The following is a 121896-nucleotide window of genomic DNA, read 5'->3' on the forward strand; positions in this document are numbered from 1 at the left end:
GTTTGCTTGTCCTAAGGATAAGGACAAAGGAAAGGGGGAGAAGAGAGGAGGCTTTAGAAATTCCTCCTCTCCCAGCTTTCTCCCTTTCCAGTTATGAAGGGGAGGAAAAAAAACCAAAAAAACCTAATGAAACCAACCTTACATGCCTGGTAGTGCAGGGGTGTGTGAACTGATTAAAATATCCTGCAGAAAATACTAAGTCTATTTGGGTTTGATGATTTTCTCTAGATCCTCATTAGTTTTATCAAAGATTCATCTCTAATCTTTCCCACAGTGAGGTGGCAAAGTCAGATTTGCAAGGATCTATCAGACAAAAGCAAAAAGTCAGGGAAGGAAAAGCTGTTTCTTCCTTTGATTATGCAATTATCTGGAAAGATTTTTTTTCTTTTACATTTTATTTCTTGTTGTATCCTCAAGTGTCCTACATTTTGTCTTCTTTTCCCTCATTCAGCTGAATACTGGCTAAATACAGGAAAACACAAAATTCTACCAAATTTGGGGACTCAACCTCACAGGAGCCTGAGCCTGATTTTTTTTTTTCCTCCCCCAAAGAAAAATGTGCTCTCCATGCTAAATCCTAGCCCCACTGAAGTCAGTGGCAAAATTCCTAATGCCTTCCTCCCCTGGGAGCAGGATTTGGCCCGGCAGGGATGGACAGTAGCTAAGCCCACCACCTCCCATCCCTGGAGACCTTCCCAAGGCAGCAGTAATCAAAATAATTCATTTGCAGTTCTAAGCCTTTGATGCATGACTGCTGAGAAAGAAGATTTGTGAAGGCTGTGACAAACTTACACCTCAGCTTTCAGAAAAGGAGAAAAAAATCTGTTACTGGAAAATTTGCCAATTTTTCCCCTCTAGCCCTTAATGCAGAGCAATCCATTTGACCATATAATTATTACTTAAAGGAAAGGAGTTGGTAAAAGAAGCGTAATTTATGAGGGTGAACAAGGAAACAGATGAGATATATGGAAGAAATATTAGCAGAAAAAATGCAAAAATAAGAGAAACAATGCTGTGTAATGCTGTCAGACCTAAATCAAAGTCAGAAAGGAAAAACGAGATGCTCGTGTACACAGATTATGCCACCATCAGTTTTTGCTGGAGAAGGAAGAACCTTGGCAATCAAGATTATCTGATAATTACCTTTCTTAATGCATTAAATTCACTCAGCTTCACCTTCAGGCACTAGCTGAAGAAAATAATGACACACATCCTCATGGTTAATGGTTAAACCCTATTTCCAAGAAATCTATTACATGTGGTGTCACCTAGAAAGCCACATAATAAAGCATCTTTAAAGGAAGCAGTGATAGAAAAGGATGGGGTTTGGAAACATAAATAGCAGTTGTTTGCAGCAAAACATTTTAAGGTGCAGGTTTAATAATACTAATGAAAGTTTGATTGTCTTTGTTAATTAGCTCCCCGCCCTCCTTTGTCAGCTGCAGAACAAACCTTTTCCTGCCAGCATCTCAGGATGCATTAGACATCATTAAACATCATTTTTAAATGAACATTTCATTTAAAAGAGATTAATTTTCAAAGTATGGCAGAACACTAATCTGTACAATGATACAGCTGCTGAAGAATACCTCCACCTCCTTATGGACAGATCAGTCCACGTGCTGCTGCTAATGAGGCTTGGAGAGGCTGTTTGACAATCTGCTGGCTCACAAAGGGACTTTGCCAAGTGGCCAAGCCCGTTCCTGTAGGATGTGCAAACCAGCCCTGGGCCAGCAGAGAGCCAAACACATCATCTACCCAGTCACACAAGCTCTGGAAAGAATAAACTGAACCTGAACCTGCTTTTCATCCCTTCCTGCACATGAGGACAGGTCCCTCACAGGCAACATCTCCAAGATGATGTTCCAACATCCCTGGTGGGATGACCCCGGTCTCAGGGGAGCAGATGCTCCTCCAGCACATTCCCCATGGGGCAGACCCCCCACACAGCACACTCCTTTCCAGACCCTATCCTCTGCTACTCCAAAGAAGTGAGGGAAATCGACCTTATAACACTTGGCAGGGAGTTGCTGGGTTGTTCTGAGTGTCTGAGTTAGTCACACCAGACACCAGCAGGAACCAGAATCTCCTATGGTTGGTTCATTGCCATCATCATGGGGTCAGCATGGGAGAAGAAAAATGGACCAGAGCTGCTTTGTAAATACAGAATGAAACATAATTTTTATGTGAAATTTGGTTGGTCTTACAGAAACTGACCAGTTTTCTTTTTATGACTAATTCTTTGCTGAAGAAATGGTAATTTCTACTTAAGAACAAGTGAGGTGTCTGTCTGCAGCATGCACAAATCCACGTGCTTCCAGAAAAACCTGGGAAATGGTTCTTCCCAACTGGATGCCTTTATCTCACAGTGGGTTTCCTTTAAAGTGTAAACTAAAACTTTCTGAGACAAGAAGACCAAGAAGTTTTAGGTAACTCTTCTAAAATGGTCTGTGGACTCTCTCATGTGTCCAGCTGCTCCACTGAAACATGGAGAAGGAAACCTATCAGTCCCATCATGGAACTGCTTTAATGGTGCATAATGAAATGGAATTTGTTACAGGATTTGGAAAAAGAAATTAAAGCTTACCAGGACAGCTGATTTTCTCCCGTGCTAATATAACTCTGCTGACTCCCATGGGACTCCTGCCTGTCATGGACCTTAATTTAAGCCAACTCTTCAGCAATGTCTGCAAGTAAAGACAGAAATTTAATAACTTTGCTGGAGTCTCAGGAGTTGATGAGATTTCAGAATTATCTTTGGGCACAATAAATACTAAAATGGAAGCTGAATTGGTTTTCACTTGCTATCATTTGAAAGTGTTCTTGTTATTTTTTTCTGTGTGGATTGCTTAATTAGAAATACAGGTGCATTCACTGAGCTGTATTTCACTGCTCAACTTAAAAAGCCATTTTTAAACTACTGATACAAAGCAAAACTAATATTTGCTGTTTAATTGGTTTTACTAAAAGTCATTTTAAATTAGTCATTTTTAAAATTAATTCATTTTAATTATACAGTGAAAATATTTATCTGTTAAGTGAGGACCCATAAAATGAATATGAGAAAGGAATAAAGGTGTCACTACAAGGGATGAAATGAGAAGCTTCTGTGTCACTTACTAATGATTGGCCGTTATAAATAAGATTTTCCCTTCCGTTGTATGACATTACTTTTGATATTTTTTGTACAGACTAACCATTAAAGCACTTCATGTATGACTCAGAGAGTAATTTTATTCTATCAGAACTCAGGACTACAATGTACTTTCCCAGGATCAACACCCACACAGCCTCCAGTGCCCTGTGCAGTTGAGGTGAGCAGCGCTGACAGAGCCGCGTCCCAGACATTTCGTGCTGCCCTTGGCAGAGCACAGCTGGCCCCAAGAGAGGCTGTTCATCTGTGCTGATGTGCAACACTGGGCAGGGGATGCCCCAGCAGCTTTTCTCGAGCTCTTATGGGTCATGCTGGAGACCAAAAACCATTTTTATCACCCACTGCCTGCACCTGACAATCACATATTACCTGCAGATGTCATGGCATTACTCCTCTCCTGTGCAGGACTCATGGAAAATGCTGTTAAGTCAATCCTTCGGTTCTCCCAGGTAAAACAGCCATATCTAAACCCTGATTCTGTGCACGTTGGTTACTTAAGCAGATTCCCTGCAGTTTACTGCAGGAGAAAAGCAACCCAGATTTGGTCATTAAATTTAGATTCTTTTCGCTCATCTTATTCACACAGTCAAGAAAGGTATTTGTATCATTTTGCTTTTCAATGGATGGAATAAAATTAGCTGCATAACAAGTGTCCTTGATCATGAATTATATAAAGCAATGCACTTATTTGGAATTCCAAATACACAAAAGAATTAAAGACGGCGAATGAGAAAATACACCTGCCAAAAGAAGAAAGGATCCAATTTTCCATGCATAGTACAGATCATATTCCTAAAATGGCTGGAGCAGTCTGAAAATATTATTCTAAAGGACATATCCTGACAGTCCCCCTGACAGATACACCTTAATTGTTGACTGACTGAGATTTTAGGTACCTGCACTGGGGTCAGTGGGCAAGGCCAGATGGGTTCATCCAATGGAACTGCTTAATCTTTAATGCAATGAATGGAGATCCTGCAGAATCACAGAGAGAACCCACTCTGTCCCATGGCTGCATTCCCATCTTCCCAACAGCTATATCCAAAATGTAACTGTGCCTCCAGCCAGAAATCCAATCCATGGAAATTCAGCATAAGAATGGTCATGCTTGAGGTGAGACCAGAGGCTCATCTCAGGGTGATACCTCTGTTCTAGAGTGGCCAGACCACTCGAAATATTTATTTCCAGTAAATATTTGGAAACAAAGGATTTCTTTGAGCGTGAGGTTGGTTTTATGGATTTATTAATCCCTCATTGGATTTCCTTTCCATGAGAAAATGCATCTTAGTCTCTTTGAGGCTATAGGAAGCAATATGAACCTTGAGGAGCCATTCTCCACCTTAAATTCAGATCTCAGAATGAGAATCATTCAGGTTGAAAAAAGACCTTTAGGATCATCAAGTCCAACAGTCAACCCAGCACCACCACCGTGGTCACCACTAAACCATGTCCTTAAGAGCCATATCCACATGTTTCTTAAACACTTCCAGAGATGGGGACTCCACCACTTCCAGGTTTTCTAGGTCTCTTCATCTCCAGTAGCACTCATCCACCAGATTAGCAACAGCAATTCTCTGCTTTTGCAAACCAGTCTAGGGACAAAAGAGAGGTAGGCACTGAGGGCAGCCAAACTGACCCCACAAGAAGTCCTCTCCAGGAGATGCTCAGCTTGAGGGGTCTCTGTCTTTGGTCCCTGCAGGTGGGCATCAACAGTCCTCCAGCTGAGAGAAAATCTCCTCCCTACTGAACACCACACACCTGCCAGACAGGTGGAAACCCTCACATTTTGGTGCCCATGCCCTATGATCTGTGACCATTTTAAATGTCACCATCAATGGCTGCCAAAAAAACCCAAATTCAAAACAAAGGACCCAGTCCTGGCTCTATGGTTAAGGATCAGGAGCAATTCCAAATCATGTAAGGAATTATCAAATTAATTTAAGTTCCAGGTCAGACAGTCCTGGGCAGCCAACTGGACTGGGTTCAGTCTGAGACCTTGGGCAGAATGGATTCCAGCCAATATTAATAATTGCTTTACTAATTGAGGTTCTTTGTTTAGAATCTACAAATTACAGTTCAGGGTCTGAGGCATCTGTCATTCCCTATCACAAAAAATTAAAGCACCTGGATGACAGTATTCCTATTTTACAGCTCTTGTTGAGCATAACAGTTTTGAGACCTTCAAGTTGGTAACATGCTTATTTCATATAGTTTGGTGTTTTCCTTGCTTTCATTGATCCTTTGGAAATGATTGGAACCACGAATATCCTCTGGGTGAGCACCTTGGACCAAAAGGAATCATTGCTCAGCAATACAACCAATTTTATCTGCATTAAAAAGAAGAAAGAGAACTCCACGCCACCATTTTCCCACTTTATTTGTGCAATAATGTGAAAGCCCAGACCAACTCAGAATTATGCAAAATACCAGGACATGAAGTGTCTAATTACATTCTGACTTTACTGCTTCCTAACACCCTAAGTCAAAGTAGGTGAACTATGAAGAATATGGAATAATTGCAATCATTATCACATAAAATGCACTGAATATGATTTTAGAGTGGTTTTGGGCTAAATCTATCTTTAGCTTAGCCTCATGGTATGAAGTCCCTTTTGTGCTAATAATTCCAAACCCCAGTTCAGGGGAGTGCAACAGAGCTTGATGAAAGCCAAATTTGGGGGGGATTACTGGAGTATTTAATTCTGCTGGAGCATGAGAAATTCCTCTGATGAAGAAATCTTGGATATTATTCCACTGATGTTACCCCTGGCAGAGTCTCATGGAAGTGGTAAAAATGGAATCAACCTCTCAAGATCTGGGCCTTGCACAGCTAAATTTCCATGATTATATGTCATGGTGGAGAACTTTAATTGCTTATATCTATGCAACATTTTATGAGATCTGCTACAAGCCTGTAGCTATGAGATCTGCTACGAGCCTGCAGTTCAATCCATTTGCTCTTAAAATCATCTTCTTAAATAAATTTTTAAGAAAACCCTCGGCTCAGTTCAGCTCTTTTATCCTTTATTTATGCTTTGTTTAAAATCACCAGAATTGATAAGACTGAGCGAGGTTGCTTTGCACCTCTCAGAAGATGTGTGCACATTAAACATATTGGCAATATTTATTTATTCTGCCATCTGTCCCACCAGCCCCGCATTCTCAACAGTTTGGCCTAGAGAGGGCCAAAAATCACCTGAGCATCATAAACCGAGTCCCCGGCTGTCAGCCTAACACATTGAGCCCACAGCTGCTGTCCTGCTGCCTGATTTAATGAGGTTCCTAAAGTATGTGGACAAGTATTCGGGCTCTTGGTTGCCATGGCGATGGAGCGGGCGCTCGGAGCGGGTGTCAGCAGCATCCCGATCAATGGCAATCAGCTCACGGCCCATCAGCCCTGCAGATGCGCCCTGCCGGCCCTGCCCCGACAGCCCGGCCGGCCCTGCCCGCACGGACACGGCGGAGCTCAGCCCTGCCCGGCCGGCCCTGCCCCGACAGCCCAGCCTGCTCTGCCCTCACGGACACGGCGGAGCTGAGCCCAGCCCGGCCGGCCCTGCCCCGACAGCCCAGCCCGGCTGTGCCCTCACGGACACGGCGGAGCTGAGCCCAGCCCGGCTGTGCCCTCACGGACACGGCGGAGCTGAGCCCAGCCCGGCCGGCCCTGCCCCGACAGCCCAGCCCGGCTGTGCCCTCACGGACACGGCGGAGCTGAGCCCAGCCCGGCTGTGCCCTCACGGACACGGCGGAGCTGAGCCCAGCCCGGCTGTGCCCTCACGGACACGGCGGAGCTGAGCCCAGCCCGGCCGGCCCTGCCCTCACGGATACGGCGGAGCTGAGCCCTGCCCGGCCCTGCTCTACCCTCACGGACACCGCGGAGCTGTGCTCTGCCCTGCCCGGCCCGGCCCTGCTCTGCCCTCACGGACACGAGGGAGCTGAGCCCAGCCCGGCTCTGCCCTCACGGACACGGCGGAGCTCAGCCCTGCCCGGCCCTGCTCTGCCCTCACGGACACCGCGGAGCTGTGCTCTGCCCCGCCCGGCCCGGCCCTGCTCTGCCCTCACGGACACCTCGGAGATGTGCTCTGCCCCACCCGGCCCGGCTCAGGGCACGGACCTGTCCGAGGGGCAGCGCCCTGCACGGAGATGGACTCGTTGTTGTTCGCTCTGTCTGTTCTCTCACTGTTTTGCAAACACGGTGTTTCACATCCTCTGAATTCAATCACTTCCCTCAGGTTCCAGGTGAAATCTAGAATCATGGAACCACAGCTTATGCTGAGTTGAAAGGGACCTATCTAGACCAGCTCATCCAACTCCTGGCCCTGTGCAGGACGCCCCAACAATCCCCCCTGTGTCTCAGAGCATTGTCCAAACTTGGTCAATGCTACATTCCCCAGAGGAAAAGGATTCATCCATGGTTGACTCAAACATCTCTGAATTTCCCATCACTTCTCACAGCATTTGCTACAACAGAGCAGCACCTACATTTCTGAGGCCAAGTGATTTTTACTGAGTCAATTCACCTGGTTTTGGAAGACAGACATTGATGTGCAATCTGTGATTCATGTAGAAGTTTCCTCACCCAGAAGGAACTGAAAAGCAGAGTAGCAATCCAGTGACAGGGAGAAAATATGTCATGCCAGATAACTCAGGTAAGATTCCCACACATTTCCATCACAGCAGAAAGGGACAGAATTTTTTCCCACATACTTTCAAAGCTAAAATGTTTTAAGTGTATTTTCCCTTCTGTCCAGAAGCATGAAAGGGGTAATTGAGCTATTTAAGCATATCTGGAACACTCAAACCTGAATGAAAGGTTGTCTTAGCCACTCATCACACCCCAACTCCCCCAACAATTAAACATATTTTAATGATCCAAATCGCAATTTACCACCTTACAGCCTTGTAAGATTATTCTTCAGATCCAAAGGAAGCTGTTTCTTGTTCCTTTCCCAGCCCTTCTGACAGGAGCATTCAGACATTATCTTTCAGCCCAGAATATTAAAGCCCAAACAGCACCAGATCAGAGGGATTAGTTGCACATGTTTACATTGCCTTGGCCATTCAACCTCACTTGTCTTCAGATGGATCTTAACAATAAAGCAAACAGCTACACTGTGTAACAACCAAAGTGGGTAATCAAGGCCTCTGAACAAAGACAGGGAATAAGAGAGTTTGGAGTTTCTGTGAAAGCAGTAAAAGATGTCATCAAAGTTGGTACAGACATTTAAGAAAGTATCATGTCAAGTTTCGAAAAATGCTGTATTTTGTAGGGGTAGGTGGAAAAGCACAAGGCCACAACGACAAAAATTCAATCCCTCTGGGATCGTCTTAGAAAACAGGCTCCACATTTCAAGCAAAGAAATTCCCCAACAAACCCACTCCTCTCCATATGAAAAAGCATCAACAATCAGAGCTATTCTTGACACGGCATTCTGTCACTCATCTAATCCTCTGTGTCCAGAGGGGGAAACAAATTCCAAAGGAATTCACCTGGGGAGCAGGAATTTCCTTTTGTAAGAACTGATACCATCATTTTTGCTGCAGTTGTGAGCAGATGTTTCACAGCTTCCGCTGCTCACCGAAACAGAGCTGAGCCCTCAGGATCTGAGCTGCACTAGCGCTGCAGTGGGGACAGCATGGTCCATGTCACCCCATGGTTTGTCACTCATCGAGGTCAGCTCCACTGCCAACACAGCAAACACAGCCCACACCATTTTATTTACAGCTGAGATTTACTTCATGCCATTTACACAGCTGCAGGTTTCATCAGGGATGTCTTCCAGACTGGGTTTCCTCATCAGAATGGTGCCATCTTCAAAGAGATGTTGCTTTCTAAACTTCCATGTCCGATTTTCCTGTGGCAGTTACAGTGGCCAAGGGATGTCTACAACTTGTAGCAATGCCTCAGCTCAAGGAATCTGTGACTTGGTCACAATTCAAGACATGCTGATCTTCAGAACAAAATCCACTGCTCTGCTGGTGCTGGCTGCCAGTCCTCATCAGTCTTACCAGTCATGGGAGGAGGGGATTAAAGGCAAAGGCACATCCAAAGCCCCTCCAGTGAGGAGTGAAGCATTTCAGCACTGTGCCACAATGGCACATTTCATCTTGGCAAACCTGTCCTTGGCAAGAAGCTACTTCTTGCCATGGACATTCCATCTCATTCTTTTCAGTCAAATTGGGTTCTATTGCATCTTTGTGGTATCTTTGGCTTCCTTTGAGTAATTGGAATGGATAAAGTTAGAAAAGAGAACGTACAGGTCACTTGAAAATAGTGCTGAGGGATGGTAACATTGTACCCTGTGACCACACAGGCTTCAGTGGTCAGTCATGAAATCTACATTGCACAGGACCTGGCCCCATCACACAAAACCAAGACTAGAAGATCAATACTAAGCTCTCCACCTAACCAGATACTCAGACTATTCTGAGTGCCAAACCTATCAAAATTGTGTTTGCTGTACCTGACCCCTTGCATGGTGTTTTCATGCCGGTCAATCCTCATTTAAACAAGCAATAAAACTAATGGCACTGACCATTTCCTGTCACTGCAAAGGCAAAAGGTCTGTTTTACTGAACTCAGAGGAACTTGGCTGGTGGCTCAGAACACACCTGAAGGAAAAGGTAGCACATTCCTGACAAAAACTGACTCAGCTGCCCAAGGGCAGAAAAATGAACTATTGCTATGTTTTCTGAGACATTCACTTTCCTCCAGGAGCAGAGGGACCGGTGGAAAAGCACTAAGGACCAATCTGCTCATTGATTTCCCTACTGCACTATGAGTCTTTTCTTCCACAAGGAACTATCACCAGGCTTCACCTTCTCAAACTGACCAGCACAGAGCATCCACTGGCAGGGCAGCAGGAGCTTCCTCTAACAGAGCACTGGGAGAAATGAGTTAATCAAAGCCATCCCTGAAAACCTAAGGCTGGTGTTTCCATTAAGGCAGAAAACTGCCTTAAAACTTGATCATGTAATCCTACTCCCTTATTTCTGCAGTGGTGATTTCCACACAAAGCATTTCTCTAAAGCTGAGTGCTCCAGAAAACTATGGTTTGAGATTTTTTATTGGGTCTTTCTATTTTATGGGATATACAGAAACTTTAAAAAAAAGTTTTTAAATGTTTGAGATTGAGTTTGTTCTTACAATATACAGATTCTAGATTTGTAGTAGTAAATGAGAGCTCTGTTCCATCTTCTGCACAAAGACACAATTCTGACTTCTCTCCCAACTTGGATATTAAAAGTTAACTTCAAATCCCTTCATGAAATGGATGTTTATTCTGGGGTTTTTTATTTGCAGTTTTTGGCATAGTGTGATTTGGTTTATATTTACTTTTCCCCACCATAGCAATAATTTCCCCTTTCAGGATAGTGAAGTGTTCTCTAATTGGCTTTTATTTTGCTTCATATACTCTTTGCTCCTCGTAACAGAGCTTTGAAGAGCTCCCACTCTGGTGAGAGAGTTCCTACAGAGGCTGTACTTGCTGTAAAATACGATGACATTAGTTAAGTGATACGATCCTCCGAACACACATCCCTGCCATCAGCCTCCAGGAGCCAGCATTACAGGGAAGCAGCAGTCCATAATAAGTCCATATACAACAGGGAGTGATGTGATCAGAGAATGTCCTACTGAAATGCTTGTTCTTATGAAGTCCATGAATATTGCTTTTAAGTGTAAAAAAAAAGTAATCTGTTCTGGAAAGACACTTATGAACAGAAAGGGGGAAAGAATACTCTCTGATCTCTTGAGCCGAGCTCTCAAGACATCAATGACTATGCACTCATTTATAATCTCCACTAATTTACTGGCTGCCCTAGAGACACACTTTGATCTTTGGGAAGATCTACTGTATCTCTCTGCTTTGCAACAGGCAATAAAAACTGTAACCCTTATAATAAAGTGGTCTAAATAATGTAGTCATAGCATCTAGCCCCCAATTCATCAAGGAAGATGCCACCTTGCACTCCACATTCTTGGCATAAATATTCATCACCAGCATGGGAAGGCTTGGCTGTGCACAAGTTTTGTAGTAGATGTCCTTTCTCTGCAAGTACATGTGCTGTGTGAAAGTCTGTATAATTAATGTCAAGGATCACTGCTACACTTTGAGCTGAGGATGGGAAGCAAATGCAGTTTGCTTCCCAAAGCTGGCTGGTTGGTTGGTCAGATTGCTGTCATTAGAGGCTGTGCTTACTCAGGTTTATTAATCTCCAGTGTTGGATACACATGGCAGCACCTAACATCCCAGCAGCACAGGGAGATGTTCTGCAGGAGGTTCTTCAGGGGAAGGAAAGCACATGGAAACCTCAGCCCAGGGACTGCAGTGCAGAGCTGTGCTGGCAAAAAGAACCAGGTACCATGGGAGAGGTGAGGAGCAGCACTGCTGCATGTCCAGCACTGAAACACCAGCAGCAGCACCTAGAGCTCCAGCAGCAGCACCTTCTCCTTGCCATGGCACTCTGGGACAGGCAAGAGGGCTCTTACTGCTCTCTGTGATTCACTTCCAACGTGCTCCTGCAGACCCAGGCTCAGCTCTCTCCTTCTCTCACTTGTCCTCTGCTCTCTCCCCTTTCTTTGGTGTTCAGCTGCACTCCTGCTCAGAGCACCACACAGCCATGGAGTGAGACACTGTTTGGTGCCTGTGTGTCACCCCCTTCCCTCCACATCCCTACAGCTGAATTTTTTCATTAAAGTGCAGCCCAGTGTCCAGCAGTCACCAGAAATCACTTCTCCTACAGAAAAGCCCCACCATGCACCTGCTACTCAGTGCAGCACGGAGATACTCCTCTGAAGGAAGCAGAAATATTCCTCTGAAACTTCTGCTCTCACCAGTGGAAGGGGGGTGCTCTGCACTGCTGCAAAAAAAAAGTTCAGAAAACCCAACTAAAACTCAGAAAAAAACCAGGCCCCAGAGTCAACAGACATTTTTGAATGAATAAGGCTCCCAAGCAAACACTTTTAGGATTAGCCAAGATTATGAATGTTTCAAGACTGTAAAACAATAAAAATCACAGTCAAATTTACCAGCATTATTTAGCATATGGTACAGATAGAAGAAGAATAATTAAATAATTCAAAGAGCTGAAAGTTACCCATTCTAGCTTCTGAATCTGTAGATCCTTTGTACAATATCTTCATAATGGCAGAAAGCAAATCCAGCTATTAGGGCTACAGGAAATCCCATGGGAGGCATTTTTCTTAATTGTATATCTAAATTTCATTTTGCTGGAATAAAATGGATTAAATATTTTCTGCAGTTAGAGGAGCAAGGCATAAAGCAGCACCAAGAATCCCAGATCTCCTGTGCATTCCCTTTCTGTCACCCAGGGCAACTCTGGAAGAGAGATCCAACACAGAGCAGGATTAATGACAGCTTGGGTTTGTCATGGCAGGATCAGCTTCCCATCCTGGAGTACCTGTCTGGGAACTGTGCTCTTAAATAGCACAGTGCATCCAAACAACCTCTTTGGTGGGATGCTTTCAGCTATATCTGAGGCTGAAATGGAGAATAAATTGCCCACTTGCAAGGCAGTCAAAATTGAAGGGAAAAGCAGATTTGCTGCTGACTTTGCCGAGGTCCCTTTGTAACAACACAGGTGTCACACAGGAGTGGGTTTGTTTCTGGTGAGGAAGCACCTCCTCAGTGTCAGCAATGAAATAACAGCACCAGAAATAGAGAGAGCAGAAATAACAGCACCAGATGCCTCCAGACCTGTCCACACTTGTTGATCCATGGATGCGAGAGACAGCACACGCACGGCATGGGAAATGACAGAATACACATCTGGATGCCAAAAAGCATTTACTGCAGCAGTTGCTCTGGGAACTGTCTTCCCCACTGACTAGCCAGATACACAAGGCTGGAAATATTACCATGGGATAGGCAGATCCAACAGCAGGTTAAAAGTTAGCAAAAGGAGAAGAAACACAGCGGCATTTGGATAAAGAGAATTAAATACACCTCCTGTCCCCAAACAGACCCAAGTCCCTGAGGGAGTAAACCAGAGAGAGCTGAATTTTCACATGCAACCAAAGCCAAGAGGAGACAACACAGAGAGAGCCCACTGCTCACCTGGAGTCTGGCTCCAGGAAATGGGGAGCCTCTGGCACAAGTGAGGTGCACAGGATAGGCCCCATGGTCACACAGGACAGGAAACAGGAATGCTTTTTCTGGTGGAAAGGGCAGATGCAAAGGCCTGGTGTGACTTCCCCATGGGCTTTCTGCTTTCTTTAAAGTGCCTGTAGCCAAAATTAATGACCAAACAGGCAAAGCTAATCACTCATGCTGGTTTCAATACAGGAGCTATTCAAACCCAGTACAATTTTACCTCATGTTTATTCTGGACCTTTCATCCTAAGAATGTCAATGTTCTTTGTAAAACTTTAACATGAAAATGGGGCCCAAACCTCAAAGTTTATTAAAATTAATGATTAATACTAGCCAGAAGCCAGTCCTTAACCAAAGACCAACACACAGAGTCATTTTCTCAAACAGGAACAGAGATGCCCTGTGAAGTCTCTTCACAGCAGCAGACTGAGGGGAAGGAGGAACCCAGTGGGATCAGTTAACAAGGAGGGAATATGCAGGTGGGCAAGGTCCAGCTAGTGGGCAATATTTAGTGTTCACTACAAGAGGAATGTGTACAAGCTCCAGGAGAGGCACTGGTGGTATTTATTATTCCTGCACATCAGTTCAGTGAGATATTGCTGTCACAAAGTGGCCCCCATGGCCATTGAGCAGACATCCTGGCCACCACAGGTGTATGTCAGTTTTCCCAGCAGCACAGCAGTATGGAATGTTTGTATCCTGGAAACAGGAGCACAGGGTTTGGCCAGAGCTCAGCTGGGCCGTGGCTGAGAGGAGCAAGACAGCAGGAAAAGGGCAGAGGGCGTATTTGAAACAGAGAACTGGGGTAGGAAGGGGAGCAAGGACCCTGCAGAGGGTGTGTGGCTCTCTGCTGCCCATGGCATGGAAAAGGAAGAGATTTCCTGTTGCTGTTGGGCAGACTCCCTCTCCCTGTTCCTGGTGGCTGAACCTGCCCTGTTTTCCCTCCAGGATGATGGTCTGCCCAGCAGCAGGAGCTGCTCTGGCCATGCAGGGGTTTTGCTGTAGCACAGGGAAAGGGCCATGGCCATTTCACTTCTTCTGCTCCAGGCAACTGTCTCATTTGCCTGAGCCTGGAGGGGGACAGAACTCAGTGCTATTGTCAAGATGCCATAAAAAAATTTATTCAATAGCAAAAACCTCCTCAGTCTGATCAGTCTGACAGACATTAGATGCTCCATGGCTTTTGTTGCCCTCGTAGAAAGCCAGACAAATGATGGTCAAATAAGTGAAGTACTATGGATTGCACTAATGAAACATAGGAGAACTTTGTCCTGTAATTTGCCATGGATAAATGAGCTATTTTTTCCCATTCATACCACATCTTTGTTAACAGCTCTTTTTGGAAAGGCTGAATCTCTAAGGGTGAAAGCTGAAATTAACTCATGGTATATAAGATTTATAGAAGTATGTATATAACAACATGGCTTTCCAGTAAGATGCTCAGATTCGTGTACTAATATTTTTATTTTTCTAAACAGCCTTATTTTTTGGAGGGAAAACATAGAAGTGTAGAGCAAAGCCAATCCTGTTCATGTCCTGGAGTGAGCACACACATGGGAGAGCACAGCTCACTTCTCTTTCTGCAGCTCCAGGGCCACCCTGGTTCTCACTTTTCTGCCCAAGGCCACTCCTTCCTCCCCCAAAGTATTTCAATGCTGTTGGGATCTCTTTCTCAGCTTTGCAAAAACTACTCAAACACTGTTCAGAGAGGTATTTTAAGAGTTTCAGTTTTTTTGGTTTTCACTGTAAAAAATTTGTATTTTCCCTGTTAAAACTTTTCTATTTCTGCCTTGCTGCACTATGTCCCTATTCTGGAATTTCAGACACCTCTGGTGTGTGAAAATGAAAACTCCACTTTAACTGGGAGAGAAGAATCAAATGCCATTTGCTGGAACAGGTTTCACACCAAAAAGGGAGCATGGTTCTTCTTCATAATTACCACAGAATTTTTGCAGAAGGAATTTGACAAGATCAACAAAAATATGAACAAGAAGAAATGTGTGTTAATGAAAGATCATGTATTTGGAATTCATACAGAGATCATGAAAGCTCACAGGAAGAACACACAGCAAACTCCAGCTGCAATCATGCCATAATTTTAGCAGAAATGGCCCCATCACTGAGCAAAATGTCATGGTATAAAGTGATAATGTATTGAATTAAGAAAACTTTTTGGAAAATTATACTAGAGGGTCTTTTCCTAAATGGATGGTCATGTTTAATTAGGTTTAAGAGCAAATATGGCAAGGGATCTTCACACAACAGAGCAGACTGCTGTTAACTTTGGCTGCTTCCTGAATTTTCAATGAGATCTCTACTATAAAAATCATTTTGCCATGGCAAACATTAAGGAAAAAAACTGCCTTCCTGATCAAAGAATGCCCCCTTTTGGAACATCCCACTCCCACAGAGCACAGGTACTGCATCAGGGTGGTTCTGAACACCACATTCATGGATCAAGTCTTCTTTTCCTGATGGAGGAGCATGCAGTGCAGGTTAAAACCAGAGTTCACTTAGTGCCACTCACTCCTGAACTGCTATAAAGGCAGACCAATGTTAACACTCCTATGCAGCCTCTGCCAGCCCATGGCTGCACCAAGGCACTCATTTGTGCCATTTGCTTTTCCCAACCAATTTTACAATTCCAATCTAGCTATATTGACTTTTCAGCATGGCACTGAGCTTCATTTCCAGAGCAGCAGCCAGGAGAAGTCAATGATCCAAAAATGACACTATTTTAAGCTCACGGTGGGCCAGCCAATCCCTTCCACCCTTGGAGTGAAGGGTTTTGCCTCTCAGCCCTGTGGGGACACAAAGCTTGAAGGCTGCAGCACTCATAGCAGCTCTGCCCCATTTAGGATCCTTGAGTATAGGTGCCAGCCCAAATTTCCCCTTCTCTCCCTCCACTTTCCATTACAGAAGAGATGGCAGCTTCCTTCTAGTCCAGGTTCCCCGATTCCCTGTGGATCAAGTGCTCAGGAAGAGGGGAGCACAGCAAGGGAAGTGCTGGCAATCGCCTCTGGCCTTTACAGGGGGGAAAGTGACTGACAGATAAGCCAGGACTAAATCTCTGAAGATAAATCTTGGGGCTGTGACCTTTAAACAATACCAAATCCCTCAGAAAAAAAAAAAAAAAATCAAGGCTAAACTTCTGAGGAGCTCTTTAAACCATTTCAGATCCAGGAGTCCAGTTTTAGAGCAATTCTTTTCAGGACTATTTTGTTTCTTTTGGGATAAAAAAAAAAAACAACAAACAGGCACTTCTTTTAGACAGACAAGAATAGGAAAGCAATATGGGCACATTCTAGCAGCTGGAAAAATTATGCCTAGAATTAACCAATATAAGTGGACAGCATAAAGTAGGGCTGTTCTTTCTGATTTGTTTTTTTGGTGGTTTTTTTTTTAAATGCCACAAATAGAGCTTTTATTACAGCCCCACATTCCACCCTGAGCAATGGATGTCCAACTGCATCCTTTAAAAAGCATTGCATTTTAAGAAACACAAGAACACATTAACAATGGAATTAAGTAACTGGCACTATTTGTTACCCCTGATTTTTGAATTCCCATTGGCTTTTCTTATTTTCTCTCCCTCCCCTCCACAGAACAAGATAATTAGACAGAAGCAAATAAGATGTACAGAGCTAGAAAACAGAAGAGCCTGACATGTGTAGTGCATGCTGTCAGCCATATGGCATTCTATATATATTGTTACAGATGAAAATCCTACCACACACTGCGCTGTACATTAACACTGGAACGGTATACAGTAATTCACGGGCAGAAACTGATACTATCTGCTCTGTTGGCTAATAGATTTTTGAAGTTTTCTCCATAGCATTTTATTTTAAATGACAGTGTTTTCTATTAATGGGTGGGCACTGTCAGTTTGTTGACCCCGGTCGGGAAGGACGTCTTTTTGTTCCGATGGCAGCCATCATTTCTGTGAAGTGATGCATGTAAAAAAGCCAGGAAATGCAATTCACCTCACACGCGGCTGTCACTCAATCTGACATCTACATGTTGGAGTATTTTCTCCAAGTTTTCTCCATGTGACCTGCAAGTTAAAGATCAGGGAGGTTACCTTCATCCAGCCCATCCATGTGTCAATCATCCCCACCTAAAAATTAAAGTTACAAATAAACTGCAGCTCTATTTATACTCTGCTGCCTGTCCCATCTTTTCCACGTCAATCTCGCCGTCTCTCATTACAGCTACATCATGCTGCCCCCCTTCCTGCTTTGTGTATCCCAGATTAAGTGCCTTTGTTTTTCTGCTGCTGTCCTTCTGAGCATGTAAAGACCTTAATGCCTTGGCTCTCTTTCTTACCCTGTAAAACTTTGAAAGGAAACTTAGAAACATATTAATGGTCTTTTTAGATCAGTGCATGGCTAGAAATCAAACAAAAACTCCCTTTTCCATGCAGAAGCACAAGGGAAGTAAATACAACCCCAGAGCTGAAGTGTCTCAAAGAGAGTAGAGTTAGATGGGATTTTGGAAAGGAATTGTTCCCTGTGAGGGGGAGAGGCCCTGGCACAGGGTGCCCAGAAAATCTGTAGCTGCCCCACCCCTGGAAGTGTCCAAGGTTGGACAGGGTTTGGAACAACCTGGGACAGTGGAAGGTGTCCCTGCCATGGCAGGAGGTGGAATGAGAGGAGTTTTAAGGTTCCTTCCCACCCAAACCATTCTGTGATTCTATGATTTCATTCTTTCTGTGCTGGCTGTTGGAGCACACTGAGGGAACTGCCAAAGGCAGAGCCAGGGACCTGGCAGTGTTTTCCCAAGTCCTTGGTGTATCACTGTCACTGCCTGGTAGAGATGAGGGGTTTTATATGTGCTGAAAGTTGACTTGAACAGAATTACACCAAGGAAAAGAAAATATTATCAAAACCAAAAATTATTACGGCAAATCACCTCTCCCAGTATCCAAGCTCCTTCCTGTAGTTAGAAAAATGCTCAATAAAATCCTGACCTCTTCCTAATTAACAGAGGCAACTCTGCTCCCCAGCCCCTGAACACTGAACTGAAGAATAAGCTGGAAACTGCCCAAGAAATCTTGAATTACTTCAGATAGAATAAAACTTCATGGGAAGACAAGAGGACTGTCCTTCAAATCCAATGCCTTGGCATCAAGGTCCTTGTACTACCCAAGGAGATAAACTTATCTGAAATATCCACAAAAACACAGAGGGAAGATTTGGGAACAGCTTCCTCTCAATTACCAAGCAGGATCATACAATTTCTTCTTTTACTTAGGTTTTGTTGCCAAAAATCTAGTCTGGGTTTTAAGCATTTTATTTGTTTTGCTCTTAAATCCCAGTTCCCATTGGGAGATAAGGTGAATCAGGGCAAGGTAGACAAATTCAGAGCCTCATCTCCATGCAGGCAGCAAATTTACTCACAACAGGCTTCAAACGTGGTACATGGGGGTTTCAAACCTTGGCCATATCCAGGGAATCCAGAGGTGAAAGAATATTTTCTGCCTGTCTTCAAAGGAGCACATTTCCAAGAACCATCCTTTGGGAAGTGCCTTATCTGGCAGGCAAAAATAGCTATTGCAGTGCAAAGAGCAGAAAATGAAGCAAATTACCTCCATATTTTTGGCTGGGAATGTTATATCAGATAGTCCCTCTCACAGTCCTTCTCTTCTGCTCCATCAATATTTGAGTACTGCCTACAGAGAGGAACTGGCTTCACAGAAAACATGCATGGCAAAAACCACAGAAATGTCTCCATATATCCAAATACACCTCTCCATATCTCAGCAGTTGGGTGATTTTTCTTAGTGGTGGGGAATGCAAATTCCAGACTTCCCAGGCAGAAGAGAGGGTTGAACTTAGGTCTGCTTCATGCTTTCATGCTAGACAAGCATCTTGAACATAGGCAGGTTGGGATCACCACTTCCCTGGCCTTCTCTTTGCTTTCAAAGATTCCATTTTAAAAGTGGAAGTAAAGCAAAAAAAAACCAAAACACAAAAAACACAAAGGAAATAAAAAAGAGTGGTTTGATCAAATGTTGTATTTTCCTGCGCAGTTTTAGTCTGGCTGCCAAATTTGGGCTGGGGGAGGAGGTCACCCAGCCAGAAGCACAATATGTTCAGTCTGCTGTGGCTTCCAGTGGATCTGCTCCCTTGGGCCTGCCAGATGGAGCTGCACACCCTCCACTGAAGCCCCTCAGCCATATGCCAGGCCTCACCCGTGGCTGTGCTCGCCTCCAGTTCTGCTCTGAACGACAACCAATGGAAACATTTGGATCCTTTGTCTCAGAGCACCCATAGGGAGGTTCTTCTAACCTGCCCTGAGCTCCAGAGGAAGAAGTAGTGCCCAGACTTCTCCCCCTCCAACTTGCTGTGTTCTGGATGAACCTGAAATCTCTGTGTTCCTGTAGGAGTTCAGCAGGATTTCATGCCATCAGGGATGTGGCACAGTTACCTCACAGGTTCCCACTTGTCCCTCCTGCATCCCAGGGACATGGCCACTCTGTGCAGCAATAAACCACCCAGAGCAGGCCCTGGCCATTCCCTGCTCATCCCCACCTCATCCAGGGGCTGATGGCTTGTGGAACATCCCAAGAACCCTGAGGAGCTTCCTGGACCATGAGAAACTTTCTGCACTAAGGAGGTGAAATGTCCTCTGTGCTTCAGCTTGTCTCTCTGGAGAGCAAATCTCCTCCTCTGGGCTACAAAATGTGAGGAATTCCTTCTGTTTTCTGACACAGCTAAGCAGTGAGGATGGTGTTTTCCTAAGATGGTTTGTAGGAACTGGGACTGTATTAAATGACATTTTACAGCTATTTTGACTGCATGGCTGTTTACATTTCAGACTTTCAAACCTACAAGAAACAGGCTATATTTACCCTTTAATCAAAGAAGGGCCTCTGGATACTTTGATTTAGGAGATCCAGCATGCCCCAGCATCATGTTTACTGCCCACACTCACTGACCACAGTTTGTGCTCCCCTCTGCTCACAGGAGGACTTGGGCACAAATCCCCCTAAGACAGTGAATACCTTCATCATTTTCTTGTGTCTCAGCTGGAGCACAGAGGAATGGACTGAGAAACAGGAGGAGTGAAATATTGCAGTGAACTTTTAAACTAAAATAGCAATAGAGAGTTAGATAATTAAATGGGAAACCAGATCCAAATGTCAAATAAGGAGGGGGACATCAAAGAGAAACAGCAATCTCTGATAAAGATCAAGAGAGAAAACTAAAATTTTTATGGCATATGCTGACAAATGGCTGAAGTAAAATATAACAAAGTAACTTGGTTTAGCAATATTTCTACAGATTGTCTGAACTACACTGCTGCAGAGATCAAAGGATAGAGCTGGAAACAAAATACCAAAAGAAATGACACACTACCCATCTACCTCTTCCCTCTCCCACCGACCCCCCTCCCTTTTAAATTCATATTTCAAACCCGGGACTCAGAGGCTGGAAATTTGTAAGAGTTTCTGGAAAGGTCACTCCATCAACTGGGCGAGTGGGAACTTTTTATTTGAAATTTCTTTGCAGTGTGCTGTTATTTTCTGTCCCCATCAGAAAGGTGTTCTAAAGGCAGCTCCAGGCAGCTCCAGCTCGGATCTGCTCTCAGCTGAGCACCAGATTTTCCTGGGATGCTCAGCTCTGCTCTGCCTTTCTGTGTGGGACTCTGTCACATGGCTCCAGCAGATGGGTTTGCTGCAGTTTTTTTCCCCAACAATGCTCCCATTGTTGTTATTGAAACTTCTCCTCCTGCTTGAGCCCAGTCCTCATTATGTGCAGATTAATCCCCTGGTTCTGATGACTGTGCTTCTCTATCAACACTCTCCATTTGTGGGCATCCTCGAAAAAGAGAATAATTTCTTATTTTTGGTTGGCTTTGTTGACTTGCTTATCACTTCATCATACACTCCAGCTAAATATATTTGTCAATTGAGGCATTTTGAGCACTTTGTAAATAAAAGAGCCATCTGTAATTTATTTAAAGTTTATTTGCAGTAATCTCAAATGCAGGGACCGTGCCAATTATTTTTTGTTCCTGTTTTTCAATTACTTAAAATTAAAAATGAAATTTCACAAGGAAAAAAACCCTGGTTTTTCCATTCTACTTGAAAGCCAGCTCTCAAGATAGCTGCTTTTCTGTATTATCAGGAGACTGGGCGATAAAGATTATCTCTGACTACATTCTCCTCCTACAAGAGAACAAAGACTCTTTTAATAAATGAAACTCAGATTCTTCCTGCTCAATGAAAAAGAATTGCATTCAAAAATAAAATAGCCAGGTGAAATCTTGGAGTAGATGTTACCTGCAGGACTAAACTAGATTGAATGACCCTTTCTGACTTAAATCTAGGAAAAGATTTGGCAGATGTAGCCAGATGGAGCCTGTACCTGCTGCAAAGGTGTGATAGCTAACAGGAAATTGCAAGTCCATTGGAGGGCAAGGTTGGACAGGAGGCACAAATGTTCACAGATAAAGTGGTTTAGCTGGTTTAAAACATCTACTTAGTTTAAACAAAAAATTACTTTTCAGGCACTTCTTGAAAGCTGGAAAAGAAAAAACCACCCTCCTGCACCACCAAAAGTGTGCAAAATGCTGCAGAGCCTCTGTGGAGCTCTCGTTTTCTGTTGGGTCCTGGTGTTTCCCTGGGAGTTGGCAAACACCAATTCCCATCTCCAGCCCCACAAGAGCAGGGCAGTTACAGGGCAAAGCCAGATCACAGGGCCCTGACAGCAGGAAGAAGATGTTTATTGCTCCCCTTGCACAAAAGATGGATCCTATGTAACCTTGGTTAGTATTTAAAAATTCAGGAACAAGGGAATGCTCAGGATCACAAGAGTGAATTGCTACACTTTAGAAAATGAATATGTGGGAAAGGACAAGGAATGGGCTGGACTGGTGGAGACTCACCCTAATGTTCCCCAACTCAATCTTTATTAGCAGAGACCACCAGAAATGAAGTGCATCCTGACTCCTTTTGATCCTTCAACTTGCATGTTTGCCATGAGGAAAGTTCAGCAAAATAAACTGTTGATTTTAGGAAGCTATTTGTCCCCTCTGTGTAATATATGCTGACATTTCCTCCCTGTGAACCATCTTTTGCCATTTATTACACTCATCCACTGAGTCCTTCCTCTGATGTCTTTCTATTTATAGCTCTGTCTCTTCTATTTTTCTTTTTTTTCATTGCCTTTTAGGATTGTGGAGTCAAAAAACAAATGTGGTGCCAGAAGAGACAACTGCCATTGGATTCTTCCAGGGCTTCCTAATCTGCTTCTGAAACTTCCTGGAATAAATCTCATCGGAGTGGAATGAGCTGGGTTTATACAAGATAAATGTGAGAGCAAACTTTGGAAACTTCCTGCTTAATCAGAAAATCATAGAATTTTGAGGGAGTTTTTGAGGTCTTGTGTTTCAACCCACGGCACAAACAGGATCATGACACCCAATGACTTCTGAGGCCAACCTAGATGGAGACACCACAACCTGTCTCTAAGAGCTATTTCAAAACCTCGCCTACCTCTTGTCCTGTAAAACTCCTCTAGATTTAAGATGATTTAAAACAAAGCTTCAAGTCTTGCATTTAAAACCAGACTAAACTCCTATCAATAAAAAAAAAGGAAAAAAAAAGAACTGGTCTATGTAAAAACTCTTCATTCATGGCTGTACACTGGCAGAGATTTCCTAACTCCAAGAGCAAGGAAGAAATTCATTGCTGCTGATGACAAGCAATAAGAATTCTTTGCTAGACAAAGCAACTTTTCATTTTAATTCCCTGTGACTTCAAGATGCAAAGGATCAAGTGGTTTTGGTTTCACACTTCACTAGCACAGTTTATTTGGAAACAGAAGAGGTGACAGATAACACTACACAGCATTCCAGACACTTCTAATGACCAGACAAATCCCAACTAACTGCCTGAGACTCCATGGAAAATGTCTACCTAGTTCCTACATTGAGCACGGAGTTTAGTACCTGCATTGGTGGGAAATTGTTGTGCAGTGGTAGTAATTAATGGCAGTAATTAAGTTTCCAGATTATAAAGTGATAATGAAGTGTTGATTGTTGCAGGTGAAGGAATGAGTATGGCACTGTATCCAATGGGGAGTTTGGTGCCTGGAGCTCTAACAGGAACAAAACTTCATAAATTGATTTTCTACTCCTCACTTCCACCTGAAACAACTGGAAGAAAAACAACAAACTTGAAACAGATATCGATCTTGGTTCCACCAGCATTACATAAATTTAATACAAAATCACATCATTTCAATACAGTTTAAAGCAGGATGAGTACATTGCAGACTGGTCATAAATCTTGCTTTCTGATTGAATTAATGACCAGTACATGTCCAGCTACAAAATTCCTCATTCAATTCATAATTGATAGCATTGCAATCTCCCCTTAGTTTAAAACATATTTTTATCTTAGGCAGAAAAAAAGATCTTAACACAGCTTTGTTTCCTGTGCTGGCTCTTCTTTCACTAGAAAGGGATTTGGGATTCCTTTTACTGCCCTTCAATCCCCAAGATTATATTTGCAAGAATTATATAAAATTTCAGAGATGAAAAATACCTGAAGATGAGCAATTCTAAGTAGTTTATGAGGAAAACAGAAGGGAGAAAGGCAGGAGAGGAAAACAATGAATTGATTTTTGGTGATTTTAGAAGGGCTGAAGCATTGCCTAGAGCATGATCCATGATCCATCAGTTCTTGCTCAAAGCTCACCTGGGAACTTCCAGGGTGATGGGGTAACCTGAGTGGCACTTGTGTTCCTCCCACAGAACAAGGTCCAGCAAGCCCAAATGGAACAATGACAACAGCCAATGCCTCCAGAGGCAGGAATGGAGCCCTGCACAAAGGATCCTCTCCAGGGATCTCCCTCCCAGCTGGAAGGGGCTGGAACAGGCTCATGAGTGTGCTTTGGAGCAGAACCTCCAGGGGCTGCTCCAGGGCACGGGAGAAGGGATCTGACGGCTGAATGGGATCGGATGCACCAAAGAGGCTCCAAAGGCACCTCCTGCCTCAGCTGCTGCGTGACCCTGCTGCTGCTGATGTGCTGCCACTTTGGGACTGCTATCTCCCGGTACCTGCATCAGTCAGGGATGCACAGACACAGAAAGCAAGAAGAAAAAATTTGTGCGGAAAATGTTCAAGTTCAGTTTAGACAAGGCTTTTCCTAATTCTCCCCTTGAGCATCCCCTGCCAGCAGAGTGCAGTGGGACCCACCTGGGCTGGCTGCTCTGCACGGTTTCCTGGGATCCTGTTTCCCAAAGAGGAGCCTGCCTTTGAGGAGAGCCCTCCTGGCCCAGGCCAGGCACACAGGCAGGGAGGGCGGGGGACGCCCCCACCTCTGACAGAGCCCATTCAAACCCAGATCAAAGGGACCATTCACTCCCATGCTCCAGGTTGTAAGATGATCACCCACAGGTCTCAGAGCAGAATTTTCCCACAGAGCTGGGGAATACCCTGGGAGTTTCCTGCAGTTTGGGAGAATAGCTGTTAGCAAACTGGATGGATCCACAGGCCAAAGCTGTAGATGAAAGTTGGGAGCAACAACTGATCTAAGTTATTCCAAGAAAATAACTCCGTGCAAGAAGCCACAGAACAGCTGTCAGTTATTAATTACAATAAACCCACTACATCAGGAAATTGGCATGTACAGATACTAGAGTTATAATTAATCTCCAGCAACTGCTATCAGAAGCAGTTTAGAGCACAGGACTCCAGAACTTGTTCAACAGAGGCAAAGAAGCCTTTGTAAACACCTACGTGTGCATGTGCACCACGTCCCTCTTATCCACAATCCAGTGAAAAACAAACATGAAGACATTCAGCTGGAATTATTCAAAACTTCTGAGTCAGGTCTCCAAAATCTGAAGGTCTTTTGTTTTTCTCTCTGTTACAGAGAGAAATGGTTTATGGTAGACCTTTCTCCACAGCCACAAAGACTTTATTTCCTCTTTTTTATTACATAAAATCTGAGAGTCTCATAAATAAAGCAGACATCTAAAAATCTGGAATGTGAGCAATGCAGCAGTGCTGTGACTGCCTTTGGAGACATCAAGGCAGGCTGCAGTGCAGTGAGGAGGGCACCGAGGCAAAATCAATGAACACTTTCCCCATGAAAAGAAAAACCTCAAAAGAAATAATACAAAATTTAAGTCAAGAATCTAACCCAAAAATACAGAAAACAGTTTTCAAGGAACAAAAAGCAAGAGATATTAAGAGGAAAACCGCAGAGGAATGTGGCCTAGAGTAGGATTATAGGCTTTTGGCTCTGATTCCTACCATGAGTAAGGATTAGCCTTGATTACACAACGGCTCTGCTACTATTAGTGACTTGCTCACTTGCCAGTTGCAATAAAAGCAATGCAAAATATATTTTGTTAATTTTGACACCAGAAAAGCAGCCACAGGGCAGTTATTTAATCACGATTATGGGAGAAAAGTCCCATTTTTTGTTATCTTCCAGAAGGAGAGGCAGAGTCTGTTTTTACTCAAATCAATGTCATTATGCACATAGAGTCATTCCCTCCAAAATCTCCTCTGTCTTTGCCCACATAAATAAACCACCCACCACCCAACTACCCTCTAACCTCAGTCTCTGAGAGAATGCTTCCAAAGCACATTTGGTCTTAAAAAAGGAACAGTTCAATCTGAACCAAATAATCTTTCAGCAGAATCAACCCAAACCATTTGCACTCTCTTCTCACACGGATTGCCTGAAACTTGAGATTTCCAGAGCTCCACTGGAAGGTGGGGAACTCATCTGCAGCACAAACACTCCCACATAGCAGCAGAGATTTCACCTACAGCAGTTCTTTTGTCCAGAGGCTCACCACCACTGAGGGTCATAAAAAGACTGAGCTCCATATTGCACACAGCCTGACAAGCAGATAAATGCACAAGTTGCTCCCTCAGTAAATTGCATTAAGGCCTGATTTTAGGATTAGTAGGACTTGATAACTTCCCAGGGATGCTGCAAGTCAATACATAATAGGTTTCAGACTTGCTTTAGAGCATCCCTCCCCTGTATGCCAAAGCAAACAGACACTGGACCCAAGACAGATCCCACTCAGCCCCTTCCCTTTCAAACTGAGTGTTCCATGTACTGGTTGTTGACTCCTGCTCCTACTGCTGTTCACTGGACCAAAGGGAAAAATTAGTAAGGCTCCTGCCCCATCCATCTAGAACTCACCTCACCTGAGAGATGAGATTTGAATTTCATTGTTCAAAGGAGGAGATGGAACATACATCTGTTTATGCAACAGATTACATTTCCTTGTGTAAGTACAATAGCTGTCTGATCACAGCTGTTCAAAAGGCATTTTAGTGTTCAGCTCACTTCCCTCCTCCTGCTGTCCTCCAAACCCTCCCCAGCTACAGCTCTGACAGTTCTGGGGATCAGCTCTGAGTTCTGCCTGGAGCTCTTCACTTGGCCTTGTCAAAGCTGATACTCAGCCTGAGGAAAATTCTCAGGCAGCTGGCAAACACAGGTAAGGAACAGGAGCACTTAAAGCTTGGACATCTTCCAGTCCACATAGCCAGGAAGTTGAAATTTTTGGTAACTCCATTTTTGGGTTAGGCAGCAAATTTTACTTAATATCCAGGGTACAGTGTGGCAGCCAGCTGAAGGGTACTTAAGACTATGTGAACTCTTGGAGGGGTGATCCTGACATCTCCACCCTGAGTGCTTCTGTTCTTCTTCAGATTCAGCTTTAGTGCTCCATGCAAGAATCTAAACTAAACGTTCCCTTCCCCAGTGAGTGTGCTTTCAGCAGCATCACCTTGCTGATCTGAGTGACTCCAAAATCCCTCAAGCACCACTGCCAGTGCTGGGACACCCCAGGACCATGAGTCTGAGAGCCAGGAGAAAGCCTGGACCCTCCCTTTGGCAGCATCTCAGACTGAAACTTAATTCAGTTGCTAAATACATTCTGAACTACTTTATGATATTGTCTTGATGCCATCAAAGGCAGGTAGGAAGACACAAACACACACACACACACAAAAGTCTCTCTCTGGAGCATCCACTCTGCCCATCTCTGTGTGTTATTGGCAGGTCTTGGTGTCATTCCATACAAAATCTCTCATTCCCAAAGGAACCAATGCAGAACTTTAAAGCAGGAAGACAAGGGTGAAAATAATGTTGTGGCTGTTGCTTTTCACTGAATTGCCCATTTGCAATGGGCATGGCAGGAGAGAGGGAAAGTCCAGCTCTGTTGCTGACAGGAAGTTTGTTCAAAGAGAGGGATGGTGGGACTTTGGCTGTATCCATTTAAAAGTAGCATATTGTGCTAACTTTATCTGCAGCAACTGCAAAAGTCTGATACAAGGGACACTTTATCTGCTACTAATCTTTGAACTGATAAATACTTCCGTGTTTCAAATCCAAATTCTCTGAGGCCTCTTGAAGGAACAGGATCCTGCTGATTAAAGACAGTGTTAACACCTCCAGTCCCTGGCCTAGATTTTCAGAGGAAGGTTCAGATACTGAATTGAAAGTTCAACTCTTTTAAAAGCTCTTTCCTCCCTCATTACTCGTCTGGCCAAGATGGAAATTTGCTATTTGAATTTTTAGAGAAAAAGCATTTGGAAGGGGTTTGAACTACTGTTGTTAACCTCACTTTTTTGTCTTAGCCTAGAATCCAGAATTTTAAGTAATCACCTTTACTGAAAAGGATTGTAAGTGCAGACCCTTCAAGTCCCCTACTTTACCGAAAAGGATTGTAAGACCCTTCAAGTTCTCCATTTTTTAAAAAATTTTGTACACCACAAAATACTGATTTCCCAACACCAGAACCAAGCCAAAGGGAGCAGGCAGACTCCTATCTTTTTTCTGATACACTGTTACAGAATTTATTAATAGTTTATATAGATTTTGTTTTTTGTTTTTTTAGTCAGTAAAAAAATTCTTTCTTTGAAGGTACCAAGACTGATGTTTCCCTGGCCTTAAATAATGGAGCTGGTACACGGCTGAACAACTTCTTGCATTGTTTTATTTATGAATTGCCATATGTAGCTATAATTAGGGTGTTTAAAACACATTATGCTACGCTAAGTAAAGTGAGATTTTTTTTTCCTGGAGTCTTTTCAGCCGGAAAAGCCTCTTTGGGACATTTGCGATGAACACCCGTGCCCAAAGCCCGCGTGGGGAGGCTCAGGCTGCCCTCGCTGCGTGCCCCGAGGGCTGGGGCTGAGCTGTGCGCGGCTCCTCGAGGGTTACAGCAGCACCATCTGCCGGACAGCCCCTGGCTCCCTGCACACCCAGAGCCCTTCCCGGCACTCGGGAGGGAGGGAGAAGCTCCGGAAAGGTCCCAAGCGGGGAAGGAGAAGCTCCGGCAAGGTCCCAAGCGGGGAAGGAGAAGCTCTGGCAAAGCCCCAAGGAGCGGCACCGCCCGCGGCCACCCGGGGACAAAGATGCCCGCGCCTCCAGTCCCGGAGTTGCCACAGTACAATAAAGAGATGAAACTATCAGAGTGCCCAGAGGAGGGCAATGAGGATGGGTGCTGGGGAAGATGAAACAGGAAAGACTTATAAATGTGATTGCCTGGCAAAAGATTTTGAGAATATGGAAACTATAAGCGAGATTGAAATGAAAGCAAGCTTTGAGATCCCTCAGTTACTGAACAACTGGAAAACAATGGCGTGGCCAGCTGAAGGTAAAAGGTGTTTCATCACCCTTTTGATGGAACAACACCCTCTGCTTGCAGACAGGCCTAAGGCTCAGAGCAGACCCTGCCACTTGGCAGAAGGGGCCCAAAGAGGAGTTTTTAGGGTTTAAAATGTGACACAGTATGGTAATGTAGTGATTCTTATAGGCTGTATGTAAACGTTATAGGATTTGTATATTGTAGTAGATTGGTTAGTGAGAATTGGAATATTCAGCACAGAAGAAGATTTGTTGTATTGTAACGGGAACCTCACTCTGTTATCCTCTTTTACTCTGTACCTCTTTTACTCTCTCATCCTCTTTCCCACACTCTTGCCTTCTCTCTCTTTCCCCCTCTCTTTACTTCTCTTTTCTGCTCCAGCTGTGCCTGGCAGCTCCCAGCAGGGCCCTGCACCCAGGCCCTTTGCAATAAACCACAAGTTCCAAGACCTGGCTTCAGAGATCTCTCATCTCCATCCATCCCAACCATCCTAACCCTGTCACCCCCACAGATGAAGGGCCTTGGGAGGCTCTGAGAGGAGCAGCTGAGGGCTGGGGATGTGCTCAGCTGGATCCCTGTGTCCCAGGAGGAAAGGAAAAGCCTGGCTGGTTGCTTCTGTGCAGAGCAGCACCTGAATTGCTTTCTTTCAGTGTGATCAAGCTGTATTAGAAAGGGCTCAGTGGGAATGGAAGAGCGAACACAGATGATTGTGGAAACCCAGGGAATATTTCTGTGTCTGCTCTGGGGTGCCCTGACCCCCAGGGCAGCACTGACTCTGACCCTCATTCATGGAGAAAGTTTCCCAGACCTCAAGATAGACTGGAATCCACAAAAGTGTGAAATAGATTATAGAGAGCAGTGCGGGTGTGTCATTTGGTGAGAAATTGAGGTTTTGGGGTTTTCAGTGTGTTGTGGATGGAAGCAAGATGGAGGGCACAGGGTGTTGTCCTGGGTTTCTTCTTTATGCTTCTTCCTCCTTCCTCTTCTTGGGTTTGGGTGGCATTTTGTAATTGGGCAGAAAAGTCCCCATTGGGGGCTCTGTGGGATCAGTTATTGGGTTAAAAAGGGAAATAATCCAGGTGTCAGCTCTTGATTGGATAGTTTAGTCTTAAAAGACCTTGGAACAAGAGATTTTGGCCATTTTGTGCCTTCCATGAAAAGCTGCTGAACTCACAGTAGTGAGACTGTTTTACTGATAAGGAATAAGGAATAATAAACACCTGAGTCTGAACATGAACTGCCCTCTCAAGTGCCTTCAATCCAGACCCAGAGAACCCATAGATTATTACTGAGAGGAGTGGATGGTGTGGAACACCCAGCCCAGCTCAGCACTGGCACCTTGCACATTTGGTTCTTCAGATTCTTGTGCTCTGGTTTCCCTCCTGGTGACCTCAGGATCCACTTTTCTCCAAAGTAATACTTGTAAAGCACTACGAGATCACAGATTTAAAACAAAACTCCAGAGAGACCTTGGAAATGTGTGACAGGCTTGGGTTCTGCTCTGGCCCCCCTAAACACCCTTAAAAAAAAAAATCTCAGAACAAACACTGAAATTCTGTGCCTGAAATAATGTCTTATTGTGAAGGAGCAAAGGCTATGGGATGTAGATTCCCAAACACTGATCCTTACAGCTGCACTAAATAAAACAATTACTAACAGCTTCTTATTCCAAAAGATCAGTCAAATAATTTAGATGAACTAAGAAATGTAGGAGATGTATTAAAAATTCTTATGCTGTATAAACATGTGCCCATCTCCTAATCTAAGGGCTTTAGTTCTGTTGAAAATGAACTTGCAATCTTCTAGGACAAACTGTCCTTCACTTCATCTAAAGCCCTGCCATTAAATTCAAAGGCAGGGAGGCTGATCTTTAATGACATTCATCTATTTATATCTCACTTCTTAAATAACTGTAGAAATCTCTTTCCAGTGTGAACAGATTACAGAATATTTGTAAATGCATGCAAGCAATACAATGCACAATTTTGTTCTGTGCTTTCTAGAAGTGCCATCCTCTCAGGTGGAATTACCAGGATTAATTTAAGGACCATTAAAGGACAAAGCCCTTCTTAAAAATGGAACCAGACCAATTTATCTCTTGGTTGCCAAGAAATGCATTTAGGAAAAAATCAGCTACTTTGCATTTTGAACATGAGATAATTCAGTAATGTCAACATGCAGCAAAATGGACTCGAGTGTTAAAGTGACTCTGCCAGGGTGTAATTAGGGCTCATGTCTGGAAGGTTATAAAGCAGATATACCTGTGCTCCACTGGGGTTGACTCCACTACATTGGCTAATTATTTTTTTAGGAATAATGGCAAACCATGTCAGACATCTTGCTGCTGATTTAATAACATTAAGCTTCTAGGAGACAACCTCTACCATTCAGTTAAACCTGAAATAGCAAACAGGGCATTTAAAGAAGGGACAGAAAAATCCTGGCTGCTCCCCCTTCCTCACACAAATACCTCAAAGCACATCACAATCTACAAAACATCAAAGAATCAATTTGAAGAAGTTTAAATGCACATCCAGACAGAAAAACATAATGAAAATTGCACAGATCTTTTACTGAATTTCCCAGGTTTTATTTGAACTATCTTGGAGGCTTTTTGCTTAAGTTTATTATTCATTGTTTAAATTCTTTGGGGAAGTTTTTCCCAATTGCTGTAATCATCTGTGTTAGCTCTTCCATTCCCACTAAACCCTTTCTAATACAGCTTGATCAGACTAAGGAAAGCAATTCAGCTGCTGCTCTGCACAGAAGCAACACAAGGCAGTAAAATAGTTCCCTTTTATGCATTTCTGAAAATAGTATACATTTAACTCCTGAAAGTTATCCATCTGAAAGTTTATCCATTATCTTCTTACAGGAACTTCTGGATTTTTTTCCTGAGGGTCTGGAAAGAATTTAGAAACCACCAGTGTTGCATCCATGTGGGAGTTACAATGATTCTCTCAAATATGCTTTGATGCAACTTTAACACCTAATTTCATTTCTTTCATGATGTCCAAACACCAACATAAACTGGTTTCCTCATTTCATCCACCCCTCCTCAGCATTAGTTTCCTCTGTAAATTTTAACATCTTTTTGTTCAAGCTGTATCCTCACTGTTAAAAGATTGAATGAGATGCAATAATAATTCTTGGGATACATTTCTGGAATTTTTTATCACATTAGTGGTTGACTGTGCTGATGTTTCAAGGGTTTTTTTCAGGTTAAAAAGTAATTACAAAACTGAAGAAAAATTAGCTCTCCCCTGACAATTTACTTGCTCTATCAGCTTACAAGAGACATTTTAAAATCCAAATTTATTATCTGAACTAGTGAACCATAACAAAAAATTCTACTAGAACAGAAAGGCATGGTTTTCATACTAGCTATAATTTTCCAATAAAAATCATACAGCACAGTAAAGATTAAATCTGGTTGGAAACAGGAATTTTCCCCATCATCTTCTTTAATTTTTTTTTTTAATTAAGATATGAACTCTTCATCCAAACCCCAACCATTCCATTTTCAACAGAGAGGACCTTGATGATGCTGCTGGGAAGGCTGACAAGAGCTGAAATTTTCCATTGGATACAGACAATATTTTGTCAAAAAGGAAGTGTTATTTAATAGTTCAAAGAATTCCATCTAGTTAATTTCATCTTATCTGTTGTTTTTCAATTTTTTTGGTTTATTTCAGCTCTGTCATTTTTTGACACACCAATACCCAGCCCTGCCTTTGTTCCTTATTCTCTGCCACTCTTGATTTGGGTATATTTGAAATAATTTCTTGTTTATCTTTCCATCTTCAGTTGTTTGCTCTTCAAATTCCCTTCTTAGTCTTGCTTGACTTTTTCCTGTAATGGTTTGTTCTTTCTGTAGGATCCATTCGGGCAGGATTTCCATTTTCTCTGTTTGGCTTGGATAACCCCTTAAACTGTACCAGCAGACCAAAAATCTGCGCTGCTGATTGAGCAATTAAGATTCTTTAGGCACGTTAATGAAAGGACACTGACAAGTGACTGAGCTATATATAATCATGGCCTTTTAGAACACCAGAAAATAAATTCACTAATACCAGGTCTTTTAGACCCCATTAGAGAGCACAGCCTGTGAGGCAGCCTGAGCATTTCATCAGGTCGGCCAGGTCTGTGCTGGCTTTTGATGAGCTCCTCATTGCCATACATGAACTTTCCAGATGAGATTCACTGCCTGATTATTTCCCTGGGGGATGGGAAGAGCACAGCCCTAATTAGCAATCTACTTTGATATGAAATAAATATTAATTGCCTTTTCTAATCTGAAGGTGTCCACAACCCTTGCCTTTTGCTATTAACAAGAACCCCTTTTTTTTCTTTTCTTTTTTTTAAAATTCTGAGCTGTTTGTTTTCCTTTTACATTTAAATAGGCCTTAAACTTATATTTAAATATAAACTATCTCATAGTTATTTAAATATAAACTATCTGAATATAAACTATTCAAATATAAACTATCTCATAGTTACAGGTTTGGTTTGTGCTATTCTTGCAAAAACACTGGGAGTTTTAATTCAATTTTCTGATTTCAAGAAAAAATCTGTGGGATTATATTGCTGAAATATCAGCCACATATAAACGTTCACTTAAATTCCTTGCACAAACAAGTATAGATAATAGATACAATATCTATTTTTATAGTATTTTTAAATACTTATTAAAATATTAAAGGAATATGGTCTTACCCCTGTAAAAGTATCTACCTGGAATTAAGCTAACAAGTGACTCCTGCTAAATGTTTCAGGGATAAAGCACCATATACAAGGAAGTCAAAGAGGTGCAGAGGAATGATTGATAATAAGGTTGGAAAACAAGGCATGGGAGTCCTGAGTGTGAGGAACGGGGGTGGAAGGAGAAAAACAGAGAGAAAATGAGAATTCTCCTTTCCAGCCAGTGCTGGATTTTCCTCAAGCAAACCTTCTTTATTCTACACCACATTTTCCTTTGAAAAAACAGCAAACCAGTTTTCTTACAAACATCCACAGGAATAATCTTCCTGTGAGAAACCTCAGGAATACAATGTAATTTTTACAGCTTTTTCTCTTCAGTAAGAGAGCAATGGCAACCTGGCAGAAATAAGAGGCAGGCACGAAAGCCTAGCGAGGATTTTTTTCTTATTATCACACCATCACATCTGAAATAATTCCAGGATTCCAGCCAAGATCTTTGACACAAGTATTTGTAATGTTGAGCTGAAATACCAACCCAAAATGCAGCCAAGCACTGTTTGCTAAGACAGAAATCCTCCTGCAGGGTTTCTAGATTTATGTGTCTTCAGGAGATGGGGGGGGAAAAAAAGAAATCCTGAAGTTTTTCTGAACTGATACAGCTTCAGGATTAAGGGTGATCTGTAGACAAAACATTTTGCAAGGCTTTTTATCCCTGCCATGGGAGACATTTCACTTGAATGTTCTATTTCTGGAGCAACGGGGGATTTTTAAGTTTGCTAAAACAACTGAACACATTCTTCAAAACAATACAGTGGGTCTTTCTTGTGAGAGCAAAGCTAATCAAACACACATCCTGTGCTATTGATGTCAGCCAGCTGCTCGTGGCACTACTGCAGTCTCTGCTTTTAGGCCAACAGGAGTATTATGGACTGTTTCCTCCATCTGTTCTCAAAGCAAATGCCAAGATGGTCAAGGTGTCAGAACATCCCACTGAAAACTACATCAAAGGAGTGACCTGAGCTGCTGTGCCAGGACTGGAGTCTTTGCAGAGGCAAAATCTGTAGAAATAAATACCACAGCAAATCTAGAAAACATTTATAAGATAATTCAACAGGAACAGCCCTGGGTGGGCTTTGAGGGCTCCAAAAGCCCAAAATACCAAATGGTGTAGTTAAGGAAATATATAATGTGATCCTACATGGCTGCAGCCACCTCTTCATAACCTGAGAATAAAGATTTCCTTGACACAGAAAGAGAGGAGGAAGCTGGAAGGAAAGGATTTACAGGATGGGTAAGTGAGGTGTCTCAGGCTCTGAGAGGCTGGAAAAAGGGAACAGGAGAGGAATGGGAAAGGAGGGGCTGATTGACATGGACACAGAGCAAGGAACTAAGGAGGTGTTGGCAAAGAACAGCTCTGGTGGAAGCAAAACCACTTCCCACAAAACTGAGTGTGGGGTTTGGTTAAAATCTCCCTTGGGAGCTGCATCATTTTTCTACAGACTGGAAGGAATGGTGCTCAAATAAGAGCAAGTAGCTGGCAGACAGAAGCCAGATAAGGGTGCTCAGATATCCTCGGTCTCTGAGCTCCTCTCAGCTGTGGGATCTCAGCTGCCTGGAGGCACCAGAGCAGGAGAGCAGAGGGCTTTGCAGGCAGAGCTCAGCTTCACCTCTAGGAAATGGGAGCTGAGCAGGTCCTGGCTGAGGTTTGCTCCCTGGGGAGCCAGGCAAAGCTCTCAGAACCCATCACACCCTCCTTAAAATCCAGATGTGTACTGCAGCTGCCTCCTAGACATGTCTGAGGCTAAGCCAGCCCTCCCAAGCAGGATTTCACTGCCATGGCAAGAGGCACCTGAAGGACAGGGGGCAGCTAAGGAGGAGAAGAGCAGCTGCCTTTGGCAATAGCAGACACCACCACATCACTCCCACTCCAGCAGAGATGGCAAAACCAGTGAATCCAAAGGTGTAGGACTGTCCATCTCTCCCACCTGCCTTCCTTTCCCTCCCTGGGCTGTAGGAGCAGGATCCAGTCCCTGACACCTCATCAGGGGTAGCAAAATTCAATTTTATCAGCACTGCCAAAAGACCTGGATGAATTCTGGCCTGCTGTGCCCAAAAAAGAGTTTAAACTCGTTACAAATTCTAGGCAAGCCTCGAAGTTATCAGTGAGATTTTTTTTCTACAGCAACAGTCAGAAATGCCTGTGGACTCCAAGCTTCCATTTCCATGTAAAGCACCACATCTCCCTGCCTGACCAACCAGGCTATTATGATTTGTGTATTAAAGCCTTGTGTTTTCCACCTATTGAGTGCATAAACAACAGTTTAACCTTTATCCCAAGGCATGTACACCCCTTTACTCCCAGAAAAATGAATTCATGTTTAGCAGTCAAATCAGTATCAACCTGACCTTTAAACACATCAGTGTTTCTTGGAAAAATATTATGGCTGGGATGCCTGCTGTGGTAAACAATATTAGCTGCTCCAACCCATGGCTGAGCCATGCTGTGAGGAGCCTTATCAAAATAAGGGGGTGAAACCCAGCAGGGACTGCAGATCTTCTGACAAACTCCACAGGATATGAAGAACAATGTAAATGTAACAGTACTGGCAGATATATTTCTATATTACTGTTCCAGAGATAACAGCTAAGGTGAATCATTTCCCACCACCTACAGCACTGAATTATTTCAAATTCTGAAGGGACCATATTTATTTCATTGGTAGGTAGCAATTTACTTAGCTGAAGATCATTATATTTATGTGTCTGTGAAATCCTCACAATAATTATATATTTGAGCTGTCTCAGAAGTGCTATATATATTCTCATTAGTCATGTACTTCCAAGGATATTATCATTTTTTTTTCCTTCAACAACCTTTGCAATCCGAGTGTGAAGTACTGCACTGCACATGAACCTCAATTCTTACAGTTTTCTTAAACTCCAGTTTAATCAAACAGCAGGGTGGCCTATATTCAAATGCAAATGCTAAGCGTGCTATGAAATATCTTCATTCCCTTAAATGACTGCACTGTGGAGCTTATTTAAAACAGACCACACTGTGCAACAAAACAGAGGAGGACATGGGAAAAAAGTCCCCTGTTTGATATTACTTTTGCCAGACTTCTCCAAAAAAGGTCATGAAAATGTTTAGAGCAGGGTAAGGAGATCAAGGCGAGGGGGTTTCTGTCATTCCAGTCCTGGCTGTGCCAAGCAGTCAATTACACCCTGTGGGTGGAGAGAGCTCCATTTGTTTTCTTCAATGCACTTCAGAAGTCTCATGTGAAAAATATTTTGAAAACACAAAACGTTGCAAGGCTCTAAATGCAAATGGCAGCTCATGGAGCCAGAGATTAATTACCCAAGGAGGATCAGAACACACTGACATTAAAACCTGCAGCCCTCAGACCTGCAGGAGAAGATCATGCTGTCCTTCACACCAGCCTGGGACCCTCTTCAGTGTTCCTGCAGGATCACCAGCTCACTTTTCCCCTCTCCTTTTTAATGCAAAAACAGAGTGAGGTGCCAGGCTGGCAGCCCTGGAGATGGATGCTGGTGGCTCATGTAAACACTCCACCCTTCTGCAGAAAGGCTGAGCCAAAGAAACCCAAGAGCTTTAAAAATATTAATCCCTCACATCACTACTGGCATTCTGTCCAGGTTCTTATTTATTTGAACACCTTCCACAAGCAATAAGGAAATGGACTCAGTTGTATTTTCCTTTACCATTCTTGCCAAAATCAGAGAGATTTCTGTTTCTTTCTCCTTTTTGAAAATAACTGAGTACAAAAAGATTTAATGTCGAACTTGTTTTAATACACCAGGTCATATCAATTACTCACTTGCCTTAGACCTGCCAGAATGACAAGTTACAGCTAAAATCAACAATCAGCACAGGTACAACACTTGCCATTACATCTCATGGATGTAATGCAGTAACAAATCAGCCACAGTCACTGTAACACTGAGACAGTCCAGCAGCAATGCACTGCAACTACCAAAATTTGCAAAGAAAACGGCAGAGGCAAAATTCTGTTTCAGGCTGTGCAAACAGAGGTTGAAACAAAGAGAAATAGTTCTCACTCTTTTTGCTGGTTTGGAAAATTGAGCAGTGAGGGAGATGCTGAGGAATATCAGTTCCTCCTATCATCAACCCATTTCTGCAGTAACCTTTACTTTTCTCTTTGTCAAGTAGCTTTGTGTAAGTGTTTACCATGAAAATTAAACCCCCATCCTATTGTTAAAAGTTTAAGTTCAAATCACTGAAAAATTGATTAAAAAAGCAAAAGTACAAAGTTTCCTGGAAAGCACCTGCATAGTAAATGAAAATCAAGCAGTAACTGACTTTGAGGAGCTCACTGCACCTCTCACCCTACACATTTATCTGTACCTATTCTACAAACCCACGACACTCTTGACTTTGCTGAGGCTGCTTCTAAGTAGTGCAGTTACACATAGGATCTACCATTTCTCTTCAGGTGAGCACCTATTTCTACCTATAGAAATGTATTTATTTATTTATTTAGACACTCCATGGTTATGGAAGCAAGCACTGAGTAAATGTAAATAAGCATGGCTTGGGAAACAGACAGACTCACTGTGAAACCCCCCCCAGCAAATTAATCAGCCTAAAAGACAATCACAGTTTGAAATTGGGCTTCCTAATCTATGATGGCTGCCACATTTAGCTTATGATGATATAAAATAAACGTCACACCTTTAAACTTTTCCCAGGGCTGATAAATCAGCAAGGAGGGGATGACTCTCATGAGAGGATCATGCCTGTGGTTAGCAGAGTCCCACAGATACACAAGAGATGCAATTATGCTGGAATAGCCAATTCTAGAGCTCTGACATGGCTTATTATTTGACTAGCAAACAAGGAACTTCTTCAACTTAATTGCAGCCTAGCTATTCTAATGCTGATCTTTTTCATCCTTCTTTTCCTTTAACTATGGCCTTCTTAGAATTTTGTTTTATTTTAATTCTTTGGTTGTTGATGTGCCCATTTTTTGGGTCTGTTTCATACCTGCCACAGATATGCACAGCTTCTGAGTAAGTGTAGCTGCTGATAAGATTCACCCCCATCACAGCTCACTTGTCAGAAATTTGTGATTCAGAGTAAAGGAATTTGCAGCATTAATTTCAGCCATGCACTGTTAGAGGTTCTTAACTGTGGCAGTGCAATGCTTCTGAAACGTATGGAATTACTGACACTCTTGGTGCAATGTTTACCTTTGGAAGCATCAGATGACATTGTGCCTTGTACCATAGTGAATGTAAGTGTGATAAGGAATTTATAACTCCAGGAGGCAGCACTGAAGATGCATCAGGAATTATCCTCATGATCTGTGTGTGTGTGAAGGGAGCTGGGCTCTGACAGGGGCGACAATCCGAGGAGCTGCAGGTGCCCACCACCACCTCAGCCACACACCAAGGACACAAACTTGTCCTGCCTGAAACCATTTCCATCCCCCTGCAAGGTAACCCTTCCATCACCCCAAACACGAGGAACAAATGATTTTCACTAATTAACAAACAGCCTTGGCACAGGGCCCGGGCCCCGACTGCTCCGGTACCGGCTGGAAGGAGCACGGCAGAGCAACTGCTCTGGCAGGTTTGGGACTCGAAAGGTCAAGTAATTACCAGCCCTTCGGAGGCATAAACTGCCTTTAAAGCCAGCAGAGCAAGCAAAAACTATTAGGAGATTCATCCAACATTTATCTTTTAACTTGTTATCTCTGATACACAAACTCATTCTTATACTGTTTGCATTGCAGTGCATAAAATATTAAAATTAAAAGGCTTAGGGACTTCTGAGGGGAAAAAAGAGAGGAAAACTATTTTAGATTCAGAAACATTTCATCAATATGTAGTGTATTTGCATACTGGAATCAGAGAGTCCTGATTATGCATGTTTATTGATTTTGGCTTTGTTTTGATTAATGATAAAACTATGATCCTTCTTGTAAGGTAGCAGGGCTTGAGGGAGCTCAGTGCAATACAAATGTTTTGTATTTTAAGAAATCCTTTTTATGCAAATAAGAGCACATTCACATGCATTTTGCTCAAGCATGGTTGTAACAAAGCTCTCCAAACATTCTCTTTTATACTCTGGATAATTTGGGGAGGCATGTTTAATACAAAAATGCCGCATAACAATTACTTTTTTCTTCATTATGAATGGCTCCCATTATATCACCTTGGACAAAAGAACAAGCTTCAATTCCCACTGAGCCTAATTTATTATCACAGCCAAAGATATTGTTTTGTGTCAGAGTGAATGCAATATTTCTAGAAATGGACTGCAAAAATCCTGCTGGGGAAGTTCAAGGGGACAAGGGAGAAGTGAAAAACAAAAAAACAATCTGGAGCTGGCTGGAAAAGTTTTTGCATTTCTGGAAAAGCTATGTTGGCATGTTTGCCTCCAGTCCAGAAAGGGGGAGAGAGGCTTCCACCAGACAAAGCAGCTCTAGATACTCATTATCAGAGTGCAAGGAAAATGTGAGGACAGACTCCCAATGTGTCATGTCCTAAGGACATCAAGAGTTGTGACAGATTCTATTCCTGCCTTAGTTACCACCAGCATTTAGACCATCCACTGGGCAGTGGACTGAAATGATTCTGAATTTATCCAACCAGACATCTGCACATCAAGATAAATAAAATTATCAGTTGGCCTGTGTTCTGACACATGAATTATCTCACAAATCTCAGCAGGATCTTTGCCTGTATGACAGCTGCCATATTGGCCTCTGATATCTGCTTTGGCAGCAAGGTCAGGATCTGGAGTCTGAACATAAGAGCAACCTGAGAATAAGTGAGGGAGTGGAGGTGAGGAAAATCCTCCTCCTTAACTTATAACTCCCAAACACTCTTTTTTGACAACCTAGTAGTCCAAAGCTGTGTTGTAGGAGAAGGATATGGAACAAAAGTGTCCACATCTGCAAGCAAGGCTGACTGATCTGCTTAGAGACCCTCTGACAGCTTCTTTTTGAAGGGCAGGGGGGTTTGTTTGCCTTCTGTGGGCTGTGGGGGCTGGGGACAACAGAACACCAATGGAACAACAATGGAACACCAGTGGAACACCAAGAGAACACCAGTGGAACACCAGTGGAACACCAAGAGAACACCAAGAGAACACCAAGAGAACACCAGTGGAACACCAGTGGAACACCAAGAGAACACCAAGAGAACACCAGTGGAACACCAGTGGAACATCAGTGGAACACCAAGAGAACACCAGTGGAACACCAAGAGAACACCAAAAGAACACCAGTGGAACACCAAGAGAACACCAAGAGAACACCAAGAGAACACCAGTGGAACCCCAAGAGAACACCAAGAGAACCCCAAGAGAACACCAACAGAACACCACCTTCCCATCACCCTGCACTGATGCTGAGTTTTTGCTTCCACAGCAGTTCAGAGCTGCTCCATGCTGCAGGAAATCTGGTTTAATCCCTCCTCCAGGTGCTCCTGTGTATTTGGAGAGAGACCCAGTCAAGCTCAGAGGGAAGAGGAGGGGTCAGGTGCACAGCAAGGAAAGGTCAGGCTGCCTCACCACCATTCCTGCAGCTGAGGACTGCATTTCTCCTGGAAATTTGAGCTCTTAATGTCTTCACTGGTTAATAACCCCTCTTCTACTTCAAGGACTTTGTTCCATGAAATAGATGAAATGTTCACCCTGCTCTTCCAGCTCCAGCTGCTGGGAACTTTCCTCCAGTTTCAGAAGAAATGGCATTGCCCATGGAAAGCCTTTGCTGGCCAGCACTGACAGAACACAGCATTGCCAGGCTGCAGGGCTCCACAGGGATCCCCTCTGGAATTCCTCAGGACAGGAATAAGAGTCAGGACAGACTGGGGAGATCCCTGCTATTTCCTGAACACAGGGCACAGGAACTGCTGCTTCCCTCCCAGGTGCTCTGCAAGAAGGGATCAGCCAAGCCATGAGGGCACACACACATTTCTGCCTCCAAAAAAACAAGTTTCACTTGTTTTTCAACTCACTTGAAAAGGCAAATATGGTTTGAAATTTCAAATTTTGTAAGGAATTATTTAACCCAAAGGCTAAAGCTGTTTTATATTTAAGACTGAATTTAGCTTGAAGCATAAAGAAAACTCTAGCATAAATTAGCACATATTGAAAACTTGATGCTAGAGAAATAAAAAGTTGGTTTAAATCCAAGTAGTAAGCCAGAAAACCAATTTTGTGAATTTGCTGGATACTGCCAGTGATTAAATAAGTAATTGTAATCAGATTATAGGCTCTCTGAGACAAAATAAAATAAATAAGTATTGAAAAACCTTTGAACTTTGTAAGCATCAAACCCCATGAGATATTTCTATTTATGCTGGAATCAAGTTGTTGCATTTCTCTGACACAATTTGAGAGCTCACTGATATCAGTATAAATCTGATAATTCAACTCCCAACTGTAGCTCTTACACTGATACAACACATATTAAAATCAAGCTGTTCAACACATCTGCCCTCCTATGGAACCAAGATGCATTGCAGGTCACAAAAGAGTTGGAAGATCAAATGTTAATTCTTGTCTCAATGATAGCACGTTTAATTCAGAATGAAAATGAACATCCCACATGCACTGAAAATCTTCATAGCAATGATGTAAAGCTGGAAGTGTACAGATTAACACCAGGAACAAAGATAGGATTAGGCATTTTTGATGGAAAATATTCTGCTTCTGCATCAACAGCCTTCCCCTCCAGTCCTCTTTCTTTTTTAAGTCTTTAAACCTGGTGCTTAACCATGAAATATTCCACAATATATTGGTCAGGCTGGGTTTTAATTTCAACTCAACTGAAGAAGCATTGTTTAAAAGAATCACTATATCCCAGGGGAATCAGGAAATTACACTTTGTTTATTGGGTTTGCCTTTTCCCATAAGTAGACAGAGCCATATAGCATCTGATTTCCCTGTGAGGGAAGACACAGCTTGAAAAAGAGCCCTGCCAATGGGCCACAGGGCCATTAATTAATTAAGCAATAAGATGAGGAGGGTCACTTAGGGTCATTAATGCATGCCTACAATGCCATTGGAGTGTCTGGTTAATACCATAGGGCCTGAGCCCACAAGAGTTTACATCCAGGCACGGGACTTGACACTTGTGCTGCTCTGTTTGCACATTAACATTGCCATTTGTAGGTGCTGGAATGTCCTGGGCAGCCTGAACACAACCCCTTCCTTTTTGGGGGCAATGGGGTGAGAGAGGGATGGGAGACCTTCATTTTAAATCTACTTTCATGGAATTGTTTCAGTTACAAAATCTGTCATTCCATAGAATATTGAAAAGGATCACAGACATACATGTTGCTATTAGAGTAGTGCTCTGTGAGCACTATTTCTACAGATCCCACAGCAAGGAATGAAAAGAAAAGGTATTCCTAAGACTCTTCTGATTTTCTGAACTGGTTCAGGCAACCTGGAAAACCACCACCCTCTACCTGGTCTGCATTTTGTTAGCAGCAGTTGAACACTGGCCTTGTGAGAAAGCCCAGGGCTTTCCCTGGTTCATGGGGCTGGGCACTCACCTGTGAGCAGCCATTCCTGAATTCCTGACTTCCAGTCCTTGCAGTCCCAGAGGTCTCCTCTGAGCACTTCTTTCCTTCTCTTTGAATTAAACTTACCTGTTTCGAACTACATTTTTTTTCAATACATCACATTTCAAAAATGACAATTTGAAATATTTCACTTTCAGGTGAATATACTGAAGAATAACAAGCTTGACCAGAAAAGAGGTAACATGATCTTCATAAAAGCAGCTGAACAAAACAAACCATAAATAAATTGGGTGTTTTACTGGTTCACTCACACCCACTATGGCTAAACATCCGATTTAAGATCAGTTATGATTGCTTCCCTGTTGAATGGACTTCCCTTTAATTAGATATTCCACAGGCAATGTTTTAACAGCTAGTTATTTTATTACTTTGTTGGGGAAGTAGGAATAAACCAAAAAATTTGGGATGAGGCAGCTCTGTATAGTTCTTTCCCACTCCAGAATGGAATGGATCTCTGTCCTTGCCATCTACTGCTCCTTAGATAAGGTATCAGCAGCAGGAGTCTTAGGGAAAATTAATAATAGTAGTAGTAGTACTAGTAGTAGTAATAATAATAATAATAGTAATAGTAATAATAGTAATAATAATAATAATGATGATGATGATGATGATGATCTTTGTGTACTGTGGCTTGAAGATAGAGATCCCCAAGAAGTTTCTACTTAATTTCAGAAGTTTCATTTCTTGCCAACCAGTGTGGTCAGTGTATCAACATAAACACTTCCTTTAGATACAGGCTTGTCTGTACTCTTGGTTCAACATCAGCACCACCACAGTTATACCAATATTTTCCTCAGTTAGGGAAATGTTAGACCAGCAAAAGAGTACTTAAAGAAGCTTAATATCATCCACACATGAACTCTATCCCTGTAAATAAATGAGCATCAGCTTTGGGTTTAGGCAGAGCTGGAACAGAATTGTCACTGTGAAACTGTGCAGCACAGGGAAGGAAATGGGCTCATCTCCAGTGCCACATCCACACCAAGTTTCTTCACTCTAACCTTGAGAGTACAAGCTAAGGAACAACATTTCAGCTACATGGAGTGATTAGATTATCAACACAGTGATTAGATTAAAGCAGATGACTTGGAAGTCAAACTGCTGCATCCCCACTGAATTACCATCTCCAGCTGCAGCAGAACTCCCCCTTCCAGTGCTCCCCACAGCCCCAGCTTTAAGGACTTCTTTAAGTCTTTAGACACCAAGTAAACAAAAGACAAAATTTCCATTTTGCCTCCTATTGTACCAAAGCCAGTGTGCCCTCATAGAACCAGGGTCTCTAATGATTGTGAACAGCTTTTCATTGGTCACAACACCTCACAAGTGACACAGCTATAGAAGGGGACATCCAGCTTACCAGGGGCATCACAGGCTGAGCAACAGCAGCTTTGAGGGAGACCATGTCCTCACATCTCCTCACCAGCAAGCAGGACAGAAAGAAGGGAAAGAAAACCAAGCACAGTTTAAAGCAGTGAACATAACACAGTGAACAGGCACAAGATTGTCACCAGCACAGCTCCAGGGGCCACCTGAGAACCAAGGGGCTTCAGCTGGGCATGGAAACTTCAGTGGCAAAGCTGAAACTCTTCAGTTCAGCTCTTCTAATCACAGAATCACAGAATATCCTGAGCTGGAAGGTCCCACAGGATCATCAGTCCAGCTCCTGGCCGTGCACAGACACCCCAACAATCCCACCCTGTGCCTGAGCCGTGTCCAAACCCTCCTGGGGCTGTGCCCATTCCCTGGGGAGCCTGTTCAGCCCTCTGGTTTAACTTTTTAAAACTGATTTTGTTTCTGTTCTGTGAATTAAAGTAACACAATGGAAACACTTTTAAATTAACACAAAAAAGATTTCCTAAAAATGCTGCATAGGCAGTCCCTACATTGATGCAGGTGCAGGAGAAAAAAACAGAGGACACCAATACTCCTTGGAAAGGATTGGAGGATGAAGGCTGTTGTTTCTGCAAAGAGGGTGTTTGGGTTTGATTTTTTAAATATAACAATGCAAAAAAAAAAAAAAAAAAAAAAGTCCATCCTTATCAGCAGCTCTTAGAACAGTATTTGGCTGATTTAAGCCACAGAATGATCATTCTGCTGAGCCTACCTACACCCATCTGATCCCAATGAGCTCCCAGCCAAGAGCACTGTCCTGCACTGACCTGAACATTTCAGGGGAGTTATCAGCCCTAGTTCATTTTCTTCCATTCCCAAAGAAACAAACAAAAGAAAATGTATGTTCAAAACTGTTTTAATTCAACAGGACCTTCCTCACAGAGACAGTATTATCCCAAGAGTAAACAAACTGGTGGTTTCTATCCAAAGTACACAAATTTATCTGAGGAATTCATGATTCATTTCCAAATTCAGTGTATTGTGTATCCTGTTATTTACCCAAGAAACACTGGCAAAGCATAAGATATGTGGGAATCACCTGCTTTATTCAACCCACCACAGTTTATTTCAGTTTATAAGGGATTCATGATCTCTTCAGTTTCTCCTCTGCAATCCTTATTACAATATAGTTGAAAATATGTATTAATACACAGGTACTTTCTTTTCTTTTTTAAAAGCCACATTTTAACCAAAAATGGGAAGAAAAAAAAAAGAGGGGAAAAAAAGAAATCTGGAGTGTTTTTATTGGTGTCTTAAGGCATAACAAACTCCAGCAATTTATTTCACCACATCCAGTTGTAATGCTAAACCACAGATAAACATTACTAATGGAACAAGAATGTGCTCCTTCCTTCTGATGGAGGTCCAAGATTGCCCTTTGGAGTTTGCCAAACAGCATGGGGCACTTCATTCACCATGTGACTGGCACACACTGCAGTTCTGAATCAGTCTGGGGATGAAACTGTTGGCTAAAGCTCTGGAAATTCTGACTCTGGAGCTGTCAGGCAGGCTGTCTTTACTTTGAGAAAATGCAATTCTTTTTAATAGCACTATGTTACTTGGCTTTTTATTTGGTTTTACATTGTTCATTGATGTTTTGGATTTTGATGTATTGTGTAGCACCCCAAGAACGCTAAGAGGGGGAACTCCATTAAAAAAAATGAGTTTATTATTTCAACATGTGCTAATAAACATGCTACACGTTTGGGGAATCTAATCCCATCTATTTTGATGGCACACAAAAAGGCCTTCAGCCACTGCATGCTGATAGCCAAAAATGCATCTGTTCACTGAAAGGCAGAAATGTCATTTTTTAACTGAGTTCATGTTCAAGGCAGCTCTTACAAAGCAGGGAATTGTAAGGGTCAAGGATTTATTATTTCCATTTATCTTGAAAAAAAAGGAAATTATCTCATAAACTTATGATTGATTTTTTTTTTTTAAGTCAACTTTATTTTGCATAGCAACAAGCTTATTTGTAGGATATTTTAGGACACATAGCTTAGCTTATTATTTTATTGATATTAATGGAAATGATCCAGAAGAGGAAAACACATCATCTGGAGGTCTGACTCTAGGTGTGACTCAACTGCCTGCCACATCCTACCATCAGGGAATATTCTGGGAGAAGAGTGCTTGGAGGACTGGGTTTGAATTATCTTCCTTGGGGACATGCAACTATAAAATCATGAGCTCTTTTTAAGATCCAGTTCACCCCAAACTCAAACCTCCATGCAACCTTTCACTTCAGCTCAACTTTTTTCCCTCTTACAGCCATGAATCAAAATTTTAAGTGCACAAATGTTGTTCACAGCACTCCTTCTTTTTTCACTTCTACAACTGCTGTGCTTTTACCAAACAGGACACTGATTTTGCACAGCAATCTAAAGCACAGCTTCTTTTTTCTCTGCTTTCTCTAATGGCTGGTCACCTGCCTTCTCGGCCATGAAACCTCTCCAAAATGTTTCTCTCTTGCCTGAGCACACAGGGGTTTGGCTCCCTGCTGTGGTAACCCCTCAAGGATCCAGGTCCATTATGCTCCTGTGTCAGTAGAGGAGCTGTCAGCTGCCTGAGGTACAGCCCTGCCACTGATTCAGAAGCTGAAGGAGCTTTTGTGTCAAGATGAGGGTCAACCAGTATCAGGTAACACAAGCACAATCCCTATCTGTGTTCTAGCAGACAGATGTCTAAAAATATGCACAATCTTGTTTTTCCTTATAATGCTCCTCTTCTTTAAAGGTTTTCTAGAATTATGTTCTCAGATTAATATCAGGTAATGAACTCTCAACGTACTGCCACATGCACTTCACTCAAATGTTTATTCCTCCACCGTTGGTCTGAGTGGTGAACAGCTCACATTTGCTCGGTGGGGTGTTCCAGAGGTGTTCGGCTGATTAAGATGTCTGGGATGGCTTCAGGGCTTTCTCATCCTCAGTAGCAGCTTTGCTGGAGCTCTGTTTGTGGTCGCTGTGGCTCTGGCAGTGGTGTTTGGGGTAGCGCCTGTGGGACTGCTCCTCCTTCCCGGGGCTCTGACCCGACACAAACGTGCTCTGGTACACGGTGACGAAGCCCTCGCGGCTGCTCCGGCCCGGCGCGCGAGACCACTCAAAGAAGTTATGGGAGTTCTGTCTCTGCTTCTCTGGGTCCAACTTCCTCACGCCCATGCCCTGCAGGAAAAAAAAAGGAAACTAAAATTCATGCAACCATATGACTTCCAGTCACAGCTTCACAGATGAATCTTGTAACAGTCACTGCCCCACTGGGAAGTGAACGAAGCTGTTACCGCAGTGACTGCAAGAACTCACGGTCGACCTTTAGCAAGTTAAAAATAATATTGTCAGACTTGCCTGTATGAACATTTTTGGTTGCATATATAATGGGAAATCTGCTGACCTTCCACCTCTCAGAGCTAATAAACCACTTTTACTTTGCATTTCTGTAGCACACCAGCTACTCAAGGCTATTTTACTTGGCTAAATTAATCTTCAGAGGCACCCATAGAAATAGGTTAATAATTCTAGGTTTGGACTGCAATAAAGAAACTGAGACAGACCATGAAATCTGAATCTTCAGTGCTATCCCTTGTGTGTCCAAACACAGAAAGACAGAGCCTGATTTTCACACTCCACAGCTCGCAGGAAATTTAGCTGGAATTATGGTTGATCAGTATCTCTAAAACAATGAGACACTGCCCAAAGTGCACAGAAATTGAGGTTACTCAGTGAATAATGAATTCCAAAAAGTCTAGGCCTGACAGAGCCCAAAATCAGACAAACTCCCTATATCACAATTCACTGCTTCCTCCTTTACTCATTATCCTGTGAACTGCACTGTTTCTTTTGCTGCCTGGAACAATACCAACAATCTAAGGGGAATGGAAGCGTTGCCCACAGAGAAAAGCCCCAAAAAAATTTTAATTCTAGTCAAAGTTGTGGCTTCTGCAGCATACATTTAAACAGGTGTATTGTAAAGAATTCAAATAATGCATTCTTGAGATATATTGTGGGTATCCTATGGATTTTGTTTAAATTTATGATAAAGATGAGTCTGAACCAAATATTTGGGACCGCAAATTAGAAGTTGCTGAGATATCTACAGAAATTCATTGCAAGGCAAATCACTTAGAGCAGACTAATAGGACATTTAACTGGGTACCAAACCAAAACAGGAATATTAGAAAATATCAGAAAATGTCAGAGACCCAAATCATGGCTTTTTGCTTCCCTTTGAATCACACCATCCTCAATGACTGTATGTGCTGCTGCACATCTGTGACAGTCCCACAGATGTTCCAGCCCTCTACTAATAAAAAGTGTATTTTTCTTTGCTATTTACATTTTTCTCTTCTCACAGTTTTAGCATCTATTTTCTCTTTTTTTCTTTCTTTTTTTTTTTTTAGGGGACAGAAAAGATGCTGTGTTTAATCTCTGGCAGACCAATAGATCTGAAGTTGCCTGATTTGTCACAGTGCTGGGTACTCACCAGGTCAAAATACTCGACTGCATTGCATATGTCGTGTCTGTTGTCATGAGAAGAGAATGGGAAATTGTTGTTTCCTGCTTTCTGCAAGAAAAGAAATTATAGTAAAAAAAAGAAGAGAATTTTAAACTCTGTTTGGAGTCTATTAGTCTTTATTCTCATATTGTGAGATTACAGCTGCCTTTGTTCTAGCACAGAAGTCATATTCCTATATTAAATATTCACCTACACGTGATTTTATAGCCATAATGTGGACTTTTAATTTTTTTTTTAAATAAAATGACCAGGAGGATTTGCTGAATATATACATGACTAATATAAAAGTGCGAATTTTCAAATAAGAAATGATACATTCTGTCTGCAAAGCAGCAAAATGCTAGATATATGTCAGGATTGCCTTCCTTGATTTAGCAGTAGGCCTAGAGCTAATTAAAATAAACTACAAAAGGGACCTCAAAACTGAATTAGTCTGTGATTTATGAACTGAATGTCATGGACACTGCTTGTTGCAGGGGAAGCTGAAGAGGTATTAATTACTTAGCTAATTTATAATCTCATTCTTTAACATAATGTTCATCCAGTCTCTAAATGAAAGCAGCGTTTCAGAAGAAAAAAAAAGACAACTGCAAAAAGTGCTATTTTAGAAATACTGAACATATCTGACTTTTTAAATGTTATCAGTGCAATATCCCAACTGTGATATTCCACTCCAAACAGAAAAGGAAGTTTTAATGTGACACAGTCTAAAAGAAGTGTTTCAAGAATAGGGGAACCTGAATGAGTTCTGAAGATCAATGTGACTGGAGGCCTGATCCAGCAAGAAGATTCACAAAATGTGCCTGCACGGGGTCAGCTCCATGGTCAGATCTCAGGATAATTGGTTTACTAGGCAGGTTCTCTTCCTTTTTTTTTTAGGTATATTTACCAGTTGATAAAACCTACCCTTTTCAGGCAGTGGCTAAGGCCAGGTGTTCCACAGAAAGGTGGATGTAATATTAACACAGTGTATACTCATGTTACAGTATAATCTCCTTTTCATAGTCCCAAGCTTCCCTTTTAAATATTCCTTCCAAGCCCTTCGTTTCTGCCCTTCACTATAGCAAAACCAGTGAAATGAACCCACTGTAATTGCTGTGCTTATAGAAAATGAAAATAGAAAATGTTCGGTGCCCAAAGCGGGTGGGTAAAGCAAAGCTCAGTGTGATGATAAAATAAGGACATGAAAAGGTGCTTACAACACTGCAAATTTTTAAATACTTGTGATTTTTAAAAATACTGTATTTCCTTTCATCACAAAATTTTTCATAAGTCCCATTTTTAATCAAGCCTTAAAAATGTTTGAAATGAGGAGCTTCTAACTTTTTAATGATCAAAAAGAACACTCTTTTGTGTGAATATACTGAATTTCCAACGTTCATTGCCAAACAGCTGATCAAATGTCCATTAAACCTTCTTTACGCACAGGCTGTGGGCTGAGATTGATCATAATGTATTCGGTGTCTCAATAATAAAAATCAGCAGTAATACAGCAGGACTCGGAGCAACTAAAATTATGAGTGAATAACAGGGAAATATGTTTCTTCCGCCGCACAGGCAGCAATCACTCCATCCCCCGAGGCACAAAGTCTGCCAGCCCGCTGTGACTGCTCCGCTAAGGACCCCGAGTGCTGCTCTTACTCACAACTCAGCGAGTGACAACTTGCAAAAGAGCTCCGAAAATCGGCTGCGCTGCACAGGAACTCACCTGCACCCGAGCTTTGTATTGCAGCGGCATCCTGTGTTCCTGGCCCACAGCGGCTACGGAGTTCAGGACATGCTTTAGTGAAGCGCTTGTTACTGATTCCAGCTCGCCCAGCTCCAGTCCGTCGTGAGTGAACTAAAAAATAATGAAGATTATGAGCCTTTAAAATAAAAGCCAGCTGGGAAAAAAAAAAAAACCAAAACAAACAAAACCCACATAACAAATAAATCTGATCAGAAATGTGGGCAAAATGGTTTTTTCCCGTTTCTTTTTTATTACTTGGATTGCAGCAGCACCTAGTGGCGCCTGGAAAAATGAGGAGTCTCCCACACACACAACGCAAACCCTACCATAAAGACGTTCAAACGTAGATAAAACAACCAGACAAGAATTTTAGGAATCTTCAAGACAAGAATGTCCAGGAGCTTTCTGGAAACTGTTCACACAGCAATAACCACCAAGGAAAACAACGACCTTCTAACCCCCCTTCCCCATGCTTTTACATGTACAAACTTGTAGTACAAGTTTGAAAGCACAAAACTTTTGGGAACAGCTCAACCCAACATCAGGCCAAAGGGTTCAGAGAGTGAGGAGCAGCCTGTGCCAGCAGTGTCACAGTGCCCTGGGATGCCAACATGTCCCAGCCCAGCGTTTCTGATGGGATCACAGCGCTCTCCTGGAGGCGAGAACTGAGGCAAACCTTGGCTGGAGCTCTCCAGAAGAGAAGGTAAATCAACCAGGGCTAACTATCAAATAAGAGACCTCCAGCATTGCTGGAAAACTTTGTGGGGGGGGGGGGGGGGGGGGGGGGGGGGGGATGAAAAATCCAGCCAGGGTTGGTTAACAAGCCAGAACTTTTGCACACTGAATACGTAGGACACTTTCCTTGTAAACCTCAGGAATGGGAAGACTCATTCCTGACTAGAGGACAAAGCCACCCTTAGCACGGTGCTTTTTCTGAGAGTTTAGGGATCAAGGAGCCCTGTGGGGGACACGGGGGCTCCTGCTCGGCCCTTACCCAGTCGCTACTGTGCCCCCCGCTGTGCTCCGGCCCGTCCTTAGCCATGGCTCGATGTCACTGCCGCTGCGGTCACTCTGCCAGCGCCACCGCGGTTCCCTGGAGACGCGCTCGGGGGGCGGCCGGGCTGTGGAACCTCCTCCCCTGTGACCTCAGAGCCCTCCCGGAGATCCACACAACCGGGAGCAGCGCTGCTGCTGCTGCTGTGCTGCAGCGCAGAGGGGAATAACAGCTCCTCGGAGGATTGAATGTTGGAAAGAAATCAGTTCTCTACAATCGCTTCAGCGACACTTGACTGCCTGAATAGGAACGGGTGGGGAAAGGAGAGCTGGTTTTGAGGAAAACCCAAAGGAAGTTAGAGAAAGAATTTTTAAGATGGAACTTCCTCCTCTTTTGAAAATGGCTTTCCACATGCACACATCTTAATTGAACACACCCCCAGTATTTACAGAAAACCTGGCTGCGTCTTAAGGATTTTCTTTCTTTTAAGTGCCGGCTTGAAAACATCCCAACTATTTAACTGCAGCACACTTGGCCACTGTAGCGCAAACCAAGACTTTGCCTCCTTGGCCTTGACAGACTGGAAAGAAGATGACACTTGTGTCCTTTTTGTCTTCAAACTGACAGAGACTAGATTTAGATTGGATATTAGGAAGGAATTGTTCCCTGGGAGAATAAGGATGCCCAGGGTGCCCAGAGAAGCTGCAGCCCATGGCTGGGGTGGAACTGGATGATCTTTAAGTTCACTTCCAGCCCAAACCATTCTGTGATTCCATGAAGTATATCTCTGTGTGTGTGTGTATATATATATATATATATATATATATATATATATATATATATATATATATATATATAAAGATATATAGATACAGATATAGATGTAATTTATGAGGCAACCAGCATTTGTACTCCCTGACCAGTCATGAAGCGTACTGCCTCTTGCGGTTTAGAGAATGAAGAATACCATCTACACGGAAAATAATAAATATTAAAAATGCCATATTTAGGAATTATTTGCTTACTGAAGCCATCAGAGCTCAGCTTTTGTTGAACTCAGTGTACAGAGGGCAGGACACAGCAATTTTCAACCCTCTCCCATGCTGAGGTACCCCACCACCAAGTTTTTGCATGTTTCATTAAGGTCCCAGTTATCCAGTCAAACAAGCCTGGAGAAAGGGAGGCTCAGGGGACCTTCTGGCACAGCTGTGAATGGCCTCAACCTGTGCCAGGGGAGATCTATACGGGAGATTCGGGAAAATTTATTCATGGAAAGGGTGGCCAAGAATTGGAAGGGGCTGCCAAGGGAGGTAGTGGAGTCCCATCCCTGGAGGTGCTTCAGGACGTGACACTCCGTGCTTCGGTGTAATTGACAAAGTAGGGATCGCTCACAGATTCGCCATGTATTTTTCCGACCTCATAACCTCTCTCTAACCCCGCCGGCAGCGCCACACCCGCCCCTCACAGAACCGCCGCCGCCTCCCGCCCTTCACGGCACCGCCCTCAGAGCCCGCCCTTCCCGCGCCTTCTCGAAAAGTCTCGCGAGAGGCGGCGGTTCCCGGCCGGACGCCCCCGGGAAGCGGCTCCGCTCCCGCTGCCCCTTCCCGACTCCATTCCCCTCCATTCCCGTTCCCTTCCCGTTCCATTCCCGGACCATGGAGGAGCCCTGCGGCGCGGGCGCCGCTGCCCCGCTGAGGGGAGACGCCGAGGAGCCCAAGCAGGTGAGCGGCGCTGAGGGGGGGCCGTGCTGGGTGAGGTAGAGGGGCTGAGGGGGGGTCGAGCGGTGCCTACAGACACAACCCCTAGTGGTGTTTTAATTGAAGCGGTGTTTTTGATCCTCTTTCCGGTTTGTCAGGGCCGGAGTGCTGTAGGGAACACGCTAATTATGATTAAGCGTTAATTGCGAGCAGTGTTGCTGTTGTTATGCCTAAGTGCATTGTATTTACGTAAGTGGTGTCCCGTGGAGCTGTTTTTCCCGCGACATGTGTTAGTTCAAAGCTCCTCTCACACGGGTGACAGCTGCATGTTCGAAAAGAAATAGGCAAACACCAAGCTCATTTAATTTATTATTATTTAATAATAATAAGGTAGAAGCCTGTTTAGCTTTAATGATAGTATTAGGGAACACTTGGTGTTAATAACCACCTACTTTCACAAACTTCAGTGGGAGGAGTCGTGTTCGTTTTAGCCTTTCTGACTGATTGTGTGTTGTGTGGGCAGCTGACCTTAGTGGCACCTCATTCTCGTACCTCAGGTGGGCAAGAAGCCACTGTCACCTGCTTGGATCAGCCACAGTGTGGCCAAAGGACCGGGACAGGGGTTGTCCCCCTGTGTGTCCCACTGCTGAGGTCCAGCCTCACATTCTGGGCTTGGTTCTGGGGCTTTATGTCAGGAAAGACGTTGAGGGGCTGGAGTGTGTGCAGGGAAGGGAATGGAGCCGGGGAAGGCTCTGGAGCCCCAGGATCAGCTGAGGGAGCTGGGAAGGGGCTCAGCTGGAGAACAGGGGGATCAGGGGGGACCTGGTGGCTCTGCACAGCTCCTGCCAGGAGGGGACAGCCGGGGGGTCGGGCTCTGCTCCCAGGGAACAGGGAATGGGCTCAGGCTGGGCCAGGGAGCCTCAGGGTGGACACCAGGAAGAATTCCTTCATGGAAATAAATGATTGTCAAACGTTGGAATAGACTGAGGGAGTCCCCATCCCTGGAGGTGTGCAAGGAAGGACTGGATGTGCTGTTCATTGGTCCATCACAGATTGGACTTGATAATCTTGGAAATCTTTTCCAACCTAAATGATTCTGTGGTAATTCATAAAGTGAAGCTTATGCTTGACATGAATTGGAATTGGTATAACTGGAAAACTGTATGTGCTGGGGAAAGGTGAGTGACTATAGGACTGGATTTTGCTCACTTAGCCTTAAAAATAACTTATTACAGAACAAGCCTGATAGTTTTAATTGCCAGCACTTAAGCAGAAGGTAATTTCTCTCTGGAAAGCAGGGCTCGGTGCTGTTCCTCGGAGGCAATGAGGTGAAGAGCTGTGCTGTGGTGAAATACTCCTCAGCCCCTCCTCAGGCAGCCTTTGCCCGTCTGCAGGAGAAAACAGACCTGAAGCTGCCTCCTGCCAACTGGTTACGGGAAAGTGCCAAGCTGGGACCAGCAGGGACAACCATTCTGGGCAACAGCAAAAAGAGTAAACCCTTCTCAAGGTAAATAACAACACCCCCTATTTTTTTTTTCCAGGCCTTTAAGAATAATTGTGATTGTGAACTTTGATCCTGTACCATTTAAAGTAGAAAGTACAGGTTTTACCATAGCAACTCCATATTGCTTTGTCTTAACCCTTCTCCCTCTACTTTTTCATCTTGAGCTGTTGCCTCTATGGTCTGATCCTGTCTCATTAGTGAATGATTGATGATATTGATTATTTACATAACATACAGAGATGGTTTGGTTTGTTTGCTCACGTGCACGTTAACACCTTGCCTCAGACAGTCAAAGTGACTTTTTTGTTCCTCCCTGGTTGGCCCAGATCAAACTGGATGGTTCAGCCAGCCCTCCTGCCTTTGATAACAGGTGAAATAGAACATGTGGTTGGTTCCTCTTGGAAACCAATTTAGGGCTCTTCTGGATCTTTAGAAACTGAACCTGACCAATACAAATCAAATTTTGTATTTCTAGCAGGATTTCATATTTCTGTCACACTGTAGGTGGAATGAGGGGCACACCCAAGCAGCAGTGTTGCCTTTCAGTGTGGATGTTTGCTGAACTGTTGAATGAGTTGAGTTCACAGTGTTCATAAACAGGAGGCTCAAATCCTGTGCTGAACAAGCAAATTCACACCAAGTCAGTCAGTCAGTGAAATTTAACAGTTTGTTCAAGGTCTGTGTTTATATCCTCATTATCTCTTTTAGGAGCTGTGCTTTTCAGAGCAGAGTAACATATTTTTCAGGGCTTTATGAATGTTTCATGTTTATTTTAGATACTCTGATTGTCAAATAGAGGCTGGCAGTTCAATCTCTTTTCCTAGTGTCAGTATTAAAAAGCTGATAACAAAAGTATAACTTGCACATCATGTATGTTTTGGATTTTAGTGGTATCTGGATTTGTTTTAAAGAATGACCTGTACATTGAAATATTCCAGCTTAAGTACCTTGTAATTTCCTTCACGAGGGTGGAGGAAGAGACAATGTGTCTGTTACAACATGTAGGGCAGTTCTGGAAAATGTGAATAAGAGGTAAAATTCAATTACAGCTACTAAAATTAAAGTCCTTAATATGCTTAATGCCTTACAGAGAAACTCCTTGAAGAACTCTTATTTTCAGTGTTAGAAAGAATCTTTCATTTTCTCTGATTTTTCTTGATTTCCACAAGACTTTAAGTGTTGTAGAATGTCCTGGAATTAGATCTAAGCACTTTCAAAGATATATTTGAAAAACTTGCAGAATATGAAGATGAAGGTACAATTTTTTTTATTTTATGAAGCCATTCAAAGATTAAATAGATATAAAAGCCAGGTCTGTAATGTCACACTGGAACTGTCTTAATTTTAATTTTTTTTTTTTAATAGTTTTGGAATGGCCTATGACTTCATTGACTCAGTTGGAAATGATGTGGATGTTGTATCTGATTCAGAGGTATGGACACATCCTAAATTCTCTCATTCAAATTCTTACATTGCATAAACTTTTATTTTAAGATACTGTGATGGCTTCTGGCATCTTTGTGTCCTTTGGGGAAAAGGAAAGATCCCTTAATGAATCACAGATCACCAAGTAATTGTGGTCACTGAATAAGAAATGTAGAGAGAAAAGTCATATTTCCTCTGGAGTTCTACAGGTAATCTGCAGCTAAAGTGTGCAGTTTAGTGAATGCAGCACATCAGTCTTTTGTGTTTGAAATCAGTTATTTTGATGCAAACTGTTACTCTCAAGATGTTTCTTTTCTATTCTTGTCTAGAAGAGAGAGCTCCCTTCCAACTTCTCCTTTCATTTGATTTTTGTCAGTTTGTCAGCTCTTTTGGTGCTGGTAATATCTGTAGAATTCAGATGAGGCTACTCAGAAGAGGAAACATGCTCATATTAATATTTGTCAGATTTGTATTCAGATTTAGATCTTTGTCTGGATTGCTTTGGACACCTGGCAAAGAATTGATATTCATGCTGTGAAAATAAAGGTTTACAATCCAAATCATGCCCTTGGATATTTTTGTCATTTTTGTTGGTACCTGGTCATGGTGATCCAATCAGAGAATGTGTTTAAGCCATGAGTGTTGTTCCTGCTCTCTTTATCAGTGTCATTTGTGTTCTCTGTCCTCAGCAGAGACATTTTCCTGTGGGATGGTTTTCAAATCCCTGGCCCTGTCAGGCTTTGTTTGGCCATGTGGCCTGGGGTAGCATTGATTTTTCTTCCCAGAGGCTGGTAAGGGACTGCTGTGGGGTTGTCCTGAGCACAGGTTGATAATGCAGAGATGTGTTTGCTGTTGCTGAGTGGGGCTTACACAGAGCCAAGACTTTTCCTGCTCCCACCCAGCCCTGCTGGCAGGGAGTGCATGGAGAACTGGGAAGGGACCCAGCCAGGACAGGGGACCCTGCCTGACCAAAGGGGGCTGGGGGGAAGAAGAAGGAAGGGGGAATGTTTGGAGTGCTGGAGTTTAGGCTTGGAGTTTCTCCAAGTCACTGTTACACATGATGGGGCCTTAATTTCCTGATAGTTGTCTTCCCATGCAGCATAATTATATTAAACACTCTCTCTTTTCACTTTCCTTCTGCAAGAACATCAAAAAACTCCTGAAGATCCCTTACAGCAAGTCCCATGTGAGCATGGCAGTGCACAGAATTGGGAGGACACTCCTGCTGGATGAGTTGGACATCCAGGAGCTCTTCATGAGATCATCTCAGGTGAACCATTTTGTTCTTGATAACTGTGCAATGTGAGCAAAATGCATTATTTCAGGAATAGAGTAGCAAGAAAATGTCTGGAAATCCCTAAAAATCTTATGTGGCTGCCAAGGGTGTTCTGTTCTGCAGCAGTTTACCCACAAACTACACTGATGTCCTGTGTTTATGGCATTGTAAGGTTAATATTCTGTGTCTCACTTCTGTGTAATTACTTCAGTATTGTTATACCCTTTGATTGATTTTATAAGCAATACATATTTCTTACTATGTAGCCTGTTAAATATCTGATTTTCTAATTAAGTCAAATTATCAGTAAGAACATAACTTTCTTAGAAGCTGTATTTTCAATAAATGACCAATTCAGGACTTCAACTCTGATGTTACTTTCTTGGTTTCTTCCTGTGGAGGAGTATTTGTAAGTTTATAAGGCACTTGGTTTACTTGGCAGATGCTTCTTGACATTATTTTTATATTTCTTCTGTTGCCCAGACAGGGGACTGGACATGGCTGAAAGAATTTTATCAAAGGCTGATTGATCAGAAATGGCAAAGAAAAAAGAAGAGTAAAGAACATTGGTACCAGAAGGCAATACTTTCTAAGTTTTTATATTACAGGTAACCTTTTGTCTTTTTGTCTCCATGAAACTTGAATTCTGCACCAGCTCTGCTTGGTTTTTGGTCTTGGAGTAAATGTTAAAATTCCTTTATGGTCTGATTTATTTACTGCTTTTTCCTTAAACAGAGGGAATTGAAACATGAAATGTTTTCATGGAATTTGAAGTATTTGAGTTTAAAATTGAAATACTAAAGAATAAAATAAACAGCATGACTTAATTAACTGCATATCAGCCAAGTCATTTGTTGGCAAGGGTGCATCAAACATAACAACTCTAAAAATGGATCTGTTTGCATCTTGTCAGCTGAACTTGTAAATGTTTCCTTGTCAGCATTAATGGAGATGGAGCTGCTCAGCCTGTTCCTTCCACTTCCAAGCAGCACCAGGAGGGTCCTGTTGCAGGTGAGAGTGATGAGGCAGGAAGGGCCTCCTGGCCAGCTCCTTTTGAAATGCCTTCCTCGCTCTCTGAAGATCCAGGTGCCTCCAACCAGGTTGGTGTGAAGAATGTTTTACATGGCACCGCAGTGTTTGTAGAGCCACAGATGGAGAAAGGTTCTCAGAAGTGCTGCTGCAGCTCCCTTTGCTGAAAGAGCTGGGCTAAGGCATGAGGAGAACTTGGCAGGAGGTGCAGTTCCAGATTTGCCAGTGGTTCTGAGCTCCAAAATTCAGATATTTGTTCTGTCACTGTAATGCTAAATTGCTGTTTATCCCAGTATCCTTGAGAAACAAATCCTTTGGCTAAGAGTGTTCATCAGTGCCTTTACCCAAGAGTCAGAAAATGCTCATAATCAGAAGATGTGTTTGGAACCTTAAAGACCTGGCCTTTCTTTTTAAATCTGCCATTAAAATCCATTTTCTGGTGTCCCTGAATTCATTAGGGGAAGAGGAAAATGAAAATTTCTGAAAATGGAAAACAGTTAAGCAGTACTTAAAAATACTTGCCATGAGATTACACAAGTGAAAGGGGAGATGTTTACAGCAATTATGCAACAAGCTATGATTAGTATCAGGCCCTAATTCTGGGTTTCAATTCTGGCTAAACTTATTTCTGAAAACTGTTCATTCCTGTGGTTTTTGTGACTAATATAAAACAGAAATGATTAAATTTTGGAGAGGTTGAAAGGTCTGCTGTCTTCAGTCTGCATTCATATAATAATGATGCTACAGTTGTGCTTGCACAATGTTACCAACTGATCTGCCAAATTTAGGGGGTTTCTAACCTACATTGGCCATAAAATGGTAACTGCATGTGTTGTGTGAAGTGGAGAAATGCTTCAGTGCTTGAAAGCTTTTAGAAAAAGGGCTGCTTCTCTCTTCCACCCTCTGGAGGAACCATTGCCCCATTCAGCAGACTGCTGATCATAAAGAATCTGTTGTGCATTTGCACAGTGCCATTTTCTCGAGTTCATAAATAAACCAGCAGGATAGAGGTTTTGCTTCTGGACACTGATAATGTGATGTTGACCCTGGTTAATATGGAGCTCTTGTAAATACTTCCTGGTTTCTTCCCAGAGCCTCTGAGAATATTACAAAACACAACATTTTGGCACTAACTGTAGAAAAGAAGCATTCTAGTCACTGCCTAGAGGCCTTTTGCAGTTTTATGCAGATTTATTTAAAGATGTTAGAGGCAAAGGTTTTTCCCTTACGTGCTTTTGTTGTTCATCTCTTTTGAAATGGCTGACTTGACCTCAGCAGCAGAATCACTCCTTATCCTTGTGCTCTCCACAGGGAAATGTGCCTCTTGAACCCTCATATCTAGTGGGGCACGTGGCCTCAGCCCCCAGAGAACAAAACCTGACTCCTTTGTTCAATGACGGGGAGAACAGTCAGGTACGCTTTATGTGAGAGCTGAACCCCAGGTGAAAGCAGCGCCTCCAAGCCAGGCCTAGACTGGAGCCAAGGCCAAACCTCAGTCCCTCTGGACTTTTGTGGCTTTTGTGGCAGCTGCAATTTTAAGTTCCTGCGAACGCGCCGGGTTTGTCACGTGCTGGCTTTTATTTGCTGCTTTGGCTTCTTGCTGTCTCAGAATTCCACAGAATGTCATGGAGAACAAGTGTTATGCCACTGATTTACTGGCCAATTCTGTTTTCTCTTAATGAAGGGACTTAAAAATGACTTTGTTCGTAACATCCTGTGGACCTTTGAAGATATCCACATGTTGGTGGGATCAAATATGCCAATATTTGGAGGTGGGAGATACCCTGCTGTGAGCCTGCGTCTCAGGTGAGCTTAGAAATGAAAAGATATTATTTATACCAGCCTTTACTGGTTTGTTACTCTGCTTCCTAGTTAGCTATCTGCTTTTTTTTTGTTCTTTTTTAAAAAGAGAGCAGTAACATTTCTCTTCCTGGGAGTCTGAATTTCAGTAGCTGCTTGTTGGGCATAAGCACTTAAAATATTATTGAGCAGTGAGACAGAACCATTCCAGTCCCAATTTAATGTCAGTCCCTTCATTACCACTCATCCTGCTGCTGCCTCTAAATAGGCAAAGAATGAGCAAAACCTTGAAGCTGATTTGGTGTATTTGTTATCTTTTAAAGACACATTTAAGAATTAACAGTACCTTGCTCTGCAAGGAATTTTGGAAGGTCTGGGAGTAGGTTTGTGCTATAATTAGTTGCAGCTAAAGATGCTATTCCTTTAGAACTTCTCAAGTACTTATTATCTTGGTAATAGTGTGACATCTGAAGCCTGTTAGATGTAGGCAAAAACTCCAAACTGCTGGTGGAATGTGAGCATATTCCACTGGAGAGATCAGCACATCTGTTTTGTTATAACTCTTTAATACAACAATTCACAAATAATTGTTTTAGTCTTCATCCACTCTCAGGTGACTTAAACCTAAATTCCATTAGTAAACATCCCTAACATTTCCTGAATATGTTCCTAATTTCCTAATGTTTTCTGAAGGCTAAACAAAGGTTTAAGTAACACTAGAAATACTTTGTTTTAGGGATAACAACAAGCCAATAAATGTGCTAACAGGGATTGACTATTGGTTGGACAACTTGATATGCAACGTACCAGAGCTTGTGATGTGCTTTCATGTCAATGGAATTGTTCAGGTGAGTCTGGCTCTTTGCATTATGCCTTAAAATAATAATTCATTTTTCATCTTCTAAAATTGCCTCAGTTATCACAGATCCTTCACAGTGTTCTGAGCAAAGATGGCAAAAATCCTGTGGTGCAGAATGAGAAGCATCTTAGACAGCTTGCAGCAGTCCTCTAAAAATAGTGTATTCTTTCTTCCCCTCCCTTTCATGCATGCAAGATTCCTTCTTCCCCTGCTGCTTGAGAGAAGGCAAAAATAAAAAATGCAACTGCAGAAATCAGTTTCTTACATCTTGAAGTCTGCAGTGTTCTCTTGCCAAGACAGATGCAAGCTTTTGAATGTTTCTGCTGTTTTACTGTGGACCAGCTGTGCTTCTGTCCTACCTGGTAGCCTGGAGTTCTTTCCTAAGCTGACTAGGTTTGCTTGAAGTAGCAGATGTTGTACCTTCTCCCCCTTATTTTTCCTCATCTTTTGTTCTCCATTTGCCATGTTTGTGACAGAAATGGATCCTTCTTAAAGCTTTGTTTGAGTAGTGTTGTCAAGATGTGCTTTCTTAAAGTAAATCATAGAAATTAACTCAATTTATCATAATAGCAGCCTTTGGTTTAGCTGCTGATGGAGACACTGATACATTCATTTTGGTGTCACAAAACCTTCCTGAGCTTGAGTCTTAATTTCTGTTCTTTGCAGAAATATGAAATGATCAAGACTGAAGATATTCCCAATTTGGAAAACTCCAATTTTTCTACCAAAGTGATAAAAGATATTGCTCAAAATATCTTATCTTTTCTGAAATCAAATTGCACCAAAGAAGGACACACCTATTGGCTGTTTAAAGGTAAGAAGGTTTAGATTAGTTTGAAAAGATTGATGTTAATGTGGTGTTGATTAATGAAAAATTTTCCTTTTCAGCAAGTGGGAGTGACATAGTAAAGCTCTATGACCTCACCACGCTTTGTGAAGAGACTGAAGACAAATACCAAAACCCTTTTACAATGCCAGTGGCAATTCTGCTGTACAAGTGAGTTTTTGTCATTTTTATTGCAGTCCTTCATTCTTGGTGCAGTTCTATTCAGAACACAGGCCACAGATCATGATCAAATGACAATCACACACAAACTCACTAAATCTCAGTCCCACCAGATCAAAACAGACTTCTTCCTTTTCACCATTTCTCCATGTAAACTTCTTTGCTGATAAAGTCTTGTAGACTCATCATAAAGTTTGGAAGATCAGTAGCTGTAGAATATTGTTTAAAGCTTCTTGTTTTTTCTAGCACAGAGAAATTATCCAGGGATTTCACTGTTTTGTTCAACTTTCTCTTAGAGTTGCTTGCAATATGATGTTGAAGAAAAACCAGAACAAGAAACACTATGGCACAATCAGAACATTGCTCCTGAATTGTCTGAAGCTGTTGGACAATGGCAGACATCCTCAAGTGAGAATTCAAAGTTTTCTTGCACTTTTGTGTAAATATGCTGTAATCATAATGAACCTGGTAATAAACAGTGTGTTACTTCTTCCTCTCAAAGGAGAGAATTTAAATTTATAAACAAACTTAAAAATTGATTTTATTTTTAAAAAATCCCCATGCTATTTTTTAAAATTAGTATTTTTTGCTGCCCCTCATTACAGCACAAGTCTTCTGTCCTGCTCTAAAAAGGAACTTCTCATTACATTCAGTCTGTTTTTCTTGCTGCCAGAGAGCCCTTTGGGAACAGATCCTGGATAAAAAGTGTAAAATGTGAATATATGAACATTTTTACTCTGAGAGTGGCTGAAAACTGGGTCAAGCCAACCAGAGAAGTTGTAGTTTCCATCTTTTCAGATACTCAAAGCCCAGCTGGACACAGTTCTGAGCAAATTCTCTTCTAAACTTGATCAGCTTGGATCCTTTTCCCTTCCAGGGAATTTGCTCAGGCTGTATTTGCAGGTTATCAAACACCTCTTTGCATGTCCTCTGTCCTCCTTATTCTGAGATAATTTATATTCTTGCCTCTCAAAAGAAAAATTTAACTTGAGAATGAATAATTTTTTTCTCTTCTTTGCAAAGATTATTGCTTCAGCAAACTACATGTTATCAGAGCTTTTTCAGCTGGATGAACCTAAAAAAGAAGACAGTGCAGACTTCCCTATAAATGGAAATTCTGATGAAAGTTACAGTGAGGAAGAGGAAGAGATGCCAGACAGTGATGAAAATGGTTCCTACAGCAACAGTTCTGATCCCCCAGATGACAATAAAGCAGTGGCAATCATCAAATCTGTTGGGGAGTTGTCAGTACCAGAGAAGTACAAGTCTGTGCATCGAATACGTGTAAGTGGCACTGGGGGGTGTTTCAGGGTTTTCCTGGATGATTCAGTTCATGGGTACTGAAATTCTGTTCCCTGGTAGTTTTGCCTTCAGGATAACTGAAATGGGCAAAGAAACAGTTCATGAGCTGCTCATAAAATCTGAGGTGTTTGAATTTTATGGTAAAAGCTTCATGTAGATTTTTTTCCTTTCCATGTTGCACTTTGTTTTGATGGTACCTCTCACTTGCATCTTCTGGCCATTGATTTTGCATTTCCTGTGCTGACCATTTCTCTGTTCCCTCCCTGGTGCCCCACTGAAGCCCAGCTGTGCTTTCCCTGTCTGCCATGGCACCGAGGAGCGCTGCAGGCTGGTGCTCAACCACGTCCTGGAGGTGAGTTCAGTGCCAGCTTCCTGAGGATGCTTCACCTCCCACCCCAATCCTTCATCTGCTCTGTTTGCTAAATATTGCTCTCAAGGTGAATGAAAGGATTTCTCCCTGTTGCAGGGTTTGAAGTCTGTTGACAGCAGTGTGAAAAAAGAAGGTGACCTTCCTGCAGCTGACCCCAGCACTCCAATCCCGTTGAAATATGAGGATGAATCCACCAGTGGTGGTCCTGAGTCTCTGGAAAAACAGATGGCCTTATTTCTAGACAAAAGTAAGTTGTATTGTTGTGCAAATAAGACCTTTCCAGTCCCAACACAAACTGCTGCTACTTTATTTTGATTGTCAAAACAGTGTGCTTAAATCACTAATTACAGCATTGCCTAAGGAAAAGTGCACTGAGAATTAGAGAACAGTCTGTTCCTTTTTAAATATGAACAGAGGAGCTCATTTGAGCTATTTTGCATAGCAAAGAATCTTTTATTAGTCAGCACATGATTTTACTGGACCCTATTTAGATGTGGCTTTCAGATGACTTCCATAAAGGTTTGGTATTTTGAGGTTTGGTATGTGCAGCACCGTAAGTTTTGTGGGCTGATTTAAAAATAGCCCTAATTTCTTTATGTGTGTGTGGCCTGGATGTTCTCTGGAAGAATTTCTCCCTTCTGGCAGGTTTTGTTCCTACATTAGGTGCTTGAATTGCATATAAAATGTTCACTAGGATTTTGGGTTTTTTCCTGTACCTCTACAGTTGTGAAAAGAAGCAGCAAATGAAAGATGTTTTGTTTGTTTAAATGCTCAAACTCCTGAAGTTTCAGACCACAGTCTCTCTATTTTATTTTCTTCTGAAGCAACATAACAAGTTCCAGGAAGGACTTTTTGTTTGAAAGAAGTGGAGTTCTCTGCAGGGCAAGGAGCCCTGTAAGCATAGCCCAGAAAAAAAAATCATCTTGCCTCTTTGGCAGTTCTCTATTCTTTCTTTTCTCCTCCCTTCTGCCTCTGAAAGCTCTCTGAATAAGAAGCCAGTTCAATTTTGAGTTATTCACACTCAGACATTCCTGGATCTGTGCTTGAGTCCATCCCTGAAGCAGCAGCAGAGCTGCTTGCTCACTTCTATTTCCCAGTCCATGGGTTTGTTCTCTGTGATGTGAATTTTGTATTTTCTTTGCCACATGTATATATTTATGTACATATGGAAAGGATAAGTGCTCTAAATGCTGGAATTTCTAACTTCAAGAGAACTACCTGTGAACAGTGGATGGATACAGGGTCTGTGCAGTGTGTGTGTCTTTAGCTGGGTGGGGTGTTACTGTTGTGGATTGGTCTTTGTCCTAGCAGAACATGTACTGCTTAAGGATTTATTATATTTAATTACTATATAATGTAGTAAGATAGTGGGATTACAAGTCAGGCCTTGGAAATCCACTCATTTCTGTGTGCAAATACTGTCCGGGCAAAATTCTGACCCTTGGTAGGGACAGGCCTTAAATCAGGAATGGTGATCTGTTCTTTCTGGCTCCATAACCACTGCAGCATCAAAGAAAAGCTTCATAACTTTATGCAGAGGATATCCTGAAATAAGTGTGAGAAAGTGCTTGGTTTTCCTTGTGGGAAGGACCAGGTTATCCAGGTTCTTGTGTGCTGGAGGCTAAACCCACACATGGAAGCTTTCCCCCTGAGACTGTTCATACAGAAACTGAGCATTTATCTTAAGGATGTGGTAGAGAACACGACAAATTCTGCCTGTGACTTTCTTGTGGTTTTCCTGTTGCTCCCTGAGGGAGAAGTGTTGGCCTCTGCTCTTGTGTTCCACAAGCTGTCTGAGGGCAGAGAGGTCACCTGCACTGTCACTGTCCCACTGGCTTCCAGCATGCTGCTGCCAGGAGCAGTGCATGGAGAAGTGCCACGTGTTGGGTGTGTTTGGCAGATGGCACTGGAGTGGCAGAGCTCTGCCTGTGCAGGGCTGTAATCAGGCAATTCCCATCCTGCCTGTGTTGATGGAGTCCAGTCCAGCCTCTGGCATGTGCGTGAGGGGAGAGTCACTGATGGGGTTGTGTTCCTCTCACAGTGGGCTCCTTCCAGAAGGGGAAGCATTCCAGTCAGTCAGGAATGATTCCTGGGTCGTGGCAGTATAAGATGAAACTGCAGCTCATCCTGAAATCATCAAGAGCCTACTATGTCCTGTCTGATGCTGCAATGGTCCTGCAGAAGTACGGGCGAGCGCTGCGCTACATCAAGCTGGCCTTGCAGTGCCACGGTGAGTTCCTTGAGTGATCTGTCACCTGTGCCACTGCTGGAGACACCTGCCACCACATCAGACACTACTGTGCATGGTTTTCCCTGTGGTGTGCAGTGACAAGTGTGACAAGCTTGTGTTGAACTGAACTCAGTGTCCAGCTCAGTATTGAGGGCAGAAGTCTGAAGTGAGGATAACTTCTGTCAATGACCGATAAAAGATGATCCCATTTTGACAGCTTGGGAACTTGAGGGCACATTGGAGCTCCAGAGCAGTTGGATGTGGGAGAGTCTGTCTGGTGCCAAGGCCAAGCCAGTGTTCTGTGCTCCAAGTGATGCTGCTGCAAGCTGGTGTTTATTCCCTGGTGGTTCCCATGTTATTTAAATGTATCTTTGGGAAATACTAAACCTCTTCAGCAGCTGGATTGGATGCTAAAATAGAATACATCTTGAAGTATTACTGAGGAAAAGGAAAAATGTAAAATGAAGCTGTTTAGACTAATACTGCCATAATGAGAGTAACTAACTGGGAAATGCCAGTAGCTTAGTGCTAAAGTGCTGCTATTTCTCTGCCATAAGGGAAGGCTCCTGTCTTAGGGCAGGAGGAGGTTTATAAAGCAAACCCACCTGATCTTAGTACAAAGCATCAATAGACCTCTCAATAACTCACAGAACTCTGCAGCTTTCAGTCTTTTATAAACTCTACCTTTTGGAAATTAACTTTTCAGGCTGTATTTCCCTTGAGTCAATCTGCAAAAAGTCAAGTTTTCCCTTGGTCAACTCTGAGGTTAGCATTTGTAATTACCAGAGTGACTGCTCATCTTGGACAGCACAGGGGCTCTTTTGAAACCATCAGCTGTGTAGAGCAGCTCTGTCTTTAAAATAGGTTATTTCTTCTGAGGATAACACATTGTCACACTTATTCTCTGTCTGCAGACAGGTAACATAAAACCCAATTATCTTGTCAGTCTGTGTCAAGCCTTTTGATGTGTGATTCTTCTCTTTCCCCCTCCCTAATGCATGTTGTTTTTTTCCCCACCAGATACCTACTGCTGTCTGTGTGGCAGCATGCTGCCCGAGGTGCTGGTGTTCCTGTGTCAGTGCTTAACCCTTTGTGGAGATATCCAGTTAATGCTGGCTCAGAATGCAAACAACAGAGCAGCTTACCTTGAGGAATATAATTACCAGACTAAAGAAGATCAGGAGATATTACACAGCCTTCACAGAGAATCCAGGTGCCAAGGTATGATTCTGATACAGGAGAAGTGCCAGACTTTGGATACGTGACAGGCATAAAAAATTCCACTGGGTTTCCTCAAAACCATGCCCTAGGAGAGCTTGTGGCAGAGGGGTTATTGCACTTCACTTCTGCTTTCTTCAGAGAAGGCTCGTCCTGCCTGTCATACAGAAGGGAGTTGTGAAGGTATTGTATGACATGGCCTGAAGCTGTGAAACAACTGAAGGCAGTAACTGCTTCAGTGATAAACAAAATCTACCTGACATGAGTCTTGTACTTTCCCTGGACATTTTCCCCTAGTCTTAAATTAGAGAAATACTGTTTGACTCAAAGACTTTGCATTTTGTTTTCCAGTGTTTGCCTGGGCTACAGATTTATCCACAGACTTGGAATACCAGCTTTCTGTCAGCTGTAAATGCTATGAAGCAGCTTATGAAATCCTGCTCTTCAGTAACTTAAAAAGTCAAAACCCAGAGCAGCACATCCAGGTGCTCAAGAGGATGGGCAATATCAGGAATGAGATTGGAGTGTTCTACATGAACCAGGCAGCTGCAGTGCAGACTGAGAGAGTGGGCAAGTATCCTTTTTCCATTCCTGGCCATTTCATGGAGCTACAGCAGTGATCAAGTTCGCTAATTGGATGAAAAATCAATTTCTCTTTATAAAGAGGACATGTAAATGACTTTTGTAGTTTTTTAATGTCCACTGTGATTATTTGTTTACAGTAGATCACTGTGGCTTGTAAACTGTAGTTAATTGAGCCTAAATTGAATAATGGACTATTCAGTTTGGAGAAATTCCTTTAAAATGGGTAGAATGATCTCAAAAAGCCATCAGGGAAAACTTCAAACTCTGATGAATTTGAGTCTCTAAGCCTTGTGCTTCACCCTAGTGAGTAAAAACGTCTCAACGACAGAGCAGCAGCTCTGGAAGAAAAGTTTCTCCTGCTTTGAAGAGGGAATTCAGAATTTTGAGTCCATTGATGATGCCACCAATGCTGCCCTTCTGCTGTGCAACACGGGGAGGCTGATGAGGATCTGTGCCCAGGCCCACTGTGCAGCTGAAGGGGACTTCAAAAGGGAGTTTTCCCCAGAAGAGGCCCTTTATTACAACAAGGTAACCCCAGACCCCAAAATGCCTTCTGCTGTGAGGGATTTGTGAATACTTTGATAAATATGTTGAAATTTGGGTGGAATAATCTGGGATAGCTGTCCTGCCTCCACACCACCCTAATCCTTGCCGTGAGGGCTTTGGTGGGTTGAGGCCTGATTGCTGTGACATTCACATGCCTACATTGAACACACACAAGGGAGAAGAATTGCATGGTCAAAATTCAAGTGATTATCAAATGGGAGATACTGAAGAAGGCTCAGAGATATTTTGAGTCAAGGCAAGTTGATTTGTAGTTGTTAGAAATGCAGGCAGTAACTGTGTGCATGATTTTGTCATTTGTAGGCTATTGACTACTACCTGAAGGCACTGAGGTCTCTGGGGAAGAGGGATGTGCATCCAGGTGTTTGGGATTCTGTGAACTGGGAGCTGTCTACAACCTATTTCACCATGGCAACTCTGCAGCAGGATTATGCTCCCTTATCCAGAAAGGCTCAGGAGCAGGTAACAGAGGGCATTCATTGTGTCTGAAAAAATGCATTGTTGGCATCCTGGAAAACTGAACAGGGAGCAAGATTGGTACTGGAATTGTAGAATCATACAATGGGTTTGGGTTGGAAAAGACCTTAAAACCCATCTTGTTCCACCCCTGCCATAGCAGGGACACCTTCCACTATCCCAGGCTGCTCCCAGCCCCAATGTCCAGCCTGACCTTGGGCACTGCCAGGGATCCAGGGACAGCCCCAGCTGCTCTGGGCACCTGTGCCAGGGCCTGCCCACCCTCACAGGGAACAATTCCTGCTCAAAATCCCATTTAAGTCTTCCTTCCTTCAGCTGAAGGCTGATTCCCCTTTGTCCTACACTACATGCTGTTGTGAAAAGCACCTCTTTATAGTAGAGGTCCTAGTAAAATAGAAGTATTGTACTTGAATATCTGTATAGAGGCTTTGCCCTGGTAGGTCCCGGTTGTCCTTAATTGGGCTGCAGCTGTGACCAATGAAGATAACTGGGATTAAAGGGGGTGGGTTGGCCAGTCAGGGAGAGCATTGAAGGAGCCCTGAACTGGGAGAGAACAGCATGCAGCAGAAGGAGTCTGTGCTGTGAAGATCTGCAGCTATAAGAACACACTGAGGAAGTGTGGGACTTTAGAAATCTGATAACAACAGCATGGGACTCTAGAAATAGAAGAACAATACAACAGTATGGACTCTAGAAATAGAACAACAACACCTCTTCAGGGATTTTTCCCTTACATTTGTATTATTTGTGTGTAGATAGAGAAGGAGGTCAGTGAAGCCATGATGAAGTCCCTGAAGTACTGTGATGTTGATACAGTGTCTGAACGACAGCCCCTGTGCCAGTACCGAGCTGCCACCATCCACCACAGGCTGGCTTCCATGTACCACAGCTGCCTCAGGAACCAGGTATTGCTCCAGGCTCTTTGATTTTCAAAATTCCATCCTTAACATGCTCAATATGTGTGGAGCTGATATTTATCCTTCTACCTGTAGCTGGGATATATTTATTTCAATTACTTGACCAAAGGAAGGAGTGCTGTTTCCCAGCCCTCTCCAAGCAAAGCTGTGCAGTGGCTCCTCCTGAGCATGCAGAGGGGGATTCACTGTGTGCCCTCCTGTGAGTGCAGGTTGGTGATGAGCACCTGAGGAAGCAGCACCGTGTCCTGGCTGATCTCCACTACAGCAAAGCCGTGCGGCTCTTCCAGCTCCTCAAGGACGCGCCCTGCGAGCTGCTGCGTGTGCAGCTGGAGAGAGTGGCCTTTGCAGAGTTCCAGATGGCCAGTAAGTGCAGCTCTGCCTTTCAACAGCTTTCCAAACCACCACTGCCTACTTAGTTTCATTTTTAGATAACTAAATTTATAGGAGAGCAGGAGCAATCTGCTGCTCAGAATAGAATTTTCCTCAAGAGAGGAGACAAGGCGCTTTTTATCTTGCTGCTTTTCAGCTGACTGGGGCAGTAAGGGCTTTCTTCCTAACTCTTGAAGTCTTTGGATAGAAGAATAATACAGTCTGTAACATAAGACTTTTGTGCTTCATTTTTTTAGGTCAGAACAGCAGTGCTGGGAAACTGAAGACTCTGTCTGGGGCCCTTGATATAATGACCAAGACCAAGAGTGCATTTCAGCTCATCAGGAAGGAGCTTGTGGCAGAAACTGAACAGGTAAAGGAGCTTCAAGTGGTGTGATACCTGCTCCCTTCTGGCTTGTGCCTTCACAAATGAAGGGGCATTTGGCAGTTAAAATATTCCTTGGTTACTTTTCCATAGAGCCAGTGGCTTAGAGTGTGGACAGTTAGATGTATTGCAGCTCTCACTTAACCTGGAAGTGGATAAAAATAGTTTCTCTAGAAATGATGCAGAGATGGATTAAAACATATTTCTGTACAGTTGTGGACTGTGATTCTGCAAATAGACTTGTTTTTGTGCAACTCTGCTATTCCTTAAAAGTCTTCTCTGAGAACTTCAGAATCTATGTATAATAAAAAAAAGTTCTCTGTCTCTGGTACATTTAAATTATTTAAATATTAAAACGTGCAGGGCTGTCTGTAGCCAGTGTGAATTATGTTCCTGATGCCTCAGACAAGAATCCCTTGCAGGATGTGCTGATGTGTGTGTCCCTTGCTGGCAGTTTGGGTAACACATGTAAAAGTCAGCTCACCTCAAGAAGGGTTTTTTAAATCACTCCCTGTATTTAAGAGGTGGAATTCAGTTAAATTGTTTTGGGTTGTTTGTCTCCTGCAGATCAGCAAGGATAAAAGTCCTGCTGAGAGCGTGTCAGTGAGCGATTCCTCTGCAGGCCTTAACAAAGAGGAAGTCTTGAAACTGCTCGGGATTTTTGAGTCCAGGATGTCTTTCCTTCTCCTCCAATCCATTAAATTGTTAGCTTCAAGCAAAAAGAAGATTGGGTAAGTTGGAACTTGGTGTCCTTTATCCTGAGTGGAGTGACACTGGTGTGTGACTGAGCAGAGTTCTGGGGGAGCAGCTGCTGGGTGCTGCTGGTCTCTTGATGCACCTTGCTGATCCAGTGTCAGTGGAGTTTGGCAGGCAGAACACCTGAGCAGAAATTCAGGCACATCAGTAGTGCTGCAAGGAGAGGGATGGATGTGGGGACATGTGCCCTGCTGTCAGAGAATTCACTAACTCCTAATGGAGTCTTGTGTCCTGCTGCTGGCATTCAGGACAAACTTGAGTTCTTTTTGTGCTGACTTGGAAGAGATGTTGAGATTTGGTGTGGCAGCAAATTCCTTCCCCCACTCCTTCTGTTGCTTTGGTCTGAATGTGTGTGGTGTTCCTTTTGGGACTCAGAAAATGCCTTTTACTCCCCCTGCAGCAAGCGTGTGACTGCAGGAGCTGCTCCTAATGTTACATAAAGTGAAGTTCTGAAAATGTGGCATTAGTTTTAGAGCATTCTTTTAGGCTTGGAAGTTGGGTTAATAGTTTTGGGGATTGAAGCCCTGCTGATGGAAGAGCTGTTTTGCTAAAAGTAAACTGTGAAATGAGTTCATTGAGCCCAGGAATTTGGTAGTGGGAGACTGGTAAATAAAAAACATGAGAAGAGAAAACAGCCTGGGTGCATTTTTAACTGTTTTTCAGGCAGTGTTAGGAGCTTTCAGCTCCTAAGAAAGAGCTTCCACAAGGTGGCAATCTGAATATGTGAAACACAGAGGATTTTTACAGGATAATTTCTATGTTATCAAGCAGATGTCACAGCTAACTGACTAAATGGGTTAGTTCTGTTGTCTCATAACATGAGCAACTCCTCATTTTTTGTTTTTGAGGGTTTTTGCCCCCCCATTTACCTTGGCATCATTGTGAGGTTTTGCAATGAAGATTCCACTCAGGGAACTTGTTACAGTTTGAATGCTGTGTCAGGGGACTCTTAAAATCTCCTCAGCTCCTTGAAACTTTGAGGCTAAGATTGAAGCTATCTTTGATTTAACCTTTCTTGTGCCTTCTGTACATCCTGTGTGCATTTCCTCCCTTCTGCTCTGCAGAGGGGAAGTTCTGCCCTCTGCTTTGATAATGGGGTGAAAAGGGGGGAAATTGGAGCTCAAATGGTGCTTGGGGGTCTCAGGTGCACTTTGGCAAAAACCAGGAGAGCAGGCAGTGAAATCAGTGCTGGATAGCCAAACTTGCAGCCTGGCAGTCAAAGTGGATGAAATCAGTTGTACCCTCCCAAAGTGGAACCGTGAGCAGAACAGAACTTGGCTGTGCAAACTGGAGGGGAAAAGTAATTGAAAGTAATTCTTTGTTCTGGGAATAACTTTGTAACTTATCCCAGAAATACTTTGCATTTCAGTGGCTTTTTATTGACTACCTGTTCTATTTAATAAATGAACCTGATTCCTGCCAAGTGTGTGATGAATTTAATTTGCTTCAACCTTTCTCAGTCATTCCTGAAGCGCTTACAATTAACCTGACTGCTGCTTGTACATTTTCTATTCTATTCTATTTATGTTTTATGTTCCTGCATGCAGTGTAAACAGAATGCCCTGACTGCAGTGCAGGGAATTGTAGAAGGAGAGGATGTCCCCAGTACCCAGTTGGTCTCAGGGTCTCTCACTGCTCACAGTGACCCTGAGATGTGTTAAAGTCTCTTTTCCCAGCCTGGTGCTCAAAGGAGGAGTCAGAGCTCTTCAGGTCTCAGTCTCAAGGTTGTTTATTGTGTCTTATCTATAAAATTCTTTCTCCTGTCCAGCCAAGGTCCACTCAGCAGGACAGTTCCAGGCACTCTGCCTGCCCTAGGGCAGTGTTGTCTTTTTATACTAAAAACTACCTGTACAATATTTACAATAACTTCCCAACACCTATCACCTATGTTAGACAGTGAGCTTCTACTCTAAACCAATCTAAAAGTGCCACCATCACAGCAGAAGATGGAGGCCAAGAAGGAGAAGGAGAAAGGCTGGACACACCCAGTTCCCTCCATCTTGCCCCCTGAACCCCCATTCTGGAAAACCCCAAAATCTACTTTTTCACCTTGTGATAAATTCACTGCTTAAACTGTTGTGGCTTGCAGATCTTCATCTAAGGTTGGTAACTTGCTCCATGGGTCATAATCAAACCCACAGGGGCATCCTGGGCTCTGTGCCAGGGTCTCTGAGCCCCCTGGCAGGGGTCCTGGCCAGCCAGAGGGATGTCCTGAATTCTGACAAGTTGGATACTCACATTTAATACTATCATTAATGTGACTTAATAATGCTGTTGATGATGTGCAGAAGGCAGCGCTGTGCTCAGTTAGGAGTTGGTCACTGTGCTCTCTCTCTGTGCTCTCTTGGCAGGGGCAGCAGTGAGGAGGAAGCAGCTCTGAGGACAAACAAGCAGGTTTACTCCCTGCTGCTCCGTGCCACTGCCAACAAGGGGCTGTCCCTGCTGGAGCGCAGCGAGCTCCTGCTGAGCCTGCTGGAGCAGCTGGAGGGCGGCCCTGGCGTGCCGTGAGGGCGGCCCCGCAGGCGTGCCGTGAGGGCGGCCCCGCAGGCCTGCAGCGAGGGCGGCCCCGCAGGCGTGCCGTGAGGGCGGCCCCGCAGGCCTGCAGCGAGGGCGGCCCTGCAGGGCTGCAGCACCAGTGCCTTGCTGGGAGCACCGGGGTGTTCCCGTGGGCTGTTTGTGTTCACTCAGGGGGGAGCTCTCTCCACTGTTGTTCCCTTGGAACCTGGCAAAGCACAGGGATTCTTTATCCCCACAAAGGTCTCCTTGTTGGGCTCGCGGCGTTTCTTTGTTTGAAACGCCAGCTTGGAGTTCTGGAGGTAAAAATGGAACTTTTGCACCGTGGGGAAATTCCTGCTTTTTCTCTTGCAGTGAAATCTGTGTTTTGCATAAAGATGTAACCTCACAGCTGCTCTGGTTTGGTATTTATTGAAATGTGTTTTGTAAGCAGGGCTGCACTGGAGCACTTCCACTGCTAAAGGCAGCCCAAGCTGTACCAGGAGATTTCTGGATGCACTTGTTAATCCCAGGGAGGATCCTGCACAAAAACCTGTGCCTTTCTAGCTTTGATGTGACTCTTGCAATTTATCAGCCATCTCTGGGATTTTGTTTTGGAAAGTGAATGGTTTCAGCTATGTTGGAATTGATCAAGAATAGTATTATCTTTTTCAGACTTGAAACTGTGAATAAATGAGAGGATATTTTTCAATAAAAATTTATTTATTAAATATAAACACATTAGTCTGCCTTGTTTTTCTTGATTGTGACCCTCCTCAGAGCAGCAACCTGCCCAACAGAATTAAAACTATTTGAAAGACAAATTTTAATTTTTTTTGAAAAAAAATCTTTAAACTCCAGTCAAACACTGAGTGGGGTCTTACCTCAGCATGTGAGGACTCTGGGTTTTTTTGCTAATATGTGTTATTTGAAGATAATATTATCCAGAATATAATATTTTATGTCCTGATGCTCTTCTACAAAATATGTGCTTCTTTATTGCATAATAACAGTATAAACTACTTTTGAGAAAGGTAGAAGCGGGTTTTACATGCATTCCTATGGAATTAGATGAGCTTTTTAAGGTCCCTTCCAACCCAAACCATGCTGGGGTTCTGTGATCTTGCAGCAGTTTGCACCCTCCTGAGATCCCATTTCATCCTGAGACAGGGAAGTGCTTCCCAGGCCAAACACTGTCCTGCTGTGTCCAGTGTGCCTGATGCCCCCACACTCTGGAATTACTCATCACAGGAATGACAGCAACAGAACTTGGCCTCCCTCTTGTTCCAGATGTGGAGCCTCTCACCTGGATGGAAATTCAGGCCCCATCCTCAGACTTCCCCTGCACTGTGCAGCAAACGAGGCTTTCTCTGTTATTCCAGGAACCTCAGCACTGTGCTAACAGCACAAATGACTTTCAGGAGGATTATAAATGAGTATATTATGATTCAAATCTCCTGTGAAACCCTTGGCATTAGCTGGAGGGAGTGTTAGTGCTAAATAGGATTATTTTTCCCCTTCCAGAGATAAACAATTAAAGCATAAACCACATCCAGAACAGACAACTCCAACACCATTATTAACTCTGATAAGCCAGTTTATTTCCCTGTTCATAAATCCTTCATTACAGGAACAGAAACCAAAAGCTAATTTTGAAGACCCTGTTAGGGTAACAAGGGGCAAGAGCTGACCTGAACTGACAACAGCCCCACACAGAGCAACTTCACAGCAAGAATCCTCCTGTTCCACTAAAAATCTACAATTAACATTTTATACAAATGTTTGAAAAGCAGAACAACAAGCAAACAAGTTTACAAAAGAAAACACTTCATTGGAATATGGGGTTTTTTTCTACAAAAGAAGATGTGCAAATAAAACTGATCATACAGAGAAATCCAACCTGAGCTGTGTGCTGGGGGATACCTGAGGTGAGGTGTGGGGCTGATTGCAGAATCTCAGTGTTCACAGCTGCTTGTCAAGGATGAAATATTCACAGTGCACACAGGAGGAAAGGGAAGAGCTGGATGCTTTAAGGATGCTGGACAGATCCCAGATTTCTTAAGATATTGAAGTGCAACCTTCTCACACCCATCCCTGACCAGGACAGTGCTTCATAATCCCAAAACCCACGGGTCTGCAGACTGCAAAAGCCCTCCTGGAGTGCTTGCTGGGCAGGCTGGGCTGTCAGAGGGAGCAGTTTGGTGGCTGCAGGGCTGTGTGGATGGCAGCAGCCAGGTCCTGGGCCGTGGGGCTCCCTGCAGTGCAGCTCACGGCGACGCCGGCATCTCGCAGGGCCTTTGCTGTGCTGGGGCCGATGGCAGCAAACTGCAGGGACAACACTGCACTGTCAGGGCCCAGCTCTCCCAGCTCAGGCTGAAGATTTGCAGCATTAAAAGGCACCTATCGATGGAGCTGCTTAGCAGGGACTCAGAAACATGAGTATTTATCTCGCCGTTACAAACACTGAAAGCTCCGAGTCCCACGGAACAGGGAAAAGTGAGAGGAATTTTAATCAGGTGCAGCCTGCTGCAAGCAACAACTCCTCACACCATGGATCACTCAGGGAAAATGAAGTCTATCCCAGTGGAGATGGGGGAATTGGATGGGGAAAACATTCCAGGTGAAAACAATTTCTTTTTTAAAATCCACCCAAGGCCAGGTTGGATGGGGTTGGAGCAACCTGGTGTAGGGGAAGGTGTCCCTGCCTATAGCAAGGGGCTGGAACAAGATGGGTTTTAAGGTCCCTTCCAACCCAACCCTTTCTGGGATTCTAAAATTCTGTATAATATAATTTGTATTTGTTATAAACTGGGGTTTTCTTCAGAGAAATAAACACAAACCAAAGATAAGGTTTGCAGTGTTTGCTACAGCCTTTCTATCTCATTTGCCCACCCCAAATTTACTGCCTCTCGTATTCCAGCATTTGTAAGAGAAGATACCTTGACTTGGTTGATCAAATCCCCTGAAAGCTTCTGGATGTGCTGGAGGCAGAATTTGACACCAGAGGGGCTGAAGAAGACGATGCTGGCAGGGATCCCCTGGGTGAGAGAAGCAGAGGCTGGCACAGCTCACTCCAGCAGTGTGCCAGTGCCTTGGCACATGGGCACAGCACACAGGGAATGGCTTTAGCCCAGAGGGCAGGGATGGATGGGATTTGGGGAATTAGGAATTGTTCCCTGGGAGGGTGTAAGGCCCTGGCACAGGTGCCCAGAGCAGCTGGGGCTGCCCCTGGATCCCTGGCAGTGCCCAAGGCCAGGCTGGACACTGGGGCTGGGAGCACCTGGGACAGTGGGAGGTGTCCCTGCCATGGCTGGGGGGGCACTGGATGAGCTCTAAGTTCCCTTCCCAGCCAAACCATTCCATGATTCTGTAATTCTATGATGGAGGCTCCTAACATGGAAAACCAGTAGGCCAATCTTGAAAAATGAAAAGCAATGATTTACTTTTACACAAACTATGCAGGGCAGATAACTCCTGGATTCTGATTTGTGATGCACAGCAAAGATTCCCAGTGGTATTTCAGTTACACTACTTCAAAACCAGGAATATTCTGGGAGGCATTGTCACCTCCCTCAGAAAATCCCAAACCACCTCAGTGTCCAGTACCTGTTGGGAGAAGTAACTGCTCAAAGATTCCTGCAGGTCAGGGTGCTGGGCTGTTTGATACACAGTGAGGCTTTCCAGGGGTATGCCTGCAATCAGGACATGCAGTCATAATTAATTCATTCATTAATTTCTATTATTTCAGTTCAGCACTCACAACATCCTAACTGCACTGAAGTGTAACTATTTCAGGCTAAAAAGACACATGAAAGTTCTGGGAAGGATTTGCAGGTCCCAGAGCTGTGGGCAGCCATCCAAGCTCCCAGTGTTTACTCCTGTCCTCTCCTCAGCAAGTTCCACTTTTACTTCTTCCAATTTGGTTCACAAGCATTAGATACAACTTTTCTCATCACTGACTAATTAAAATGGGTCTCCAGGGGAAGTCCAACCTTTTTCTCTAAGCATTGTAGGAAGTACTTCTCTTTTCAGGGCTCCACAAGGAAATAGGAGAGCTGAGGAATTGGGTTTCTCTCCTGTAAACACACAAACAAGAACTTTAATTAACTCAGGCCTTTAATAAAGAGTAAATGTGATTGAATACATTTTAAAGGTATCAAATGCTGATTTATCAAATGCCTCACCACAGACACAGCTCTGAGGTAACTGAAAACATCTGCAGCCCCAATTCACAGGACAGGCTACTTAGCAGGAACATTAAAAATGTTCCATAACTAGAATTGAAATCTTGGCTAAAAAGATAACTTCCTTTGTAGAAGGGCAAGGGGAATAGAAGTGCACTTTATCTCCTCCTCAGCACAACCTGCCTCAATTTGCTATTTAAAATCTGTCCCACTCAATAAATGACAGAGCTCTCTATAGAAGAATATTCAGGCAGACAAAGAAAGGACAATACTGTGCTGGAAACGTTTTGATCTATCTGCAATTGCATTTTCTTAATTCCCCAAGGAAAAAGGATTCTGGTTGCACTGCTGGGGTGGGAGTAGATATCCTCACCTGCTTTTGTCAAATTAGGAATTTAACAGCAGACTTGCTTTGCAGAGCTTTTACCCTTTCTATTGATAAGAAACACAGAGAAAATGTCAAGATTTAATTCTACACAGATTGATACAGCTTTGCATTCAGCTTTCCAAAGAAATTAAATTATTTTATTACTAATTCAGATTTGTTAATACATTTTTAAGAGACAATTACTAGAGAAGAAATGCTTTTAAGAGCTGGAAGGAGATTGTTGCTTTATGCAAGCAAACATTCTTCAGGGATAAAAACCAAAAAGGGCAGCAGGGTGAAAATCAAATGGGAAGACCCCTGTAGGAGTGAACCCAGACACACCTGAGTGCTCTGACTGCACACTGAGGTTTTATTAGAAACCAGAGATTCTTAAATTAAAATTAAAAATTAGAGGAAGAATGAACTTGGCTCAGAATGTAAAAAAGATTTTAAAATTAGATGAAACTGCAATGTTCCAGCATCAATTCTCCTGCAAGTCATGGCAGTTGTGTGAAGAGTCAGTGTGACACCTGTAAGCAAACACCAAATTCTTTTGGCACAGAAAAATTCCTTGGTAGGCCTGACCAACACAACAAGGACTGGGATCTGCTTCTGTAGCCAAATATTTGCCTTGAGAAGAGTAAAGCCAGACTGCCTTGGAGTAAATCCCTTTATTTCCCAATCCCTTAAACTGAATCCCTTTGTGTTACCAAAGCATGAAAGGTGACAACAAAAAAAATCTCATTATTTCAGCTTTTATTTTTATTCTGGCAATAACCCCTCATGATACAAGGAAGATTCAGAGCTATTCTTTTAATTCACTTCTTCATGCACCAACAAAAATGAATTTATACATAATAGGGAACATGAGATAATTTAATCTGTACTTCCAAGGTTGATATAAAGCTCTTGATCAGCTGTGAGCATTTAAATATGCAGAGCCCAATAAATCCTTGGATATTTCTGTGTCTCAACAACAAACAGGCTCCAGTGACTGAAATTCACTGCTTGGGTAATTTTCTTTCACCTTCATACAACACAATAAACAGGTATTTCTCTTGTCTTTCTGCTCAAAAAAATCCCTGGCAAATATTAATTCACTCCCAGAAGTTGATTTTCCAGCACTAAAAATCAGCTGAAACCTTTCTTTGCTTTAATACATTTGCTATTAGAACAGAGGGGATGGGTTATTCTTCACTCATGACATATTCATGTTGCATTTTTTAATTTTCAGAATTTATTATTTGATCTTGTGTTGGCAACTCCCATTTTCATCATTAAATATTCCCTGGAGCTGAAGTGTTTTATTTGCCTGTGAATTAGAGAGCCAGCAAAAACAATCCTTTCCAGCTCCCACCCCATTTTCCTTTTCCCTATAAATCTCTGCTGCTGGGCAGACTTTGCTCAGCAGCTCTCACATCTGTACAAAAACTCCTTTTTATTCACTGATCCTACTGGGCCATCCACTGGAAAAAATAAAAAGCTCCTAAGTCTAAAAATTTTCCTTATTGCTACTGGAAATTTTAACAACTTAAGAGTAAAAGCAGAAGAAGTCAGCAAATTAAATTTCCCCAATAATCTGATAATAGGTTGAGAAGAGTTACAGATTTAACCATAACAAAATGGCTAAACAAAACTTAAAGTATCAATTTAATTTCTTCAAATCCACTCAGCTTTGGTGCTGAAAACCAGATCCCTCTGATACCACAAGGTAATTTTGGGGGAAGTCAGCAGCAATTTCCAATCATTACAGCTCTGATCTTCCAGTAAAAATAATTTTTTTCCTGCTGGCTCATAGAGTATTTATTAACTAACTAGAGGATCTAAGATTACATGTAGATCAATATCTTGTAAATGTATTTTGAAGTATTTTTGTCTCACTGTGCACTTGATTTTACCTTAAGGAAATTCTGAAATGATGGAAGGGACCTTAATTTATTTAAGATTACTTTAATTTAACTCCAACATTTTAACCACTTACTTGAACAAATATATTCAGCTAATTTCTCAGCATTTCCAGCCATTTCTCCTTGTGGAACAAGACCAATTTCTTCCACTAGAACCAAAAGCAGCAAAGAAAAAACCATGGAAAACAATGAGAACAATTCAGATTTCCTGCCACAGAAGCCTGGGATAGAAAGGGAGGCACACAAATAATTTGTGCACAAATAAATTGTGTGCAAGGTTAGAATCCTTTTCATCCAATTTCACTTCCAAAAGCAATGACAAAACCACATTCAAATTAAGAACAAAGGGGTTTTTTTCCTGTTTTGACCCAATTTTTCAAGCAGTGGCCATCAGATTACAACAAAAGCAGCAGAAATCCAGAGGCTGGATGAGATCCATGGATATCCTTGGCTGGAGCATGGATAATTCCAATATTTACATAATTACCACTCTTCCAAATTTACCAGTTTAAAACTTAAATTTCTTTCTCAGCACCATTGAAGAGCAGCTCCTCCTCTAAAAATTGTACTTACAAATCAGATTTAGCCAATTTTTCTTTTTTTAAACCCCAGCTTACCTAAAGAGGCTGTGGCTTTTCCTACCACATATGTTGGTTTGATATTCCACATTTGTTTAAGAGATTTTGACCAGGCTGAAAAACATTAAATGATACCAAATTAAATGCAATTTAAGCACATGCTAACAGAATGTGAATGCTTAATAACTATCTGGACCTCTTTAATCCACAAATGCAGCAAAATGATAATAATAGCTAAAATTCCACTGCACATTCAGCAAACCTGGATGTACAAATCCTAAAGGACCAAAAATAGATACTCCAAGGTTTTTATTGTCTTGTTTTCACCAGAGCAGCACAGGACACTGAGTTTTTTTCTGGGACTGCTGGGGGTGAAAAAAGAAATACAAAGTACAACAGTAAAAATAAAAATCAGAAGTAAAAACCCAAGGATTTATTGCCTTTGAGAGGAACCCAAATAGGAACTACAGACTCATTTTTATTATTAAAATCTTTATTTTCCAAAAGTCCTAATCAAGGTTAGGGATGGAATTTAGAGATTCCTTTTGACCTAAAATCTTAATATATTGTCCTCTGCTGCTGCAAATGCTACCCTAGCTGAGGGTCCCAGTGCATTTACACATTTAAGGGTGTAACCTTGCTCACAGGACACTGATTTGTCCACAGCCCAAAAAGGGAGCAGGTGAAGCAGAAACTCCATGCCAGAACCACCCAAGATAAGAATTTGGAAGAGTTTATAAGGCTTTGGCATTTCATTGTGATGGGTATTTCTATTTAGCAGGATTCTTCCTCACCCCTCATCTCCTGGCTTTGATTCCTCAGCACTTCCTCACCGTTTTTTAGCTCATAATGAATTCACTTGAGAAATTTCTTATTCAAGAATTTTTCTCCCTTTTTCTGCAGCATTCCGTATGAATTCTACAGGCACAGAAGTGGTGGCCAGTCTCTATGAGATGATTTTCTCTTTAAGGGAGGAAGGCAGCCAGCAAGCAAACCAGGCACTGCAGCAAAAATCCCTTGTGCAAGAGAGAAGCAGAGCTGGCAAAGCCCTCACTAATTAGGAATTTGCACCAAAAACTCCTTTCCTTCATTTTCCAGTGTGAAAACACAACCCTTAAAAGCTCAGTGTAGCATGAGCCCTTTATGATTCTAAAAGAATGATGAAATTCAGGTTTCTTTAAAAAACCATGCTCTGAATATCTACTGGTGGGTGAAATAAAATTAATTAAAATCCAAACTTCACAAGATGCTGTTACCTTTTCCATAGATAAGAAACACAGAGAAACTGTCAAGAAGAAGAAAAGCCCAAGGAATATCAATATGTACTTACCCTCCTTTTTACTCTTCTCTTTTAAACATATCTTGATGGCTTCTAATGCTCTTGGGCTGGTAAAAACTAGGCCTCCATAACACTCTGGATGGGAAAGCTATTTAGAAACAGTAAATTTAAGAAGTAAAAAAAAAAAAAAATTATAAATTAATTTTAAAAAAATCAGTTGATCAATTATTTATAACCTTGTGGCAAACAGAACAGCTTCAATGAGTGCCTGAAATGCCCCAACACTTGTGACAATTTACAATTTAAATGTGGATTCTGTCTGACCAATTTAATTCTTTAACAAGCAAGGGCAAGCTCCTTGATGCTGTGCATGAAATTTTACTGTACAGAGCTGGTTTGTGGCAACACAGAAAGAGGTACCACACAGAGAATGATTAAATGGGATCTTGGCAACCAAATCCTGTTGGAAATAAGGTAACTGAAAGAGTTTCAAACTTACCTTCTCAAATAAGCTGTCAAGAGAGGTAAATTCAAATGACAAAACTGGGATCAAGGTTGCTTCCAAGTTGTATGATCCTAATTCCTGTCAAGAAAAGGTTTGCAGCTCTTGGGATAAATTCCAAACAGCATTTTTGCTTTTTCAAAGAGCTGACTAAGTCAGCACAAGCATTTCTCCTTGCTAAAGCAAAATAAAAAGACATTTTATTTCCTCTCCCTGGTAAATCTAGTTTGAATTTGTTAATTATTTAATATTACAATGTTTAACTAAAGAATCAGCTGTGGGACCTCCTGAGGTACAGGAGACACCAGCACATAACTCTGAAGTGCCCACCCAGTTCTGTGAATATTCCTGTGCATTTCTGTAATTCTGTCAGTGGGTTTCTCCTGAAGAAATAACCCTCCTTTATCAGGAATTCTTCCTCTTATCAGTGAGATTTACTCACATGGCCCAGGGCAGGAGCAGAAGGGACCCCAGCAACAGGTAACCTCTATTTCACATCACAGTCCCAGTAAAAACACAAAGAATTTCTGTTATCTTTATTCTGTCCAAATAAACATATCAATACTAATTAATTCAAATGGAGCTGGTTTAATATCAGTACTTTGCTAAGAGCCTTACAATGAATTCAGTACAAATGTCCCATAATTAACACAATTTGTTGCAGGAAGGGCTGTTTTCCAAGATACTTTTTCTCCCAGCATAATTTCAGACACCCTCTTCTAATATTGATCAAGCCCCTGTTTGAAACAGTTGCATTCACATTTAATAAAGAAGTGACACTTTTTGTTTTTTAGTTTTCTCAACGTTTACTCACTTCAGTATAAGGATCTGGTCCTGAATCTTTGTCTTTGGGATCCTTCAGCAGCAGAACCTTCATTGTTCACCAGGGAAGCACAGCAGAACCCTGAAATGCAAGAATGGAATTTACCTTAGTTGGATCTAGAGGAGTTTTTGACTCTAACAGTGACTTTAGCAGCTCCAAGAAGGGGGTTGCTAGCAGTTGTACTGCTCTTACACAGTGAGTAAACAGTTATTTGTGCATTCTCCAGGCAGGAACACCCACCCTGATAAGGGCAGAAAATAATATGCTGCCTTTAGATAACACTGCTCAAAGGAGAGGCTCTGGCAAACTCATCAAAGGGAACACATTTTAAAGAATATTTTGTGAAAGCAGGAACAGGTCCTACAACCCCACCACGTTCTGCAATTGAATCAGCTCCTATCTACAAAAAGATTATTTATTCTGTTAATTTCCATGCACCCATGAGTATGCAAAGATTGATTTTATTTAATATATGTGTGTCTATATTAATACATCTATAGTAATATAGATAATTTTCATATGTCTTCTCTGATAGTCTAGGAAACAAGACAGGACTGAAAATATCTATTCTGCCATAAAAATGGAAGAAAAAAGATGAGACTTCTCAGTTCCTTACAAACTTTGTGCTAAACTCAAAGTTACAAAACATAAGCATATAAGCAAATAATACAAACAGAAATCCACTCCCTAAGTGCATATTTACCCCAATTACCAGTGTAGTATTTTCCTGACAGATCACACACATAGGAAAATTCACCTTCCTCTAAATTCTTTCCCTGGATATCAGCATTCAAATTTTGGCAACGACCTGATTGCTCCCAGAGCAAACACAGCTTTAAAAAAAAACAAAACAAAAAAAAAACAAAACCAGAAAGACCAACAAACAAAACCCCCAAACCAAACCAAAATAAAACCCCCCACAGATGTGTTTGAGGCTTTAAAGGGAAGATGAAAATCTGAGCTTACTTGAAGCACATTTATGAAGCTGGAATTACATCCCAGGGCTCTGTGCCTTGCATTTCTCCTGGCTGGCACCAGCGAGTGCCCACTGCTCTTCTTCCCATGGCCTCATTAACAGCTCATTTCTTCATTAATTAGACACAAAGCGTTAAATGGAACACGTTCCATATAAGCGAGGCTTGATCATTAATGAGCATTTCTTCAGTGTTCAGGGCGTTTGAACGCGTTTTCCCGACTGGCATTTTTTATAAAGCCCAGGATCACGTTGTGCTTACTGTGCTCTCCCTGTCACCCTTCTGTGCGGTTTGCCTGGAATTATCCAGGGAATTTGGGTCGGGGGAAGCCGGGACACGATTTTTAGAGCGAGCAGCCTGATTCCTGCTTTAATCGGCAATTTTCACTAACGCTGGTTGTTACTTACAGGGATTTTTGCTAATGTCGGAGATGCTCAGACTCTCTGTTCCTTTTAAAGCACAGGATCCCTGAGGCTGGGGAAGCCCCCGGGGTCACCGAGCCCGAGCAGTGCCCGATCCCCGCCGCGTCCCCAGCCCTGAGAGCCACCTCCAGCCCTTCCTGCAGGGACGGGGACTGCAAACCGCCCTGGGCAGGCGGATTTACCCCCCGACAGCCATTCCCGTGAAGGGATTCCCTTCGCGAGGAAGTGACACCACAGCACCGAGAGGAAATCCGGGATCGCGGGCACGGGGGCGGTGCGGGCCGCGCCTCCCCCTTCAGACTCCGCGGCTGCCCGGGCCCCTCCGCGCTCAGCGGGCGCTGCCTGCCGCTTCTATCGCGACATTCGGCGACATTCGGCGACATCCCGGGGCCACACCGCCCTTCCGTGCCATGGCCACGCCGGCCAAGCGCCGGGCGCGGGGCCCCGCCGGGGAGCAGGGATCCCACAGCGGCTCCGGCAGCTCCGAGGGCTCCGACAGCGGCTCCGAGAGCTCCGGGTGCTCGGAATCGGACGAGCCCATCGCTGAGGTGAGCGGGAGCGGCCCCGCAGGGCTCCCGCACGGGTGGGGTTGGCAGGGATGTTCGGGATGGGATTGGGAAGGGATTGTTGTCCGGGGATATTCGGGAAGGGATCGGGACGGGATTGTTGTCCGGGGATATTCGGGAAGGGCTTCTTGTCAGGGGATATTCGGTAAGAAACTGTCAGGGGATGTTCAGGAAGGGCTTGGGAAGGGATGGTTGTCAGGGGATTTCGGGAAGGGCTTGGGAAGGTGTCAGAGGATGTTCGGGTGTCGCCACGTTTCTCTTCACAGAGAAAAACAAAGCACAATTCTTCCCAAGAATACTTCTGGGTTTCACATTCTCTGAACATCAGAGAAAGGAAAAACTTCTTATAATTTGCAGTGCCTGTGTTTGTGCTAAAGTAGAGTGCAATGTGGAGATTGTTTGGTGTTTTGTTTGCTTGGCCTATCGGGGCCAGGTGTGTGTGAGTGTGTGTCGGGACTGAGGGTGACAGTCACGAGTTCTGTGCAGTGTGTGCAGAGTTGAGTGCTTGGCAAATTCAGTTTAGATGTAATGTAATATAGTGTAACCTAATACAGAATAATATAGTATAAAAAAGTAATTAATTAGCCTTCTGATAAGATGGAGTCAGAAGCATCATTTCTCTCCCCTTGGCGGGGGTTCCCTGAAAATACGATTATTGGGGAAGGGCTTGGGAAGGGCTTGTCAGATGTTCGGGAAGGGTTTGTCAGATGTTCGGGAAGGGTTTGTCAGGGATGTTCGGGAAGGGCTTGGGAAGGGTTTGTCAGATGTTCGGGAAGGGTCTGTCAGGGATGTTCGGGAAGGGCTTGGGAAGGGTTTGTCAGATGTTCGGGAAGGGTTTGTCAGGGATGTTCGGGAAGGGACTGTCCGGTAGTCTGGGGAAGGGCTTGGGAAGGGTTTGTCAGATGTTCGGGAAGGGATTATTGTCAGGGATGTTCGGGAAGGGCTTGGGAAGGGTTTGTGCCCCTGGCAGGCCCAGCCGGCGCTGGGTGCGTGTCCTGTGGCAGCGCAGGGAATGCAGGGAACGCGTCCCAAAGCGTGTTCGCTGTGTTGTTGTTGAAAGTTTTTAATTTTTTCGCTGTTTTTCAAGTGTTGGGTCCCCGAGGTCTCAGCTGTACAGCCCCCTGGCCTTTGGTGTGTCTGCTCAGGTGTGGGGCTGGAGGCAGCTGCTTGGAAATGGTGCTGTCAGCACAGAGCATTAGCTCTTTTATTATTTTCTGCTATGTTTTATTGTTATAAAAATAGATTTGCTTCCTTTTATTGTAGAATCCCAGTGTAGTTTGGTTTGGAAAGGACATGAAAGCCCATCCAGTTCCACCCCCTGCCATGGCAGGGACACCTTCTGCTGTCCCGGGGTTTTCCAAGCCCTGTCCAGCCTGGCCTGGGGCACTTGCAGGGATCCAGGGGCAGCCTGTGCCAGTGCCTCCTGAATTTTATTGGCTTCCAAGGGATCGTGTGCCTGTTTTCTACATTGCAAACAGGTCTTTAACACTGTTCTTCCAGTGGACAGCAAAGGCCATGACCTCCATGTGGGACTGGAGAGAGTTCTGAGGCTGAATAGTGGGCAAAAGTAAGGCAGAGTTGTTGAGGTTATTCAGAAGGTGTAATTGAAACTGGCAATTAAAAGTTGAATGATCTTGAACAGTGGAATAGGTGGGCAGAGTAACCTTGGCAGGTTGACTATTAAATTTGAATGCCAATAAAAATGTTGGTAGACACACAGCATTTGTTCTGGAAGGAGAAGCAGCAGTTCCCATTGTGGCTGTGCAGTGCCTCATCATGGGCAGAGTTCCACAGTGGGATTAATGATGCCAGGAGGATTTGGGGAAATAGGAGGGGTGTGGGTTTGGGTGTAATTATTTAAATGTCTGCAGCAATCTGCACTAAGGTGTTAGACCCCAGTGCTGAAGTTGCCAGGGTTTAATTTCCTGGGTCAAGCCTCTCTGCAGGAAGAACCTGTGGCTACAACAGCTGTAATTGTGTGAACCAGATGGCAGGAGCAAAGCATTAAAGGTTTGTTCATGGCACAACTGGTGGGTCAGCTTTAAAAAGTTACCTTCACAGATGTTCTCTAAAGGTCACAGGAGAAATTATTGCAATTGCTGAGATTACTGCAAGGTGGAAATAAGTTCTGTTTCTGCTCTTTGCCATTACTTGTCTTCAAGTTTCTTACAGTTTAGCTTTGTTCTGATGTAACCTCTTGCCAAGTGTGTGTGATATTCTCTATTTTCCTCCACAGGAAGTGAATGTTGAATTTGAAGCACATTCCATATCAGACAATGACTATAATGGGATAAAGAAGTTGCTACAGCAGGTACTGTGGCTACTTGTCAGCTTGGTTGATATTGCATTGATAAATAATATCTAAGGAGTTGTGCAAAGGCATCAGTTCACATTCTCTGTATTGATTTATATATATATATATATTTATATATATATATATATATTTTATATATATATATATATATCACTTTTATATTCCTTTTATTAGATAATCTCAGAGTAGTTTGGGTTGGAAGGGACCTTAAAGCCCATCCAGTGCCACCCCCTGCCATGGGCAGGGACACCTCCCACTATCCCAGATGGCTCCAAGCTCCATCCAGCCTGACCCTGGACACTTCCAGGGATGGAATAGCCACAGTTTCAGATCATACCAAACTCCAGAGGGTACCAATGTGAAAATATCAGCATGTGGAAGGTGCAGGAGCAAGCACCTCCAGCAGCTGATTGTTAGTTTTTGCAGTATTATAATGAAGGAAGATAAATTAAAAAAAAAAAAATCTCACTTTATTTTCTATTAAGTGGTCCAGGAGTTACTCTCAGTGCCTGAAATGTAATACTTGTTTTCTGTCTTCCAGTTGTTTCTAAAAGCTGCTGTTAACACTGCTGAATTAACTGATATATTAATACAACAGAACCATATTGGGAGTATTATCAAGGTAAGACAGATATGATAGTAGTAATTGAAGTACAATGCTTTCTTTGTTAAAATGACATTATTTCTGTATTTCAGAAGGGGATCCTGTCTGTTATTGTGTGCTTTCTTGCTTTTTCTGCTTTAAGAATAATTTTTCTATGGGAACTGAAATTTTCCATGCCTTCTTTCAAGCAAAGAATGAATTTGATGTGTTGTTATTGCTGGTTTGTTTTTACATATGGAAAGCTTTTCCCCCCCTGAATTTCAGTGTAGTAATGCTCAAAATGCAATGGAGAGGTTTGTTACCATCTCCATAAGAGGTAGGAGCTTGTGACTTTCCTACAAAGACACAGCTCTTTGTCCCCCTCCCTGTCAAAGCTTCACTGCTCTGTGCTTGTCCAGACATTCCAGGTTTACTGCATTAGAAACTGAAGGAAATTGGTTTTGTTGAAGATATTGCCATTCCCTGGGCCAAGCTGCTGCTTATTAAATGTGGGCTATCAGCCTTCAGTGCCTTTCAGAGGGCTCTGCTGTGGAGGATGCACGACCTGGCCCTCTCTAAGCTGGCTCTGAGCACACTGAGGTGCTCAGTGGTGCAGCAGAATGTGCACTGTGTGTTTGTGCAGATTTCCTCAATGGTTTTCATCTGCTGATATCACCTGCAAAGAAAAACATCTTTTGCTACAGAGTGGAAATAGAATGTCAGCATGAGCTGTTGCTTTTCCTTTCATCCAACAGCAAGCAGAAGTGCAGGAAGACAGTTCTGATGACGAAGAAGATGATGATGAAGTATTTGGTTTTATAAGCTGCTTGAACTTAACAGAAAGGAAGGTTGGTATTCCTCAGTAACATCTGGTTATGAATGTTAGCATCAGTAGTAAATGAGACTGCAGCCTGTGTAACAGGTCTGGACAGCTGGACAGGATTTGGAATTCCACTCTGGAGGACTGGGGTGATAAAACTGGAAGTGGCTTAGCTTTTTTGGGAAGCAGAGAATGGAACAGAGAGTTAAAACTGGGCCTAGTAATTCCAGCATAAATGAGCTGTCAGTCTCTTGTATTTCCTCCCTCTGATCTTCTGCAGTTTGGAGTTTTGCTGTGCTCTTGCAGTTCCTTGTTCCCATCACTTCCCAAGCTTTGTTTGCCCTCAGCTTTAGGCTGGAGAATGATTTCACAGCAACTGTGCAGTGCTTTAGAGGCTGCTGAGGGAAATTGCCACCTGGCCTGTAGGAAGTTCCCTGCAAGGTGACATTGAGGGTTTTCCTGTGTAAACAGCTGCTGTATCAGGTAAAGGAAATGCACCTTTGCTTGCAGGGCACCCAGTGTGCTGAGCAAATCAAAGAGCTGCTCCTGAGTCGCTGTGAGCAGAGCTGTGGGCAGCAGGTGCTGGAGCAGCTGAGCAAACTCCTCAACGACAGCACAAAGCCTGTGGGGCTCATCCTGAGTGAAAGGTTCATCAATGTCCCCCCACAGATTGCTCTGCCCATGCACCAGCAGCTCCAGTAAGTTTGTTTATATTTTTTTTTTTCTTGCATGATGCTGAATGGTATTTTTCTTCCTATTTTTCAGAATTCTTCTGTATATAGAGCTGTGTTAAGACAGTTGATGCTGTAGATATGAGTAAAGCATGAACAAAATAAATATCTCATATATATGGTCTTTAGTTAATTTAAAAATATTTTTATATCTTTATAAACATACAAAACTTTCTCAAATTCTACAGCAAACACAATTTGAGAATATGTGCTGTTCTACAGAAATAGCTGTGTCTGTGTTGCAGTTTATCCTTGTATTGCAGATTATTTTCACACTGATCTAGGAAAATTCAAAAATGAGAACTCTTTTAGCAGTTTGGGTGTTTCTGTGTCAATGGCTGGTTCAGGAATGGGAGATTTGGACTGAGGGAATCTCAGAATTTTAATTAAAAGGTGAAGTAGTTTTGATCCATGTAAATATGCAGTGTTTTGATTAGTTTCAGGTCATGAAAAAGCAGGTGAAGTGCTGCTTGATCTCTGCTAATTCATGGATTATATCAAAAGCTGGGTGACTGTAAATGGATTAATCCACTGAAACACAGCATGGCATTATTCTGGTGTCACACTGAGAACAGGGAACCAGGAAGTTTTGTTGGATAAGGAACCAGTAACAGAATGGAGATCATCTTTTTTTCTTCTTTCATTTTTGCCTTCTTTCCTCTCATGCGAGATGAGATTAGAAGTCAGATTGAGGTCACCACAAATACAGCACTTGTCACAGCTCAAATTCACATCTCAGCCTCTTTGTCTTAAGGTTTTGGAGTGACAACATGTTGAACACAGGGGTGAGCAAGAATATTTTCTGTCTTTTCAGTTACAGTCCTCAAGGAAGTGATAATGTGATGTATTTTTAAGGAGAGTTGCACTGAGAATCATTGTACAGACATTACCATGAACAGAATTCTGGGATAAAAGGGTTGTCCTGTGAGCTGTGGAAAAAAATCCATATTTTTATAGTTTAAAGTACAAATAGCATGTTTAAGTACCAGGAATGCATCTGCAAAATTGATTTTCTGAGGTAGTCAGAAAAGAATAGGCTGCAATTTGAATACCCTTTCTATACCACTACATTCTGAGGTTTGTTATGTGCTTGTTTAGCATTTAAATTGTGTAAACATTTCTTCCTCTTTAGGAAGGAGCTGACTGAGGCACAGAGGACAAACAAACCCTGTGGGAAGTGCCACTATTACCTCCTCATCAGCAAGACCTTTACAGAAGCCACAAAGAGCAGCTCTAAGAGGAAGGAAGGGAGGAATCAGCCAAAGGAGGAATTGATGTTTGCAAATGCAGAGGAGGAATTCTTTCATGAGGTAACATGAGTATTTAATTTAAAACCCTTCTTTTTTCTTTACATATCAACAAGAGATGTTTCACCTTAAATTCAAGGGGAGCTTTTAGCAAGATGATCACACATATTTTTTAATTAAATCCAGGGTGTTTTGCAGTAGTGTTGAGAGAGGAGCAGTCAAGCTCTTTGTGTGTATTGATTTATCTGTTCCCTCATGGGTACCTGTTACTTGCAAAAAATGCTCAGAATAAAAACTTAAGGAGATCCTAAGAGGTGGCTCTTGCTTCCTTTTTCTGTCTCTGTTCTACTCAGGGCAAGTATATTAATGAAAAGTGGTGAAACACTGAGATGAAAATATTACTTCCCATTTCCTAAGGTAACCTGGCCACACAATTCTGCTGGTCCCAAGCCAGATCAGGTGAGGGCAAAATGCAGGAAATTAAATTTAAGATGTGCTTTGAAATGCAAAGAATTTTTCATGGCTTCTTTTTTTTGCTCCCAAAGCTTTAAAACCACTATTATACAATATCATTACTTTGTCAAGAGGCTGTTATTTTTCATTTCTGGCAGTGCCTGCAGGGCAAAGGACTTGCACATGCATGGGGTGGTTAATGGCAAAGGTTCCTGTGTGTAATCATTCTGACAGAGGCTCTGATAGGGCTGTAATTTTATTTTTTGAGAGTGAGAGCAATGTAAGTGGGGGAATTCACTGGTAGCTGTAGGAATTGTGTTGCAGCCTCTGTGCAATAGCAGCTTGTGGATTTTGTTTTTGTGTTCCTGCCACAGCAGCTGAAAATGCTGAAGCTGAACTCTGTGTAAAATGTTATTGAGAAGCTGCAGGGGAGAAGCCTGTGAAGCTCATGTGTCCATGGCTGTTGTGTTGTAGAAGACCCATTTTGTATTTATTTATCTCAGCTTTGTTAATTATTAAAGGCTAATTGTGTGCTTTCATCTCAACTCCAGTAATTCCCAGCTGAAACTGAGCATGTTTTTCTTTTTAACAGTCTTTCCAGTGTTTAAAAAAAATCATTTTAAACATTATGGAGGGTATTAAATGAAATGTCTCTCTGTACTTAATAATGTATGTTAAATTAGTGCTGAGTGTCTGTCCTCCCTGATCACACATAATGTTAATTAGATTGCCATAAAATAGCATTAAATGTGGTGAGGCACTTGGAGCCATATCAAACTGAGAGAAGCCTTTTCCTGCACTTGGCCCTGCCCTGGGCTTCATTCTGTTCCTTAAAATTAGAACCAGAAAATCAGTTTTAACCAGACCTGCAATTGATTGAAGGTGCTCCAATTGTTCTTGAGCAAAGCCACTCAGGTAGCGTGGGAATTCATCCAAAATGAGATTTAAAGCCTTGATGTATTGTTAGTGGAGAGCAAACCTAAAAGGAGAGTGGATCTAGATTTTCCTTCAAAGGGAAGGAATCAGGTAAGTTTTTCTACTTGATGGTTCAGCTCGGAGTTCTTCATCTGACTTGTGGGAGAGCTGGAAACATTCATTAGGTTATTTTTGTGACCAGGAAATTTTGTCTAGGAAAGCTGATGGAAAGGGACTTTCTGTATGGGGTCCCTGAAAGGAACCATGCACATTCCAGACACCTGCCTGTTTGGAGAGGCATAAATACATCTTCTAGTTGTTCAGCCAAATGGAACCTTTCCAAGACCTTTCTGAAAGTCTCCTCAGGATTCATTTGGGGTCCATCCCCTTCATATTTGATTCCTCTCATATTCTTACAGATTTGTTAATTTTTAGGACTCGGGGCAGTTTCAAGAGTAGGCCCTGAAAGTAGGAGAGCCTCAGAACATGGATTTTTTTTTTTCTTAAATTTTTTTTTTGCCCTCCCTCCTAGGTTATTTCTCTCATCCCAAACTATAATGGTAGCAATCATTATAGAATTTAATATGAAATATATAAATTCTGTGAAAATAAAATGTTTGTTTAAAATACTTCAGATAGTGGATTTTTTTGGTTGTTCTTTTTGGTGGACACTTCAAGAGGGAAAAAACTTCTTAATAAGCATGGGCATAACAGATTCATTATTTTCACCTTGTTTAGATGATGAATTATCTTCATGCTAATTAAACATTTTAATTTGAATGCTTTTGTTTCTGTTGTTTAGAAAGCCCTTCTGAAATTCAACTACTCTGTGCAAGAGGAGAGTGACACCTGTCTGGGTGGCAGATGGTCCTTTGATGATGTGCCCATGAAGCCTCTGAGGACAGTTATGGTAGTTCCAGCTGATGGAATCCATGGAATTATGGATAAACTCAAAGATTATCTCTCCCTCTGAGCTCCCCTACAAACACCAGGTTTTTACAGAGCAGCCATGCAGGACTGTGAGCTCAGAATATTTGCAGAACTGCTGTTGAGTCAACGGTTTTGTACCAACAAAAATAGCACCAAATGAATATTTTTAAATACTACATCTTATTTTACTTTGATATCATCATGAAGCAGTCAATAAAAAACCAGTGTCAAAAGAAAACCTGAATATCTGTTCAATGTGCTTTTAACCAAAGCTAAATCAGGTGGTTTTGTTCCAAAATAATGCCTGCAATCTCCTTTTGTTGAGAAAAGTGCTTTTTCTTTGTTCCTTCTGTTAAATGTATTTATGTCAAAAGTTTGAAATAATTACACAGGTTAAGGTGGGGATGTGGTTTGGATATATTGCTTTTATTTATTGTTGTCCAGTATGTGAGAGTTCAGTCTAAATTCACTGAATAACACATCTCTGCTCAGTGGGAATTTGGGGAAATTCTTCATTCTCTTTGCTGTCATTGGCAGTTTTCTGTTCCTCCTTTGTGGCTGAAACAGGTGCCAAGTGATTGATCACTTCCTGCAGAATATCCTTGCTTTCACTTGGAGGAAGATTGCTGAAATAATACTGAGGCACCAGCTCTGCAAATCTGGGGAGAAAATCACACAAAACATTATATTCATTTGTAATTGATTTTTGAAATACTTGAATAATTATTTCTAGGCATATCCAAAAGAACTACAGAGTTGATATTTAAGCCCAAAACTCTGCAAGAATCCAAGATTCTCTGCGAGATGTAGCAGGAGTTTGTGTTTTCAGTAGCACTGAAAATCTCAGCCTGCACTTGAGCTGCAGTGCAGTTCCCAGTGCTGCAGGCTGCATTAAATAGGAATTTCCCTGCTTTGGAGCAGAATGGTTCAATAACATTATGAAAACAGCTCTCCTATAAACATGGGGAATGCAAAAGATGGGAGAGTGAAATGTATATTCTTTGTGTAAAGAGATTTTTGCAGGAGGAGGACTCTGGTCTCTCCCTGAATCCATTACAGGCCATGATTTCAGCTGGCTGGGTACAGAAAATATGTTAAGAAAAGGATTTGCTGGAAAACAGCTATTCAGGGAGTAAAGACCTTTCCAGCTGGATTCATGTGTGAGTACCCTGCTCTGTTAACTCTGATTGAATTTTTTTCTGTATATTTTACCTTGTAAGAAACTTTTGCAGCTCATAATGTGGACTTTTTTAATTGATTACATTTACAGTGGCAACTGCTGAGAATAGTGAGGGCCTGGGATCACAGATCTTCCCTTTCTATTTTTATTATCCTCCCAAAGTGATGATTTCAGGAGTGAAGGAGAGTTGCATCACAGTTCACTTACAGATGGGGGGAGATCTCAGAGACAACTCTGATGGAATTGCCCTCTGAGATGCTGAACTCATGGAATAAAACCCATTCTGGAATCCTCCTGGTGTTGCAATAGGATGAGAAGGGGTGGAGCTGGGCCACTTGTTTGTGTGTTAACATTAAATAGTTCCCTGAGCCATCCACATCACGAGCAATCTAAAAAACAAATAACAATGTGGAGAGTTATCCATTATTTAATTGATCAGTGCCTTTTAGATTTCAACCAGAAATTAAACTTCCCTCCAGATACTTTCAACTGGAAACTCTTCCCAAGTTTTTGTGGGAAAGCTTGGGAGTGGATACCATGAACTGAGACTTAAAGAAAATGTTCATCTGTGTATTTGAAAGGAAGCTGCAACAAAGAAGTACAAAACTATCAGAGTTTGGCTTTGCAGGTCTGTGTGAAGGCTTACAAACATGTATTCTTTAGCACATACACTTTTAAATACAATGTGTCAGGCCATGAAATGTGCAGTTGGGAGAGGTAATTTTTGTGTGGAAACTGTGCACATGTAAAGGAAAGCCTGGGGATTCAAGTGGGAATAAATCAATCTAGTTTACATTTACAATTACAGTTAAGAGTGCCTTCCTGAGATGAGGCAAGCTGTCTGTTATGCACACCTAAATATATCCAAGTCATTTCTCTATTCCCAGGCAATTTTTCACCTTCAAAAAGGAGATAATTCCTGAGAGAATATTGCAATTTCAAGAGGTTTTTTTGAGGTGTAAGAGTTCTTTGAGTGAAAGGCATATTGGCAGTTTTTCTTGCTATGGAGAGTGTGAACTCCATGCAGTGAGAGATGAACCTCAGAGAAAAGGGGGATGAAAATGAGAAGAAGTGTTTGATAGACTGGGAAAAAAATGGCTTTTATGGTAATCAAGAGATTTCACTAATGAACTTAAGTTTTCTGAAAGCATTCTACATAATTTAACAGTGCAGGAAGATGAAACCACAGTGTTTTTCCTTACATCCATGAAGTAACCAGATAAAAGAGCTTTCTTAATGCTTAGCAGATTTGCTTCTGATCCAAAGTCTGGTTCTGAGATGGGAAGTTCAATGCGCTTCATGATCTCCACCAGCTCGGCTCTGATCATCTCTGCCGTGCTCAGAGCAGAGCAGCTCAGGAAATACTCACAGCACCACTGCTCCCTGCTGAGGTCTGTGGGGAGAAAACAAGGGTTTGGCTTAAAGCAGAATCTCACTGCTGCAGAGGTGCTGCTCTGTGCAATAAATGCTAATAAATGTTCTTGCACTGCTGCAGGTGATGTCCAAAATTCTGGTAGTGAGCCATACAGACAGCTCAGGCTCAGTCACAAAGTCAGTGGGCAATACTGGATATCCTCAGTCAGTTTTATAGAATTGCAGCTATTTCTTCCTCAATCTAACCCCTTCTCTTTGAGCTCTGAGTAAAGCTCACCACAGAATGAGTAGCAATTCTGTTTTTCAGGCCTTGTGGATTTAGGCAGGATGTGGAGTTGAAATCACACCTGTAGTGCTGGTGCTGGTGCTGCACAGGACTGGTTCTCCTGGAGCTCTCTGCAGCATTCCACACGACTGAACAGGAGACAATCCTGCTTCCCTGTCTCAAGGTTTTACTCAGTGTGTGCAAATTTATCCCTCTGCTGTCTGAGCACTGGACTGGGGCTAAATGAACTGGAGCAGGGGAAAATGCAGTGAAGAGTTTCTGCTGCTCTGCAGCCTCCTGGCTTTTATTTGTGCTCCTGCAAATGTGGACTTTACTACTTTCCATTTGTCCCTTAAATTTTCCTTTCACTTCACAGCTATCCTATTCAGTTCACAAGTTTTTTAGCTGTGTGTTGGGCTGTTGGGGGAATTGAGGCCCTCCTCAACAGCTTTTATCCATCCTAAACTTGGATTTTGTGCTTCTACAGGAGGAACCATCATTCTGGTTTTGCACAGTGCCACTTCAAAGGACAGTTGGAATAGTGGTTGTGGATCCCTGTTGGGTAAGAGATGCTGTCCTAGGACGTTTTTAATTAATTAGTCAATTAATATTCATCAGCAATAGCTACTCCCATAGGTTTCTCCCCACATATCAGCAATTCTAGAAAGAACCACCAGATTTTTGGGTTTGTTTTTTCCCACAGTGGTGCCAGTGGGCTGCTGTTGGCTCGGGCACACTTGCCTGGCTGTGTGGGGCTGGCAGTGGCTGCCCTGAAGGCGTTGAAGACGTTGATGAGGGTGAAGTGATCTCCTGCAGGGTGGGAGAGGCGGCGCCAGCGGCTCCGAGCGATCTCCTCTGTGCCAGGAGGGGCGTGCAGGAAGCAGCTGGGAGCTGAGGGGAAACCAAGCCAGTGGTGAAAACACAGAGGTGCATGCACAAAACCCATTGTTCTTTTTGGGTTTCTCCTTCCTCAGTTGCATTTAAGCCCCAGTATTGGAACAGTGCTGAAGAACTGAACCTGCTGCATTCACTAAGGGTTTATTCTGTGGGTGTCCTTCCAGTCTTGTTTTGGGGGAATCAGAAAAACAGAAACTCCCACAGACACTGAAGGGTTTGATCTGCAGCCTTGGGAGAAGCTTGGGTTGATGTAAAAATACAATACACAGATATTAAGCAGAAAAATCATAAACTCCTATTTCTATAGTTGTAAGTAAGAATATGCCTGAAGTAAGGGAGAAACTGCACTGATAAGGTGGTGAAGGGTTTATAATGTAGGGGTGGGGTTGTGTGGAATAAACTGAGAGTTCAGAAGTCAGAACAGAAGCAGATGTGTGCCTGTGAGACAGGAGCCCATTGGACAAAAGTATCCTCAGTGCAGCAGAAGTGAGTAAAGGTGATGGGTCAGAAAAGCAAAATAAACCCTGTGGCACCTGTCCATTGGCTTAGAAAGTTCTAGAGTGCCTTGTAACAAAGAACTTGTGACTGCTCTTGAGCTATGGCTGAATGCTTGCTCCTCTGAAATCTCAGGGACTCTGAGCCTGATGTTTGTCTGAGCAATAAATCCTTCTTAGCCTGACAATAGTCCCATCCCTTCATTTCCAGAGGCAACAATGATATTATTTAGTTAATATGTATTGCAAACACAAAAGAGCAGCTTTCTCCCAGACTGATGCCAAAAAAGCTTCCTAATGTCACAACCTAATTCAGCCAGAATCCAACAAATGGTTTCTTTATTATAAAAAGACATCTTTTGAATTAATGCCTTAATTTGCCCCTCTGTGTTGAAATTTGGGCTTTCCAGTGCATTTTACTTTTGTGTCTTTTGAGCTTTTCTAAAATGGAATTGTTCCTATGCTCAAACTTTACATTTGTTATATGTACTTTAGAAAAACCATCACAAGTTAAAAATCAACCCAGTTTGGGCATAAAAAGTTGTCCTACAAGGAGAACAACTCATGCAGCTTGATAGCTTGTGGTTCATTTGTTTGCTGCTCAAGACTACGAGGTTATGTCAGTTTTATAAAATATTTGAAGTAGAGAGACAAGATCACAAAGTGATTCTTTGTAGGTAAACAGTTCAATGTTTTCTAATTAGAACTTCCTTTATTTTGCTGCATTGATCTGTCACAAATGTAGATTAATATGAGAAAGTTTCATTTTGAAGGGATGTTTCTGACAAAAGGGAGAAAGCCAATGGGCAGCTGAAGCCTGGAAATGGAATTCTGGAAGTGGGAATTCTTTACTTAGTTTTCCTTGTATCCTTACAGTTAAAACTTGAACAGCCAAATATATTCATTTACTTGAAGTAAGCAGGATGAGAATAACAAAGATTTGCTTTTGTGGATAGATATGGAAGGAGTCTGGACTGGGCAGGTGGCACAAGGCCTGCAGTGAGAGCTGACCAGGAGTACCTGTGACCATGGCTGCAATGGTGAGCATCTCATCCACACACTCAAATTCACAGGAAGCCAGCAGTGACTTGGACAGCTGAGGATCCAGGAGGAATTCTGACATAATAATCCCAAATTCAGAGAGGTTTCCATCGTTGTCCAGCGCTGCCAGATAATCCAGATCTTCCAAAGCCTGCATCAGGCTTTCAGGAGCTAAGGAAAAGGGAAGAGAATTCCAGTTCTTGAGAGTGGTGCACAGGAATGGATGTCTGAACTCTCATTATAATAGTTCAGCTGTGGGAAAATGATACTTCTGGTATTTGAACAAAAATAAGAACAAAAATATTGGAACAAAAATAAGTGATTAAGACCAAAAAGTAATGGATGAATGAAAGACTGAGAAAATTCTAGAGGAAGCAAAGAAGAGGTAACAATCACAGAGCTGCAAATCACTTTTTTGATACTTTTAATGTCAGAACAATTTTTGTCAAAAGCCTGGACACAATCCTCAATACTCCCAGACTCTGTCAAAACTGCTTCCAGTATTGGCAGATTTCAGGTGGGTTTTTTATGTTTATTCTTTTTTTAAGAGGGGTGGTTACATGTGAGGGGTGCTAAGATACAGAACAGGTCTAGGAAAGATCTTTTTTAACCAGAGGAGATATTCTGATATTTACAGAAGTTATAGCTGCTATTCTTCCAGGTATTTGGAGTTCTCTTGGTTGTCTTTTTAATTATTATACTTTTTATACATAGATTCTCATAATAAAAGAAGAAAAATAAGAATGTAGAAAAAGAAAATGTCTCCATAGCAATTGTCTGTACTTCCTCACTCCACAAAATTCAATGTTCAGTGTGAATGTTCATTGAATAACACTCCCTTAGTGTGGGTTATAACTTCCTTACAACCCCTCACAGGTAGAAATGAGAACAGTGAGGCAGCAAAAATAATGAGGGAATATAAGAAAATATCCTGAGAGGACAAGATTAAACAAATCAACACTTAAAATTAGGAACTGAGCAGGTCTGAAAAGAAAACTGATGGTGATAACAAGAGGTTAAACAAGCATAGAAGAGCTTTTTGTGGCTCCAGTTCTGAAGGTTGAAAGAGGGACCCTCAAGTTGAAGTTGTCAGGCCTACACTCCAAAAAAATTGTTTCCAGAGCATGAAAAACATGGTGGAGATTTGGGAACTCCTGAAGTGTGAAGGTTCTTTGAGGTTCTTTCCTCCCAGCTCTTTTCCAAGGTAGATTTCTATTCCAGGTTATATTGAATGGTCAATATCTTTCATGGGTAGCAGTTCATTTACATTCACAGCTGCTCTCCAACCACTGCAGCAACTTTCTCCTCACTCCAGCCTAAGGATCTGGTTGATATTTTCTCAGTTTTATGGACAACAAGTTCAATTTGAAGCTGGTGGCAGAAATTCCACTGCAGCAGGACTTGGCCTCACCCCCAGCCCTGGGAAGCTGCACTGGCCATTTGTCAGTCTGTACATTAATGGGGAAAAAAATCCCTAAATAAAATATCCAGGCCACAGGCACAGCTGCCCACACAGGCAGGGGGTGCATCTGCACTTGGATCTTCATTAGCAGATGACTGAAATAATTTCTTGCATTCATTAAGAGTGGGAATGTGTGTGGCATCACCAAGACTAAAAGGCTGTAATGAGCTACTGGGTCACATTTTGCCACACTTTCCCCACGCATTCTGCAAGAAAATCTTGAGGTCAGGTTTTGACTTCATTGGCAGTGAATTGTTTATTGCCATCTCTCTGGAATTAAGCACTTAGAGTCAAGGAAAAAGTAAAATGGGAAGCAAACAAGCACCTGTTGCTTTTAACCTCATTCTGCTATGTCTGAAGGGGAAAAATAGTTTATTAATTCCCCTTTCATGAGCTTTTCCAGAACTTCCCCAGCATCTCAATCTGCTAATGTGACTCTGGTTAAGTTTAGAACACCCAGTTCTCACACAAATTCTCTTGGGAACCTGCAAATTCCTTATGAAACTGCTTCATTTCAGTCTTAAGAGTTCTTCCCTCTGCCTGAAAAATTCTCTCTAGAGAGCACATTTATTATAAAAAATGTGGTGTTTAGTGGGATAAACAATGAGGCCTTGCAAAAATTGAAGTATCTGAGAAGAAAATACTTAGGACTTTTAAAGAAATGAGAAGTAGCAGCTGATGATGAATATGAGTCAGTGACAGGAAATAAAAATCAGTGATTGAAAAGCAGGGATAGTAAAAGGGTCACTCAGACGTGTAGTAATTACTAGGAGATCATGGAAAGCTATTTTCCAGAATTCAACAAGGTAGTTTGTGCTAGAGCTCACAAAATACATGCTTATATGGCTGCCAATTTCAACCCCCTGATGGCATCAGTAATTTGCATTTTTATGCCCTAGAGTTAGTTGTCTTGAGATTTATAAGCACAAATTACTTCCCTGTCTTGCTATGAGTGTTCTGGAAAATAAAAATAAAAAATAAAAAAAAAGATTCCTGGAGTTTTATTGCTCTAAAAAGGACAAGACAGTAAAGGTGGATTAGAGCAGGTGAAGGAACAGTAAAAAAGCAAAAATAAAAAAACAGAGTAGGGCTTTTTAGGGCTTCGTGCCAGCACCAGCCACTGGTGCCTTGAGGTGTGAAGCACGAGGATTTGTGACTCCACTGCTGCTTTCACAGCAGCAAAGCTCAAAAAACCTCTCAAGATGTGTCCTGTGCTTTCAACAAGAAGCTGTCACATCCCTGGAATTTTAAAAGGCATTTCCTAACCTGATATTTTCTTTCCCTGCTCTGTGTTCTTTGGCTGCTCTGGACTCATTTCAGGAGATCTGACCAGTTTTATGTAAATACAGATCCTGCTTTTGATCCTTCTTAGGCTTAGGAAAGCAAATCTATAACTTAATGTTATTGTTGGCACTGGAACAGTTTATCTGAGAGTTTCAAGCTACTTGAAATGATATTCTTGGTTTCATATTTCTGTGACTTTGATGTGAACAGAGTAAATTCTGTCTCTAAAGTCAGCTACACCTGTAGTCTTCAGCACCACATCCCAGATGGCTGAAATGCCAAGTGCTCAAGGTGTGAGCAAATAAATTAAAAAGTATTATTTTTGTTGCATTAGGAAGCAAGTGATTTAAGGATTTGGTCTGTAATAAGTGGATATTAGAGACAGGAATGAAACTTAAATTTTGTGATTTTAATAGTCCATTTAACTGCTCTCCTGTGCTTCTCTGGAGATCCACAGCTCCTGTGTTCTGGTCTCCTACTCTGCAAATGCTGAGGATGTAAAATACCTTTTTTTTGATAGATCTTTTCCTTCCAGAGGAATAACTTAAAAAAAGAGCTGCCATGGATGTCAGGTGGTGAAGGGATGCTGTGTTAAAGGAGCTGATGCTCTGCCTGGCACACCCCAGGTTTTGCAGGTTCTGTTGGGCTGAAGAGCAGAAAGAACTGCCCAAGTAATTCCTGCAGGCAGAGCAGTCCTGGGGAAGGGTGTTTGCTGTTCCTGCTTTCTAACACTGCTCCTTGGACAGCAAACTGGGAACAAGGAGGACTCTATGCCAAGGTTTCCTCAAATTATGCAAAGATTTTTCTTCTGCAAGCACGAGTTTCTCTGTCCTGATTCTCTTTTTCCCCCTGTACCTTCTGAGTCAGGATTTTTTATGTGTCTGTTTTGCTGTGAAGCCACCAGTTAGAACTATTATTTTGAAATGATAGTTGATCATTAAAAATTACCTCCCCAAGCTCACACTCTGCAGTATTTCCATTCCCCCTCATGCTGCTTCATCACTCCTCCAGTCTGGCTGGTGATGGTCCCTGCTGTGCTTTTCTGCCAGCAGGGACAGCCAGGAAGGGCCTGCCCTGCCCTGTCCTGACAGAATATACTGAATAATGTCTGCACACATCATTTAATTGATGAAATCCAGAATTTAATACAACAAAGAATTCACAAGTAAATGTAAGATAATAAATCTGCCCTGAAGTGATCTCTGCTGAGCAGAGTTTACGTGGTGGATTGAGTTTCTGACTTTGACAGTCTCCAGTGAAAATATGCCAACAATTAATTTTTCTGAAACAATCTGAAATGATGTAAATTTATACAACTCTTGTTATTCTGGATTTTCCAGAAATATATTCTCCAGGGGGCTGTGAAAGCATAGCTCTCAATGTCATGGTCATGACCATTGATACATCCTTTAATCTGAAAATTGTTTAGGGAAATTCTGAATGAATGCAGAATCTGCAAATGCTTTCCCCTTGATCCCACAGAGAAATTTTACAGGCTTCATCTTTCTAATGATTCACTTAGTTTAAATAAGGATTTTCCAGTAATTCACAAAAGTACTCAGTGTTGCTGCAATCTATGGGACTGGAATTCTTTTGTCCCATTATAAACCCCAGCAAAGATCTATCTGATTTACTGATCAGAATGCAAACACATCCCTGTTCTAGGGGTACAGGAAACCCCTCTGATGCACTTTGGAGCTGTAGTGCCAGGTTCATTTTCCTCTGGCTCATGAATTCCAGAGAGGGGAACGAGCTCTGCTGCATTTGCTGCTCTCGATTATGGCATGAATTAAATGCAGCAGCTGTAAGCCTGACATGTTTGTTGCTTTCATAATGCAGTAATGAGTCAGACCTAATCCAGGCTTTTATTTCTCCTCAAAGAGCAGCAGGGAAAAAAAATCCCCTGTGCACATTGTTGCTGAGCAGAAATAAAATGTAAAATGTTTTACTGATGTATTTTTTGTCTCTTATCTGCTGCACGTTCTCCATGTGCAGGAGACAGATTGAGAAGTCCTTCTTGCTATGAATTCCAGTGTCCTTCTGATTTGTTTGTTCACCAGCTCATGCCCTGTCTTACTCTGTCAGCTCAGTGAAAACTTGCTATCTTTTTCTAGGAGAAATTCACCTAGAATTCACAGAATTCACAGAATCACTGGGTTGGAAGAGACCTTCAAGATCATCAACCAGCCCCAACCCCTCACCCAAACCCTGGCACCCAGTGCCACATCCAGGCTTTGTTAAACACCCCCAGGCATGGGGACCCCAGCACCTCTCAGAGCCCCTAAAGCCTCCCTGTGTTTCAGATGCCCAGAGCAGGTGAGAATGTTTGCTGGACAGAAACAGAGCAGAGGGAAGCCTGTGGCACCCAGGGGATGCTGCAATGTTTTTACTCCTTTTACTCCAAGGGAACTCAGCTCCAAGGAGGGGAAGAGCCATGGAACAGCCAAGCCCATGGCAGGGATGGAACTGGGTGATCTTTAAGGTCCCTTCCAGCCCAAACCATCCTTGGGTTTGTGTGCTTGAAAGCCTGATGTGTTTTGAGTTCTGTGAGCTGTTCCAACACAAGAATTGACTCCCCTGACAAATTTCTCCCTTGGGCTCTCCAGTTTCTTTCAGAGAATTTCCCAGCAGGCACTCCAAACTCTGTTCTGACTGTGGCAGCTTTGCCCTCATCTCTGGAGGGTTCTGTAGGGATCAATCCAAGTGCTGCTAGGAAAAAAGTTCCCTGTCTGCTCCAAAGTGGAAAGAAAGCCCATGTGTGACGTGTCCTGGTTAAAGGAAGAGCTGTTCTGGATCATCAAAGCTGTGTCTCAAATGTTTAATTGTGTAAGGCAGGAAGCAGCCAAGGAAATTGTGCAATCCTTTCTCCCCTCCTTTCAGAGCACCCTGCAGTGTTTGTGGGATTTTTCCTTTGTTCAAGAAGTTTGTGGGATTTTTCCTTTGCTCAAGAAGTTTGTGGGATTTTTCCTTTGTTCACCCAGTTTGTCCACTGTACTTAGTGGACAATAATTCAGTAATTCCTAAAACTGTTCAGTACCTGCACCTGACACTCTTGATTTAGTCAGCAAAACTTAGTCATATGTGATGCCCATCCAAGTAAAGTCAATTCTTTCACTCATCAAATGCCTTCACAAGTTTTTACACATCAGGACAGTGCTTTCTTCAGCTGCATCATCCAAAAATACAGCCAAAACTTAGAATTCCTAGAATTCCTGTATCTGTGAAACCCTTGTGTGCCTCTAGCACTTCATGCTCTCTGAATGTTGTTCCCATTGTGCCTTTAAACCCAAAAATGCCAAATCCCTTCCCTCATATAATTCTGCTAATTCCTTCTACAGTTGAAGACCAACTTTCTTCATATCCAGGAAAAGCATTCATATGTTTTAGTATATTTTTTTAATAGTAAAACATATTTTAAATTTGAGTGGGAGCAAACTATTCCATAAACATTTTCCATGCAGATTTTGTGGGTTCAGCACAGGAGATGACACAAGGCCAAAATACTCCAATTCTCATTGGTTTTGAATTAATTACCATCAGACTGGTCAAGGTTTTTGCTATTTCTTTTAGGCATGCTTCTGCTAAACAGACACACAAAGGAAAATTAGAATAAATTTTTCTTAAAAATTCCACTTAACCATCTATTGCAACATCCAACAGTGAAATTAGCACTTTATTACTGATTAATTACAGTGAACAACACATAGAAGAGATCATTCCAATTCTGTGTATGTGCACGAGGAAAGGCAGAATAATATAAGAAATTATTTTCTACATATTATTTTCCTGTTTGCACTGGAAAATTTTCAAGAATTAAGCCAGCAATCCCCAAACCAATGAAATCAGGGCTATTTCCCTCACTCTAATGGATTTCAAAGCCTCAGCAGAACCTGCAGTGGCACTTGGGGTTTGTGATAAGCCAGAACAGAGGAAAATATCCTATAGAAAAAAACCTAAATTATGAAGTCAGGGGGAAAACAAAGGCAACTTCCTTTCTTCTCTTACCTCAAAATCCAGTGTTTTCCCTGGCTGGTATTGAAAGCATATTTGGGTTTATTTTACAAGGAATATTGTCCTTAAGGAGCAGCCCATTGTAAATTTGAGGTGGGAGATGCTGGAGGATAAGGAGGGAGCTCATTTCCTCCACACACATCCCCCAGGTAACAACAGTGCTTTCTTTGGCCTGTAAACTTTTGATTAAAGGAATATATTTCGTTGGATATCTGTACAATACCTTGTACAACAGGGCACAAATTTTCTTTGTGGGTTACAGGAAAATAATTTGTAACCTAGATGAGAAGATACTTGGAATATTGAAATTTTTTTTAGCATTCCAATTCCATTCAGATACTTTATGGTCTTTTTTCTAAGTGCTATTGCTGTAGCAGGTAAGTGGGAAAAGCAGGGTGATATTATTACAAGTCTTTCAATAAAAAACAATCCTGTGAGTGACAGGGTAAAATTAACCTGGAAAGAGCTTCTAAAATAAGGATAAAAATATGAGAAATTGGTGAATCCTCTTACCTGGGCTGCTGATGAAGTCACAGTGTGCAAAGCCTGCTATGTCCATCCTCTTCAGGAACAGCACCAAGCTGGTGAGGTTGGATTCCTGAACTTTAGCTGGGATTTCTGCCTTCATTTCCTTGTGTGTAAATTCTTCAGGGTACAAGCAGAAGATTTTCCCTGGAAGAGAATTCAGGAAAATTACCTTTTTTAAAATGCTTCCTCCTCATGTTGCCACGTTGATTGTATTAATAAATTTGAGCTAATGGATTGAAATTTTGAGCTAATATTTCTACCTGATGGAGACATGCCCAGAATTTGTTTATGCACCTCTGCTTGACTTTGGCTGATAGGCTGGGTTAGAACAGAGTCTGCTCTGATTCTAGGATTGTACACCTTTAAATGAAAGAGATACCAAGCATCAGACAAGTACACAAGGGCTGCAAAAATATGAATGGTCTGTACTGAATTTCTCTCTAGGTCATTTCACAGGAAGGGTAGGAACAGTTTTCATTTCTTTTTGTTTCAGCACTCAGCACCCTGACAAACTGACAGATGTTTTGCAGTCACTCTAAAGTGTGCTCTGAGATAAATGTCTTTTTTTTCCCCCTGAAGAAATGTACCTTACTGAAGCAGAAAATGGTATCATCAAGAAAAACATCAGAAAATATTATTAATTTCTTGCAGTGACAGAATCCCAACATTTTCTGACAGCATTTTGCTCCCTAACTGCAGATTTTTGCCTTAATACTGAAATTCCAGGGGATGAGGGCTGCATTGGAGATATATGATGCCATGTTTTATAGTTATCCTAATTATGCTTTATTTGGATTAAGCTGAGGAGCTGATTCACTCCCTGTTCTGGCCACAAACCTGTGGTGTCCAGCAAGACATAAAACTGCCAGGATAAGGCAGCTCTCTAGTCCTGCCTTCTGAGTCAACTCTATCTGCTCTGAGCAGACAAAAAAAAAGATCAAAATTAAAAAAAAAAAATCCTTCAGTGCAGGGCACAAATTTATTTTCCTGCAGGTGAATTGCTGATTTAGCTCAGCTGCAAGGACCAGGTGGGATTTTGCTCTGCACTGAACTTTTCCTGTTCCCTCTGTGCTCAGCTGACTTTGCCTGAATGGGAATTTGAACTGGTGAGGGAGGAATATCACAAGACTGAACAAAAGAATTGAATTTAAAGGTAAAAAATTGCATCCCTGATAGAGATGATTTGACAGACATCAGGACTGTTGGATCTGGTTTGTTCCCAATGATTTGTATTTTAAATTCACAACATTTGTAATCTGTTGAATTGTACTTTGGGCTTCAGGTCACCATGGCAGTGAAATTCATTTCTGCCATCCAAGAAAACTGCAGTTGTAGGAAGAAGTTTAAGAAATAAGCATGGTCTAATTGAAAACTGCTTTTGGGCTTTTCCTCCTTGCACACAAATCTGTAACTTTTTTAAACTTGCCTTGAGACTGAGTTAGTTCATAATTCCCAGTTAAAAACCTTTAAAATGACAGATTTTTGCAATGCAGATGACAAGCACTGGTAGCTCACAAGCTTTTCCCTGAAATACTTGCAAGGCCAATCAGGATTAATGATCCCTGCTCCACAATGTTAGGAACACTTAACTCCAATTTTGGCTATTCCACCTTGTACTATAGAAAGGAAATATATTACATCGTTTCTTTTGCCTGTTACTGGAATTTTTATTTTAACCAGGACAGTTACAAAACCTGTAGTAGTGCAGCTCTCCAGTTCATGTTCCTCCTACTTAGGACATCAGTTTTGTAGAAATAAATGGGATTTTTTCTTTTTTTTTGCAGCTGCACTAATCCTTCCCAGGGTGGAAAACAAAACAATGAGGCCAAACTTAGAATGAACTGGAAAAGGTTAAGTATGAATTAGATAAATCCATTTATTTAGTTAGTTTATCTAATTATTTCTAATGCAATTAGATAAATTGCAGCATTTGGATGGGAACACATGTCAAAAAAAATAGAGATTCCCTGTGTGGGCAATTACTAAATCATTAAATAAGGGATGAGAAGAATCTCCTAAACCAGGAGATCTGCCAATAGGTGCCTAAGAAGTGATTGTATTTTGCATTATGTAAAATACTGAAGACACTTTCATGACTGATAGGCCAGAAGTCAAGTGAGATTTATTTTACAACCAACCTGTCATGGGTTTGGTGCCCAAATGAATGGCAGTTGCAACTGCAAGTGTTCATCTGGCTTTAGAAACTTCAAAAATTCAATTTCTGATTGAATTTGTGAAATAACTGTGATTTCTTGCTTGGTTTTCACATGAAATGCCCATGAAAATGATATAAATTCCATTAATTTGCCTGTTAAAAATATCATGGAACCTGTGCTGTGAAAGAAGAGAAAACCACACGATCCTCTAGAGACTATTTGCATTAATCTGAGCTGCACAATTCCCTCTCCCCTGCCTGAAAAGCCCTTTTGCAGAGTTTATTTTGGACAAAGTGCTTCTGGTTCCCTTCACTGACCTTTCTTGTCTCCACACCAACATCGATGACAAAAGTCACATTTTTAGTCCAGACCAGAGGTTCTCCAGAGCTGGTGGTGAGTAGCACTTTCCTCCTGTATTTTTTGCAGCATTTCTGCTTGTTTTGAATTAGTTTGGGAGTCAGGTCTTGTTTTGTGGGGTACAAAGGGATGGGGATGAGTTCTCCAAGGTCAGGGTTTAAATTGGGTTGTTCCTGTCTGATCATCTGATAAGCTTTTTCAATGTCCTGGAATCAAGAGAAATACATTTTTTCCTTACAAAACTGCTATATTCTTAGTCCAATTGCAACACATAAAATGATCAAAATATGCAGGAACCACCCTACTTTCTCTTAATTATTATATTTTAGTAGATATAAGTATTGTAAAGGTTTCAATTTTTTCCCCCCAATGATTAATAAACCCTATAAAGATTTACTAAAGTCAATAAAATGTCCCTAACTTGTGTTGATGGAGCATCACCTTTTTTTTAAAAGAGTTCACACATCCAGAGGTTGGATATGAATTGTAAAAGCTTTTTGTTGTTGTTTTAGTGTTTTGCTGTTGGAGGGGGTTAATAAGAAACCATTTGTGTTCTGCACGATTTTTTGAAAGGCATACAAAAATAATTCATGGCCTTCCTCAGTCTGAAAGGGAATTTTTGTAAAAGCATTTTTATTAGCAAAGGTTTTGCAAAATTGAAAAGCCAGCCTGAGTTTCTCTTTGAGAGTGACAGCACATTCCAGCAGTTATAGGTTGAAAGTGCTCCATAAAAATTGTTATAAAGATACAAGAGTGGCATCTAAGAGCAAGGCTGGCAGCAGGGCAGCTCATAAATTCTGATGTTCTTGGTTAACTCATATTTTTGTTTAGTTTAAAAGACAGTTGAGTGCTTGGGAACAGTGGACCATTACCACTATGAAACTTTAAATCACAGTTAAACAAGAATTCAGGGGATGTTCTGGTTCATAATGAGTGTTCTGTTCATTGTGAGAGAGAAAAATGAGTGATCTCTTCTAGGCAAGAAAGAAATTCCTATTCTAGTTTTGTGGGGAATTTACCTGTCAAAAAAAACCCCTTTTAAGCAGAAATGAAATGAAACTTTTGAAATGGAAAGAGAGTGTGTTTTTTCTCTAACATTATCTATGGTAAATATGGGGATGACCACAGAGAATTCATCACTTTATCATTTGTAAAATTGGTGTCTATAAGGTTTAAAACTGATCATTGACATTATTAAAAGTGTTTCATATCTATCCCCCTTTTAACAGTGAAAAGCAACAAACACTACCTGGGTAGTTTGTGGTAAATTATCTTTGCTTGTGAAAAGTCATTATTTCCTGGGGACATGGTTGTTCTAAAGCAGATTTAATGGCACACAGTGGGAGACTGGGGATCATTATCAGGAAAATAATAATAATAATAATCACAAACACTGAAATATTTATTTGATTGTCAGGTTACTTTGACAGCTATAAAGGACCTGCTGGTGCAGTGAATTTAGGGAACCACTGCTGTCTACAGAGGTTCAAAGGTGTCACTATTTAGAATGTCCAAGCCTGTGCAGATTCCTGGATTTTCTTTCACACCTCTGGAGTGACATTTTCCTCCTGCTGCTGTGCACACAAATGGTTGGGAAGAAGAATCCAAATGGAAAAATCTCCTTGGGAGGTTGAAGGTAAAAACCCCCTTATGCTGTCGGGCATTGCTGGAGGCTGGACCTGTGTCCATGTGTCCATTGCCACCCCACAGGGATAACACAAACTCTGGGATGCCCAGTGCCAGGACAGGTTATTAAATCCCTGCCCTTGTGGCCTGTGCCCCTGTGTGCTGCTTCTACAGCTTTTTGCACCACACTAAAGGATGGTGGCCTTTCTTTAAACCTACAGAAAAATATATATTTTCTACACAGTATTTCTGTGTTATATAGATATTCTATGTGTATAAAACACAGTATATGTATGCCATGTCATTATGTATGCCATGACTTCTTTGAAGGAAAACCCTGAAATTATAAAACCTGGTGGCAGATCTGCTGTTTTAGCTACTGACAGCAAAGTATTTATAGGTCAGATAAAAACCCCACATTTCCTGATTAAAATCAGAAAGAGAGCAGGTTTGATTCCTAGAGAGGCTACCTAGAAGAGAGACTAGGCAGAGTTAAAGAATAAAGCACGTATTTATTAAAAGGCCTTCACAGATACACCCTGGGCAGTACAAGAGCCTGGCCATGGCTCCACCCAAGATGGACAATGAGTCACGAGTTTTCACACTTGTATAAGTTTTGGTCCATTTCCATATTGGGGTTAATGTGGAAATGTTGTTGCTTTCAGAATATCTGCCTGGAATGGACAGCCAGGAGTTTAATCAAAGTTTCTTGGTGCAGTATTTTTGCTGAAATATGGAGACTGTATTGATTCTATTTTTAATGTGGATGGACCCAAGATGGATGGCGTGTCACGAGTTTTCACACTTTTATAAATTCTGGTCCATTTCCATACTGGGGTAAATTGTCCAATCCCAGCTCCAGATTATGCAGTCTCATCCTCCCAAATTGCTCTCCCCAATTCTCTGTTTGCACTTTTTGGGCCTGGAAAAGGATTGTTCTGTGTGCCTGAGCTGTGAGCAGAACTTGCTGGCACTTCATATGAAGTTCGGAGTTATTTCCTAACGCAGCCCAGAACGTGGACAACACGAAAGCTAAAACTTAAGGCATCAGTTCCACAACTTACTTGCTCAGATGCCAGGAAGAGGACAATGTCCCCCTTCTCCCTGGTGTGGTGGATCTCCAGGAGCAGCCTGAGGGCCGGCAGGAAGGGGTCCCCGTGGGGGCTGCAGGAGAACACGGCCTGGGCGCGGTGCCTGCCCCGCACGCTCAGCACGGGGACCCCGCCACAGAAACCCTGCAGGGCGCTGCACATGTGGGGGGCAGTCAGCAGCACCAGCCTCAGCTCTGCCCTGGCTGCCAACACCCCCTTCAGGAGGCCAAGCAGGGCGTCCGTGGCCACCGTCCTTTGGTGCACGTCGTCCAAGACGATGACACTGTAGCAGCTCAGGAGGGGCGTGGACATCATTTCCCTCTGCAGCATCTCATCCGTGCAGTACCTGCAACACAGGCACACCACACTCTGCCAGCAGAGTACCAAATAAAAGCTACCAAAAGTACCAGAAGTCTTGGGCTATTATTGTAAGAAATGAATTCAGTGTCTTGGGGGCAGCTTGGTTCTTTCTGTTCCAACAGGAAAGGTTTGATAAGAACGGGGAGTATTTTTAGTCTCAGTTACATGTTCAAATGCTTCCTTTAGCAGCTACAAACCTGATGTGATTCAATGACACTCTGAGACACAGTGGTGGAAAGGATGCTCCAGGCAAAACCAGAAATCCTCCTGCCCTGAAATCATCTGTTCATCTTCCATCACATGCCATAAATAATTCCTGAGCTAGGAACAAATCCCTTTGGATGAGGAAAAGAAGGTGCACTTGAGGCAGAGCCAGAACCAAGATGAGCAATTCATTTATACCATAAGGCCCTGCTCACTTCTACCCCTGCTGCTGACAGGTTTTTAAAAGGATATTATTTTTGTGGTGTTGCTCAGCAGGACTTGGAATTCTTGAAGCAGGTTTTGATGTGTGAGAGGGAGGGATTCATCTCCCTCTCAACAGGAGCAGCTGCAGGAAGTTCTGCGGCAGGATGAGGTTTAAGGAGTTCTCCACAGACAGAGAAAGGACAGGTTCTAAGAGGAAGAGTGGTGGAAATTGATTTTCAGAAGTGGTGGGCATCCTCTTCTTCACTGGAAACTGGTGGCTGAGAAAAAAGATTGTGGTCTAGATATGATACTTTGTGCCTCCCATATTAAGGAACCAGAGAAAATAACTCTCATAACTTTCTGGGAGGCTCAAAAGCTGAATCCCTGTGTTCCTGCTGTCACCTGCCTGTACTTGCTACATTAAGTGCATTTCTAATCTCCCAAAAATCCCCCTCAATGCTATTCTCCTGTTGTTGCTGTGTTTGAATGGAATTTATGCATCATGTATGAGGTGTATGAATATGCAACAGGCTATTGTTTTTAAGGGTTAAGCTTCTGTTAACGTGGGTCCTTTTTTGGGCTTATGCTGCCCAGAAAAAGGTACCCGGACATCCGTAACTCTTTGTTTTTATCGTCTCATATTGTCCTAATTCAAATCGTCCAAATTATCATTACTCTAATCATATTACTATTTTTATAACCACTGTATTACTTTTAAATTTTTAAAAACCGCGACTGGCACCAACCTGAGGATGGTGTCAGGCCCACAGCAGCTCTCGAAGGGCACGCAGTATCCGACCTCATGGCCCACGCCGAGCTCCATCTGATCGGCCACACGCAGGGCCAGCGCCACGGCGGCCCGGGGCAGCACCTGCGTGCACACCACGGCCCCGCGGGGCTGCAGGGCCAGGCAGTGCTCGGCACACCACTGAGGGACCTGCGGGGACAGCACGGCACCAGGGTGAGGGCTGGACGGGCTCCTGGAAACCCCTGCGGGGCCAGGCAGTGCTCGGCACAGCACTGAGGGACCTGCGGGGACAGCACAGCACCAGGGTGAGGGCTGGACGGGCTCTTGGAAACCCCTGCGGGGCCAGGCAGTGCTCGGCACAGCACTGAGGGACCTGCGGGGACAGCACGGCACCAGGGTGAGGGCCGGACGGGCTCCTGGAAACCCCTGCAGGGCTGCAGGGCCAGGCAGTGCTCGGCACAGCACTGAGGGACCTGCGGGGACAGCACGGCACCAGGGTGAGGGCTGGACGGGCTCCTGGAAACCCCCGCGGGGCCAGGCAGTGCTCGGCACTGAGGGACCTGCGGGGACAGCACGGCACCAGGGTGAGGGCTGGACGGGCTCTTGGAAACCCCTGCAGGGCCAGGCAGTGCTCGGCACAGCACTGAGGGACCTGCGGGGACAGCACAGCACCAGGGTGAGGGCTGGACGGGCTCTTGGAAACCCCTGCAGGGCTGCAGGGCCAGGCAGTGCTCGACACTGAGGGACCTGCGGGGACAGCACGGCACCGCCGTCATCAGCACGCTCAGCTCCTTTGGAAATCAAAGCTATGAGCTGAGCGAATCAATGTTATCAAAAGTGCTTCATGAATTTAATTTTTTTTTCCCCCGTCATTTTTTTTTTTTTTTGTAAAGAGGAACGGCTGAGGGAGCTGGGGATGCTCAGCCTGGAGGAAAGGAGACTCAGGGCTGCCCTCATCACTCTCACAGCTCCTGAAAGGTGCCTGTGCTCAGCTGGGGCTGGGCTCTTTCTCCAGCAGCACTGACACAACCAGAGCACTCAGCCTCAAGGGAAATACAGGTTGGATAGCAGGAAAAAGTTTTTCACAGAAAGGGTGATAAAGCTCTGGAATGTCTGCCCAGGGAGGTGCTGGAGTCCCCATCCCTGGGTGTGTTTAACAAAGCCTGGATGTGGCACTGGGTGCCAGGGTTGAGTTGAGCTGTTGGGGATGGGTTGGACTCGATCATCTTGAAGGTCTCTTCCAACCTAGTGATTCTGTGAATTCTGTGAAAGAGCCTAGTAAAGGAAATTAAAATGAATATACTGCAAAGCCAATGATAACATTTTCCAATCCTTTATATTGGGATAATGGATTTATCCCATCATCCCTAGACTAATAAGTATTTTCTGGACTAAACACATGTTTATTTTAAAGAGGGTGAGGTGTACAAACTGTGGGGTTTGTGTTTGATTAGATTATAATGGAAATTACTAATTTATTATTAGTCTAATTTCCCATAGGCTAATTCCTGTTAGGAGCTTATTCCAGGACTGGAATTCTGAACAACTGCAATGTTCTCAGCAGTGCAGAACAGCAAAACCAAGCTGAGCGCTCGCTGCGTGCCAGGGCCTGCACCATGCACAGGAATTGCCCATGTCAGCTCTTGGAATTTCCTAAATTCTCCTTAGATTAGAAGGTTTGTCTGGGAATTGCTCAGCTGGACTCAGGTTGGAATTTGCTGCAGAAGGGGCCTCTGGGGAGGATGTGACAGCAGGGTCACTGCAAGCACATGCTGATGGATCCAGCTGATGCCTTGTGAAGGCTGACCTAGAACAGAGGCTGGATAGAGCTACAGAATAAAGCAAGGATTCATTAAGAGGCCTCAAATAGATCCACCTTGGGCAGCACAACCCAAAATGGCCCCAAAATGCACGGCCGGGCACGGGCTCTGTCCCTGGGATCAGTTCTGCTCCATTTGCACCTTGCAGTTCATTGTCCCATCCCAGCTTTAGCCCCTGCAGTCCCACCCTGCTTGTTTTTCTCTCTCCAGCCCACGGGGTTTGTGCTCTTGGGGCTGAGATTTGGATCATTTGTCCTTGGTGCCCAGCTGGAGCAGGAATTGTTTTGTCTCCCTGCTCTGTGCACAGAGCTCAGCATCCCCTGATGTGAGCCCAGACCCACACACTAAAGCAGCACAGAATGGGAAAAATAGAAAAGCTGAACCTGAGGCCTCACAGCAAGGTCGGTGCAGTTGTGTTCAGGGCTGGCTCAGCAGCAAACCTGCCCCTTCTGGATCATATCCATGGAGAACATATCCCAGGATTTCAAACTGACAAATGCCACAGCCAATATCTGTAATTTCAGATGAATTACTCTGCAAACACATAACTGAAACTGAACTGCTCCAGGAACTTACACAGCAGCTCCTTAATTTATATATTTACTAACATCAACACTGGAAAATATCCATGTGTTGTTATGAGAAATTAAAGTTGCATTAAAAATATTATTTTAATGGATGGATTAGGTTTCAAATCCTTCATTTAATTAACATCTAAACCTAGGTGCATCAGCCACATATAATTTATTTCTGTATAGTTATATGCATTTCTAGAAATGTTTAAAAAGCAACCAGCAATGTGCTACATCTTATTGAAGGTTCAATAAAATTTGCCTTGTTAAAGGACATTTTAGAAGCTAACATTTCTTAGCAAGTTGTTTACTATTACACAATTTTTTGTGTGTAAATTACAGGCAATAAGAAGGGGTAAAAACTTGGCACTCCAAAAATTATTTGGGTGTGAATCATTTTTATGGGAACAGTGGAATTTTCAGGGAGAGGTGTGATGTGTCTAGTTTAAAATGTGATCTCTAGAAGTGTCCAGCACTGAAGTCTGTAGGATATATGAGGTGCCCTGTAACAGTAATTATCCTGCAGCTCTACCTGCAAGAAATTTTTCTCCTGATCCCAGTCATAAACAACAGGATTTTGGCTGATAGCACTTACTTGAAAATTCTTTTCTACTCTCTGTGACAACAGACCTGGGTTGTTATATATTGGTAAAGCAGAATTTCATAGCCCTGACTGATACTTGTGTGCTTAGACTCAGCTGAGACTGTGGCTTCAGTGGTTGCTTTTAACAGGAGTTTTGTAAAGTAATTTTGTGCTGTTGGAGAGAACATTTGCTCCTGGCTGAGGTGGGTGAAAGACCATTAATTCTCCCTGAGAATCAGCCCTGCTGATTTCAATCCTTCATTCCCTGGGAATGTTTGGTCACTTTATCTTAGGACAAATCTCCTGGATTTCTTTCCTGATACAGCATTAACCAGAACCAAAACCCAGAGTATCTTCAAAAATTTTTGAGTGCTTGAAGAAAGTTATTAAAATGTTTAATATATTTTAAATCTGTACTTGACTGCATTAATCTTTCTTCACCTTCTGCATTTCACTTTCCCTTTCTGGCCTTAATCCTTGGATTACAATAGTTACAGTGACTCTGAAATTCATACCTCATTAAATGTTCTAAAAACACATTAAAAAACCCCAACCAAGTCTGTTGTACTGACCTGGGAGCTCTTGCCAGTCTTAGCATCTCCTGACACAATCACAATTTGATTATGAAGCAAAGTTTCCATGAAAGTACATTTTTCTTGCCATATTGGGAGCTCTTCTCTCTCTTTCATCAGTCTGTAATAACGGGAGGAGTAAGGCAAGCCATCAAAAGGATTAAGCTCTAAATCTTCTCCACAGACAAGAATTTCCTCTTCATCCCCGTCACTGCCGTCGAGTAATTCTGAAAAGCAGTGGTTCTCTGGAGAAAAGGTCAAAAACTCCATTTTTCTTACATATATTATTCCCAGCAAAAGCACATTAGTGATGGAAGGAGTCCTTTGTGTGCTGATTGATCATTTTGGCCCCCTAAACCTGAGCAAATCCATTTTTCCTCACTCCAGGATTAGCATTTCACAGCTCTTGGGTTTAAAAGTCCAGGCTCGGTGTCCAGCTGCCTTTGTGGTCTGCGTGTCTCACTCTGGGTGGTTTAACAACCCCAGTGAGCCTGGAGAAAATAGATTAAAAAATAATAATCACCCCAAAATCTTCCAAATGGCAGCAGTGGAAGCAGAAAGAGAAGCTGAGCAGATTTTGCAGTTCAGCATTGAGTCCAGACCACGAGTCCCAGTGTTTGCTCTTGTCCAAGCTGGGGAATAATTGGGCAGAGCAGCTGAGCCTGACCTTTGTGGCTGCCGGGGGAGGCTCTGGAGCTGTGGCTGTGATTGCAGGGCTGGCATGTGGGAGCTAATCCCAGCACAAAGGCTGCACCCCTGGGTGCTGCCTTTGTGCTCTCTGCAGAGCTCCAGTGAGTCACACCAGCAAAAACTCCTTTTTATTGCACTCTGTGGATGAGCCTGGAGGTCTTGGGAGGCTTTGGCAGCTTTTGCTGCAGTTAAACTACACTTAATACATGAAAAAATCCCAGTTCTAATCCTTCAAGGGCACCAGAAGTGGCCTTGGAAGGTGGTGGAAGAAAAAACATTATTGATGTAAAGTAACTCCAACTCTGAGGACTCAAAAGTAGCAAAATAGCTTCCTAATCTTGGCCTGTAAGACAAACATGAAATAACTCTTTTTATTTTAGCTCCAGAGGGCAGTTATCACCAGGAGGCTGCTGATGTCCACTTTTCATGCTCAGTTAGGCCATTCTGCTGCATTTGGATTCCACTTTTGCTCTGACCTTCACGGGTCCCTCTCATCCACCCTGTTTGTCTCATTTTGTGTTCCATCCCTCCCTGCTTGTTGGTACAAACTCCCTGCCTTTGGGGTCTCTGCCTCTCCCAAATGGGCCCCAAATTTACTCAATAAGGCAGAAATGTCAGGAGGGGATTGGAAGTTCAATCCCACAAAGGGTTTTTTTTACTAAAAGTCATCTTAAAATAACATTAAGGATTTTTTAGGGTAAAATTAATATTAGAACATCTTGAAGCAAACACATGAATTGCTATTATCCTGCATTTTCCTTGTTTTTCACATATTTAGAAGCAGTAGCTCTGGTTTCCTCATTTGCAGTACAGGCTCATCTCCTAAACACTGAGAATTGGACAGCAATATTCCTGGTTCACTGAACAAATTTGAATTGTCATAGCACAGCAATTTTTTCTTGTTCTCCCTTTCTGGTATGTGTAATACAAGAAAGCAGATTAAAATGTTACCAAATCAAGAAGAACATTTTACTATTTGAAAATGAAATATTTTGAAACTAGTTTTCCTTTTGTGATCATGTTTTAACAGACCAGGCTGTTGATTGACTTTATTTATCTCTTCTAAAATAGAGCCACTAAAACTTTATTTTTCTTTTCAGCCAGGCCTTTCAAGGACTTACAAGATGTGTGCTTTAACATAACACAGAAGGATTTAATTAATTCTAATAAATAACAAAACACTCTCTGCAGATGAGTACTTTTAGTAAATTAGGTATAAGCTGCTTTCAAAGATATCAATAAGAACTTTGCTATTGATATAAATTATATATTGTTGTGCAAGTGCTGATGATAATGCACTCTAGGAAAGGAATAAATACCACACAACATGTTCTGGATATTTAATAAAGGCTCCTTAATACACAGCTACTCTTTGCAGCTTTGCTATTAAATCTTTCAGGAGAGGATGATTTTCTGTGTGTAATTTAAAAGAACTGGATCTGTGCTATCAGTGGCATTACAGAGAACTTTCTTCCCCGTTTTTCCTCCCCCATTTCAGCAGAAATATTTTGCAATAGAAATGGGAATTTAAGGGTGTCACTTCTTTTTTTTTTTTACCCCGAGGATGTTGTTTAAATTGAGGGGTTTAGATTAAATTTACTTGATAATGTAGTGAACAAAGCCTGTGAAATGTGAAGGTGAGACATCCTGCCTGTTCACATCAGAATTACAGTTTATTGTTGTTAAATGAGAGCCAGCAGATGCTGTCAAGAGCAGTTCCTCCTTCCATCCTCTTTCCCAGCCCAGGCTCTTTGATGCCAAATCCCTCCAGTGGGACGTGGAACAGCATCTTTGCAGCTGGAAGTGGAGGGGCTGCTCCTAACCTTGAATTATTTTAGTCCTGAAGGCTTTGATAATTTTCCCTTTTAACACAACCTCCCCCCAAAGCTGTGTGCTGGTGTTTTTTGCTATTTCCTCTTTATCTTTGTGTGGTTGATCTGTGACCCAGTGTCTCCCCTGCTGGGAATTAACCTGACCTTTGTTTTTTCTAACGAGGGCTGTGTTTTACCTGCCCAGACACCTGAGTTTATTCCCTGGGACGGGGTGGTCCTGCTGAGCCTCTGTTTGTCCATGACCTGGGACTGTTGGATTGCAGGGCTGTGAGCCCAGGCTGGAGCTGGATTTATTCCCTGGGACTGGGTGATGCTGCTGAGCCTCTGTTTGTCCATGACCTGGGACTGTTGGATTGCAGGGCTGTGAGCCCAGGCTGGAGCTGGATTTATTCCCTGGGACTGGGTGATGCTGCTGAGCCTCTGTTTGTCCATGACCTGGGACTGTTGGATTGCAGGGCTGTGAGCCCAGGCTGGAGCTCACCTGCAGCTCAGCATGCACAGCCCAAGGCAGGGCGTGCAAGGAGGAAAGCTGGGTGAGAGCTGCATTTTGGCACAGGAAATCCTCGTGGAAGGTGTTTCCTGAGCCAAAAGCAGGGATTGGGACAGGGCTCTCCTTGCACATAACAAAGCTGATGCAGTCACCTGTGTGAGCACAGCAGCTGCAGTGACTGCAGGGGCAGAAGCCGAGGTGAGGATGTCTCTGTGATTTATGGAGTCCTGCTGCTGAAAATGACACTTTAATAGTCTCAGCAGGAGTTCTTGTTGTTGTTGTTTTGGTTGCTTTTTATGCTGCTATGAATATGAAAGCTTGGTGCCTGGCCAAGAGACAGCAAATAAATGGGAAAAAACCCCTCTCATTTGAAGACTCTGTTACTTCTCTCTTGGCCTACAGACAGCAGCATTTAACCTTGCTTATACAGTAACTAAATTACAGTTTATTGAGCAAAGTGTAAAACTAAAGCAGAGGATTTTCACCAGTGAGAGAGACACCAGCAGCACAGATGTGTCACACTCCTATTGTGTTTTAATTCCCACTTAAGGTCCTGCTGTCTGGTAAAATATTTTGTACTACTGCTCTTAAAAGTACTGACAGCCAGTGATGGATTGGTGCAGAACAAAGTGTTTCAAGTCAGGATATAAAAAAAAATAATTCTAATTTTACCTCACTGGTTGGCCAGTATTGGATGGAAATGCTATGAGAATTGAGCTGAAATTGTGCAATTGTATCCAATACACTTAACTGGGGTGTTATTCAATCCCAGGTCAGCTCCAGGAAAGGACTGGGCTAGACTGGTTTGGTGTGGAGCACTGTCTGAATGCCCTGAGTGTTCATAAGCAGAAACAAAAGACAGCTCAAACCAAGTTTTCTTTATGTATTACCATATTCCTCACCAGCATTTGCTTAATAAAACCATTGCTTATCTCATTATCTGCTGTAAAGCTGGGTTAGGACAGCACCCACAGAACTGTCAGCCCTGCAGCATATCTGGGCTTTTATTCTCCATTTGAATGATGACATCAAAAGCAAACTCTCTGTGCCTTTTGCAAGTACATTTTTTCCTTGGCTGTTTCAGAGAATGGCTTTAAGGACAATTTAAACACCAAGACAGCTTAAGACAGATGATAGGAGGCCTAAATGAGATTTTATTCTAATTTATTGTTGCTTTTTTTTTTTTTTTTTTAATGTAATGGGATATCTTAATCTGTTTTCTGTTCTCTTTCTGTTGTTCAGAAAAGCAAGACCAGCTTAGTTTTCAGTCCATAAATACAATATTCATGTGTGCTAGAGTTAACACTTTCCAGAGCTGCAGGAGGAGGGAGAAATAAAGAGAATTCATTGGGAAGAGAATAAAAACTATTTTAAATTTGGATTAAAATGAGATGAAGAGTCAGCTAGGATGGTATTAGTCCAGTTTTTTCCATATGACAGCAATGAGGGATGAGGAGTTTGGGTGGGGGCCAAAATGTCTGATGGGGCAGCAGCAAAAACTGTGGGAAATAGAGAGACCTAGGGCTGTCTGAGAGAGCTGCTGGGAAAACTGATGAGAAATATTCTCTGGGAGGTTCCTGGAACAAGTTAGGAACTGTGTTTGTGAAAGTACTGGTGATGTGGTGATGTTTGCTGTGCAGGCAGAAAGATTTTCACAGCCTGGAATATGAATTTGTGGATTTTGGGGAAATGCAGGGGTGTTGAGCAGGTGAATTTGTGGATTTTGGGGAAATGCAGGGGTGTTGAGCAGGTGAATTTGTGGATTTGGGGGAGATGAAGGGTGTTGAGCAGGTGAATCTGTGGATTTTGGGGAAATGCAGGGGTGTTGAGCAGGTGAATTTGTGGATTTTGGGGAGATGAAGGGGTGTTGAGCAGGTGAATTTGTGGATTTAGGGAAATGAAGGGGTGTTGAGCAGGTGAATTTGTGGATTTTGGGGAAATGCAGGGGTGTTGAGCAGGTGAATCTGTGGATTTGGGGGAAATGAAGGGGTGTTGAGCAGGTGAATTTGTGGATTTGGGGAAATGAAGGGGTGTTGAGCAGGTGAATTTGTGGATTTGGGGGAGATGAAGGGGTGTTGAGCAGGTGAATTTTGGGGAAATGAAGGGGAGTTGAGCAGGTGAATCTGTGGATTTTGGGGGAAATGAAGGGGTGTTGAGCAGGTGAATCTGTGGATTTTGGGGGAAATGAAGGGGAGTTGAGCAGGTGAATCTGTGGATTTGGGGGAGATGAAGGGGTGTTGAGCAGGTGGATTTGTGGATTTGGGGGAAATGAAGGGGAGTTGAGCAGATGAATTTGTGGATTTTGGGGAGATGAAGGGGAGTTGAGCAGGTGAATTTGTGGATTTTGGGGAGATGAAGGGGAGTTGAGCAGGTGAATTTG

At 42.6% G+C, this 121896-nt stretch overlaps 5 protein-coding genes across 9 annotated transcripts; 2 read left to right on the plus strand and 3 right to left on the minus strand.

The window, feature by feature from the left end:
• Nucleotides 1–45420: 45420 nt before the first annotated feature.
• Nucleotides 45421–51954, minus strand: TEX36 (testis expressed 36). Its single transcript, XM_071446258.1, has 4 exons — nt 51819–51954; nt 50804–50935; nt 49063–49143; nt 45421–47747 (listed from the first exon to the last, which is right to left on the minus strand). The coding sequence occupies exons 1-4, from the start codon at nt 51864–51866 to the stop codon at nt 47475–47477; spliced, it is 534 nt and encodes a 177-aa protein (XP_071302359.1). The 5' UTR covers nt 51867–51954; the 3' UTR covers nt 45421–47474.
• A 1387-nt stretch (nt 51955–53341) lies between these two features.
• Nucleotides 53342–74817, plus strand: EDRF1 (erythroid differentiation regulatory factor 1). Of its 3 annotated transcripts, XM_071446041.1 has the most exons (26): nt 53342–53539; nt 54814–55022; nt 56385–56451; nt 57589–57714; nt 58204–58328; nt 58661–58820; nt 60061–60162; nt 60434–60555; nt 61286–61397; nt 62075–62222; nt 62297–62405; nt 62711–62822; nt 63438–63698; nt 63997–64068; nt 64183–64333; nt 66128–66316; nt 67337–67537; nt 67886–68108; nt 68428–68647; nt 68987–69145; nt 69916–70065; nt 70287–70440; nt 70704–70819; nt 71399–71562; nt 73939–74111; nt 74143–74817. In XM_071446041.1, the coding sequence occupies exons 1-25, from the start codon at nt 53474–53476 to the stop codon at nt 74093–74095; spliced, it is 3675 nt and encodes a 1224-aa protein (XP_071302142.1). In that variant the 5' UTR covers nt 53342–53473; the 3' UTR covers nt 74096–74111; nt 74143–74817. The 3 variants fall into 3 exon arrangements, with proteins under 3 accessions (XP_071302142.1, XP_071302141.1, XP_071302143.1); XM_071446040.1 differs by having other exon boundaries at nt 73939–74817; XM_071446042.1 differs by lacking the exon at nt 60061–60162 and having other exon boundaries at nt 73939–74817.
• Nucleotides 74818–75656: 839 nt separating this feature from the next.
• UROS (uroporphyrinogen III synthase) lies at nt 75657–85340 on the minus strand. Of its 3 annotated transcripts, none has more exons than XM_071446055.1 (10): nt 85102–85340; nt 83712–83801; nt 82895–82978; nt 82447–82543; nt 81156–81230; nt 80613–80687; nt 78073–78156; nt 77687–77772; nt 77020–77118; nt 75657–76405 (listed from the first exon to the last, which is right to left on the minus strand). In XM_071446055.1, exons 2-10 carry the CDS (start codon nt 83772–83774, stop codon nt 76265–76267), a joined length of 804 nt encoding a protein of 267 aa, XP_071302156.1. In that variant the 5' UTR covers nt 83775–83801; nt 85102–85340; the 3' UTR covers nt 75657–76264. The 3 variants fall into 3 exon arrangements, with proteins under 3 accessions (XP_071302156.1, XP_071302157.1, XP_071302158.1); XM_071446056.1 differs by having other exon boundaries at nt 84687–85340; XM_071446057.1 differs by lacking the exon at nt 81156–81230.
• Nucleotides 85341–85353: 13 nt separating this feature from the next.
• Nucleotides 85354–93913, plus strand: BCCIP (BRCA2 and CDKN1A interacting protein). Its single transcript, XM_071446054.1, has 7 exons — nt 85354–85664; nt 87919–87993; nt 88538–88618; nt 89335–89427; nt 89910–90097; nt 91263–91440; nt 93548–93913. The coding sequence occupies exons 1-7, from the start codon at nt 85527–85529 to the stop codon at nt 93716–93718; spliced, it is 924 nt and encodes a 307-aa protein (XP_071302155.1). The 5' UTR covers nt 85354–85526; the 3' UTR covers nt 93719–93913.
• A 226-nt stretch (nt 93914–94139) lies between these two features.
• Nucleotides 94140–117065, minus strand: DHX32 (DEAH-box helicase 32 (putative)). The gene is made up of 11 exons (XM_071446052.1): nt 116505–117065; nt 112956–113146; nt 111415–111787; nt 108685–108930; nt 106472–106571; nt 106197–106355; nt 98906–99097; nt 97236–97385; nt 96058–96248; nt 95063–95244; nt 94140–94334 (listed from the first exon to the last, which is right to left on the minus strand). Exons 1-11 carry the CDS (start codon nt 116772–116774, stop codon nt 94142–94144), a joined length of 2247 nt encoding a protein of 748 aa, XP_071302153.1. The 5' UTR covers nt 116775–117065; the 3' UTR covers nt 94140–94141.
• Between the last annotated feature and the right edge of the window lie 4831 nt (nt 117066–121896).

Source organism: Agelaius tricolor, unplaced genomic scaffold (genome assembly GCF_023055355.1).
Source record: "Agelaius tricolor isolate 1412-34295 unplaced genomic scaffold, bAgeTri1.0.p SCAF_22, whole genome shotgun sequence".
Taxonomy (NCBI): domain Eukaryota; kingdom Metazoa; phylum Chordata; class Aves; order Passeriformes; family Icteridae; genus Agelaius; species Agelaius tricolor.

Coding starts and splice junctions, on each gene's coding strand:
- TEX36 (XM_071446258.1), bottom strand. CDS start 51,866: ATGGCTAAGGACGGGCCGGAGCACAGCGGGGGGCACAGTAGCGACTGG. Junction 50,936..51,818: donor GGGGGCACAGTAGCGACTGG/GTAAGGGCCGAG, acceptor ATTATTTTTTAG/TTCACTCACGACGGACTGGA. Junction 47,748..49,062: donor CAGTCGAGTATTTTGACCTG/GTGAGTACCCAG, acceptor TTTTTCCTGCAG/GGCATGGGCGTGAGGAAGTT.
- DHX32 (XM_071446052.1), bottom strand. CDS start 116,774: ATGGAGTTTTTGACCTTTTCTCCAGAGAACCACTGCTTTTCAGAATTA. Junction 113,147..116,504: donor AGACTGGCAAGAGCTCCCAG/GTCAGTACAACA, acceptor CTGTCCCCGCAG/GTCCCTCAGTGGTGTGCCGA. Junction 95,245..96,057: donor TATCTGGTTACTTCATGGAT/GTAAGGAAAAAC, acceptor TTTGTTTTTTAG/ATTGCTCGTGATGTGGATGG.
- UROS (XM_071446055.1), bottom strand. CDS start 83,774: ATGAAGGTTCTGCTGCTGAAGGATCCCAAAGACAAAGATTCAGGACCA. Junction 77,773..78,072: donor TACAATGCTTAGAGAAAAAG/GTTGGACTTCCC, acceptor TCCTGATTGCAG/GCATACCCCTGGAAAGCCTC. Junction 76,406..77,019: donor ATTTGATCAACCAAGTCAAG/GTATCTTCTCTT, acceptor TTGTCCCTGCAG/TTTGCTGCCATCGGCCCCAG.
- BCCIP (XM_071446054.1), top strand. CDS start 85,527: ATGGCCACGCCGGCCAAGCGCCGGGCGCGGGGCCCCGCCGGGGAGCAG. Junction 90,098..91,262: donor CCCATGCACCAGCAGCTCCA/GTAAGTTTGTTT, acceptor CTTCCTCTTTAG/GAAGGAGCTGACTGAGGCAC. Junction 91,441..93,547: donor AGGAGGAATTCTTTCATGAG/GTAACATGAGTA, acceptor TCTGTTGTTTAG/AAAGCCCTTCTGAAATTCAA.
- EDRF1 (XM_071446040.1), top strand. CDS start 53,474: ATGGAGGAGCCCTGCGGCGCGGGCGCCGCTGCCCCGCTGAGGGGAGAC. Junction 56,452..57,588: donor ATGTTGTATCTGATTCAGAG/GTATGGACACAT, acceptor TCCTTCTGCAAG/AACATCAAAAAACTCCTGAA. Junction 67,538..67,885: donor CAGAGAATCCAGGTGCCAAG/GTATGATTCTGA, acceptor TTTGTTTTCCAG/TGTTTGCCTGGGCTACAGAT.